At 41.4% G+C, this 122,333-nt stretch overlaps 7 protein-coding genes and 1 long non-coding RNA gene across 15 annotated transcripts; 7 read left to right on the plus strand and 1 right to left on the minus strand.

The window, feature by feature from the left end:
• The first annotated feature begins 7,999 nt into the window (after positions 1 to 7,999).
• epha2b (eph receptor A2 b) lies at positions 8,000 to 31,894 on the plus strand. Of its 2 annotated transcripts, none has more exons than XM_035159276.2 (17): positions 8,000 to 8,168; positions 9,005 to 9,084; positions 10,593 to 11,241; positions 21,198 to 21,353; positions 21,957 to 22,295; positions 22,502 to 22,632; positions 23,019 to 23,190; positions 23,282 to 23,381; positions 24,037 to 24,092; positions 24,192 to 24,317; positions 24,963 to 25,160; positions 25,256 to 25,317; positions 25,475 to 25,684; positions 25,801 to 25,950; positions 26,069 to 26,262; positions 27,936 to 28,091; positions 29,468 to 31,894. In XM_035159276.2, the coding sequence occupies exons 1-17, from the start codon at positions 8,084 to 8,086 to the stop codon at positions 29,574 to 29,576; spliced, it is 2,973 nt and encodes a 990-aa protein (XP_035015167.1). In that variant the 5' UTR covers positions 8,000 to 8,083; the 3' UTR covers positions 29,577 to 31,894. The 2 variants fall into 2 exon arrangements, with proteins under 2 accessions (XP_035015167.1, XP_035015168.1); XM_035159277.2 differs by having other exon boundaries at positions 24,963 to 25,148.
• An 11,356-nt stretch (positions 31,895 to 43,250) lies between these two features.
• fam131c (family with sequence similarity 131 member C) lies at positions 43,251 to 55,416 on the plus strand. Of its 4 annotated transcripts, none has more exons than XM_035159613.2 (6): positions 43,251 to 43,630; positions 45,493 to 45,557; positions 47,608 to 47,683; positions 52,714 to 52,944; positions 53,233 to 53,322; positions 54,833 to 55,416. In XM_035159613.2, the coding sequence occupies exons 1-6, from the start codon at positions 43,600 to 43,602 to the stop codon at positions 55,105 to 55,107; spliced, it is 768 nt and encodes a 255-aa protein (XP_035015504.2). In that variant the 5' UTR covers positions 43,251 to 43,599; the 3' UTR covers positions 55,108 to 55,416. The 4 variants fall into 4 exon arrangements, with proteins under 4 accessions (XP_035015504.2, XP_047196335.1, XP_035015503.2 ...); XM_047340379.1 differs by having other exon boundaries at positions 54,836 to 55,416; XM_035159612.2 differs by lacking the exon at positions 43,251 to 43,630 and having other exon boundaries at positions 43,679 to 45,557.
• Positions 55,417 to 56,404: 988 nt separating this feature from the next.
• clcnk (chloride channel K) lies at positions 56,405 to 73,413 on the minus strand. The gene is made up of 19 exons (XM_047340382.1): positions 72,383 to 73,413; positions 71,608 to 71,739; positions 71,340 to 71,468; positions 68,731 to 68,870; positions 68,542 to 68,619; positions 67,257 to 67,332; positions 66,606 to 66,731; positions 65,911 to 65,995; positions 65,517 to 65,618; positions 64,674 to 64,758; positions 63,534 to 63,692; positions 63,218 to 63,287; positions 62,937 to 63,047; positions 62,429 to 62,645; positions 59,750 to 59,883; positions 59,232 to 59,302; positions 58,747 to 58,827; positions 58,047 to 58,133; positions 56,405 to 57,812 (listed from the first exon to the last, which is right to left on the minus strand). The coding sequence occupies exons 1-19, from the start codon at positions 72,531 to 72,533 to the stop codon at positions 57,774 to 57,776; spliced, it is 2,073 nt and encodes a 690-aa protein (XP_047196338.1). The 5' UTR covers positions 72,534 to 73,413; the 3' UTR covers positions 56,405 to 57,773.
• Positions 62,966 to 69,863, plus strand: LOC124851969. Its single transcript, XR_007032796.1, has 4 exons — positions 62,966 to 63,427; positions 63,546 to 63,669; positions 66,576 to 66,745; positions 66,986 to 69,863. It is a non-coding gene; the product is annotated as an uncharacterized LOC124851969 (long non-coding RNA).
• Positions 73,414 to 78,789: 5,376 nt separating the features above from the next.
• Positions 78,790 to 82,594, plus strand: hspb7 (heat shock protein family, member 7 (cardiovascular)). The gene is made up of 3 exons (XM_035159685.2): positions 78,790 to 79,341; positions 81,726 to 81,850; positions 82,013 to 82,594. The coding sequence occupies exons 1-3, from the start codon at positions 79,176 to 79,178 to the stop codon at positions 82,190 to 82,192; spliced, it is 471 nt and encodes a 156-aa protein (XP_035015576.2). The 5' UTR covers positions 78,790 to 79,175; the 3' UTR covers positions 82,193 to 82,594.
• A 2,401-nt stretch (positions 82,595 to 84,995) lies between these two features.
• zbtb17 (zinc finger and BTB domain containing 17) lies at positions 84,996 to 95,404 on the plus strand. 2 transcript variants are annotated; one of them, XM_035159064.2, is made up of 15 exons: positions 84,996 to 85,180; positions 86,779 to 87,027; positions 87,224 to 87,403; positions 88,698 to 88,994; positions 89,150 to 89,239; positions 89,585 to 89,922; positions 90,086 to 90,228; positions 90,336 to 90,636; positions 90,830 to 90,917; positions 91,848 to 91,964; positions 92,099 to 92,219; positions 92,900 to 93,030; positions 93,154 to 93,402; positions 93,573 to 93,662; positions 94,215 to 95,404. In XM_035159064.2, exons 2-15 carry the CDS (start codon positions 86,823 to 86,825, stop codon positions 94,436 to 94,438), a joined length of 2,574 nt encoding a protein of 857 aa, XP_035014955.1. In that variant the 5' UTR covers positions 84,996 to 85,180; positions 86,779 to 86,822; the 3' UTR covers positions 94,439 to 95,404. The 2 variants fall into 2 exon arrangements, with proteins under 2 accessions (XP_035014955.1, XP_035014956.1); XM_035159065.2 differs by lacking the exons at positions 84,996 to 85,180; positions 86,779 to 87,027 and having other exon boundaries at positions 87,277 to 87,429.
• Positions 95,405 to 95,784: 380 nt separating this feature from the next.
• ddost (dolichyl-diphosphooligosaccharide--protein glycosyltransferase subunit (non-catalytic)) lies at positions 95,785 to 100,304 on the plus strand. The gene is made up of 11 exons (XM_035159066.2): positions 95,785 to 96,053; positions 96,615 to 96,725; positions 96,823 to 96,909; positions 97,003 to 97,106; positions 97,218 to 97,312; positions 97,633 to 97,726; positions 98,051 to 98,199; positions 98,788 to 98,935; positions 99,058 to 99,178; positions 99,313 to 99,419; positions 99,694 to 100,304. Exons 1-11 carry the CDS (start codon positions 95,819 to 95,821, stop codon positions 99,841 to 99,843), a joined length of 1,401 nt encoding a protein of 466 aa, XP_035014957.2. The 5' UTR covers positions 95,785 to 95,818; the 3' UTR covers positions 99,844 to 100,304.
• Positions 100,305 to 101,183: 879 nt separating this feature from the next.
• On the plus strand, positions 101,184 to 118,833 carry plekhm2 (pleckstrin homology domain containing, family M (with RUN domain) member 2). 3 transcript variants are annotated; one of them, XM_035159176.2, is made up of 20 exons: positions 101,185 to 101,708; positions 103,583 to 103,689; positions 104,019 to 104,128; positions 104,249 to 104,348; positions 105,149 to 105,236; positions 105,325 to 105,499; positions 106,208 to 106,267; positions 108,211 to 108,499; positions 108,583 to 109,362; positions 109,443 to 109,518; positions 110,126 to 110,216; positions 110,949 to 111,013; positions 111,192 to 111,280; positions 112,183 to 112,315; positions 112,455 to 112,645; positions 113,566 to 113,631; positions 113,781 to 113,940; positions 114,530 to 114,709; positions 115,555 to 115,671; positions 115,838 to 118,833. In XM_035159176.2, the coding sequence occupies exons 1-20, from the start codon at positions 101,649 to 101,651 to the stop codon at positions 115,973 to 115,975; spliced, it is 3,075 nt and encodes a 1,024-aa protein (XP_035015067.2). In that variant the 5' UTR covers positions 101,185 to 101,648; the 3' UTR covers positions 115,976 to 118,833. The 3 variants fall into 3 exon arrangements, with proteins under 3 accessions (XP_035015069.2, XP_035015067.2, XP_035015068.2); XM_035159177.2 differs by having other exon boundaries at positions 109,443 to 109,512; XM_035159178.2 differs by lacking the exon at positions 106,208 to 106,267 and having other exon boundaries at positions 101,184 to 101,708.
• The last annotated feature ends 3,500 nt before the right edge of the window (positions 118,834 to 122,333 follow it).

Genomic DNA, 122,333 nt, shown 5'->3' on the forward strand with positions numbered 1-122,333 from the left:
CTCTGTCGCCTCACTGCAAGAAGGTTCTCAGCTTAGTTGGGGTCTTTCTGTGAGGAGTCTGCATGTTCTCCATGAGTCTGTATGGGTTTCCTCTGGGTTCTCCTGCTACACTGTAGACTCATGCTGTGTTCACGCCAAACACAAAGCGAGTTATTGTGTTGTGTTACACGCGAGTAGGGCCCCGTTACTTATACGCAAATGTTTCCTGTTCATTCACTTACTGTGGCGAAGCAAATCCGCGGCGTGGCTTCACATGGACTTTGACCCATTATATTCACTTCGCAATTAATCTTAAATTTTGTTTTGCTTAATATCACGTTTAATACTTCCACCTTTTCTACTTTACTTTTTGCTCAGAATTTGGCCTCTGACTTTGACAAACAGGGCAGAACCGATGACCCAGACTCAAAAACATGACGGCATGCATGGATAACCATAAAAAGCTCATTTTCCCCCTTATCCAAACCCTCCTGTTCCATTTCCTCCCTCTCCCCAGCTCATCTGATATCAGTGAGCCCAGCGGGGTCATCTGGAACTGAATCAACAGGTGGTTTTGAATGGAGTCTCTGAGGAGCCTTAAGGGTGGGGGTGGGGGTGGTGTCAGTCAGAGCCCGGAGGACGACCTCGCTCCTCAGCCCTTCAGGAATCCACCACAACTTTATTCTGAGCTGTGACTCTTTTCGCTCTTCCCTCTGCGCTTCCTTACACATCTACAATGGCCTTTCCACTGGCAGTCACACGATATGGATGGAGGAGAGGAAGAATGTGCCTTAAGGAGTAGGTCATTATACTTGGGTTAACAAATGGGAACATCTGTCACTCCGGTTTGACTCGTGTCCCCAATATATAGAAACACAGGAAAGTTCTGTGAGTTATGAATTGCTGTATATCACAAATACTTATTTAAACCTCAATCTGAGAGTTTCAGAGATAATAAATAATGGAGACGTTTGTGGGTAACTTCAAAAATGCAAACACTGCTGCTTAAATTCAACACAACAGTGCAGTTTTCCGTATTAGCAGCCAAAAGCTCCATTATCAACTTCTAAAACTCTGGGTTATCTTAGTTGTTATGAGTACTCTCTGCTAACATTTATTTGAGTGAGGATGTGGTAAATTGCCTCAAATAAAGTCTCTGGATAAGTTACACTCTATGTGTTTCCTTCTGTCAGACAAACCATTAATCATTACATTCAATAAGTAGGTCGTCTGAACAGCAGTGGGTTAAAAAAAGAAAGAAGAAACTCAAGCTTGTTGTTTTCAGGTCAGTGACATTATAGTAACCCTTTGATAGACTGACCATGTATGTACAGTAAGTATGTATGTATGTATATATGTATGTATATATGTATGTATGTATGTATGTATGTATGTATGTATGTATGTATGTATGTATGTATGTATGTATGTATGGTTGGATGGATTATACAGTTCTTTTCCTTTGCACGTTGCAAGTTTTAAGTCTCAACCGTCTCAACCTGCAGCTGAAGCTTGGGCTTGTACCATCCTGAGGATTTAGTTTATTCTTTTACAAGTCAGCATTGCATTAACATTTGACTCACACAAACACACCACACTTACACTTGAAACTTCAAGTCATGTTTAATGACGCCTGACTCGACAAATCACATTCAGAAGACCGCTGTACATAAATACTGTCGAGGCCTATGGCCAACAAAAATAATCACAAGACCATATTTCCAGTAAAGGGGAACTCAAACCATTATGCACATTAAGTTTAGTATGCTTGCCATGAGCTGTAGGCTACTATGAAAACAGTCAAATGTGACTCTGGAGAGGTTAAAAGGGGAGTGATGTGAGCTTCGTGTTTTTCTGGAGGTTGACCTATAGACGCTATGGACTAAAAGTCAGGATATGGTGGGCTCTGTCAGCTACATTGTGATGAAACCTCTTGTGACCTCGCAGCCTCTTGCATGTTTCCCAATCAATGGAAACTCGAGCATGTTCTAATCCTGCCTGTGTTAATACTCTGGAGCTATTTCATGGTTATTCCTTGTCATTGGTGAGTCCTCCTTAAACAGTTCTACAATATACTGTCACTTTTTTATTGTTTGTGAGCTGGACGTTGTGTGCAGAGCTTTTTATAAACAGTCTATGGTGCAGTTCACAACATTTCAAAATAAAAGTGTAAAGCATTACAACAACAAAACGACCATTGTGCTTTTACTTTGTTGACAACTTGCTAAAGAGGAAGTGATTGTATGAATGATGATGACATGACAGAGAGCGGCACACGTGAAATCCGTGAATGTCTGTGTCAGTCCAATATTGTGAAATTAAAATAATCAGATTATCAAAATGATCTGGCAGGGCAGATATTGTTTGCCACAGGCTGCCAGTAGTGTTCCACATACAGACAGCAGACGTTTGTGGAATAAGTAGGTAGAATCAGTGCTAAATCACTGGAGTCCTTCTTTAACCTGATTGTTAGAGTAATATGAGCAACTTATTGAGAACGTGTATCCTACAATTTGACGAGTGCTTGTAAAAGAAAATATACAATAACATTAAAAAATCATCTTTTGAATTTGGAAACTGGGCACAACAACTGAGTTTTAATTTAATGTAAACCGCTCAGTAATCAAAGTGCCAGAAGGGTTGACCATGAAAAGGACTCACGGGCTAAACTTTGAACGTGTGGGAGATTGATTTCAGCATTAGCTGTCACTGAGTGTTTCCCTTCAACATCAGCCTCTCTCATTGTTTGAAATACAAATGACCACACTGAAGCCAACCACACATGGATGATTTACATTACAACTCAACACGTAGGTCACACATGCCCTCAGGCTTCGAGGCCTCTCACCTCAACACACACACCAGTGCCACATTACCACCAACATTTGCTCATTACCACATACACGTCCGTATGCATAACATATACAACTCACACATGTCCCCCTGCATGTTGATTTGTGAAAATCCAGCCGCCATGTGTGCAGCTTCTAGAGTGACTGATGAAAACTTTCAAGCACTGTGTGGTTTCGGGCTATTGAAGGCCGCATAAATGTGAATTCATCGTCTTTGAGATCATTCCTCTCCAGTAATTTATTCACACAAACAGCCTGTTGTTCCTTGATCCTGCTTCTTAATTCACCATCACCCTCATCAGGTGGCAGTAGATCTGACGAGGCACATGGAACTACTTTTTCAAGACTGAACATAGCTGGATCAACGGGATCAGGTGTTGTTTTGTTGGTAGATGTGTGTGTGTGTGTGTGTGTGAGCGGCGGGTTTAGTGCAGGAGATGGAAGCTAATCAGACTAACAGATGAGCCTGTATCCTGTTCTCACACATGCTGGCCTGCATGGGCCACACTTGCTGCACTTTGTATTTGTGTGTGTGTGTGTCTGTTGAAACAATGGCACTGCTGTTTGCCCATCCGCCATTGCTGCTGTAGTTGCCTTACACCTGTGCTTGGCAGCCCTCCCAGCACCCATCCCCAACACACACAAACACACACACGCACACACATAACCCCAATCTACCCACCACCACCCCCAACCCTCAACTCTCAACCGCACACACACACCCCAATCCACTTTAGTTCTCAGTTTACATCCTGCATTAGCTTTTAGTGCTGCACTACAAAGAACAATGCATATTCAACAGGCTCGCCAGCTCAGATAATGTGGCCCCTCAGGCACATCTTATCATTTCATATCAACATGGAAGAGGGACGATATCAAAGCTTTCTTCTGTTCCCTGCTCCACCTGTCTTCTCCTAACTCCACTCATCCCAGTTCCTAGACCCATCCGACTCCTGCTCGTTACTGAGAACAAGCAGTGGAGTTAGAGTTATGCTTTATTCATTTGCAAGTTGCTGAGGGTTGCACATGAGGCTCTGTGCAGATGTCCATGTATCCTCCAATTTGTTGTGTCAGTGCTGTTCTGCACGTCCACTACGCTACAAGGTTCAATTGTAGCACAGTGTAGCATAGACATGCACTGAACCCCCCATAGTCTCGTGGGGGGAGAATGCAAATCACATAGTCAGAGGCCTCGTACACACCTGGTATTAACATCCGTCCTGAGAGATCCCATCTTAAGTGGCCAGCGTTAAGTATGTGTGTTCACAACTGGCATTAAGATTCGTCCTGGATGTGTCTCCTGTGACCACTTGTGATCGGTTCTCACTTTACGTGCAAATTAACACGTACGTGATTTGTGTTAGTTAAGACCAAACAAGGTTTTGTTTTGGGTTAGTCTGAGTTTACAGATGTGTTCGATGTCACTGTGTGTGTGTGTGTGTGTGTGTGTGTGTGTGTGTGTGTGTGTGTGTGTGTGTGTGTGTGTGTGTGTGTGTGGTGTGTCGGCGTGAGACAAGTCAGAGAGAGACTCTGAATGAATCACATGCACCTGTGAAGAAAGATTTTACCAATTTAATGAAAGTATTGATCTTTATGTGGTGATCAGTGTTGATATCGAGGCGGTGGTAACAAACAAATCAACGAGAAGAAAAAAGATCTGTTAGAATCGTAGTGAAACTGCAGCGGCTCAGATGATGTCAGCTGAGTAGGCGGTTCTTCATATGTAGCACAGGAAAGATTTGTGTTCACACTGCTAAAATAATGTGGACACATGTGGCCCAAACCACCTCTGAATGTGGTCTCGTGTGACGGGATCGCTATCCGATCTGAGTGTGTTCACACCTGTTCTTTGAGCTGTCCGCTTGGGATGGGATCACAAAAACTACATGTTAATACCAGGTGTGTATGGGGCCAGAAGCTCAGAGTCCCCTAATAAAAACTTTGAATAATGTCCATGTGAGAATACAGCAGGAGCTTCAGAGCATTCACTAACAGCAAATGGACATTTCTAACATGCAACGGACGTAAAACGGAAAAAACTGAATAGAAATATCTCAGGATAAAAAAGAAGTGCTATAAACGTAGAGGACACAAAAAAATATGTTAAATTGGAAAGACGAGATTCTGGAGCATTTGTTGAGGAGGGCTGACGCCGGTCAATGAGCTGTAATCAAAGACACATGATCTCAGCTACAGAATTTATACATGCTTTCTCCTGCATGCTGCACCACCCCTCACCTGGATGTGGTGGAGATTACTGTGTTGTTGTGAACGCGTCTGAGTGGAGAATCTCATGCTGCATTTTTCATATGTGAAAAGGGAACTCCGTATATATATACTTGTATATTAAGGCCTGAGCTGTGAGAGGGTAAAGGGCAAATTACGCTAGTGTTATACTTTCCACGTCCACTCGGGTCGCAGTGGGGTAAATTTCATCATCAGAGTGTGCATGCATGGCTCTTTATAGAGGTACATGTACCAATTTCGTGGGCACCAACTGCACATTACGCCACCAAGCAATCTCCAAGTGCACTAGAAAGTTGTATAATAAGGACCAATATGTGTCCGTGGTGTCCACAGCTGCCAATGTGCACGTTCACAGGGGAGTATATAATTGAAGCTTTGGGGTGGCTGTGGAGGCAAGAGTGGGCGGGAGAGTGGTTGAATTTTAGGGGTTCAAAAGCTCACACTGAGCCCTAGCGTTCTTCTGCGGTTTGCTTTTGTGAAACTGGAGCCCCCAGAAGGCATGGGGGGGGAGGAGGAGGAGGAGGAGGTATGGGAGGATGGGCTCATGAGGGGGGTGGTCTGGGTCACGGCCTCGACCAGCAGAAGCCCAACTCTTTTCCCGCAGTGTCAGCGCCACAGGTGTGTCAACGACAATGCATGTGGGTGTTTGAGCGAGCGAGAGCCACGTCCAATCAATGACACACTGTATTGTAATCATCTATTGTGGAGACAAGGCTGGTTCTCAAAGGTAAACACCATTAGGAACCAGGTTCAACCCACAGCCTAGAGCACTGAATTCAATGGAATACAGGACGGAGGCGTGGAGTGGGAAGCAACATGTAAAGCACAGCGCCTCCCTATCGTTCCCATAGCAGTTGCTCAACATTTAACCATAGTAACACTGGGCAACAGACAATGAAAGTAAGTCCGATAAAGCTGGACAGAGAATTCCACTCAGCACCAGTTGCTAGGTGAAGGAGTTTTTTAATTCCCCATATTCACAGTGAACTCCCTTCTCCTGCTCCCACATGCCCTCCTGAGACTGAATAACTAGATTAAACATTTTTTGTCCATGACTCGACCATCGTCTATCTGCACGGTTGGCAGGGTGCAACATATTTGGGATATTTCCCATAAATTATGAAGGCCTTTCAGTGGGCCAGCTGTACTCTTGAATTCTGGTATTCAGAGTAGCTATTATGTTGATATGAATACATCTCTCTCCGCTTGTCACAATGACTCCACCTCTGTATGTGGGGATGCTCAGAACAAAGAGGTGTCAAGTAAAACGGCTCACGCTCCATTTTTTCCCACCTCGGGCCCATTCAGTGTGGCAAACAATTCAAAATCAATATCCCCATGCAAATGATTCTTGTGCCCTGCAGGCAGCTTCATGGCCAGGTAGGAAAAACTGGAACCACCTTTAAGTAAATTGTATACTGTCGCTATTGTTTGTTTGCTGGATGTTGTGTGAGCAGAGTGAAGTTGGAAAACTCAAGCACATTTTAGAGTCAATGTTTTTCACAACATGAAACAGAATTCGCTTTATTACTGTTCACGTGTGTGGTTTTTAAATAAGTTTGAATGATTTTCTTAATTTTATTTTTTTATACATTGCAAGTTGACTAGTTCAGAGGTCTGTTAAGCAATGGACACAATCTGCAGACCCAAGTTGATAATATTTCAAAATAAAAGTTCTGTAATTCAACTTGATATAAAACATTTCAGCAACAAAACGTTTACTTTTACTTTGAAGAAAATTTGCTAAAGAAGAGATTTTGTGAATGTTGTTGCCATGATGGAGATCAGCACCCGCAGCAGCCATAAATGTCTTTGTCAGTCCAATATGGTAAAATAGAAACAATAAGATTATCAAAATGATCTGGCAGCGATTCTGACCTGCGATTTAATCCAGTTGTCGACCACTGCTGTAGTTTATCAGAGGATGTAGAAGAAGACATGTTCCACTCAGTCCACAGACTGAAGGCACACTGCCCACCCCACTGACTACTGTGCGCTGGTCACCTGCTTATTCAAATGTTATCTATATAGTCCCGGTCACATATGAGCGATTGTTAAAGGGGCGAAACTTCACAATCATTTCATTTTCAAATCAGTGAGAACCAGGAGGCGATTAGAACATTCACTTCCTGCCGTGAAGGCAAATCGCAGGGTGGCTTCGTGTGAACTTTGGTGAACTTTGACCTGCTATATTCACTTCTCTGTGTCACTGTGCCCTCCAATGCAGATGAGGCCTACATTTAATGAGTTTTGTCATTGGTAATTACTTTTGTCCATCACAGATCATGTTTTTAAATTAAATGTTTGACATTGTTTGTCTAATGTATGAAATTAAACAGTAAATTATTTCTCATAGGTGCAACCAATATTTGCAAATGTCCTTTGGGTATCTCAACGATTTACTTATCTCTTTATTTATCAATTCAATCACTTACCATGTTATTCCACCTCCTTAATGCACAAGTGTAGGCTAGTGACCAGTAAATAGCTCAAACTAAAAAGAATCAGTTTGGTGGGCAACAAAGTGCTGCAGTTTCTATGGTTTGTTTCAGATCACATACATTAGTTATATCTATCAACACAATAATGGACAAACGAAACGAGGAAATGTGGACATGAGAATAGATTGCACGAATCAGTCTTTACCTGGAGTTTCGAGCTTTTCGATTTGTGGACATGCGCGCAACACCTTATGTGCCTTAAAGCCCGAATTTCCGACGGTCCCTGAAGGCTGCAAAAGTTTCTCATGTGCCACCACCACCCCCACTCCTCCACCCCCGATCCTGACACACACACACACACACACACACACACACACACACACACACACACACACACACACACACACACACACACATTCCAGCAGGCGGAGTCCGTGACGTGCAGCTCGTTTGTGAATGAGCCGCAGCGCAGCGCTCGGCTCATAGCAGTCCCAGCCAAGCCCAGGAGCAAGAGTGAGAGAGAGAGAGTGAGAGAGAGAGAGAGAAACAGGAAAAGTTTCCCAAATGGATTTCTTTGGAGGAGTCAGACCTTTATTATTTTCTTATGTACTCATTAACGGTATACTGATCACATTGCAGTCTAAAGAGGGTGAGTACGTTTGATTCGTTTTCAAAGAAAGTTCTTTAACTTCAACCTGAAGGGCTGTGAGCACGCGTGCCATGCGGAGTAAACTGCCCAAGGAACACTCTCCAACCAGGAAACATTGTCTCCTGCTCTTGTGACAGTCACATTGCGTCTCAAAGTCTTTTTCTACGACAACACTGTTCACGTTTACGAGTGTTTCTATAGTTGTCCTTCATTTACTTATTGATAATCTATTGATTTGAGAGTGTCGTCTGCATGTGCGCTCCTCCGAGCTTTCCAACACCAGCAGGTGAATTGTTCTGGAGAAAGTTTGTTGAAAGTTGTGGATCAGATTGTGTCCTCGTATGAGCTTTGGATATACGGTGTTCAATTTTATTTTTACATTATTTAACACCCATATACCTACATAACCTAAACAAACTGTAACCTAATTAAAGTATAGCCGGGTATAAGTAATGCACATGTATAAGTAAGGAAATAATTATACATATAAATATATAAGTTTAACTGTAAGTCATGAGGCTGCATTTGCCAAATAAAGCTAAAACTACATATACGTCTACAGCAAGAGTTCAGAGTTTCAAAACCCTTTTTTCAAACTAAAAACCTGTCCGTGTTAGACAGCCTTGTGAAGTAGTTATTACATATTTTCAGCTTTAGGGTGATTGTGCAACAAACTTGAATTCACTGTAAAAAGTACATGTCTTTATCTGTACAATGAACTATAAATACATAAACGTATTTATTGTTGAAATAAACTGCCCTAGATTTGGATGATCTTTGTTCATGAGATTAAATGTTTATCCTCAAGTACTGACGGTGTCTTCATGTCCCCACAGAGGTTCTATTGGATATGAGGGCAACAGAAGGTGAACTGGGCTGGCTGACATGGCCCTTAGGCCAGGGAGACAAACCCGGGGTGAGTATTGCTCCGTCCCCTCCTCCTCCAGCTCCCACTTTTCACTTGGAATTTGCCTTAGGATGAATGTGCATGAAGAAAATGTGCAGGAAAAATCCGGCTAAGCAGAAAGCCTCCAGTAAAATATTCACTGATTGACTTGTGCGATCGGCTGGTCAGTGGGCCTCGTGTGTGTGTGTGTACCCGTCAGGTTTCTATCAAATCTGGCAATTAGAGCCTAATGGTTGCTTGGGTCTGGATGTGAGAGGGAATTGTTGGATCCTATTAGGAGTTGCCTGCAGAGCATGTCTGGACTGCACCAAACCTTAGGCAGACAGAATAGCTGCTAGCGCTGAACTGGAAATACTTGTGGCTTCTTGTGGTTTCAAGGCTTCAGCTCTAGAATTGTATGTTAGAGGGCAATTAACTTTTAAAGTTTGCAGCATGTGGTACCTCTTTTCAGAGGGGGAGGGGTTTTAGACGGCGTTAATCAGCCAGAGCTACCTTTTCCTTAAACCATGGTAAAACCTCTATGTTCACAGATGTGTCTTGATAATAATACAACCTAACACTGTGGCTATCTCTCAGTATACAGAGGGCTTGTGTGACTTCATCTGTGTTGTGGTTTCCAAGAAACTGCCCGGTCGGGCTCATGCAAATTTGATGTAAATAACCTCATTTCATATGCTGATGACTCTGAAGCATGTGCAGAGGTGCTGTTTACAGTGGCTCACCCTACTTTTCTCAAAGAGGTTTCTCTGCCTAAATAATCACTTAAAACCCAAGTTTCACTTAAGCATGGTGTGTTGTTGTAATTTTTAAAAGTTCACTGGAAACATATTTTACAGTGATGTATACTCGTGTAACTACCATCACTTATGACAATTATTATTTTAAGTTTTAAAGGCCCCTCATAAAAAGTTCACCAGCTGTTTAATAGAGGTGTTGGTCCTGCTGTTGTACATCAAGTTTATATGCAGAGCCACACACTCAGCCAACAAAGCACATTTCTTTGATTAAAAGCAAAGGCTCTGCCACTGCCACAGTTGTTCCTCAAGAGCCAAGGTTATGTTAAAAGACACTGTGGTTTTTTGTTTTAGAAATATCTGTCCTATTATTTAGTCTGCGAGCTTTAACACGTGGGGAAGATGCCAACATTAGCAATGGCATGCGAAGGAAATAATTTGGTATCTTTGCAATGTCAGACATGCTTTCTCACACTCAGTCCATGCTGTAAATGCTAATAAAATGGAGTTCTCCATGTTGCAGAAATGTGTTATTGTATTGAAGGGCTACTAAAATATTCAGGGGGAGCAATTAAGCAATGTGTGGAGCCGTGGGTGTCCCTTCATGCAGACTGTTTTTGTTTCCAGGTTTAGATTACAGTGGTGGAACTCGCATGTGAACTGCTTTGGTCCTTTTTTATTTTTGCCTCCCTTATAGCTCTGGTTCAGCCCAGCTTTCTTAGGGGCTCCCCAGGGGTCACTGTTCCTACCTCTAAACTTGTTGATTTTTGTGGTTTGTTTCAGTGGGAGGTCGTCCAGAGGGCTCTGAACGGCTCCCAGCTTTATACCTACTCCATCTGCAATGTTGGGGAACGTGAGCAGGACAATTGGCTGCGCACCACCTTCATCCAGAGGCGCCCATCGGCTTCACGGGTTTTTGTTGAAATCCAGTTTATTGTGCGTGACTGCAACTCTTTCGACGGTGCCTCACTGACCTGCAAAGAAACCTTCAACCTCTTCACATCTGAGTCGGATGCAGATGTGGGCACTACCTTCCGGAAGGGCCAGTTTAAGAAAGTGGCCACCATTGCTCCCGATGAGATCACTGGCAAAAACGAACTACGCATCAACACAGAGACGAAAGTGGTGGAAAACCTGTCTCGAAAAGGCTTCTACTTGGCTTTTCAAGACATTGGAGCCTGCGTTGCTCTCCTCTCTGTCAGAGTCTACTACAAAACTTGTGCATCCACAGTGAAGAGCCTTGCGACATTCCCTGAGACCGTGGCAGGAGGTGAAAACCCGGCTCTTAAGGAAGTGAGCGGGGTCTGTGTGGATAACGCAGTCAGTGAGGAGCTGCCTCGCATCTACTGCACCGTGGATGGGGAGTGGGTGGTGCCAGTTGGACAGTGTCAGTGCAGACCAGGCTATGAAGAGATCAAAAATACGTGTCAAGGTAAGGGCCGTTGCATATTTGGTCTTTTTGCCACCAGACACATCATCTTATGTTTATGTAAATCCAGGATTAAGTTATGAGAATGTAATTTTTTTAAATTGACAATTTGGCATTGGTCACCTTTTTACCTAAATTTGTTGGTCGTAGGTTGTCAAACAAGCTTGAATGGCAGTTTGCGGATATTTATCATAGGTGTTATTATCATTGTTCAATGGAATTCTCCCCTTGGCTGACACGGCCCCTCTGTGATGGAAGGAATGTTTAGGCCTACTAGTACATGTCACGGCATCGTCCCTGACCTTGAACCGAAACCTATAAAATTAGGAAATGCGCTTTTGAGTTTCAGGTGCTCAGTGGAGAGGTTTTTTTCAAGCACAATTTGCTTGTACTATTAAATGCTACTGCATTTACTGGGCTCAAATTTAGGTTGTACCCTCTCTTAAAAAACTAAATTTAGTTTTCTTCTCTGATTAGATCAAAAAAGCAATCTGTTAGCACAGGATATGGAGAAATCTTTATAATCTTTTATTTTGGCAACAATCATAACTTGAAACCATTTAAGAAGTTGTTCATTGAACAGGAAGTCAGGCTGTAACACTTCACCTGTTGCAACACCCAGTACATAACTCACAGCCTGTTGCATCAGGTGATTTCCTGCTCTCTCATTGTCTTATCTCACATGGCTATGGGTGTGCTGCAGCATGTAGCCATCACTCAGTCCTTTTGACTTTGTAGTTTTGGCGTAGTTGTATTTTAAGCCGTGCAAAAAAAGGCTTTCATTGTTGTGGGAAGGGCTGTCAGTGTGACTGAAAGTGATGAAAGAAGTCGGGAGGCTACTGTACTGTGATGGATTAGCATCTTAAACGCTGGTCGGGTGGGGGGGTGTGCAGGCAGGAGGAAGCCTCAGAGGCCCTCTTCATGTGATCGGGCTTGCCAACGACATGTCCGTCTTCTCTCCCTCTTCCCTGTCGGTTTTCACAAACTTACTGAGCCTCAGCTATGGGGTGTATTGTGTGACTCAAGCAGTGCATGTGAACATACAACAGGCTGGCATGCAAGGACCTGTTGAGATCTGTTCCATGACAGAACAGCCCAAAGCACTCATGCTGCTTTTATTTGGCACACTCATTTGTACTCACACACATGCACACATGACCTGAAACACACTTATACAGGTATGAATACTCGTAATCACACCCTGGCGCACTCACCTCGGACTACAGTTGCAAACTCACATGCAGCCTGCTCATACTGGTTTTGCTTTCCCCTCAACTGGCAACAGGCTGATTTAAAGTGATGAAGTTTTCTGTCACTACTTCATTTCTAGCTGCGGGAAAGTGCCAGGTGAGATGATTGGGGAGGAGGCGGAGAAGTAGGAGAGGCAGGAAGGGGTGAGAGAGAAGAGTCACACAAAAGCGATCGAGAGGTTGTGTTTAGTGGAGGGGTGTGATTTCTTTCTGAAACAGAGAGAGGTGAGGAATGGAATGTAAAGGTAGGGTGAACAATGAAGAGCTGTGTTTCCCGTGCGAGGCTGGAGGAGCCCACCTCCACCTCCTCTCCCACTTGGTCGGTACATTCCTGATCAGTTTGCCGAGGAGGAGCCTCCCAGCATTACTCCAGTCCTGTGGAATTCCCAGGGGAGGAAGAGCAGCACCACATCAGGCCTCACATCAAATGTACTGAACAAAGAACCCCCCCCTCTCCAGTGGATGACTAGATGAAGTCAAATGTTGGGTCTGAGATGCATGAGGGCAGTTGTGTAGGAAGGTGGACATGAATCATAGGGCTGCAGTGCAGGTTTGAGTTGTACGGCTCAAAAAGGCTTTAGATGGAATCTAATACAGACACAGTTAATCATTCTCCCTACTCCTTCCCTGTGCTGCGCGCTGTTGAGGGAGAAACCGCAAAACTTGACTTGTGGTGCTTTCTGTTCTTACTTGGTTTGAAAGTTTCCATGTTCAGTGATGTGATCGCTCAGTTTTATGGCTCCTCGGCCCCACAGGACTTGTTAAAGCAGAAATCTGTGACTTTATCTGGTTCTCGTCTTCGTCTCGTCATCAGCACTCACTGCTCTGGTGTTTTTGGCTTGGAGATCACTCGTCCGTCAAAGTGTGTTTCCAGTCTCTGTTTTTCCTTAAGCTGCCCCGTTGAGGTATCTGTAGGTGGCATGAGGCACTCCTCTCTCGGAGGCCAACTGTGCTCATATACTAACTATAGAGTCCTTCTTTCGGTCCAGCAGACTCTAAAGATAAAACACATCACTTCCTGTGCCCTACAGACCCACCAGAGTGTTTAGAGAAGCAAATGTAAAAGCTTTTATGAGCTCGTTGTAAATCAAATCGGTCTGAAGCAAGGCACAGACCAGGCCTTTGTTTTTAATGTGAGCACTGCAGACATCTGTAAAGGAGAATTATTTTTGTCCTCAAAATACATCAGCATCAACTGTAAAATGACTGTGAAGTAGAGAAGGTCCGTTGAAAACCGCTGTCAAGATTTATGTTTGTTACCATGATCGTCATAAGACTGGTGACTGGTTTTTTGTGTTTGTTCTTTAAAGCTTTTATTCATCTCTCTTCTTCTCTGCACTCATTTTGATGTGTATTTGCTTTTTTCCCACAAACCCTCTCTGATACATTACCAGCTTCTTTTTAGGTTCTGATGAAATTCAAAGACAACACCCTCTTTCTCTAGTGAAAGAAGTGTTCAGAAGTTTAACTAAGTAAAAATACTTACACACCTAAAAATATATTAAGGTGCGGTACGTGAGTAAATGAATTAGTGTTACCAACAGAAATAAAAGATTGCCTTTAATCTCCCTTTTTTTTCTCTTTTTAAATTCAGGAAAAAAAACATTGGAACTTTGTTTTGCAATTAGGTGGTTGCCTTTTAATTCTGGCTGTGTTTCCACTTGTGTCTCACTGTTGACACTAAGACAGTTTTCCTCCACTGCCTATCACGCCCTTCCTTACCCATAATCCTCCCTGGCACAATAGAACAGCATACTTGTGTCACCCCCACAAAGGACCACTGGCTGCCCCGGCTGGTCCTCGGGATTGTGTGTAACCGTCCAGGTCCACACCTCGTCAGCCACACTAAAGCCTCGACAAATAGGGCTTAATCCCACATTATGGTCTCCACAAGGCTGTATTTAAAAAGGGAGACACTGTGTGGAATATTTTGACCGCTCAAGGCAGTTTTGGTGTCTTGGAGAAAATGGCGTCTTGGTGGAACAACTGTCCACTGAGTTCCAGTAAAGTTATTATTTCTTTCGCCAAAGAGGTTCCAGTAAACGATTTTCCCGAGTCCCCCCCCCCTCCCTCTATGACCGTGTCTCCAAACTCATCCCAGCTGATGTGTGACAGTTGGTGACTAAGTTACAGCTGTGTGAGTGCGCGCTGTGGTGAGTGATTTGTATGGGTAGTAATTGACTTGGGTGTGTTTGTGCTTTTTAAGCAAAGTAACTACTGGTTCTGCTTGCTTTTTTGCCTTTGTGCCGTTCCCTGCATCTCTCTCAACATCCTCCCTGAAGAGTCTTTCTGCTTTGGCCTCAGTTTTCCTCTTGTCTTGTATTTATTTGAGAGTTTCTTATCTCAAGACATAATTCCCATGACCATAAATGCAATGCACCCGAGAGCTTGTTGCGCAAGCTGTACCAAGTACAAACAATAAGTTTTTTCCTCATTTGTTGTGATCTTGTTGTCTATGAAATCACAGAGCGACTGTTATTTTTGGCTGTATTTTTGGCACAGGTCATGAATATGACACCAATAGAGTTTAAACATCCCGTTTCACACGGCCCAGATGGAACTATTTAGACTGTATACGGTTCTTGTCTTGCTCTCTCATGAATACCTTTCTCCACTCCTGACTTGTAAATATAAATACAGGCTAAATTTGAACAATTCTGCCAATCAGAGGGTTTAGCAGAAAGGGACAGAAAAAACTGCCCTTTTTCACATAGTTGTAAATGCATACACATTTAATGAAGGTGAAATGTAAGGTTTCTGTTTTTGTTGCTGTATTTTGGGGATTTGGATTGCTGACTGCTGACTGTTCTGTTGGAAATGTACATCGTACAAAAGCAGAGATCAGGTGTTACATGCTGAACAGTCTTTAACTCTGCTCGTACCTGGAGCAAGCTGGTTCATCATAATATCCCCAGACCCTTTAAGACCCAGGACTTGTGCAATTTCAGCTTATCTGATGGGGAGTATACAAAGCTATGTGAACATAGCACCACACCTCAGCATCTCAGGGATTTGATTTAGTTGGCTTAGGGTAGATTTCACATAATGGAATCATCTCACTCCTGTGGGATAATCCCCACATTGAAATTTTCTGCTCGAATTCCCTGGGCTCGTGGCCTCTGTTGCCGGACTCTGAAATGTAAAATAAAGGTGTAGGTCGGATAGCGCTGCTCATTTAGATGCGCGGGCTGGATATAACCTCTCCTTTTTCTTGATCGGCTCTGGAGAGCCATGGTGATTACTTTGAATTTGTGGATCTCTCAGATGTTGTGCCAAGGTAACGTCTGCTAGCATGCTGAACTTGTGGGAGTTGGTTTAATGGGGGGACGCTGAAGGTGCTTTCAAGTGGTGTCGTGCACCGTCTTGTTGGGTCACATATTTAGTGAACAGAGCACTGGCAGTTACTGTGAGGAAGATGACAGGAAATGCAGCAGAAAGGAGAGCTGCAGGCCTCTGTAGCGCTTTATTGTGGATTTGAGGGTTTGTACTGTTTGTGGTTTATGAAGTGTTGATCAGTCTGAGGGTTCGAGCCTTTGATGTGTCAGAAAGCAGAGAAACCAGTCGGTGACAACTATTATGTAAAATCTGTCTATGTTATCATTGGATGTACTGCACATTTTTGCTGGATCGGCCATTTTTAGGGTGGAGGCCGACATAATAACTCGAACCCACAGATGGTGATTTTGTTAGCTTGATAGATGGTTGTCATTTGTTTAGGGAAGGAACTTAAAGGTTCAGTGTGTAGATTTTAGTGTCATCCAGAGAACATAATGATTCTCAGTTTTAGGTGATTATACAATAACAAAATATAACTATAAATACTTCATTAAATGTCTGCCTAAATATTCTCCTGTTTTTTTTTTGTTTGTTTGAGTTCAAGTACAGTCTACTGATTTCATAGCTGCCATTAGTCACATAACTGAGCCTCAGCCATTCTCGGCTGTTCAGCATGTGTGTTGGTTGTGGTGGGGAAGTTGGGACATATTTCCTCTTGATGACATTCCTGAGCCTGGAGGTTGTGTGTATCTTTGTGTGTGTGTTGTGGTGGTGGTGGAAGGGGGGAGTCCAGGGCAATGTTAAGCGCATTGTATTGTACTGCTGGTGTGTGAGGTCAGCACTTTCCTTCCACCATGTCAGTCAGTAACACCCCCCACCAACCCACCCACCCTTCACTGCTAACAGGACGAGCCCGCAGCGGAAACCGGAGGTCACCTAATCCCTCGGTGACTCCCCAACCCGTTGGCTCAGGGCTTTCCATTGTCGCTCAGCACTCGGCGGCATCGCTCAGCCACTTTTCATTTTGTTGTCCAGCCTGATAAGTCATTCCGTTTATTAGTGCATTTGGTCCCATTTTGTCCCACTTCCCCTAACCAGGAAGTGGACTGGCTTCCAGTGTGTGACCTGTTGGCTCAGAGTGGTGCAGTAAAACTGGTGTTGTGTTTCCCACCTGGCCGTCTGGATTTGACCAGCGACACGGAGAAACGTGACCAAATGACCATGGCTGTTGTGCAGCTGAGGAAACTCTGGAAACAGTCTGTGACTTTTATGTCAGCCAGGATTTGTTTCCTCAGTGCCTCTGCTTTATTTCACTTTATTGTTGAGTGTGCCTTGTGCCTCCTTGATTCCACTCTTCAGTCACAGTATTCCTCTTCTGTCTGTGGGTCTGGGTGGACAGAGCTAGTGAAAGGAGACGGGGGGATTCAGGGAATTTATTACGTTTGTTAACAACCCCAGATGAAAGCCTGAGTGCAATTGTAAAACAGATGTAATGCCCTTACAGCTGCTCCATTGGTCAGCTAATCCTTTTGACTAATGTCCCCCACAACCCCCCCCCACATGCGCACACTTTCATCAGCCCCTACACCTTTGCTGCCCACCACTCCACCCCTCCCTTCCTGTCTACCTCAGTGACCCCTGGCTCATGTTTCTGGCTCACCTCCCCCATCAGAGACCCCCTTTGTTCCACAGACCTTCCAACTCCCCCAAAATGCTAATGACACGTTGTCACCGTGCATACAAACAAAATGACATGACATATTGCAATTACGGGTCTGAGCACCTCGGGAAAGACAAAGGGGGGATGGGGAGGAGAGGTGAAGTAGTTGAGGCGGCAGATGGAGAAAGGACTCGCTCTCCTCCAGAATATATTTGTGGAGCTGCACTGATAAGGATCAAGATGTTGCCTGTATTTTGTATGGATTTATTTTTCCAACATGTTTTTATTGTTCACTGGCCATACTTCTGAATTTAACCTCCTTCCCACCGAGACAGGCCACCGACTGCTGCTGCAACTCTTTCTTCCTCCTCCTCATCACTGCGAGCATGTGTTTGTTTTACTTGGCCACTGACTCCCTGTAAGCCATGCACAGTTTAACTCACAACTACCCTGAGGCAGACATGACCTTTCTGTCTCTTAGAAGCCCAGCGCCGGACTTGATTGTGTGGGGGCCCCCTATACCACTTACCTTTCCAGTCCTGAGGCCGATTTCTGTTGTCAAGCCCCCATGTTACCCATTCATCCATCTATCCGACCGTACATTCATCACTGTCGCCATCTCATCCATCTTAACTCCTGCCGACAAACCAGGGGGGGCCCTTGGGCACCCCCCACTCCAGAGCCACTCAGGCTCCCAGAATGTAACAGGCCCCTGCACACACTCTCAATAAACAAACACAGAGCCACTCAAGGTGCACAGGGGCCTCTCAAATGACAAACAGTTCCTTGCTTTGTAGCAATAGGGAGGGGGAAAGTGGCTGGTCTATGTTTGTCAGATGTCTCGACTTAGAAGAGGCTGAGAGACATTTGTTTATGAGAGGGAGGATTAATCTTTAACAGCCCACCCTCCCAGGTTTAAAGCCCTCGTTCATGTTGGATCAACACGTTTTGGCTTCCTTTTAGGTTATTATTCTGTCGCTGGACTCTGGTGGTCTCAGCGCTGGTTCTTCTCTTGGTCACGCTCCCCTGTGTTTCCATGCTTTGATTGGCTGCTTTAGGAAGGAAGGCTGCGTCAGCCTCATGCTTCCTGCTTCCTGTTGTGTCCAGCAACAATTCAACAAGTCCCCCTCCACCTTGCCCATGGAACCAGGAAGTTTTCCTTTCACTAGTCTTTGCTCTTTTGTCGAAGAATCCTCTTGTTAAATACCTCGGCAGAGAGTCATCTGAATTTACTGTCCCTGTGAGTCAGGCATTAGAGATATACAAACGACACAGAAGCAGGCTGAAAATGAAGCTGCACTGGAGCCGCTCTGCGACAGGCCTCCTGTTGGGTGGTGTGCACTGGAATGCATCTTGATTATAGAGGCAGCTCGCAGTGTAAGGCCATCATCTCCGCAGGCCTGACCACGATGCATTGCAGCCGGCACTGTAGCGCCAAAAAGAGGCTAGTCCTCCTCTATTCAGTTGCCATGTGGCATCTCGGTTATTCCCATCTGCAATGCTTGTGTGTGTATGTTTTTTCTTTCAGCACTTGAATGGCGTGGCATTCTCCTTGCCTGCTGGTCAGTGGTGAATAGCAATGTTAATGGGTTAGCTGGGAGCCTTTTTAGTGAGGACTGGGAGGAGAGAAAGGAGGGGAGGAAGGAATTTGGGGATTACGAGGAGGAGAGGTCGGGGTATGAATCTGGGTTTGGGGCAGCAGCTGTTCCCCCTTCTCAATAGAGGAGTTCACCCTAGCCTGTCTCTTTTCTTCCTCCCGTCTTTTCTTCAGGCCCCAGCAGGATACAGTATTCCTGTCTTTCTTTCTTGAACCTTCTGTCCCCTCGCACCACCTCTCCTCTGCCTCGCCCATCCTTGGCCTCGTGCGCGTTAATGAGTAGCAGTAGTTTTTGGTGAAACAGCTGGCAGCGAAAGAGAAAAGATGTTGTGTTGAAGGGGAGGATTGAGTAACATGCGAGCCTATTGGACAAACTTACAAATTCTTCACATGCTGAGTGTGTTTTCTCTCCACCATTGTTGTCATGCTCCTCAGTTAATGCACAACTCTTCACAGCAGCTCCGCCAAAGCTCAGCCACAATGATGGAAAAAAAGCTGATCTCAGGCGAAGTAAACCTCATGGTCAGTCGAGTAAATCCCCTTGATATGATTTAAATGGAGTGGGAGCCGTGTGCTTTGTGTCTTGTGTGTGTGGTCACTGGAGGCTTCCAGAACCAACTTCACTCAGCTGAAGTGCATTGAAACGCAGCCATAGACCAAGACAGTATCTCTAAGTGAATCTGATATTATCTTCGTCCTTGGCTCCACTTCTTAAATCTCCTCTGTCTCCTCTCCTCAGCTGGAATCTGACATTAAAACTCTGTGTTTGCCTTTGACTTTATGTTTCCTTGCTTCCTCTGGTCACTGGCATGCACTCCAGTCTCTGGCTTTGCAACCTTCATTTCAATGGGCTATCATGTCCTCCTCCTGCCTAGTCTGATCACTCATGCGCCATGAACATCTCCACTTGTATTCTTTAATTCTTTTCTCTCTTTTCTCTTTTTTTCTCTATATCTTCTTTGCACCTAAATGCTGTTCCTCATTGGCATTGTCAACATCTTATGATCATCATCTATCATGAGCTTTTTAAACATGGCAAGCAAATGACTTGGAGGGACGGAAGGAAAGATGTCTGTATACCGTATATGCACACTGTATATGTGTGTGTGTGAGTGTGTGTGAGTGTGTGCTGGGCTGAATCGACATGGAAGAGGGACATGAACAGGTGACAGGCAGCGGGCATAATCCTTCTTCTGATTTACCCATGTGTCCATGGGTGTGCTTTGCATACATGTATGTGTATTTTGTGCCTACATATGCTCGTGCCTGCATGTGTGCAGTGCACGCATGAGTGTGTGTGTATGTGGATGAATGTGTGATGGTGTGAGGACATGAGCAGCAGCCGTTGGAATGCTCTTGCGGACTTAAAGCAGGGGCCGTCTCATTTTCACTCTCCTTCATGGCGCGCCCTCTCAGAAATTTCACACCGTATTAAGTTCAGATTTCACCACTGCTACACACAGCTGGATCCTCTACCTGCATTTCTTTATCCTGTGTTGGACGTGTGAAATTAGATGTCATCCTATCTCGGCGATACGGTTTCAAAAGTCTGCATGTGGGGGTTTGAGGGGAAAAAAATGCAATAGCCTGTTGAGTGCAAACAGAAGCTCTGCATAAAGCTGTTTCTCTTCTAATTCTTGGCGCTTTCTTTGACTTAGGTTGTCGTTATTTTCGATTGTCTCACTACATTGAAGACTGACCTGCTGTTGTGGAATGTGGGACGACTGGTTGTGTTTGTTGAGAGAGAGAGAGAGAGACAGAGAGAGACAGACAATCGGAAAGCAACAGCAGAGAGGAGTTGTTGGTTGAAAAAGTAAAGAGTAGGAGTGCCAGCGACGCAAGGAGTATGTGTTTTACTTTTAGGGCTGGGCTCATGTGAGCGGCGTCTTAGCTGCGATGGACAGTGTTTTAAAGAGTAGAGTCAACACTGTGCAGAGCCATGCCTCTGTTTTCTCTCCCATATCTCTGTGACTCGTCCAAATCTGACCTTTAGCCTTGACATAATAACACATCCACTCATCGTCGTTGTCCGGCTCACAAGGTGAAGAGTTCACACCAGTACCGATCTTTATCACTCGAATGAACTGCCTATGTGCTGCATCATACAGGATGTTGCCTGAAGTCACTGGTGTGCTTGTTCTCCTGCTTATGTAAATGTTTTTTCTTGTCTTTGCAGAATGTCAGCCTGGCTTCTTCAAAGCCGATGCTCTCAGTGACAAGTGTGAACAGTGTCCTACCAATACCCAGAGGCTTGACTCCGGGGCTTTGTTCTGTCCCTGCAAGGATGGATTCTACAGAGCCCCAACCGATCCCCCTACTGGACCCTGCTCAGGTAATGAGACCCATTGATCTTATATGAGAAGCTTGTGTTAAGAAAACATTGAGGGTATACGGAGGTTTTTTAAACACAATTAAACCCACTAAAAAGGTGACTAACTCATTACTCTCACCTTCTCGCTGCCATGCCAAATTAGCGGATTCGTCCGGATGTCACATTTCCATCACTGCTGATTGGAGCTGATTAAAACATATGACCCAGGAGCAAATTCCAACTGAATCCATTCCCATTGCAGACAAAAACCAGGTGTTATCGGGTGTTAGTGTTTAACCAGTGAAAAGGGGCTTGAGCGTCATATGCTATCATTGTCACACCTGAGTGTCACATTGTAAATACAGAAATTTGGCACAGGAAGTGACTTTTGTTTGACTTGTGTAGGATGAGCAGGGATTAAATATTCTATTCTTGTTGCACTTGTATTCCCTCCAAATATTAGTAAACGGTTTAAAGGTTTTAATCTCATGATTGTGTGACTTCCTTTTAAAATTCAAAGGATGTTTATTTAGACTTTGTAATGTCGTGTGAAAAAGGAACAACCCTTATTTGTCCTAACCCTAACCCTTATTTGGTTCTACTCTTGATATCTTTTTCAATCAGGTGTTCCCTCTGCCCCGCGGGACCTCGTGGCCACCACCACCCAGCTCTCAGCAGGAAAACTCCTCCTCTCTTGGAGTCCACCAGAAGACACCGGAGGGCGAACTGACGTCACCTACAGCGTTGAATGCCAGCGCTGCGACGGCATACTGTGCCAGCCCTGCGGAGAGAAAATCCGCTATGAGCCCACCAACGTGGGCCTGACTGACACCAAGGTTTCAGTGAGCGAGCTGGATGCTCACCTCAACTACACCTTCACCGTGGAGGCACACAGTGGCGTGACGCTGTCCGCCAGTCAGCCACCATCAACCAGCGCCCTGACTACATTTCTGCACTACACAGGTGAGTGCTGCTGATATGAGGCAGTGGAGTGATGATATCGGTGCTGCAGTAATGACAGATGCTATCTGTGAGGCAGCGGCAGCTTTACTAGTCGAATCATGCTGCAGGAGTGAGAACAGAAAGGGCAGATTGCATAATTTCTGCTGTATCTTTTGACGTTTTCATTTCCCAAAGATACTGAAGCATCCACTGCTCTCTGTTTCCAGATCCTCCCAAGTTAACCTCTATGAGACTGGTTGATAGGACCCCCACCAGCTTGTCCCTCTCCTGGGACGTATCACCCCGGCCACGGATCCAGCCTCAGCCCATCCGCTATGAACTGACCTATCGCAAGAAGGTATATTGAACATGAAAAACAGATCCAGGCAAATGTTTCAAGTTAGAGCTTTGATGTGAAATCTACCTACTAATTCCACAAATGTTTACAAACAATTATCATCACCGAGTGTCGTTGGTGCTGATCTCTATCATGGCAGCAGGTTTTATAGAATAGTTTCCTCTTTAGCAAGTTGTCTACAAAGTAAAAGCACATTTGTTTCTTTGCTGTAATGCTTTATAAGAGCTGAATTATAAAACATCCAGCACACGAACAATAGAAAGTGATATTGTAGAACTGTTTGAGGAACACTAATGACACTAATCACATGCTGAAAATTAAATATGTGGCTTCCATCTTCAACAATAACACTCAAACTCTCTGATGTCTCTTCCTCGGTCTCCTAGGGTGACAACCTGGATGTGACTACCTACGTCGTGCACATGCTGGAGAAGAACTCTGTACAGATCAGCGAACTGGCCCCCGGCACAGCATACCTGTTCAGGGTGCAGGCCCTCAGCAGCGACGGCAGCGCCGGAGCCTCCAGCATCGAGGAACAGTTTGAGACCTCCTCTGAAGGTACAGAGGAAAAACCACTGTAGATGAAGCTCTGCTGGTGTTGTTCAGTGGAGGATTTCTCTGATGTGCGCCTACGCTTTGTTTACCTCAGCAGGACACCCTAACCCGAACACAGCAGTGGTTTTGGCTGCAGCAGTTGGAGGAGCGGCCATGTTGTTCATAGTGGTCGTGGTCCTGTTCCTACGCAGACGGTCAGTGCTGCTCTCCCTCTCCTTCTCCCTCCGTCCTGTTAATCAGTTGGCATACACCCTCATTTACCGGCTTCCTCTCTCATTCTTCTGCCCTTCCTTTGTGGGGCCGCCAAATGGCCGTTGCATTCATTCTCTCCTTCTCTCTTCCTTTAGCTACCTTTCTCTTCCCCCTTTATCTGTGTCTGTGTCTGTGTCCCAGCACTCACTGGGGGAGAATTTGCGTTGAATGAGCCTTGTCATTGCTCAGTGATTACATTTTAGTGAGTGTCGGGGCTTTTAAAAGGAAATTGGTCCAGAGTGGTACATTGTCGGTGATAAGAGGCGCTTGCTTCTTTCTGCAGCAGACTTCAGGCACTTTGTAAAGGTGACCTGGGCCTGTACTCAGCAGTGTGTGGCCAGTCCGTCCACCTGCCTCCCGCCTGCTTGTCTGTCTTTCAGTCAGCTTGGCAAACACAGTCTATCGTCAGCCTTTATCAAAGGGCCGCTTCTCTCTGAATGGACGCATTGCACCAGTGACGGGATCTTAGTACACCTAGAAAAACTGTTACAAAGGTTGCTATGTGCTATCGATATCAAAGAGGGCAGATGATACGGATAAAAATGTTGTTCGAAAGTGGAATATTCATTTGCATGTGGGTTTTATTTCTTTATTCAGGAAAAGAAACTCTCACACCAGACAAGGACCAGAGGACACCTACTTCTCCAGCTCAGGTAGAGAACAAAAATCTATGTCCTTTCTCTATTTCACATTACTTCATTTATTTATATTAATCACTGGTTTTCAACAAATCCTCTTTCTTTTTCTCGCAGAGCAATTGAAGCCTCTGAAGACCTACGTGGATCCACACACATACGAGGACCCCAACATAGCCGTGCTGAAGTTTGCTACTGAAATCCAACCCAGCCACATAACCAAACAGAAAGTCATTGGAGCTGGTGAGTGACAACCCTGCGGAGACAATCTGCTGAGGGGCTTAACTCCGAGATGTTGATAGATTTTTCCAATCCCCAGGTTTGCTGTTTATATTGAGCCTTTTCCACAGCTCAAGCAGCTGACTGACAGTAGTTAACTGCCAGATTATCGTCTATCTGGCTGAGCTCTCGCACAACAAGTTGAGACATTTTGTTGTGTTGCAACTCTTGGCAGTTGGATCTATGTGTTTTGGCACAGGTTGACAATTACACAAAAGAGAGTGTAGCAGAGACTGTATTTTTGGAAGGATATCAGAGCACCTTCCTGGGCCCTACATATCTTTCATACATGATACGTTTATTCAAGCGCGACCACCTTTACCCTTTGAACCCGCCGTCTTTTTTCAACATCCACCCCCCCTTGATTCCCACGGCCGCGTATCCCCCCATTTCTCCTCACGTGACAGCTGATTCCCATGATCCCACACCACAGGCCATCCACCAATTACACAACATAGTCTCGGTCTCTCAACATGCAGCCAGGACACACCTCTGCAGGAGCGCCCCGGGCAAAACTTCCTTCTCATCACTCAGCTGGAAACCTAACAAGGAAAATCAAACGCACATTCATCTGATATCAATTTCCTGATGGTTTTTTTTCCCCTGCAGGGGAGTTTGGAGAGGTGTACCGTGGTATTCTGAAGGTGCCGGGGAGGAAAGAGGTGGCGGTGGCTATCAAGACCCTGAAGCCGGGCTACACGGAGAAGCAGAGGCAGGACTTTCTGAGCGAGGCCTCCATCATGGGACAGTTTTCCCACCAGAACATTATTCGATTGGAGGGGGTGGTCACCAAATGTAAGGATTTCTGTGAGTTTCGCAACTTTTGACACATATTTTTACAAATTTCTCTCCATTTCTGGCCAGTTTGGGCAAGTATTTAGCTTTTTTTTGTGTGTGTGCAGTTAAACATGCCATGATCGTGACTGAATACATGGAGAATGGAGCACTGGACAGGTACCTGAAAGTAAGTCCAACATATACCAGTTTTGTTGATGGAAATTTCTCTACTGTGACTATTGCCAGGATTTACATCTTTCATTTTATGTTGAACTATCATATTTCTGTTTCTTTTTTATTTGGTGACAAACTAAAATTAATTTGTGTTTGTTTTCTCCCGTCAGGACCACGATGGCGAGATTTCCTCCTTCCAGCTTGTGGGCATGCTACGTGGCATTGCTGCAGGCATGAAGTACCTCTCTGACATGAGCTACGTCCACCGGGACCTGGCTGCCCGCAACATCCTCGTCAACAACACCCTGGAGTGTAAAGTGTCAGACTTCGGCCTGTCCCGTGTGCTGGAGGACGACCCTGAGGGGACGTACACCACAAGTGTAAGTAGATATAATCCCTGTTGGTAAAAATACCCACCTCAGTCACCTCCTAGCGGGAAGGGTATGAGTTACTCTTTTTTTCTCTGTCTCTAACTTGAAGCATTTTTCTTCAACAGGGAGGCAAGATCCCCATTCGCTGGACTGCTCCAGAGGCAATAGCGTACAGGAAGTTCACCTCAGCTAGTGATGTGTGGAGCTTTGGCATTGTCATGTGGGAGGTCATGGCTTTTGGCGAACGGCCTTACTGGGACATGAGTAACCATGAGGTGAGTTTCCTCTGAGGTTGTAGCTGTTAGAGCCAAACGTCAACATAGATCCTCTGTCACTGATAGCCCCCTATCAGTGACAGAGGATCTAATCAGTCGCCTGATAAACTGCTTGCAGGTCATGAAAGCTATCAACGAGGCCTTTAGGCTGCCGGCGCCTATGGACTGCCCCTCAGCCGTTTACCAGCTGATGCTGCAGTGTTGGCTGCAGGACCGCTCCAAGAGGCCACGTTTCGGAGACATTGTCAGCCTGCTGGACAAGCTGCTGCGGAGCCCAGACTCCCTGAAGACCATCGCGGACTTTGACCCACGGTAAGATTTATTTTCATACCAGACTAAGGGCTTGAAATGCATATTTCTCTAGTACTAATGCTACGGTAGCTGCTGCCACTATCAGCATCCACTTTTTGGAAACAGCCGCGTTACCACAATGTTTCCAATACAACTAATACAGATTTCATGTTTAGTCCCACCTCTCTTCAGAACTCTGTGAGTTTCTGTGAGTTTTGCGTCTGGTTGGTGATGTGAATGCCACGAGGAAGGGGAACTTTCTCAGCTTTGGAGAGAGCTTTATAAGCTAAACAAAGAAAGAGCAGTAATGCTAATGATGGCCACATTCTGTTTGCAGCCTGAGCTGTAGACGTTGACTCTGAGTCAGACTTCAGTCACAAAGATGAAAACTTGAAAAATGTGATTGGAGACTATGTAATGAATTGACCTCATGAAGTGATTAACTATCACCTTGAAAATCCTGGAACACAAATAATAATACAGTGTCAACAGGCCTTGCGTAACTACACACATTCAATATTTAAATATTAGGCCTTTGCTCTAAAAGGACTGAGCCTGAGCAGCTTTCTATGAAAAACGCTATTAACAGTAAAAATGTCCAAACTATAAAAGTCCTTATAAAGGTCAACAGATTATTTTTTATTTGCTTTGAAAGATTTGTGCCTTTGGACTTGCTTGAACAAAAGAGGTTATTTTAAGACCAGGCCACCAACACTTTGAGAAATGACTCTTAATCTCCACTGATATGAAAGTAACTTACAACTTATGCTACATCCACACCACTACATTTTTGTTTGAAAACACATCAACTCTGTTACAGATACGCCTGCCATCCACACTACTACTAGTTATGGAGCAGCTAAATCTCAAAAGTTTGGAAACTTTAATGAACCCTGTTTTAGTTTGAAAACTCCCGGGCTGCGTTTTAGTTTGGACGGGCAGAAACCAGATTTTTAGAAACGATGACTTTCAGCTGTGTTAGTATGGATGGGGATAAAACTGAAACAGAGTCATGACACTTGTGTGGACAGAGATCATTAAAGTTAGAAAACACTGATACAAATGAAAACATAGTCGAATGGATGCAGCCTTATTCAACCGATTGAATCGAAATTGAGACTTGACCTGGATTTGATTTGTATTGGACTTGTCATTCCTAACGTGCCCCTTGACTTACACTTATTGAGTGACTTGGATTTAATGTATGTGGACTGACTGCAGATTTGCTCAAACAAACTTAAAACAGCCCTGGCAGCAGTTTCCCATTTACTTTAACCTAAAAACAGTGCGGGGCGTGTCAAGGGTCGTTTTGGGGAAGAAAGCGGAATAGCCTTAAGAAGGTCTAGTTAAACCATTGAAAGGACAAACTGACACCTGATGCCTGCCAGGCTGATGAAAGAAATATGTGTGAACTCCTGGAGGAACATAAAGTTCCGTTGTTTTGGATTGTATGTACAAATACATATTTTCTCTTTTGTGAGGGAGCATTAAAGCCAGAAGCAGTGAGAAAGAACAAAGAGCTGTCATGCTCGTATCTTAATCGGCCCCTGCCCCGACTGCTCCAACTGGTTTTTCCCTCATCTTATTTCCTGCAAAGTAATTACAGTCCTCAGTCAACCGCCTTTGTTGTGGGAAAGCCTGTTTATTATTATCATTCGAATCTACTATTTGGATCTACTTCTGTTTGCTTGCAGTGTATCCATCCGCCTGCCCAGCACCAGCGGTTCGGACGGCTCCCCCTTCAGGTCGGTGTCTGAATGGCTGGAGTCCATCAAGATGAACCAGTACAGTGAGAACTTCACGTGCGCTGGGATTGTCACCATGGACCAGGTCCTCCAGATGAAGAACGAGTACGTGGGATATGATTTTCTTTTTTAAATAGCTTAGATCTATTTACTGAACTTACTTGTTACTATGGTTTTTGGCAAACACACAATGAATTCTGTAATGAACTTCCTGCTTCTAGTTGATATATTTGTTTTCCTAAGATTGTTTCTTTTTAACAGCCAGCAGAATAGTTTGTGCACAATATGATCTCTAACCCCAGCTACAACTTGAGAAATGTTTGAGATGGAAAAAGCAATAGAGGGAAGGAGAAGGAGTGGGCTCATTTGTGGTCGGCTGGTGGTGGTGGCTTGTGGTCGCCGCAGTCCTTATTCTTCTTTCCTCTCTCCATTCTTTCTCTCATCCCTCCCTTCACCCACACACACTCGCAGCCCTGGGCAGCACTTCTGCTGGAGCCCCGAAAAAACCACCGGGTTCGGCTGTTTAGGGCAAAGGCCTTTTGTGGCTTCTCCAACATTAAAGGAGGGAGGGAGGAGGAGAGAATAACCTTTTCGGAGCAAGAGCAACTAGAGGAGATTAGGAAACTGAAATAGATGGATGAGATTTGAAGCTGCACAGTCGTCACATTTGTTCTCGTAGAAAGATTGAGGAGGTGCACTCCGAGTGTACCCCCTGACCCTATCACAGGGATAGTTTAAGGCAAATGGTTCTTCTCAGATGTGTGGGAGCGCTAAGCGGGCAATTTAGTAAAATGGGCTCAACCTTTTGGAAAAAAAGGGTTCAGTGAAGCACATGATATAAGGTTGTTTGGGGCAATAATGAGCACCAGAGCTTTTCCTAACCGCATGACCAGCCAAAAGGAACCCCCCCCCTACTTTCTCCGCCACCATGGTATACGTATCTCCGTTGGTCTTGCTCATGATTTGGGAAGATGGGCAGACTGCAAAGCAGACGACAAACCCTTTTGAAGTATTTGTCATACAGAAGGGTGTGATTTCATGGCCCCATTTTTTCCATCTCAGGGCATCTGGTAGCACTCTTGAGAAACCAGCAGTTATTTACAGCCCACCCTCTGCTTGCCAGACAAGTGATTCATGGTCAACTGGGAGAATCCTCGTTAAGTAATTAAGGCTGTAATTAAAGCTTTGACGTTGGACGGCTGTGTTGCAGGGCTTCTGCAGGTTTGCATCATGTGCTTGTGAAGAGTAAAACCCTCAGTATTAACCTTTAATTGCGAAGATAAATTAAAACCATGGCAGATTTCTAAAATGGAAGACACCCCACCCAGCCAACCTGGTTCAGCGATCAAACTTGTTCGGCGTGTAGCATTTATCAAACTGTCTGTGATTACAGGAAGGATGTGTGTGATGTGTTGGAGCGAGTCCAAACTGTAAATCCACATGCAGCAATGCTTATGTACTGTCATGTCTCTCTTTCACAGGGATATTAAGAACATCGGGGTGAGGCTTCCTGGCCATTTGAAGAGAATTGCCTACAGCATATTGGGTTTAAAGGACCAGACGAGCACCCTGAGCGTGTTTGCAGTGTGATCGTGTCGGCGAAGGGAATTAAAATCGGGCACTGAAGCAGGCAGCCCTTTGAACTCTAAGCTGAGCTGGAGCGACTCTGCAGGGACGGCGCTGGATCGGCAAAACCGAGGATATCAGCCCATCCTCTGGGGCCGACTGAATCAGACTGATTTTATGATTTCTTCATCTTGTCCACATGGGAATGGAGCAAATTATACAACGGCAGTAGATGACTCGATTAGACTCTGTATATTTAGATATCTATTTTTATTACCCATGTCTTCTGTACAGATACAATTCAGTGCAAATGAATTTATTATTTTTTCAATCATCAATCCAGTTGATGGGAACAGCCTCAGCTACAGGACTAGACCCTGAGCTCGTTCCCTCCAGTGTCTAACAAACAAGGGAAGCGCAGTCAGTGTGATAATAGGGGTGCAGTGGAATCCAGCCCCGGCTCAGTCTGTGGTCAGTGCTGATGTCATGGCGTCTCCCTTTAATTGGCCCTTTTTGGTCCCTTTCCCGTTGGACCAATGCGGACGGAGCGCCAGGAGGGCTGCGAATGAGCTTGAGTTGGCCCAGATTTAAAGAGACGGTGTCGTTAGGTGTGTGAACACAGACCGACCTGGTGTTGTTTCTGGACCTTCTACTGGCTCTGTGCAGAAATTAAGCTATAATCACGCTATAATCATATAAGTGGTGTTAGAATATATATGAGGTACTCTTTTTGTACAGATTCACTGTTTCCTTTTTTCTTTGTGTTTGGGTAAACACCCCCAAAAAAAAACATTGCGATTATGAACTTATAATGTAGCACTTGGATCAAGAATTTCATGATCTCTTTTCTTTTTGTCTCAGAATTGCAAGAAAAATGACAAAAAAACTCCTGAACTACAGGAATGGTATCAAAAGCTGTTTTCAGACATGAACTCCAGAGAATGTCCTCACAATGGGGTGCAGACTTTCTCCGGAGTTTGACTTTTAAACATGATCAACGCAGCAGGAGGTTCTCGGCTCAGACGTGCTCACTACAACACAGGAACTCTGGAGGTGAGGGCTGGTGCAGCAGGTGGCAGGAGGTAACGTCGGAAATCACGTGTTTTTGTTCACAACACATCAACACCGACGTCGTCTCTTATAACCAAAAACTCTTGACCTCTTTGTCGGCGTCTTCTGCGTGCCACCGCTTATCCTGAGATATTTGTATTCTTTTTGTTTTTCATTTTTGCATCTGTCGCGTGCTAGAAACGTCATCAACCCCCCACTCGCTCATGGTGAATCCTCCTGAGGATCTCCTGCTGTTTTCTCACATCGGGTTTTTCAGACATTATCCAAAGGTTTTACTAGGGGGCTGGCAGGAGAAACTTCTCACATACAGCCCCTCCAGCGAATGTCCGGAGATTATCAGGAGTTCAGTGCTTGTCTGAGAGCAGCTGAAGTGCGAAATTCAACAAGTTTCAATTAGAGTGCAGCACATGTGTTGGCATGCCGGTAATGAAGAGGCAGATGGGGAAGTTTACCTCCAGTATAAAAAGAAAAAAAAAATCACAATGAGTTTTGTTGTGGTTGAAATGATTTCATACTTAATAATAGTTTGGTTTTGCAATTTCAATGTTAATGTTTTAGAAGCTTCTCATCTTTTCTGGTGAGTGGATGAAACTAAACAGAAATTGTCTCTATAAGCTTTGACAATAAAGCATTTTGACTTGTTTGTAGACATTTGAAGACATTTTGAGGAGTGTGTGTGGGAGCAGGAGTCTGCTCCCACACACAACTCAACCCCCCCTCCCCCCCTTCTCTTAATTGATGACTGCAAATCGTTGTGTTACTGATGTGCACCTTCCTTTACTTGAATTTTTAATTTGTTTTCAATTGTATCTTTGATTCTATTGTAGCTGATAGACCCATCTTCGGAAAAGGGATTTTGTTTTCTGCTTTACTGGTTGCAATTACACTTTGTACATTTTGTATGATTTCACTATTTGCCATATAACCAAACTGAATATTTTTTTATGTTGTTCCCATCACCTTCCTCCAAAGAGATGTCTCTTACTTCTGCTGTCTTTCCAAACATTTTGAGAGTTCCCTCATCAAAGAGCAAACTTTTTTTTTTTTCCCCTGTTGTTTTATACTGTATTTAATAGTCTATTTATTTTTTACTTTTATTTATTTATCCTGATAAACACTGAGCTGGGATTATAACTGAAGGTTGCTCTCTCTCTCATTCTTAATAATAATAATAATAATTAAAAAAAAATCTTAAATGTCCATTTATTGCGGAGTTATTCACCTGACATTGCCTTTGGTGCATTTGTTGAGCAATAAAGCCTTACATGAAATGTCTTGCTGTATGATTGACACAGAACAGACCATAGATAAGCTCATGTTTGTTTAAACGGTGCCAGGATGTTTATACTTCCACCTGGATATCCTCGTAATGCTGCTGAATCCACTGTTAGAACCTGTAAAAACACGCAAGAGCTTCATGACCACACACACACTGTACTCTACACATTATCTGCTTTACAATATGGATTACATGCTTTTTGGGTTCAAATTGAATCAAACAAATATTAAACTATGAGATAAAAGTAAACTTGAAAATCTAAAATTCAGACTTTGACTCTGAGTTTGTCTTGGTTAAACAGAGATCACACTGTGATCTGCCATTAGACACCTCTTGCCCTGGGAAATGACCTCCAGCGTGATATCAGATGTTCCTCTCTCATGAACTCCTCTGCTCTATCAAACACCGAGGTCCGAATTTCTCTCTTACTAAAGACCCTTTACTTTGGACTAATGAGAAGGAAAATAGGGACAAGAAATGTTATTTAATTTCCCAGACATTACGTCATTATGGTGTCGCATGTCGAGCTTCACTGATCATGCTTTCCAACTGCTTCAAAAACCTCAATGTCGATCTGCGGTTATAAAATAATTGTCTGTATTTTGCCCACAGTAAAGATTAATTATGGTTTATGATGTTTGTTTTACTTTTATAGTTTTGGTCATGATTGACCTTTCATACTATAATTGTCACTGTAAAGCACTGGTGTTGCTAATGCCAGTGTGACAGTGAGCCAGCGTGCACAATATGAGCTCCTGTAAGTGATGAATGATTAATGAGCGGGTCAAATGAGTTACATATAAATCCACAGATTATTCAAACTATCTGTGGTAAACATCTATTCAAATTTACAGATGAACTCATTGGGTAATCTGTGACATGGTGCACACATATTTGTTCTCATGCAATAATGATTATTGCCAATATCTAGCATCCAACGTTTAGCTAATCTGTTGGTTTATTCTGTGTTGTTGGTTCTCAGTACAATCATGTACTGTACAATTAAAATTGATACAAATCATACACAGGTTATAATACACTGGAATGGCCCTTTAATTCTTAAATTCTTCTTTACACACTAGAGTGTGAGTCAGCGGTCAGTTTGACCTCGATGCAAAACAATCAACAAGACCTCCAACTCAAGAAGCAAATCCGTGGCAGGAGATACACTACAGATAAACTGTTAAACATCCCCGTAGAAAAAAACCCCCAAAAAACTCTTACAATGTGACAACGCTATGGTTAAGATGTGGTTAGTTTTCATGCACACAAAAACTAGGTTTAGTGACAGATTGTGTGTTGGTTAAATCGGACTTAGTTACTGAGCTAAGTTAGTAGACAGTTGCCATGGCTATAATATAAACATGTCGATAGGATACAAGGCTGATCTGGTTTGAAATAGGAAATAAATAGTGGTCAACTTATGTTTCCAACCTGCCAACCTACCAAGCTGCTCGCTGTAGGCAATTCAAGTAACATTTATTTATAAAACTCAATAAAAAAAACCAGAGTAACCTAAGTGCTGCACAATAAAGAAATTTAAGAGAAGTACAAGAATAAAAGAAAAAGAAAACTAAAATGGTGCAAAAACCAGAGCGCTGTCAAGGCCCAACGGTCCACTTAAAATCGGTTTAGTAGGTTTTGCATAATGCTGCTGACAAACAAACCAACCAACGGACACTAAAAAGTGAATTAAGAAAACGTGGGTTTTCAGTTTAGAATAAAAAACGTCTGCACATAAGGGAAACATAATTGTAATCAGTAAACTATGTGGAGTAAATCATTCAAACTTATATATAGACCACACATGTGAACAGTAGTATAACAATTCTGTTTTATTTTACAAAAAACATTGACAATAAAATCTTCATTGCAGATGAACCAGGTAGGATGAACGCAAAGTTTTCTAACATCACTCTGTACCATAGACTGTTTTTTATAAAAGGCTCTGCACAGAAACAATAAAAAAGTGAGAGTATATTGTGGAACTGTTTGAGGAGGACTCACTGATGACAAGGAATAATTCTGAAGTAGCTCCAGAGCGAGAACAGCCCATTACAAACAGGTAGGTTTAGAATGGGCCCTGCTTTAGTACTTGTAAACTGTAACCTATGCAGACTTTGATGCTGTATTAACAGTCTTTTTCCGTTTGCTCTAGTTATAATCACTATGACGACTAAAGGGCTTTGTCTCTTGAATGTCAACATGTCGTTTAGGGCCATTTGCTGAAAAGACTGATGTTGTCTCGCAGAAGCGTTAGAGGTCACATCACCATAAAAACTATAGGTTGTAATCAGCTGATTGCACAAATTACCTATTGGTTCATTTTGTTTACGGGAGGTCAGAGTCGGCAGAGAAGCGGGCAGGCAGGGCATCAGGAAAAGGTCCGCGTCAAATGTTGCGTTGGTGCTTTGCATCAGTTACTGTATCAGGTTTCATAGCTCACACCTGCTGAGGATAAAAAAGTTAACAAAATGTAACGGTACAAGCAGGAGACGTCCTCCAAACACGCCCCCACACACACTCTGGGCTTCACCTTGACTACTCCACTTCGCCTTATCTCGCCAAGGCTGACCTTGCAGTGGCGAGGAAGTCCCCTGGCGCCTTGCATTTTGAAAATTATCAGCTTTGGTTGATTGATGCAAGTGACAAAAGCCGTAAATGCATTCCTCAGATAAGAGCTGTGCACCAGAAAGAAGAATGTCAATATTTAGGTATTGAATTAATCTGTAGGTCAACCGGGAAGGAGCAAGACAAAGTCCAGTGTGGACATAGTATGGGAACGTGGATCTACCGCTAAGTCCCTCATGAGCCTTTGTCCTTGACTTCCAGCTGGCTGTGTGTTCTTGCCTCTGTTAAACCAATAGGATGCCTCGAAATAGTCCTGGCTTTGTCTGGCAACTGTAAACCGAGAAAGTCCTTCTACTATTTTCCATCTCCATCCATCCATTGCCCTCAGTGCTTCACAGCGTGGTGGATTTCTTTCCTCCCCTTTCTCTCTCTTTCATCCACGGTGGAAAAAGACGAGCAGCGCCACACCGTTCAGCTGCTGATTGTGCTGTTTGGATTTATGCAAATGCCCGTCTGAGTGCGTCCAAAGAGACTGCTGGAGGAATTCGGTTTGTGGCCCCTGCCGTCGGCTGTAACGTGATTATCCTCGCTCTGCGGGGGTTGAGTGTGTGGAAGTTTGTGTCTTGTCATTTGGACTGTAAATGACAGGGATGCATGGAGAGACAGGGAGAGAGCAGGGGGGGAGAGTGAGGCCTGGTGGCAGAGGGGGGTTAGCCGAGAGATTTGAATCATACCAGGGCATTACAGCAGGCCACAATATCATGTGTGGTGATTGTGTTGAAGGCTTGGCGTCCAGGACCCGAGGCCTCCCCCCGTGGACGGTTGTGTGTGGGGGCCCATGGCTTCTACTGCTTTTTTCCCTCCTTCTTGTGGCTTGTTAGATGTCTTTGTTCTCTGGGCGAAGGTCAATTTAAAAAGAAATAAGGAAGAAGGAAAACATTACCATGGCACTGTTCATGTATGACCTCTCCCTATACCGCGGCCTTCCCTCTTCTTTTTTTTGTTTTATGTTCTCCTGGCAACTCTCAGTGTCATGCGCAGATTTGAAAACCGGCTACGCTGAGGAATTTACATCCTCACTAATTTTAGCAATGGGTTCCTGACCAGAAAACACATCCTCCAATTTCTGTCTATATTGGTCTTCCTGCGTCTTTCCGCTGCCGTTTCTCTCACCAGCACTTCAGGGCTTTTTGCAGATTATTCTTCTCCATAAGCCTCCTCTGAGCCCCTCAATTTTCCTATTTTCACTGCATTCTCAACAAAAAAACCCGTATAAATCACGATCCAAGATTACACCCTGAGTGCTGCCAGATCTCCTCTCCAGGTTTAATCCATGTAGAAACAAAGTAAGCTGCTGGGCCTTAACACTGTAATAAACGTACTTAATAAGATAGTGAGGAGCAAATAATTGTTACCAGCATCCTACTTTCCCCAAACTGTGCTGCTGAGATCTGTTTGATGTCAGCGCGAGGCGACATGAGTGGGAGTGGAGAGCAGAAACACAAGCCCCTGTTGACATAAGCCTCGTCTTTCCGCAGACTCTCTGTATATTTTGCAATGCCGGCCTAATTCACTCCATATTCCTACTAATGGCACCGCTGATGTCACTCAACACATAAAAATTCTCACAGGTCCGACTTTACGAGAGCCTCAACATACATGTCGCCGCCGCTACGAAGGAGCTTTTTAGGCGGCTGCTGTTTTTTAGAAGCTTTTTGTCGAGGAGAGAATCATGCAGTTTAAGATTTAGACTAAACATTTTAAACTAAACATCTGTACCTGATCTTTGGCCGAACAAAATAACCTAAAATCTTCTCTAAGATGTTTGTTTAAAGGGTCTGGTCCAAAACTGAGGTGGCAGGATTAGAGGCTGCAGTTTGAAGCAGCTCATATGGTTCTTATTTAAGATTGTTGCCCCTAAAAAGAAGTTTCTTTGACGCGTGCACCTACGTATGAAAAGACAGTCTCAACAACATGTATTGAATTTATATTTTGTTCAATGTTTTCTGAACCGACAGTATGTGTTCTATTGCAGCGACATATAGGTGAATGAGAAATGAAATGAGCTAAACTGAAACCACAGGCAGTTACAGTAGATACAAATATTAAATTGAAAGTATAATATTTGGTCATAAAAAGATTGAACTATAATGGTAATGTTTCCACAAGGGCTTTGCAGACTGTAAATCAGAGAAGTTGTTTTATCATTCAGTTAGGAAAGGTGCACCAACCATATATATACAGTGTATATATAATCTTCATCAATGAATTAATAAACAAAGATCTTATTAAGCCCAATAATTCAGAACTGACAGAGGAAACTACTGTCTGAATACATTGAACCTCTTCTCACTGTTTACCACCAACACATTCTAATCTAAGTGGAGGAGTATTCTGGGATCCTGTCAATATCAAACCTTGTCAGAGAAAATATATGCAAGTCATTTATCTCTGGAGCCTAAGAGCATTTAGTTCTATTCAAATGATTTTGCATTTTTTGCACGGATATGAGTTTCATGGTTGAGCGTCTTTGCATGGCAGTTTATTGAAGGAAAATGTGTGTTGGTCTCATATGATGGTTAGCTGAATATCTTTGGGTTTTGGCAAACTGATTAGACAAAATAATACATTTCAGAAATCAGTGTGGAGCAGGGGCAGGGCAGTAAAGGGGCCACAATTGACACAGGGGCCAATTATATGTTCAAAATCTGGGCAAAATATCTGATTCAGTAAGGTGCACATTTAAATATTTACTGGTCACTGTTAGCTTTGAGCAAAGACACACATGATTCAATATATTTAGAAATTGTTTCCTTGTTCAAGCACATTGTGTTCTTTGAAAAAGTTCAGAAAATAAGAAATTCCTGACAAATTGTCATATTTCTTGCCAGTATTGTTTGTAAGTCACTAGTTTATTATAAAAAATGCTACGGACAGGACAGGGGCACATTTGGGTCCAACCGGACACCAGCTGAGGGGGCCAGTGCCGTCCTAGTCTTATTGACCTCTCAAACAATACAGGTCACATTCACTCATTTTCACACAAATACTCATGGTACATTGGAAGTAATTTGGGATTCAATATGCCAGAGTTTATTTGGACATGTCGACATGAGGAGAAGGGGTTGGAACATTTTCGACCTTCCAGTTAGTGGACGACATATACAAAACAAGGAACATACAAAAACAACCAAACACAAACAATTAAAAATAAACATACAGCTATTATTGGAATGCATGTTTGAAAATAATGCTAAATATAGTACGAATGATCAAAGAAGACGCAGCACCCAGAGTGAGGTTCACTCACTTTTTCAAGTGAAAAGCTGAGATTGTCTCAATTTAGAGATGTTTCAGACAGATGTTTCAGATGTTAGCGGTACTGCAGCTTAAGTCAGCCAGCTCTCAGCGGCTGTTAACGGTGCCTGCATGTGGAGGTTTTCTGGAACATCATTAAAGTTGTAACCTACATGGGTGGTATGTCTCGTATAGATGTGTCTCATAGGACGTCTATTCAAAAGTTTTTTTTCTCTTCAAAATAAGTCAAAGAAATTGAAGTAACATTTAAACAGCTACAAAAGTTCACAAAAGGAAGAAGCAAGAAAACAAAAAAGCTAAAGCGCCGGGTCATTCTTCTATTTTTCTTACTCAGCAGGATGTATCTCTCCCTGCAACTTCATGGCTCCTATTTGGAGCGATTTCTTTGTTTTAGCACCAACTTCCCCTCCCTTGATTTCCGTCTGTCTGCATATGTTTTAGAGGCCATTAATCGTCCCCTGCACAACATGCACCCCAGTAGATAATCACCGTCATTAAACCAATTAGGCAGCACATGGAGGGGAGGTTCAGTAAGGCCCTGAGGCCTCCCACTCCTGTTCTTCTCTTCCAGGACGGCCGAGGTGGTCTGCTGAAACTCTGGCAAAGCCTTAAATAAAGAAGGGAGTGAATTACTTCAGCTCCAGCTCGGGATTAATGCAATTTCCTGTTGGTGTAGCCTTGAGAGAGCTTGCCAACTTCGCTGCAGGCCAAGTAACCATGCAGGGCCAGCAAATGTCCTCCCCAAATTTTCGCATCCTTCTTTTTGCGGGGTGAAGCAGACATTTATGTTGGTGTCATCAAAATATGTTTTCCGCAAAGCTAAGAGGGCTATTCTGGTGCCTCTGTGGCAAAACACAGAAAAAGAGATCAGAAGTGGCAGGAAAGGGAGGGGAGAGTGGTCAATCTGCAGACAGTGGTTTTCAACATACTCTGTCTATCATATGATAGATTCTAGAGCTAATATTATGGTGTCATGGTGCCGCGCACAGTGGGAGTTCTGGCAGAATGAGGTTGTTACACATAATACATACAACTCTGATTATTTGGTTATTGAGGGAAATGGAAGTAAGACTTCCAGTCACCGTCCACATGTGCAGGAGAGCCACAGAATGTCCCTCACACTTCCTCAGAAAGTCTCAGAAGGTTCGTCATGTTGGACAACAGACTGTCCTCCCTTGTTTCTGTGAGGGATTTCCAAGCACACTTCATGTTGCGTTTGGCTCGTGAGTCTCTGAACAAAAAAAAAAAGCCTAAGTGAAGGAACAAGGAGCTCTATACAGGTTCAGTCTGCTGACTTATGAATGACATCTCTGAGTGAAATGTTAGATGTTGTAATAACTCTAGAGTACATAAGCAAAGAAAGGCAAACCAAATCCTGCAGGTTGAAGATAAGATCATAGCAACACATCACTCACCGGCCAACTCTTTTATTAGTGCTGTGTGCTTTATTCACGGGTGCTGGAAACTCCGGAGTTCTGAAAATGTGGATCAAATATAGTGAAGAATGAATGAAACATGAGGAAATGAGGGAATTTGTGCTTTTTAACATTCTGGGAAATACAGCTTTCCAAAGTTGGTGGAAAAGATCAACACTACTTCCACATGTGCTCATCAAGAACAGAGCTGGAGCTGTAGGGTGTAAGGCTGTAGCTTATAGCATGGAGACTGGAAACAGAGAGAAAAACTACAAAAACATCAGAGGCTCATATTAACTAATACTTTCTTGCTCATTTAATCATAACAAAACACAACAAAATTTTTAAAACTACATTTTGTGTTTTAGAGGGGCCAACTTGCTGTTACGGTATTGATTTTTATGCTAAGCTAAGCTAATTGCCTGCCACCTCCAGCTAAACTGGAGGAGGGCTTGCTGTATAAATACTCAATGTATAAATTTAAATCTTATAAAGAACTGAAAATGTATCCACTTCTGAAAACTTAATCTATACTGAATTAATAGTAGTAATGTGTATACTTAAAGAGAGCACATACCTCTCCAAGGCCCAGCAGTCCTCTTGTGAACCACATTTAAATTCACTCGATCCAGATTTTTATTTGGAACCTCATTAAATTGCACACACTCATAAATATCAGTCCCCTAAACATGCCTGGTTTTCTTCATGAAGATTTATGAAGTATTCTCAAAGAAATAATGAAAATGTTGAAAAACGTCTTATCTCCCAATGTTAAAAAAAGAGAAAAGGAATTCCTGGATCCGCCCCCTGATCTGGGTCCACATCAAAATTGAATCGATTGTTTCCTGATCGAAACGATGGTAATCCATCCAAATGTTGTAATCCTGTTGACTAACAGACAGACAGACAGACAGACAAACGGAGATGAAAACATAAGCTCATTTGTGGAGGTCTTTCTTTAAAAATATCCAAGTGTCCAATACTCAAAAACACTATACTCAAGTTCTAATAATTCAATTTGGCATGTCCTCACATAAAAAGTGCATAAATCAAAATACTTCATCAAACTTGATCCTGTGGTTGAAAGCATGAATGTTTCACAGAAAACATTTTGGCTTGTCAAGGCAGAAAAAGCCGAAACCATGACTCAGTCCCTTCCAAGTAAACCATGACAGGGAGGCAGCCTGCGGAAACAACTCACCTTAAAATCAGACCTGTACTTTCACTTTCATGACATGCCAAAGAGTCGGCCGTGAAAAGGGCCTGGAATTCGTCCTATCAGGTTCTGCCAGTCATCTGATCTGCCGAGTGATCCCAGCATCTACACTAAGATACCAGAGGAAGAGCTGTCTTTAATGTCACAGATAGGGTTCATTCTTTTTCATCTAACTAATTTGAATAAACTTGCATCAGGTAATTGTGGTTAAATTCTACTTTTTGCTCTCAGTTATCCTTAGTTGGAAGATTAAAATCTCCGTATCACAGCTATTTTCCTTTTCCATACTGAAGTGGCCACTTTTGATACAAACCAGCATAGCAGGACTCCAAAAAACCAAGAAACTCTAAACGCTCATCTCAGTTTCACGTTTTATTTGATCAAGAATTAAGTCATTTGCCAAACAAGCCATCATCGGAACCTCAGCTGGACTGATTTTGTTGTTGCACGTGATCTCACAACCTCAAATAAATCTACTGCAGCCAAAACATGAGCTGAGGTTTCACATAAGACCTTTGACTTGCTGATTTTTTTGTCAGCTCCCGCCGGGCCGGCAGCTCAGGGCTTCACTGGGCAGCTCTTAGTGTTAAATGTGGTTCTGTGTGGATGTGAAGCAGGGTGGGTCTATAAAAAAACATGGTACTCTGTCAGTTTGACCTTGTTAGAGGTTTAAATACCTCCAAGAAAATCATGTCATCAATTTTCACTTACATCAGGGTGGGGAGTTCCCACATTCATTCAGACTGCTATAAAGATGTAAAACTGTTCCCAGAAGCTGAATTATGACTCATTTCCAATAGAGGATCAAATCAATCACATACAATTTTGACAGTATAAAATAAAGGACTGTTTGATGTGCACATAAATGGCGATATTTGAGAATCATCCAGAACTGAAAGGCCTCCAATTCCTGCTTTGCCTCGAGGGACCACAGAAATGAGTGTTGCCGAATGTCTGTGGCTTTGCAGCTGGGAGCCTCACTGTGTATGTGTGTGTGTGGACGTTACACAATCCTCCTCAAATACTGGGCAAAAAAAGACATTTTCATCTAATCAGATTCAAGATTTATTCAGTTAGACGGAAGATCAAAACCGACGGGAGAAAAGAAACACAGTAAACCACTTTTATAGACAGTATGTCAGAACTGCACACAGAAACACACAGGTTTACACAACAACCAGAGAATCGACTTTTCTGGAACATGCAAAGTGAGAGGCAGGAGCTGACCCCTGGGAGCTAAGGGAGACTTTTTCCTGCCGATCAGAAATTGTTGAGGGAACATTTTACAAAACACTTTCTCTGTAATATCACGAACCCTCCACCTTTGACCCTTTGTTTTAACAAAGCATTGACAAGGTTTTCAGACTGAGAACACGTAGAAAGTTATAACATTATAAGATATATGATAACACCACTGCTGCACTTTTGCCTTTTTACCACAAGAGGTCAGACTGCTCCTAAACCTGCCCTCTGCAGTACGTTGGGATTGTGGGACTAAAACGAGTCTTGGAAAACACATCAGAAATTAAGAAAATGTTCTACAGGGTTTTTCCTTGGAGGTTAAAAAAAAGTTTATAGAGCCTTTGAATTGTTTTTTTAAAGGGTTCAGGTTCCTCTTACTATACAGGAGTCACTGAACAGTTTGGGGTTCTGTTCAGGGATCTTCAGGCTGTTATCAAGAGGTTCCATAGGTCTATGAGTTTCTTGAAGGAGTCAACCTTAGAGAGCCTATAACACTGTTAAAGACATCAGGAGACATTATATTGTCCTTGCTGGTGTCCTGTGCATTATTGAACCTCATTGCTAATTTAGTTTCTTTTCTTTTTCTTTCCTTCGTTTGGTGCTGTTCTTGCCTCCTCTGTCATGGACATGTTACCCACCTTTCTAAATCTATATTTATCTAATCCAAATCCCTTTATGGTTTGTGGTGACATAAAGCTGTGAAAGACAAACTGAAAAGGTGCATAAAGTAATTTAAGTTCCTCATGCTCTGTTAAATTTGCAGTATCAGTATCAAGTATCTTACTTTGCTGCAAGATGTATTTATCTCAGTGTTAGTGAATTGATCCATCCTGTCCACATGCAGAAGTAAGACACTGCTGATGGCCACAGCAGGTCCCCTGGTGAATGTGATACTAAGATTTAAGTAATTAAGTGCAATCTTATGAGCATTTACCATTTGGACGTCAGAGATGTGCTTCTTTTTACAATAGAGGAGAACCTCTGAAATGAATAGTCATGGCCTAATGCATTATATTCATATTCCTGTCATGAGCTGCGGACGGATATAAATGAGGGCAGACGCAGCTTTTTTTTAAAGAGACAACAGCTCGTTCTAACCGAGCAGGAATATTTTCCAGTGTTGACATCAGTATCTGGTGTTTTTGCAAACTTTATCAGCACCATCATCCCCAGTCTATTGAACAACGTTTCTTTGCCTCCTCTCTGGCCAATTAGTGGAGGAAAAAAAGCTCCAAATGCAAAGATTGGCTTGGTTGCCGTGGCAACAGGATCCCCCCCCCCCCACTGTTGACGCAGGTGATGTCAGCAAAGTCTCGGGTATATCATCCCAGTATTGGTGTGTGTGTGTGTGTGTGTGTGTGTGTGTGTGTGTGTGTGTGTGTGTGCTGCAGACAGACCTGATAGGTCATGGGCACCTAGATTGATTGACTGATTGACTGATTGACTGGCAGAAGGACAAATAGATAGATGGACAATGTGTAAAATGAGTCCTCTTTGTATGGACAGGAAGATCACAGTGGGAGGAGATGAGGAGACATAGAGGGGAGGGGATTCAAAATCGTCTCCAAACAGGCATTCATGTTTTCTCCGTTTCCCCCCTCTCTCTCTCATTCTCTCTCTCTCTCTCCATGCCCCCTCCCCACACTTGGTCGGTGTCACTCTCTCACCTCTCTCCTCCAATACAGAGAAGTCAGGTTTTCGCATCAGCCGAACAGCTCATCGGGCATCCACTCTTACTTTTCCCCTTCCTCAGTTCCTCACTTCTCTCCCTGCTCCTGCTGCTGACAGACACTGTACTTCTGCTACAAGTGCTGCCTCTACACTTTCTTTCTCCAACCCTTCTTTCCCCTCCACCTTCCCGCTGCTCGTCCTCCTCATCCTCCTCATCCTCGAGCCACCATGGTGAACAGATAACCGTTCGGCCATCCTGCGACCATGGGTGCCTGCCTCTGCAAAGGTCACAAAGGTCAGTGTCTTATACCACCTGTTTGTGCGTCCATGTGTTTGTGTCTGTGTGAAGGCTGGATCAACCTGCAGGTATGCAACAGGAGCCAGTAACCTAAAACTAGAGAGCAGGAGAATTTACATTATCACATGGAATCATTTCATCCTGTAGCTGAATGCAGGCAGACTGACTGACATCGTCGAGCTGTCGACTGCAAAGATGGAGGGTAAAACCATATTTTTACATCAGAAAGGTGTGTTTATGATGTGTAGCTAACATAGGAATAATTTACATGAAACTGTTGCACATAACAAACCCTGTCAATCACTCCGAAACGTATTTGAGTGAATCTGTGGAGATGCTCTGGAAACCAGACTGGGGTGGGAGGTTAATGAGAGGGATTGTGAGGATCAGCGGAGGACAGCGCTGGCTTAACTATGTGATGGCTCCTTTCAAAGCTCATCCTTAACTTGTCGTGACTTGAAGTTGTGCCTCGGGTTGTAATTTACTCTTTCATATATTTCCTGTCACTGGTTTAGGTGAAAATAAGGCAGTGTTTGTTGTGTCTGTATGAAGTAACGGTGGCTCAGTGGGCAGCGGGGCCTCTTTGAGGAAGAACACACACACTAAACTGTGCTGTCAAAACAGAAAATTGAAAAAAACTAAAAAGAGGATTTGAAGTGTTCTGTAATATCTCCAAACAACAATCACCTGCTACTTTGTCAGTACATGACATTTAACATCACATCACAGTCTCGCACATTATTTTCAGCCTGAATCTGCGATGCAATCTAAAAATATTTTGTCAGACAAAAGTCTGTTATGCTCAGGAAGAGTGTCTTTTAACAAGGTGGAGGGCAATGAGAGCACAGCTTTCATGCTGAGAAGAAAGTGGGAAGGCAAACAGATAAGAAGAGTGTGTGTGTGTGTGTGTGGGGGGGGGCTTGTTTGTCCTAACATAAGAAAGTTCCCATTATTCAAATCATTGGATTTTAAGTTTAAGAAATGTTTAAGGGGTAAGGGTAATGTTAAGGTTTAGGTTAGGGTTCAGTTAGGTCAAGGTGTAGGTTAAGTTTAAGTAAGGTTAAGATTAGGTTAAGGATAGGTTAATGTTAAAGTGTGTGTGTGTGTGTGTCAAGGTGGGATTTAACCCCTACAAGCACAGAGAATTGGTTCAGTCATCATGACAGGGTGTTTAGGTATGTTAATAGCATCTGATGAGGCCAGAGACCACATAAACCGTTGTTGTTGTGTGTGTGTGTGTGCGCGTGGATGTGTGTGCTGGCAACCTCGACTCAAATAATCGGAAGGGTATCACTTGCATCCTGTTGCTGTATTGTTTCCATAGTGACAGCCAATTGTCTTGAAGACACTTCACCTCCCAGGGGATACCCTAAGTGTGTGTTTGTATGCTTGTGTGTGTGTGTGTTTCCACTGACCTTTCTAATAATGTTAATTCTCCATCGCACTGTCATTCATATGAGACTCATCACCATCAATTATACAGCAAACAGACAGAGCGTAGGCCAAGACGAATTTAAATACACTGACAGGCTGCGGTTAAATGACGCCATGAGTATTCAATGCTCTCTCTCTCTGTCTCTCTCTGTCTGTCTGTCTGTCTGTCTGTCTGTCTGTCTGTCTGTCTGTCTCTCTCTCTCTCTCTCTCTCTCTCTCTCTCTCTGTCTCTCTCTGTATGTCTCTCTCTCTCTGTCTCTCTCTCTCGCTCTCTCGGACCCCTGGCCGTTAGAGAGGACTGCGTTTAAGCTTCAAAGACCATGATTCGTGTTAAGAGACACACACATAGACACACACGATAGAAACTGACACACAGAGCATGAATCTAGCAGCAGTGTTTGGTTTCTATGTGTGTTTCCCCACAGAGCTCCACCTTCCCATGACAGCACTGCAGGACCAGACAGAGGAGGAGCAGCCACCCACTGTCAAGGTCAGTGAAAGACCCAACCTTCCCCTTGTAGTTCACGGCCTGGCTCTGGCCTTTTCACTGTGTCTGCATGATCCGTCCCACATGTAGACAGACAATGTATCTTGGCTTTAACTGTGTCCATTTACCAGAAGACAGCCTTCACCACATTGTTTACACAAAAAGAGAAGAATAAAATAGTCCGGTTTTAAACAGTTGATGATGTGTTCAGTGGATTCATCAGACTCCTTTCAGATGACGTCAGCAAGGCACCTACCAGTGCAGAACACAACATGGAACATCAATTACAAGCATGACTGATCCTGTTTTGCAGTTAAATTCTGCATTTCACACTGCCAACATGCTGAGCGTTACAAGTTATTATTCCAGCAATCTGCGACAATTAGTCAACCAACAACCAAATGCTTCCTGTTACAAAGGCACGCGCATGCACAGTGTATGTGAGTGGCCATGTGATATGTGGTTTCAGGCATGTTAGTATGGATGGGGATTAAAAGTGGAAAAACATAGTAGTATGGATGTAGTGTGTATGCAGCTCTGTTGATTGAATAAGATTGAAATAAGCAGGGTGTTTAATGGAGGTTTTTGATAGCTCAGAATATCTTATATATATAATATATATAATAAAAATGATCAAATCATCTGCTTATGCTATGTTTATATTTAATTTACTGTAGCTGTGGGAGGAGTGGTTTCATTTAAAGATTGATATCTCTCTCACAGATAACATGTTCTGTCTGATCCTCATCCAGGCTCCATCACACTAAAATTAGTTCTAAGCAAAACAAGCAAGAAGGATTACCACCACAGAAAAAAAGCCCAAAACTTTCATTTTAATGTTATTACAGAGTTACTAAAGTAGATTATGTTTGGATATCTGCAAGTTACAATTACACCCAACCATTGTAAATCCTTTTTATTTGCCACTATAATATACTATTTATGGCATTACAAATTAAAATACATGTTTAATCTGCTAAACAATATTAAACATTCTTGCTTCTATAACTTTTTTACAGATTGAAACAAACTGAATAACAATTTGTTCAACAGTATTTAGTTTGGAATAAGAACAAGGAAAGACAAAGGAATTGAAAAGATCTCTGTGCTTTTGCAGTGACCACACATCTGGCAATGAAGCAGCAGTGTGTTGAAGCGGAAAAACAGAAATGGCATTCATTTACCCAAGAGGATGCTCGGTTTTACCATTTTGGTCATTTTGCATTCAAGTTAATTTTATTCAGATTTATATTGTCTATAAAACATAAAATGCATTGGACTCCAGCAGTTTGAATTGGAACCATGCACCGTGCACTGATGTTAAAAAGCCCATATTTACCAGCAATCCCATTTCACTTGCACCGGCTTTAAAAAAAGCTTAAAGGTTTCACTCTCTCAGGCCAAGAATACGAAACCAAGAAATCTATTTCAAGTGCAGTTCCTCTTTCCATATTGACTGCAGCTACTTGGATGCAAACACCATACGGCTTGGAGTTTAAAATACCTTCCCTTTTTCGCAGCTCGTTCAGACTGGGTGTGAATGTTGCAGGATTTCCATAAATCCTGTCTGTTATTGTCATTATCACCGCACAAGGAAAAAAGTGGGAAATTTGTGTCACACCACATAAGAGGTGACTGTCAAAAGAGGATGAAGGCAAATGTTCTTTGTGTGTGTGCATGTGTGGGTGGTTGTGTTGTACGTACACTAGATGTGTGTCTGTGCTATCTTTGTCAAAACCTCACGACTCTGCTCTCTTCATCTTGGGCACCGAACCCATTCAAATCCCATTGAAAATGTCAACTAGAATGATCGCTATCTGTTTTGTATGCCTCCACCAACCAGCGCAGTTTCAGTCTGCATGAATTTATTTTCTAGACTCATATGAGGTCACTCTGACCTTGACCTTTGACCACCAAATTCTAATCAGTTCATGTGTCAATGAACATTTGATATAAAGCTATTTCCTTAGTTCCCACTGGAAATACACAACACAACAACAACATTTCACCTTATATATAGTGATCTTCTTGTTCTTGTGTATCATATCTGCAGAATCCCTCCAACGGAAACGTGGCAGATAAAACCGGCCGCTACGACATCGGAGAGCTAGCCACTTCCTCTTTGATCGGTGAGACTGGACACACACACACACACACACACACACACACACACACACACACACACACACACACACACACACACACACACACAGCCCAAACATAAACAGGCTTACTTGTTGTCTTTAGTTCACGTTGTATTTCATTATGGATCAAATATACAAGACCGGAAAAAAAACAAGCAGGGACACTGAATTAGGAACCATGGGAGGTCAGTAATGTAATTTCCGTAATGCCCTCTCCTTCTCTCACACATATGCTGTTACACAAGTGTACCCAGACAGACATGAGTAAACAATCAGACACAAACACACACTCATTTCCCTCTCCTATCTGATTTTCCTCTCCGACTGACTACTGCTTCCTCCTCTCTTCACGTCGGAGCCGCGGACTCTTTTATCATCTCCTCTTCCCCATCCTGTGTCTGTCTGCCACATCTCGACTGCTTACATCTCTCTGCGGGAGGTTAATTATCTGAGTTAATGTGTTATGCCTTGCTGAACTTTTCCCAGTGAAAGCCCCTTTATTACCCTGACAGTATAATTATGAAGCCCATGGAAAGCTCATGAATACGTTAGGCAAATACAGACATTCAGGCAGACAGCGGAGAGGCTGGCACCTGCTTTCACAGAATCGGTCCTGTAAAAAAATGAAAAAGCTTTTTAACATTTACTCAGACATAATCACTTGTCAGTCATGTCTGACAGTGAAGAAAGTCCTGCACACTTGATCAGTCACAAAGTGCAGCTGACAACCTGTAACTGCTCAAATCAGATTACACTGTGCAAACGCAAATATTATATGAATATAATCATATAAAGAAGAATACAGCACAGACTGCTGATTGTATTCTTCTCGTATGATGCTGTTTGATAGATAATTCCGGCTGATGACATTTTAGTCACAGTAATGGGCCCTGCTCATGCCTCGGAGAAAGTGAAATGTTCATTAGATTCTGCAAATGCAATTCTGCTGAACCAAACAAATGAGATACGGGTAATGACAGTTTTGTAATTCTTACAGCATAATGGTGGGAGCAAGTGAGTCACATGGTCAATCCGCCCAGCACTGGTTCAAACATGCTGTATATGGTGCCCAGACGATGAATACAATAACTTTCGGTCATCCTCTGAATTTTCCTCTTGCACTACGGCTGAGATTTTTTGCTTTAAGCAGTAATGAATGGAGGGCTAAAGTGAAACTAGAATTAGGACCTCTTTTAAGATCCACCTTATTTTTGTAATGATACAAATAACTATAGATCCACTCATATCCAAACATAATCTTACCTACATAACAGGATGTAATTTTGTTCAATCCATATGTTTAAATAACGTAGTATTTTGCCTAATTTAAAAGGCTAATTTAAAACAAAACTATGAAATATTGCTCTTATTCAATATTTCAATTTTGCCGGCCTTCAACTAACCCTATATTAATAATAATAGTAATATTAATATAGGGTTATTATTATTATTATTATTATTATTATTATTATTATTATTATTATTATTATTATTGTTATTATTATTATCAACAACAGCAAAAATTATTTATAATAATCACAGCAAATTACCATGCTAACATACTAAAGTAAGATGGTTAACATGGTGCCTACAAAACGCCTGCAAGACTTTACCCCTGCTACAATGCTGATGTCAGCATTTAGCTTTAATATCTATACTGTGCTGGTGCAAGCAAACAGAGCTGTAGTCTTACATGCACCTGATGCAAAAGCAAGTATGAGACACTTTTGCTCTGCCATCAGTGACACATTATTTCCCTGTTATTTTAAGGGCATATTATTAAGATTGTAATATCCGCCTCCGTAGGAAGGTGCACAATTCGCGTAAACTGCTTGTTATACACACAGATGGTCTTCTTACACATGTTGACTTCACACAGATCTGTTTTCCCTGCAGAGAAGCATTCTCTCTTACTATCTGGTAAAACTGCTTTCATAATAAAAATCTGCCAAGTTCCAAGTACAAAAGTATTTTAAAGGGATTAAATGTAATTCTGATTGGTTTATTACATGTTACACACAAAACACACTATTTATCAGACTTGCACTCTCGCCACGTGATTTAGACTGTTAAAATAGAGCCCTCAGTCTTACTTAATGGCATTGTTTACTAGCTGTCTTATTTTTATTTTTTTTACTATAGTCACCACTGCAGCTTTAATAGGCTTCGGTTGTTTTTATTGTTTCCATCTACCACTGCTTGAAACCAACACGAGTCACGAAGCAACTTGCTTATTACTCTCACACAGGCAAGTGCACAGTGGACATTGGCATTTAAAATCTACACATTTGAATTTGATCTGTTTTATCAGTCAGGGACGCCATGACACAAACCAACTTTGAGAAAAATGTATTTATCGACTTTGACTTTTTTGTTTGATCAGAGAGAAATTAAAATGATTTGGCTTCACTTTTGGGGGAGCTGTAATGTCGTCCATCTTTATACGCAGTCTATGACTCACACACAGACTACACAAATCTAACATTTTGTTATACAAAATATCCAACATAGTGTACGTCAGATGTTTGTTCACTGCACTGTAGCTACGAATCAACAGAGGAACCTCTTGCCCTCTCAGGGTGCAGTAAACACAAATCATGTGGGCTGTCATGCCAACCTAATGTGATTTGGTTGTTTTTGTGCTGCAGTGGGACAGTAAACCCATAATACTCCCATCTTAAAACACAACAAGTGGAATTTTTCTGCTGTTTTAACACAACCAAAATAGATGTAACAGATCCTCCTCTCCATCAACATGCAGCCAGAGCAGAGCCTCTCAACAGAGTTGTGACAGCATGGGTAAAGGTGGGACAGCAGTGGGTGTTGTAATGGATAACAAAACACAGAACGCACTCTGCTGAGATTGAATCCAATGAAAATAACTTGTCATGATGTTTTTCTCAGTTTCAATTAGGCCAGACTGCCAGCTCTCCTGACTCCTGTCTTTCATTTCACTGTATCCATTTCTCACTTTGAAATATCCTTCCCTCCCACTTCTGTTCCCCTTCTCTACCCTGTCCTCCTTAAGTCCTGGTTTTGACATTTTATGCCTTATAATTTCTTATCTTAGCCTTTATTCCTCCTCTTTTTCCACCTTTGCCTTTACCACCTTCAACCTTTCCTTTTTTTTTTTACCTTGTTTAATTTTCCTGTTCTGCAGTATGACCCAGGTTTGCAGTCACTTTCATTTCATCTCTTCATTTCCCAAGACCTTTCTACCCTTGTCTGATGTGATAAAAAGAAATGATGGCGTCTTTGTAGTTATGCCCAGGGATTTATGGGTAATGAATAACAAATTACTTATCTCGATGTCTCAAAATTTGACCTGCCAAAATCATACAACTATAGAATATAAATAAATGATATATCCAATAATGGAGGCAGTTTTATTTATAGATCACTGGGTGTCTGCCCACAGGCATGTTCCACATCTGATGCATGTACAGTGGCACAGAAACTATTATTTTAGACTGAATGTTATACTGTTAAGGTGAGTTCAGACGATTGAAGATTGACTGCATAAACTAATGGAAAGATTCAGGTGGAAGTAGTCAGTGCCATTATGTTCCAGATGACACAAACTAAGACTGGGCAAAAAATCTAATTGATTTGATTTATTCAAAAGTGCACTTTTGCACAATGTCTAAAAAACAAAATCAATGTTCGATGTTCCCCTACTTGAGTGTTGCTATCTAGAAGCGAGACAGAATGAAAAGAGATGTGCACACACTGATCTGTGCTCTTGGTTTGGGTTTGGTCACAAGGTATCAGAGCCAACTCAGTCGACTGAACAGTGTGAAGGTTTGTTACGTTTCTTTCCTACCTCCTGGGTAGCTGCAGCTAGCGAGCTGTCTGCAGATATCCAGCCTGATAAAAAGCTAAAAAAAGTATCAAAAGTACCAAAGATTTGAATCTTTGGTGAGATCACCCACCCCTGGCATGAGCCGAGGAGGAGATCCATACAAGTTAAAATGTCTGAGACAAGGAAACTGGAAGGAAAGAACAGATACAGTTTCTGAGAATAGTAAGAGGCTGATCCAGGCTCGGGTCACAAAGGTAGCCAGCTGAGTAGGGTGTCCCAGACGCCCCCCTCCTTGGCACACGTTCCAGCTCTTCCAAGGCCAGATGGGTTATGAAGTCCCTCCAGCGACTTGTAGGTCTATACCCCAGGGTCTCCTCCTGATAAACCGCCAACAGAAGGCTCCCAAGAGCCATCCTAACAAAATGCCAGAACCAGCTCAACTGTCCCCTTTCGACATGAAGGAGCAACAGTTCTACTCTGAGCTCCCCCTGGATGACTGAAATCCTCAGCCTGTCTCTAAGGCTGAGCCAAGCCACCCAGAGGCTGAGCTGAACACAGTCACACACAGACTAACACACACATGATGTCTGCATGATCTGTGTAGCTTATTACAGCTAATGTCTCTACAGTTGAAATGTGCTTGTTGCTTTATTTGATATGCATTGAAATGATTTGATTGCTTGGGAATAAACATATAGTAAATGCTGTGGTCAGTTATAGCATTTTGAATCAGATTTTCTGTCCATGTGAGCTTCGTACAGTGCAGCAGACAGATCTGAAGCCACAAGTTACAATTTATTTAATATCACCTCAGACGTTCTTTCACCTTCATTTTCAAACCTCTTCTATTAGTTTTGTGTGAAGTTCTACATCAGGAGGCAGCAGCAGAAATGCGGCTTTTCATGTTTCAGATTATGTAAATGAATACTAGAATTCATTTTAACCATCATGTGATTATTCTTTCATGTGCAACATTTTTCCATTTCAATTTCCCTGTTCCTTGCTTTGGCATTTCCCACCGTTCCCCTCCCTTCTTCGCACCCTCTGCGTGTTATTTCATGCATCCTATCACTTTACCTTTTCCTCAACTTATCTCCCTGTTTCCTCAACTACCACACTCACTGTTTATTCCATCTTTTCAGGAAACTTACCCTTTATCTAATCCGCTTCATCAAGATGTACCCCTCCCCTCCCCTCTCCTCGCTTTATTTAGGTCTGGTGGCCACGATAAAGGACCATATCACCAAGCCGACAGCAATGGCTCAGGGGCGAGTCGCTCACCTGATTGAGTGGAAAGGTTGGGGCGGAGGCGGCGAGGCCGGGGGACGTGGAGGCGGCTGGGCATGTGGGAAAGGAGGAGGAGGCTGGGGGGCTGAGCTGCAGGAGGATGAACAATTCTACTCTCAAATGACGGACGAAATCAAGGAGGCTCGCTTCGCTGCAGGTGAGACACACCGACGCATTTAAATCAAGAAAAACAAGATGTGGTCAGTGGAGATGAAGTGATGCTCCAATCCCTCTGGGCAGCGTTTTCATTCGATTGGCTTTGTGCAGCGGGAGCTTCAACAAAAATCTATATCCCTTAAGACGTCCCATCACGGGGACTCAAATCCAGTGCACTTATTCAATTTCCGTTTGTTTGCGATGGTGGTTCACATGGTGACAAACAGCAGGTGTCGACTTCCAAGAAAAGCCCCATGAAATGTGTTTTTAAGGGCCTTTTGTTTCACAGGAGTGGCGGAGCAGTTTGCCCTGGCTGAGGCGTCTATGCATGTGTGGTCACTGAACGACAACATAGATGAGCCCTCCACCAGCTTACAAGGTCGGTCATGGAAAAGGAGAACATGTGTGTCAATGGGGCCTTTATTCTAAGTATTTTCAAAGGGGTTTACTGCTCCATTTACAACTGATTTCCTCTCCAAAAAATTACAACCATGTGGAATGAGGCAACATTAAATATCTGTGGATTTCTTCTTAAATAGTCACTGTCTGAGTTTGTGATTTATTGTCATCTCAAAGTTGTTATTTTAGCCAGAAGCCTTTTCTTTTATGTTGATGATGGATGTCTGAGACAAATAAGACAGATAACAGAATTCATTAGTGTTTTAAAAAATGATGCAAATGTAATGACAATTGTTTCAGCAGCCTGAAATCAGATAAGACGACAGCCCTCGTTAATAAGCTTATGAATGTGTTGTGACAAATGAGATCTCTTTGAAGGAAATAGAAAACACAAATTGAAATAGACATTCATGTTCTCCAGACTGTTGACTTAGGAGATACCATGACGTTTTACCAGGTTAAAATATCCACAACCACATAATGACCATATTCCAGTTTTGGATGTAATGCTAATTTACTCTAAATTACTCTGCTATAAATATACACTTGTTTGTATTAAAGGCTTCACTTTCAAGGTGGGGTTAGGTAGAGTTAGGTTAGGTTACGTAAGGTTAGGTTAGGTTAGGTTAGGTTAGGATTAGGTTGGGTTGGGTTGGGTTTGGTGAGGTGAGGTGAGCTATGTTAGGTAATGCTAAGTTAGGTTGGGTTAAGTTATGTTAGCTTTGATTCGGTTAGGCCAAGTTTAGTTATGTTAGGTTTGGTTGGGTTTGGTGAGGTGAGCTATGTTAGGTAAGGCTAAGTTAGGTTAGGTCGGGTTAGGTGAGGTTAGGTTCGATTAGGTTAGGTTAGGTTAGGTTAAGTGAAGTTAGGTTAGGACTGCACTTTGTTTTGACTCAACAGAAACAACTCTGCCTATCATACAACCATCACTTATAGCTAGATACAAATGTATTGGTGCAGCTGAGTTTTAATATATACATACATACATACAGAAGAGATACCCTTGATTTAGTTAGAAATATGTCATCTCCTCTGGTGTGACTATGTAAATGAATTGGACTGATATTCACCAGTGGATTGCTGAAATATATTATTTTTACTTAATAGTACCTATATTTTGTGTATAGAAATAGCAGTTACATGAGATTTACAATAGATCAAGAGATAAGATAAGATAAAACGTTCATGACGTGAGGCAGCTGGTTCAAAATAATAGCCCCTTTTTTAAAACCAATTTCATTACTGAGTGCATCTGTACTATTTCTGTAAGATACCAGTGTGAAGAGCTACGGCTTCAAAAATCTCAACAACCTGAGAGGCCCCAGGTGTCACTGTTTTCTCTCACATGCTTCAAATAATTTTTCAGTGTCTTCAAGAAGCAACAAAATGTCTGTTATTATTACGATTATGATTGTTATGATTGTGATTATGATTATTTTGATGATTGTGATATGATTATGATTATTGTTATTCTTATCATCCTTCCTCAGCAGCACCGAGCCACTTCTTGTCCCAGTTCCTGCTGGACGGAGGCAGCATCGGCATTCCCCAGCACCTGTACAGCATCCACACCCCGGCTTACGGCAACAGCAGGGCAGCCAACCTGGTCCCCCTGCCACAGGTCGACCCAATCTCCCCAACATCAGCCACTCAGCAGGACAAAGATCACCACCCTTTTGAGGACAGAAGCACTGTGACTGCAGAAGCTGCTGTCCGACACGTGGACAGCAGTTCGCTATCCGAGGACGATGTCTTTTATAACTAGCAGGAAAACAAACCGGCAATCTCGCTGGCAAACTCTGAAATGATCCTCACTGAGAGGTCTCACCACCACAGTGACGGACGCAGAAAGTAACTAAAGACATCTGTGAGCTATATGCAGAGGAAATGAAAGATTTCTAGAGCCTGGTCTTCAGATATTAAGACTCTCAACTCTGTGAATGTGTACAGTTCTACTGTTACATTTTAATTTTCTATTCATTGTACATATCATATGTTGGACTGAACAGTGAAGAGTCAAACAGTACTGGTGTAAATATGTCACATATTGTTATAAAATATAAATTTGAATACACGTTCTGTATAACGCTGTCCAGTTCTGTTTCGATCCCTTTTTCTATCACATTGACGAGTTCTACTTGAATATGGGGAAAAAGTCTGAAGTCCAACCATCAGTGAATAATTCACTAAAGAAATGGAAAATGTGTCTCCAGTGAGATTTCTCATTTGAGTCAACAGCAAAGGAATCTATTGGAAAGAAAGTGTTCGCCAAATTACCTAAGTCATGATTAGCTATTATTCCCATTCTCCTGTCTGAGAGCGACAGATGCAGGGAAACGATGAAGAGAAAAGACGAGCGTATGGTCACTGTGTATTTCTGCATGTATGTCGGCACGCCTGTGTGAGACATGGTTTAAGACTGCAGGTGTTAACGTTTACCTGTCAGGGTTATTCTATTATCACAGGTCTACACAACGTGAAGCTGTATTGTGTGGATTGTGGCGGTTCCCCCTGTGGGTGTCTCAGTGCTAAGCTCTGAATGGTGTAGAACAGATGTGGATAAAACAGAACAAAAGGCTGTGCATGAATGAAACAAACTCCTTCAGCAGAACAGACCAGAACTGATCCGAGGTGTAATTAGTGTGACGCTGCAACAAAATCTGGACTCGCTGTGGTGTGAGAAGGAAATGTGACAAATTGGACGCAGGTACCTCCTGACAGGCTGCAGGTTATTGAAGTGTTGCGTGTTTACAAGCTTATGGCTTTAGAGAAATATATGCAAAAATGATTTGTCAAAATCAATACAATGTCTGAGGAGTCTGGTCAGAAGCTAAAAACATTTTTCCTTTTTACTTGACTTGATATAATAATAATTTCCTTAGAATTTACAGGTGTAACTAAAGTCAAATTATAAAATAATACCACTGAAATAATTCCTTAGACGCTAATTGCAGTTTATTAAAACTTATTTGAAAGTCTGCGCTAGTGACGTCGCAGTTTAGAGACACCAACAACTTTCTTAATTAATTTTCGATTAATTTTTAATTAATTGATAGACGTGATGCATAAATCTATGAAATTAAAAAACAAATTAACATCTCCACAGGACAAACAACCCACCAACCAACAAACATTGGATGATCATCAAATCATAAACATTTATATTTCGTACCTGGGCAGACATTGTTTAAGATCATAGACTGTATATGAAAATGGACAACATAACTCCACAAAGGTGAAGCCAGTGTCTCTATCTCCCCCTGTTGGCTGGCTACAGTATAGGCCATAAATCATGCCTCCTCTGTTAGTGGATGGGACATAAACAAAAAGTCAAAGTACACATAAAAAAAATCTTCTCCAAGATGGTTTCTCTCATCTAGGTAGTTCTTTTTACACTGATATTTTATTTACTAATACACTTTGTTTTTAACTAGTTATTTGATGCTATGACAATTGGGTGAAACGTCACGATGGACAGCTGAGACTGACACGCGATTGTTTGAGCACGTGTATTGGTGGGACCTTGATAATGTGGCTCCACCCCCTGATCACAACTGTACAAACTATGGCGTTAGTAGATTCATTTAACAACAATAATCATCTATTTTGATTTATGAAGTTTATTTATGATTCACCATTTTTTTGTCTTTATTAATCAGAGCATAAAAGCACTAACAATAATTTGGACTGCAATCAAGGTTTGTACGAATGTGGAGGCTTCTGGATACTTGGATGACAACACACCAGCAGTATGGATGCATGTAATGTATCTTTCCTAATGTTTTATAAAGTTTGAAAAATTTGAACTCTCGCTTTAAACAGTTCTAAAGTGCTCACCCTTAATGCGGTTGTTTGAGGCATCTCAGAAACCGAACCTTAAATCCCCAAATATGAGAACAATAGTTGCAAAACATGAGCATGATTATGTCACAAAAGCAAGACAGAGAATAACAGAAGTTAAAAAACCCATCAATATAATATTATTACATGTGTAAAGTCTAAATGTTGCATGATCAATATCTGTGTTTGATGTTAATGAATGGAAGTGTTGGGGCGAGATGTCCACTCAAAACCCATCAGCAGGGTTTTGATGTGTTCATTGATTAGTTATTGGCTTTTTGTTTTCATCCCCCCATGATCCCATTCTGGATCGAAACACTTTTGATATAGTTGTGTCACAAAGTGCAGTTCACTGATGAGGCACGTTTACTATCTCCTCAGTGGACAAAAGCCTTCAACTTTCATTAAAAGCCAAGACAATAAGCTCAGGTATTACAGGAGCCTCCAGCTAATGAAAGTTTTGTTTTATGTGGAAATGTTGTGATGCCAGGGCACTGAAGACATCGTGTCATTATAAGAGCCGGGCTTGGATTGATTCATGGATGCTTCAAAAAAGATCAAAGGATTCACGTAGTTCCTATGTGTGAAAGCTTAGATTTCTTTGGCCAAATCCTCCAATATCTTCTTCATCTAGAGGATGAATTAGAGAACAAATGGAGGGAGGGAGAGATATTATTAATTAATTATTTACCATTAAAACAATCTGCACAATATTAACCAATCCATACATGGATATAGTCGTGTTTATATGGATTAGACAAATGACAACTGAGGAAGGTAAGAAAATCCGGCTGCATCATTAAAACCAGTAAAGATTATACTGTTGGTGAGTGCAAATACAGACAAAACATTATTGATCGATACCTGTGTCCATGTTAGTAACCCGACCAAACGTCCTCTCTCTGTGACAAACAAGGTCTGGTCTCCAACGACACTCAGTATTCTGTGGGCCTGCAATGACACAAGACATTTTCAAGTTTCTGACATATTAAAATTTACAATTTAGGTGACCATGCTGATTTGCTGTCTTTCTGCAAGTTAGATGAGAAAATTGATACCAAACTAAGTTATTTTAGCCACTTGGGGGCATCAATTAGTGCCAATCAGTAGTAAATCCTAAAATGACCAATTGACATGCATTCATGAGAGGTTGATGTGAGCAAAATCACAGTCCTGGCAAGAATTTTTATTCTGATATACAATAGATAATATATGTTAATAAATGTAAATAGTCATTTAGGACAAGGTCACCACTGCCCTCGAGGTGAATCGCAGCTAGTTTGGGTACAACAGCATTAATAGGTGCAAAGGTTCTCTGTGGACGGGCTCTGACAGAACTGACAATTTTTTTCCTGTTAAATTATTTTACATTTGTATGTTTATGTTTGAATTAAACAAAGAGAGGAGAGCCAGGCTTCAAGTCGTTATGCTAAGCTAGGCTAACTAGCTGACTGGTATCAATCTTCTAATCTAAGTCTGTGGAAGAAAGGAAAAGATTATTTAACTTAAATTATAAACTATTCCTTCGTATTTGTCACAACTGTGTTACATTAGGTTCTCCTACCTCCTGAACAGTGTTGTGAGGTGATAACAGGACAGAGGTTGGATGGATACTACAGACCTCATGCAGATGTTTCTCCAGAGTCTGAAGACAGCACAAACATATTCATACTTTAACATCTCTATCAGATGTGTGGTGTTTTCTGTATCACTTAAGAAATTATGATCCACAGTTAATACTGACTGCACACTTTATTGACTGTATGCTTGGGTGTTGCTACAGTCTCATAAATCCTTTTTCTGTTTTAGTTTTTTCTTTGGCAGTAGAAATGACAACAGCGTGTGCTCTCATGAGATTAGCATTTACATCAGGCAGCGACTGTCTGAGCATCCTGCTCCCGTCCTCCTTTGTGGAACTGTTTCACATTCAGTCAGTGTCAAACTGGCTGTAAAGACGTGGCCTGCCTTTTCAACAGTGTCAAACAGTTTAATCCTGCGCCTCCATCTGAACTCTGCGCTACACCATCTGAACTCAGTCCAGGCCTTTACCTCAGTCTTGGGGCGACGCAGGAAAATCAGCAGCTCTGATCGAAGCACGAACCCTAGTAAAATCTGTGACTCTTCAACAGGAGAAAAGAAAGGAAAATCAATCTTCTTTGCCACAGTCTGTAGCTTGAGTGTGTGCAGGTCTGTAGTGGGCTGTTTTGTCTGTCGCAAACTAAACTTGTCTGTTTGATTGCTGCTGAAAGGCTTAGCTGGCCAATTTACTATTTTCTCACTTGTCAGCTTGTCTCTATCGAAGTCCTTTCACGCTGCTGTATAGCCGCAGTTAGAATTTTTCCAAATATTCTCTCATCGATTCTCTCTCTTCTCTTCAGTGGCTCAATGTGATGCCACCACTATCTGTGACCAGAACCAATAATGTTTTGACAGGATCTTTTTTGAGATCCTGTTGATTTTTTACTTGATTTGTCAATACTCTCAATATATTCTATTTTTCATTATAAGATTTGGACAAAATGTGACTCATTAGCTAAAAGACCGGGGCTCAATACTTGTCAGCGCACCGTGGGACTCCACCACAGGGATTTGAGTTTCACTGCTGGTTTTGACAGCATGTTGAATCTCTGCTGAACCAGCTGCTTTCTGAAGCTGCACCGATTTCACTCCCAGAAACTGTCCAACTGTGGTGGAGGGAAGCCTGCGAGAGAGAAGAGTGATGTTACACCTGGAATAAAAGCAGCTCAGGTTGAATGAAATGAGCAAATGTAACAAGTAAATTGTCAATAAGTCAATATTAAAACGATTTTTTCAATGTTTGGGTTAAAAGAATTCAAGGATGAATGCTTTAATTTGATGATGGCTACACAAGGCGTGGTCTAAGCTGTATGTACTCAGACACAGACAAGGTTATGTACCAGTATGTGAAAACATTTTTTTACAGTTTATTTTTTCCTTAATTAAGTGTAAATGACATAAAAATACTTTAACTAAAAAAAAAAACTAAAATATAAACTGTAATCCACAAAGTCATACCGGAAATTACATTTTCTTACAGGTTGAATCGATTGCTGAGTGGTCTGGAAAGTTAAATTACATTGAATTCTACGTCAAATTTAAAAATAAATACACATATTGCAGGTATGAATTTGAATGTATGTGTTTGTATTTGTATCTGTATTTGAAAAAATCTCTGTTGAATAATTAAAGGTTTAGCCCTGAGGTTACTGTCTTATGAGGACAGCTGGAAGCTCCGACAGCGCAGTTCCTGCTGTCATCATAGACACAGCGCAGAGCTTTAAACCAGCTTTGAAAGGTTTTATTATTCCCAAAACATTTTTCAAATAGTTTGAGGTGTCCATCAGTCAAATGTATGATCCATGGGGTGTCTGGGTTTGAGGAGTATTTGAAGTCACCTCAGTTTGAACGCTGTTGACAACGAGCCGTTAGTAATGATGTCTTGATTTCTATCTCAGCGTGTTGTTATTAGTGGCTGTCAATCAGTCCGGTGACCGGCAGATAAAAGAAAAAAAGCTCAATGGTGCAGCTAACTGCTATCACCGAGGCAATATGGGGGCATACGTTCATCCCATGAGATTGCTATGATATTTACATCCTGACTACATTGGTCTACAAATCACTAGATTTAAATTTTTGTTCATATGAGTCATGGTAAGAATTCTTATTTGTCCTTTTACATTTCACACTTGCATGTGGCAGTGGTGGGATGTAACAAAGTACATTAACATTTTTCATGGATCTGTGATTTACCTAAGTACAAATTTCCAGGTACTTCTCACTTTTACTTCACTACATAATGTACATATCTGTACTTTCTACTCCAACACATTTTTATAATGCAATCCAAGACTGAGCCATGATGATGTAGTGGACTGTTTCATTATAGGCTACACTCAGCAAGTACACATATTTTAAGCACTTATATCATAAGTGAGCTTTCTGGCAGGTGTAGTGTCTGGGAAAATTGCATTACTCAGAGAGCTTGAATCACTAGAGATGCTTTCGTTGAACAGCTGCTGTCAGTTGCCACGTAAGACTCTCTAAATGTTATTTTTTGTATGTACGCTCATTTGTAGGTAAGGTTTTCCTCCCTCGGTGTACAAATTGAAAGTAATAGATGCGTGGGTGGTTCATGGGGTTCTTCATTATTAACAGTGACTCATCCATTACTTGGTCGGCTCCTGAGATTTTCTTGCTGTTTTAAAAAAAACACAAATAACACATTTCAGCCTCACAGGTTAAAGTCGATAGCTGAGTTATATGTATGGCAATTACAGGTGGCTGCGAGCCAGGCAAACAAGTGTAGCATGAACTACTATTTCTACACAATTACCACTAGCGAGGTAAACAATGAAAACTTTGTTCTGTGTTTGGTGCTATGAGAAATGACATCTTACTTAAATCTGAATGGTTGTCGCTCAGACTCTGTTCTTGTGCGCCATTTTTGTTTTTATTTAACTGCTAAATTGAACAGCTTTAAAAAGCATGGGTAATCGTCAGCTTGATAACACGCTAATGTTTGGTCCTGTGATATTTAGCAGCTTGGCACATTGGCATCTGGTCAAGATTTAGCAAGTAAGCATGCTATGTCAGCAATGATCTGAAAGTAAACACCTGAGGCCAACAGGGATTCAGTCATTAGTTTTTGAGGTATTGGTTCGTGAACAGAAGAGTTGGACAACATGAAAGTTTGACAAATTGTTGGTTGTACTTGGTTCATTAGTGTAACAATAGAATTGTTGTTCCTAGTTTGTATTGTTCCGGGGAGCAATACGAGTGTGATCCCCTAGAGTTGCTATTAGTGAAGCCAACCTAAAAATCTCAGTTTTTAATTTTCTCACGTCCTATAGAAAACCAAAAAAATTGTTGTTTGAGAATTTTCATGCTGTGACCAAAAAAGAAAGGATGTTGGTAGTGTTTATTTTTTTAAAAGTGGTCCACTGATCCAATAAGAACTCGAAACTCACCTGCAGCAGCTAAAATGGATTTAGAGGAGGCCATCGCCGAGACTGAGCCATGATGATGTAGTGGACCGTTTCATTAGGTTACAGGCTAATCGGCAAGTTGGCTACTTTTACTTTTAACACTATCAAGTACAAAAAACTAAAAATGTGTTGGTTGAGAATTTTCATGCTCTGACAAAAAAATGATCTTTACGGTCTTACACTCAAAATATGCTAAAGACTAATCATCATGTACTTAACACTGACACTTTTTAATCTTACCGAGGGCATGCTTTCTTCAAAGAGGGCAGGTGTGGGAGCCTCTTGCTGATAGAGAGGGCGTCGTAGAAGGATGGGCGGTGTCCCGAGCGAGCAAGGGCATTGGCCAGGAGAGTGGCGAGGAGAACGGGCACGGCATGGCTACACTGGCCGGTAAGCTCGATGGCCAGAAGAGCTGGGGACAAGGTGTGTGTCACAGCCCCAGATAGAGCTGCTGCACCTTTAATTCAGAAAAACATTTTTGAGAACTATAGCTCATACTCAAGATATGTGGATGCCTATCAGTCTACTTAATCCAATTTGTTAAATTAACCCAATTAACATCCTGCACATCTTTCCAAAAATAATCTAATTAATAAAAATTGGTATATGATATATTCTTGGTAGATTTTGTGTGAAACAAGAAAGAAGAATTAAGGAACATGTAAGAGGACTAAAAACGGTGCACGTATACAGGCAGGACTTCATGTCGGACCATTAGTAAAATCAAAAATGTATATTGTTTATCTACCAGCCAGTGCGTAGCCCCCAGGATTTATGGAAACCTGCTGCTGGTCTGACGTCACTCCAATGGAAAACACATATGCTACTCCTTCTCCATGCAAACGGCCCAAAGCTGCCCCTAGGAAAAAGAATAACACATCACAAGAGTTTCTCTATGTTTATATTCCAGGAAACCCCTCACAGAGTTTTCACATTGTGGTGAGAGGATGCTCTGAGGCAAATCCCTCACACTTAAATTTTCGTTATTTTGAAAATGAAGCTTGTCGCTTCCCTTTCCCCCCCACTCACCATAGACAAAGACTGGCATGAAGTATCCAGCTGGAACGGGCAGAGTGCAGGCGAGGACCAACATCCACATCTCAGGAGAAACAACAACACAAACTGTCAAATCCCTGTCAAACAGCCACAGCAGCTCTGTGAGCATGAGTCACTGTCAGTCTGTGAGCAGGGAAATCGCAGCGAATAGATGTTAAATCAGGTCAACTCCTCCACCTCCTTGTAAGCAATACAAAGACTGGTAGAATAAACTGTTTGCATTGCAAAAATGTCCACACGGGGGTTATCTTGTTGACAGACATAGGTTTTGTGTTATCATTGTGTGTACCTTCATGAGCAGAAAGAAAGCCAAAGAGAGGTAGACAGGACTCCCTGACGAGCTCCACTCCGACAAAGGCTCAGGCTGCAGCTGCACAGAAGCATTCTGGTGCTGAGAGCTCCACTGCCTGCTGTCCAGTAAGGAGGTGAGGAGCTGATTCATGGTATACTGGGAAAGAAATGTCATTCACATTACTTTCTGAAATGCAATGGATGCTGTTGTGAAACAAAAGATCAATATGGCACTGCAATTAAAAACAAATTTAAATCTATTTTAGGTCATGTCAATGAATCTCATGAAAATACAAAACAATCTAAAAGTCTGTCTGGCTTTTCAACTTTCCTCCGGCACTCAGCCCAAGTTCAAAATCTTAGAAATGGTTTAAAACATATAAAGTTTCATTTTTATACAAGAATGAAGAGTCTTTAGTCAGACCTGGCTTTCTATCGGTGGGGGAATTTAACAAGGTCATTTTACAAATCAGAAATCAAGTATCAAATTGAACCACAGGACATTTGTGCAACAGGAGCAGGGGCTATTTGAGAGAGACGTCAGGGTTTTGAAGTAAAGCTTTAGAAAATCTGAACGTGAAATGAAGAAATAATACTCTCAAAATGAAAGAGCACGCTCTGGCATAAAAAAACTCCATAATGCAGCATCAGAAGAAGAAGAGGGGGGTTAGGGTCAAGATGTGACATTCACAAGTGTTGGAGGTACCAACGTAGAGGATTTGTCTAAAGAAAAGTCATCATGCCGATAACAACAAGATAAAGCTGATTTCATGATGCACTATTCCACCTCAGTGAAATTCACATCCCAGGGTTCAACCCTCTCTGCAATCAGCTCGATGTTACAACCATCATCATTAGGAGTATCATTTTCTCAAAGAATATTAGGTGTCAGTCTCCAACCATCATTTGGAAATTTTCAAATTGTGATGTTAAAGACGCTGGTACTGCGAAACCACAAATGTGACAAACTGTACTATGGCATCATGCTATAGTACAAGAAATGCCATTTGAAATCTGAGAGACGAATGCATATGAATATTTTTTGTGAAAGTACAGATTTAGGTCAGAGTTAACTAATCGACTAGCAATGAATTCAGTTTCCACCTAGAACAAATAGTCGTAGAGAGCTGATTCCCACCTTAGATGCCATGAATTGTCCGGCAGAATGGGGAAACGTCACAGATGCCAGGAGGAAGGCCACCAAGCCTGAGTATAGACCCTTCCTGAAGAGAGACATTCACAAATAGACACCATTGTTACAGAGTCATGCTCGTTTTCAATTATTAAAAAAATTGGCATTTTTATCAGTTGAGTGCTTCTTGTGACAACATCAGAATAAACATCAGCCCTGCACGTACTCTGCTCTTTATCTAGTATATGCTTTCACATGAGGGACCTGGGCCCAGATTAATACACTTGACCTTGAGAAACTGTCGGATTTCTCAAAAATATTGTAAGGTCTTGACCTTACTGTGTGAAGTGTCTGGAGAAAAAGTGTGTTGTGATATCGCACTATAATTACATTTGATTTAATTGAATTGAATTGTTTGTTTGAATAGTATGAACACTGTGGACTGGGCACAGATTCATGAACCGTGCACATGTGAAGGTTGTCTCAAGCACAGTTTGCATCAGAAATGAAAACTACTGCAAGTGGTGGAGTGGAGGAGGGGGTCAGTCATATACAGCCACGTTATAATATATAAACAATGTAGGTCATACCTAACGTGAAAATGTCTTTGTGAATTTTTTTACCCACAATTTATAGATATTTATTATTATTATGTAAATATAGCTTGAAATGCCCCAAATTATTTGATATGCTGCAGGTGCAATATAACGGAACGCGTCATATTTTTGCAGCACTGACCCATAAAATTGTTTGAATTGATACTCCAGACAAAATCTCCCGAGTCAGTGTTACGCAGCATGGTGACTCATCACAATACAGCTTTCACATTGTAAAGGACTGAGCTCTCACTCTGTCGTCAGCATCTTGACGAAGGCCGTGTTTGTTTTGGTAAATCGCAGCATCCACCGATGGCAGAAGAGGTAGCAGCAGCTCACAGCTCCACACAGCAGCCTGTTTTCAGAGAGAGAGAGAGCCAGCTGAATCCACGGGGAGAGACGAGAGGCTTATTTTAACCCTGGGAGCAATAGTCTATCAAATGTCATTAGGATCTTCAAGGGGAGGAGGAGGACTGGAAATGATCGAATGAATGAAAGGAAAAAAAACTAAATGCCAACTAGAAAGGAAGGAAAACATAAAAGAACTGGTCAAATGATTTTTATTGTTAATGATATGAGTATGACCACCAAATGTCAGCTCTAATTTGTAAGACAGGAACAAACAGACGTCATGTAAATGCACTTACCCTAACAAAGCAAACAGCAGAATCTCCAGCGGGTAGAAAGGTAAAGCAGTGGGGAAATTAGTCTTGAACAGCGCCTGAAGAGTCTCTGTGGAGACAGAATAAATTGGAGTTATCGCTCTTCTTTCTCCCACAGCTTTTCAAAAAATTCAATCTTCCCTTACTTTATTGTATTATAATGAAATATACAATCTGTCATCCTACATGATTCTGCAAATGCTGTTCCTGGTTACTGTTGTGACAGGTGATTATATAGCTGTCAACATTATCAACAAGCTAAAATGACAGTCTAGCTTGTATTGCGACTCTCCAGGAAAATGCTCAAACCAAACTCAATTTAGAAATGACCATTCTTTTTGGCAAGCATACATTCAGAAAAATATGAAATACAAGATATTTTACAAATTGTTAGGGCTGTCTGTTGATTTCAGCAAACGCACTACATTGTCCTAAAGTATGTGGACAGCGGAACATTACAGCCTCATGACTAACCGATCCAAATCTTCAGCAAGGGCTCTCAAACAGGGGATTTGCCGCCACACTAAACTCAAAGAGCATACATAAATACAATATCAGCTTTGGGATCATATTATTGGCTTTGTGGTCACTTTTCCTCAGACTATTGTGACAGTGATTCTAAATTGAACCTTATCCTTGACAACCGTGAGTTGGCGAGTGGTGATCCGGGCCTCCTTTACCTCCATCTCCACTCCACACCGCGAAGAGGCGGGAGGTCAACGCCCCGCAGGCAGCTGAGAAGAAACACGGGACGTAATGCCTCAGGGCAAAGTGAGAAGACATCACCTCCACGCTGAACAACACACCTCCAAGAGCAGAGGTGAGGGAGAGACAAAGGTACAACAGAAAAATATAAGAGGGTGTTTAAGTCGCCTTAGACAAAACAGCAGCAGGTATTGTTTAAAGAGTAGTGAATAGTTTTTCTGCCTTTATATGTAGAAAGAAAAAGTCCCATGAAAATCCAATATGAAAAAATACGTATAATTCAGGTGTTAATAAACAGATTCATATTTTATAGACATTATCACATATGAATATGACATGTGAATTCATTTTTCAGGCTGAGTACAAATGGAGTTTGAACCTGAGGTGCTGGACACCCAGCAAGGTTTCAAAAAGGAAATCACCTGTGATGTGCAAAATCAAAGTTGGAAGAGGTGAGAGAAAAGGATGATGGGGAGCAGCGGTGTAGGACGAGAGTTAAAATGGACGGGTAAATATGTGACGCTTATGAAACTGAAATCAAAGGTGGATGCATTAACCAGACACATGTGAGAAGGACAGATATAGTGAGAGTAAGTATTTAGATGCTTAATGCCGAACCGCCTCACCACTGATGGGAGCTCCAAAGCAGCTGGCTACACCGACCGCAGCAGCTACAACCAACATTTCTCCAGCTCCTTTGTCCTAAAAGACAAAGAGTCTATAATTTAAACATCTTTTGTGTATTTGTTTTTACATATTAGAGAAATACAATAACATATAATGCAAATTTTTTAAAACACTATTTCTAAAATATTTTTAACATTCCCAGTTTGTCCATTTCTGTCGAAGAATTTAACAGTCCCTTTCCTTTTAGGGCAAGCAACATTTACCTTGGGGTTATTTAATGTCATAATACATAAAAACATAATCAAGTATATTCTTTTGAAAAAAGCTTCTCTCAGCACTGCTTTCAATCTTGTTTATTTATTTGCTTTTTGGCCACTTGAGGGCAGAACACAGCATCTCTCACATGATCGCCCTTTTGTGACTGTGTCAGTGATCAGTTGCGAATTTAAAGAGAACACGGGCAACATTTGTATTTTGACAAATAAATCTTGGCAATATAGATAGTTATGTGCACATTGTTCCCAGTATATGATCAGAAAAGACAGCAAGAGTGAAATTATACGCACAACAGTGTTGATTTGGAATTAGGTTATATCACATGTCAAATGAACGTAAGTCCAATATTCTCTCTCCTTTTCGTTTTGTTTTGGTTGGATATGTTCATTTTTACCAGGGGTGATGTTCTGTGGTCCCGATAGTGATCCTTGTTGTAAATATTACTTGGGATAGTATCTCCAGATAATTAACTTTCGGGGTTGATTGTTGGTGGTGTGGTTTTGGGGGGGGGACACCCCTGCAGAGAATTAAACACACGCAGCAAAAGCAGTATCTTGTTATGCTGAATCCTGCCTGCCTGTCGGCCGTGATAATATCTTAATGGATGTTTTAACTGCCAATGACACAGGTAGGATTTCTCACTCAGTTTCAACGTTTAGACTTAGTTAGCAACAATAAGGATGTTCAACTGCACATATAAATTATTTATCTCCTCACACGCAACCCTCTCTCTCATACTGGATAGGGGTATAGCAGAGAGTGGATGGCAAAATGAACAGGTTGTTTAAGGGGGAAACTTTTTTCCTTCATCCCCCTACCAACCAACTACTGCCTAAGGGAAATAGCTGGCTAGCATTTAACTATCTGTTAAAAGCTCCACCAACTAACCCTGACTTTGTCTGTCTGCAATTTGATGCTACACAGTTTTATTCAGAAGTAAAAGGGTGTAATTTTATAAAAAAGCAAGTGGTAAAGCCTTCACTAAAATTGAATTACTTGTGATTTTACCTTCTTTTTGTCTTGTATGAGAGTGCAGAGTTTGCTAAGGTAGGCTCCCACCATGGTGGAAAGATGCACAAGCGGACCCTGATGATAGGAGGAACAAAAACATTAATAACTCATAATGAAGCTAACACACAATTTTAAAGATAGCTACATATTTTGTATGGTAGACAGGTACACTGGGAGGTCTCTCACCACTTTGCCCAGGGAAACAGTGCTGCCTGCTGCCAGTACACAGATAAGGCCCAGGAACTTGGCAAACATATTAGTGAGAGACAAGTAATGAGGCATTTCAATGCCAGCCAGTATTGTTCGTACCTCTGGTATCCCCGAGCCTAGAGAGAAATAAACAACAGGACAAGATTCTGGAAAAGCCCGAAGGTTCTAAATAAATCAAAAACTTCAATTAAAGCCATTCAAAGTTAATAAAGGGGAATAGTTTCAGAATAATTCAACAGAGGTTAAAGGAGATAGAAAGACCTTCTGTGGGATGTAAAGGAAAATCAGCATAAAACAAACAAAGTAATAATAAAGCATGAGTCTGTTTTAGATTGGTAATGTTTACACCATGTCATCAGGTTGGGTTTGAGAGTCTGGTCTCACAAATCATTTTACACATTTTAAATTCTCCTGAAATCTTTTGTCCTGACAGTGAGAGGGCAGTGTTGCCAGTCTACAGAGGAGTGGGGAGTACAGATACAAGCCATAAACATGGACCCAAAGCTTACTGAGGTAAGACCTGGCCGGTGAAAGTCAGGGGAGGACAGGGGAAAGACAAGGGAAAGACAGGGGGGAGACAGGGGGGAGACAGGGTGAGGGCCTGTGAGAAAAGTAGAACCATGTTCTCTAACAAATAACAATCAGCCTGAGGTGGACTGATAATTGGAGAGTGACAAAGTCCAGACCTGCCACTGGACTGAACACATAACAGCCTCAGTCTGAATTTCTGGCTTCCTCTGGCCTTAACAATGCCCATGTCACTCTGAAACATCAATAACATTTCTTCATTACCTTCATCCGTCTATTAGCTTCATTATCTTTAAATCCTTTTAATCATTAAAAGTTATTGACTTTTTTTTAGGAATTTTCCCCCAACCTAGTCGAGGATTAAGGACAACTGTTAAATCAAAAATTTAATTTTAATAACATTAAAAGCATTCTGCAGCATTTTCTCAGACAATTAAGGGTTACCAGGAGATCATCTTATATTCAGCAATAATAAGAGTAAAGTAAATCTAAGAAAGAACAAAGAAATACAAACCCTATTGGATCAGAAGTCTTGTGTCATAAGCCTAGAAGCTCTGTGCTCACAGTAATTTTAATCAGAAACTGTGTCTTGATTAAAAGGTCAAGACATGGAACGATTTTGTAGATAAGAGCTTAAAGTTCTACCTTTGGGGGATATCAAGACAGACTTTTGTCCTGAAATAATGATTCATCTGAAAATTAGAGAACAGATTAAAATAGAACTCTTTCTGAAATTAGGAAAAATCTATTAAAGTAGATCAAGCTGACAACAATATGGGAGTCCATGAAGACTTCTGACTTTATATCTACTAAGGATTGTTAAAAATGTCTGTGGTGTATCACTTCAAGTGTCCTGGTTGAAGAGATGATAATATATGCCACTCCGAGGACTGCCTGATTTCCAGATTACGTTGGTGAACACAATCAGCTGCGGTTAATATACAATACAAGTAAAATAGCTGTAATTACAGTAAATGTTCCGACATACTGCAGCTTAAAGGAGCTCTCGCTGTCAGCAGACATAAACCTTCCTTGACATCATCAGCCCCATGTACTCGTGCAATCAGCTGGATCATCTGGAATGTGTTAGCTGCTGTTTGCGTGGCACCTCTGTCTGCGCCTGATGATGATTTTCAATTATAAAGACCATCTTGTGATTGGATCAAACCAGCTGCAACGCCTGGTACTATGTCGACATTCTGGCACCAGAAGGCCTAATCACTTGTCAACACTTCATTGCAATACGGGAACTCAGTACTCATGGGTCAGACCAAAGCAATCATCGAACTCAGCTTTCATTTTCAGACAGACAGAACCAGGTATAAGCCTTGGCTCCATATTAAGATACTGAAACATATCTATTCAAATACGTTGATGCAGAACGAGAGTATACCTACTTCTACATGCAGCTATATGCTGTCATGGTAACCACATTGTGATTTCATGCCCGTTACATTAGGGCTGTCTTATGACCCAGTCCATCTTTTACTGCACTGTCAGTACCACACATCCACATTCGAAGATGGACAATAGAGACCCCCTCTTCCTGGAATTACATTACACTTTAAAGGCAGATCAAATCATTGCTGACTTTTCATACGCACGTCCCCCTTTAAAACTTGCTGAATTTTACAGGAAATATCCCACTTGACTTTCACTCAAGGCCTTTTACTTTAGATAGGAATGAAAGATGTGTGCCAAATTTAAGATATAGTGGCAAGTACTTCAAGAACCTATGTGGTTTTAATTTATAAATTTGTCTCAAAACATAGACTGATTTTTATAAAATTCTTATCTCCTGTCGGTTTTAACGAATAACTATCATCCTATATTGTCCACACTGAATCCATTACTCAAACATTCACATTGTAGTATGGAAAAAGAATGTAAAGCCTGAGGCTCATTAAACTGTCAGCACTCAGTAAATCCAGTGAATGAAAGCAGATTGGAGGTCTTTGTGTTTTGTGGAGTCACTCTACTGTGAGTGATGACAACAGTGATGAAACAAAAGTTGATTTGAATTTTTTTGAATGAACACTGAATTATGTATGACCGACCTGTGGAGAAGGGACAGATGTTGTGGGAGAATGATGATGCGACAGCACAGAGGCATGCTGGGTAAAGAGTCCAACAGAAGAACTGCAGCAGACTGTTGCCCTCTAGATTCACATAAAGCCATTGGTGAGCTGCAAGTGAAGTGAGAGAGACATCAATTGTTTCTTCCCTTTGCTCTCTCTCTCTCTCTCTCTCTCTCTCTCTCTCTCTCTCTCTCTCTCTCTCTCTCTCTCTCTCTCTCTCTCTCTCTCTCTCTCTCTGTGTGTGTACCTCTCAGCAGTTTTGTTACACTCAGGTCCATGAGAAAGCTGAGGAAGGCCATCATGACGCCGAGAGCAGCGTAGCCGTACCACTCCATCCCACACATTGATCCCAGACAACGCCTCAGACCCAGCAGCCACTCTGTGGACACAACGTGTGCGTTAACCTTCCTGCGTTACAATTAAACACAGTATATTTAGATTTCTTTATACACAGGGGCCTTTTCTGGGTTTGAACTGACACTCAAATACAGAGCTTGTAGGGCAATTGGCTGAATTTATTTATAGAGCACACTATCACACACCGTATATATCTTAATATATACTGTATATCTTAATGGTAATTATAAGCCAGCAGTGCCCTCTAATAGCATCCATTCCATATCTATACTGATAATCCTCTTGAGGGTCACTGGGGGGGGGAGTGCACAGCATATCGCAGGGCAAACATTCAGAGAAGAACAACAATTCACATTCACACCTATATGGTCAATTATGAGTCTTAACCTAATTTAATTAACCTAACCGCAATCTATCTAATCTATAATATTAGTAGAAGTATTAGCGATAAATATTAATAAGGTATCAAAAATCTGTATTGAGGCATTATCCTATAAATAGTATTATGGTAAGAATGTCTACAACCACATTGATCATGTTGTCCTTGAAGTCAACCATAATCTATGACATCTCAGATTAAGGTCAAACTAAGATCAAATTCATGTATGTTATCACAAGCATAATGAAGTTACTCTGTGAGCTATTGATTTGACATTCAGTCTGACCTTTGATAATGGCACGGGGCCGTTGGTATGGTTTCCATGGATCAGAGAAGAGCGGACTCTTATAATGGGATGTCTCGTATTGATCTTCTCGCTCTTGGTTGTTGCTCTCTCCACCTCTTTCTCTCCCAGGAGCCTCATCCAGACTTTCCATTCTGCCTTGAAGTGGTTGTGTTATTGTGAGGTTAACACAGGCTCAAACAAACACTGTATGAATAGAGGTTAAAAAATATCAATGACCAAATCCACGTTTTAGTTACTACAGCTACAGCGAAATTCGAATGCAGACAGACTTACCTTGGAAGTGGTATGGTTGTGTTTTGGTGTTGTGTAGTGGAGGTGAGTCAGTAGCTCAGCTGACCTCTTTGAATGTATTAGCATATTGAGCAGTCATGGTTGAAAAGTTTGCTAATAACTCTATGGAGGAAAGTGCCCTTCATCTGTCTTGTGCAGAGTTAGAGAAAAAATACATTTCATGCTACTCAACTTTTTAATAGATTCCTGGTCATATCATTAACCACGCTGCAGAAAAAAATTATAATCTCATAATACCTGATCGTAGAAATGTAAACATAAGATATAACAACTAGTAAAACAGATTATCATGATAATGTATTAATTTATGTTTCAGTTTATCATCAACCTACACTTAACAAGGTCAAGAAGTAACTTACTAGTACGTAATACTGTATGTTGGTAAAGACACCATCTGGATAGACTTTATACGATCATTTGCAGAAAAATATATCAAGAATTGTCAAGATAAAGAGAATAGATTCTCTCAAAGTCCAAGCACTTTATTAAACCCCCTAAAACTTTGTTTTAGGCAGTTTGAAAATAACATATTCAAAATGTTTGTGATGAAAAAATTCAAGCCAGGACGACTCTACACCTTCCTTCCTCATTTCATGATTGGGATCCATGAAAATGTTAATATGGCCGAGGCCCTCTGACAAATCAGCATACTGTATATCATGACCAAAACAACCAAATCAGCAAGTGGTTGTGAATGTCTACATCTTAGTTTCCAAACATCTTCGTTCAAAAACAAGGCCAAGGAGTTTCCTAAAACGTGGCCAGAAGTGTTTCCAAACTTCTCTGTTTTAGCGGCTATTAAACTCCAGGAAGTGTGGACACCAGGTGTATCTATAGCAGTGATGTGTGGTATGGCCGTAGCCTCAGACTGGCATTTGTTTACTGCAGTGTCCAGTTGGAAATACTCAGCCATGGTGTTGACTGCTTATTTTCCACAAAGTATGTCTTTTATCATATGATTGGCAAAAGGGGGACATTTGTTTTTAAAAACTTGATTTGAACTTCAAGAAGCACAGGAAGTACTTTCAATGTAATAAAGATGGGAAGTTGATATTCTATCAACAACCGAACAGCTGGTCACCTTTGAAGAGCTATATGGTAAAATATGCAATAAAAATGTGTTGATGTATTAAGAAAAATGGTTACACTGGCTGTGGTAGTACACATAGATATATATTTTTTAATAAGAGCATGAGAAATAGATTTTCTACAGATGCTTTTAAACTGTCACTGGTCGCATTGACTTGTCTATATTCTTTTCTCGTCATTGACAGCTCACCCTGCTGAGAGCTGCTGCCTCATCATCACCTTGTCTTTTCCATGAGGAGATCTCCTGCAGGTTTCCTTCCCATCCCTCCCACATAACAGCTGATGCTCTGCACTTCAAAGAGCATTCTACTTCCTTTCTTCCTTCCTTCCTTCCATATATCTCACCTAATGTCAGTTTGACTCGTTTATATCAAGTCCTGGCCCGATTTAAATTTCAAAAATGTTTAAAATCAAACATGTATAGTTCTTTATTCGGCAGTGAAATATTAAACAATGTGATGCTGGTCCTTGTGGGATCAAAACCTTATATACAGTCTACGATCGAAACACACCCAGATTACTTGTTGTTATGTTGTATAAAAGTTTACAACTTTAAGAAACAAGGCGCCTATTATGATGTTTCCCGAGAGCTTTGGTCAGTATGATAAACATATTACTGCTCCGATGGAGATCAACAATGTGGTGTGAATGATGTCATTGCAATGACCTTCTTTAGGTCAGTGATTGGCTTCAAAGAATTTCATTTGAATAGCGCCTGGGGAGCAGAAAAATCCTCACGACACTTTGCAGGAAATCTACGTCCATATTCAGAATTTTAGCTCAAGGTCAAGGTAATTATCGTTCAGATCTGGAAACACACACACACAAAGCAATAGAGAGAGAAACTTTAGAGCTCTTAGTTAATGTTTATTTTCCTCAGCTCTTCCTCCCCTGCAGGCGTTCAATTACCATGTGTGTTATTATAGAGATTTGAAATCTGCACACTGTGAGCGTTAGTCACACGCACATGTACACACACTTGCATATACACCACAGAAATGTACACACATACAAACTGCTCCTCTCGTGTAAAAACTTGTTTCCATGGTAACAGCAAAATGAGGCGACTAGAGCCAGACAGGAGGGTACTTTACTTTTTTCCCATAAACTATCATATCTACCAATCGTAGAATTGTTCTCTGACAAATAATACGTAATAAGTAAATCAAATTATGTAACAGTTACAAAATCCCAAAACTGAATATGAAACATTTTACAAATAAATAGAATAATATCCCCACCCTTGAGAACAAAACATCACAAGTTAAATACCCTCTGTTTTATCATGATCCAAAACTACATCTGTGCTGTTCCTATAACAACAGTATCTCAGCGAACCCAGAGGGGGAAAAAACGGTAATAGACTTTATTTAAAAATTATCCTTAACTATGTCCTCACAATATTGATTTGCCATTCAAAACAACTTGAGTGATGCTTCAACCAAATCCAATCAACTCTGCTCTCATCAGGCCCATTTTCCAGCTGCAGCAAGCAGCTGTTTTCAGTGAAATTACTATAATAAAACCCAGTTCGTTAGGGCCCAAGTGGGGGGGCGATTTTTGGAAATGCGACCTCAGTCTGAACAGACATTTGACCCGTATCCAAATTCAATGCGGCTTTTACGTCACTCTAGATCAACATTTCCCATCATTTTGCGCAGGCAGAGGGGCGGGCGGGACTCTCCAGGCGTAAAACAAACATGGAAGACAGCTGCGACAGAGGTAGTCAGTCGAGGGACAGTGAGGTTTTAGATCTTGGGGTGAAACGTCTGTCCAACAAAAACTTGAGGGGTCATATTGTAACCTGTCTGTGTTTTTAAAGCATATCAAGAGAAAATGTAAACTGTAAACGCTCTCACATCTGTGGCCTCCATGTTTATTACTGATTTCTTCTCCTTGTGCACTTCCATACACAGGGTCCTGTTGTTCTTCTACGCATGCGAGTCACATCAGGGCTATGTCCAGTTCACAAAATTAGAATTGAGCACTAAGGCTTGCAGTGTGAAATATGTAAGAGAGTGTGACATTAAGAGGGATATTACAGCAGGTCTGCAGTGTATAAATCCCTCATTACTAACATGAACTCACATTTGAGAGTTCGATGGCACAAAAATCCCTGATAATGATCTACAGTGATGTGTGGATAGTGGTGTGGAAAATATGGTTTTCATACCAAGAGAACAGAACAGGCTTTGACCCCCTACAGTGAGCGGCTCATCCACAGGGCGCAGGGGGTCACTGATTGGTTTGATAGGTAGGAAGGTGATGTTAATCATATGTTTTGTCCTTCAAAGTCACGACTGTGTCCCACTTTCATATATGTCACTGTTTCAAACTTGATAGTGTTTTTCCAGTTAGCACAGCAGAATCAGTGGTGTGTTGCTCTCCACCAGCATCTCCAAGTCACTCTGTGAAGGGATATCTTTTGAAAGAAAGAGTTCAGCACCAAACTAAGACACTTTTCGTTGTGTCTCAGGGTCTTGTTGTTTACTGATGCCAGTGTGACCACATTTGCATACAAAGCTGAAATGTCTGCTTATGAAAATACGACAGCAGCCGTGAGATGACCTTCCAGCTCAGTCACAGTCAATCACTGGAATGTATTCATCTGTCTGGGACATTATGTAACATACGGCAGCTGAAGCAGACTCAACCCCTGTGTGTGTGTGTGTGTGTGTGTGTGTGTGTGTGTGTGTGTGTGTGTGTGTGTGTGTGTGTCTGCGTGCGTGTCAGCTGTGGACAGATAGGAATGCACACACAAACACACACATTATAGAGGTGATTCAATGTCACCGGTGGGACAGCAGGGATTATACGGACCACTGGATCATATTCACTTGCTTTTGTTATTTCCTCCCTCTCTGTTGTGATTCCTTTAAACTCAGTGTTCCTGGCCGACTGCCTGAACTTAATAATACTGATATTTTATCTTCTTTACTCATTGTTGAGTCTTATTTTTCTCTCCTTTTTTGGATTTTGAAATTTTTTTTGATGCTGTACTTAACTAGATACTACTAACATTATTATTCCAGTTAAAACTTCACAGGACACTTACTTATATTTGTTTAGGTTTAGGTTTATGATGGATAATTTTCTTTGACATTCTTCTTGTTTCTTGTTTATTTCTCCTGGATTGTGGTGGCAGCTGATCATGGATTTTGATTACAATCAGTTTGCTTAGATACCTACTGACATATACTACCATTACTAGCAATACTAATTCCAATCGTCATTGCTGCTCTGTCTGGCATTATCTTCTGTATAAACTTCAAACATTGATACACCTCTCCATTTATATAATTTTTTTTTATAATTGTTGTAAACATTGTCTATTTTGTTAAGGTGCCCTGTTACATATGACATTGATTCTATTCTATTCTGTCGGTCCTGGGAGAGGGATCTCTCACTTCTGGCTCTCAGAGGTATATATTTTTTCTTTCCCTGTTAAAAAAGGTGTTTTGGTAGTTTTTCCTCATCCTATTTGGGCAGAGGATGACACTCCTCGTTAAGCCCTATGAGGCACATTGCGATTTGGGCTATACAAATAAAATTTGTTCGATTGATTGGTGTCTATTGACAAGTTCAGCATCTCGTGACTCATCAAAATTGTGCCATACCACTCCTATGGGCCTCTTGACCCTGACATTAAAAACCTTTGATTTGAGTAAATTACTTTATTTCCTTGGATAATTTAAAAAAGAAAACAATCCTGTAAAATGTCATCAGACTTTTGAAAACTGAGACAGCAGCGGAGATCATTTTGACCTTTCTTATGTTGAAAACAATCCCCAGAGACATTATTGAGTAATTGATAATGATAATCATTAATATATTATTTCGTAAAGTGAATACTGTCAATAGCATGTGATAGCACATTTGCCATTTTCTTCCAGCATTGCTCTCGACTAAAGCACCATCAGCAGTAACAAACACAGTGTACCAGATATCTTATTTATAAAATGAATAAACAATATTCCTGCTGTTACTATGGAGGGGAGCAGGCTCTGTGTGCTTCCTGGCAGGGAGCTGCTGAGTTGCTGGGCTGGATTTAGACCTTCAACAGGGGGATTTCAGCTCTGTACTGATAAGACAAGAGGCACATAACACTGTATGGTGTCATTTGTTATGATGGCCATAACCTTTCTATTCGAACGTGGCTTCAAAACAAAAGACGACAACACGTGCTGGATTTATTTGAACAATGTGGTTTCCATTTCAGTGTCATTGTGATTGAGGAACTGAGGTTGTGATGTCACGCAGTAAATCAGTCACTTGTTGCACGTGTCATGTACAGGTCATGCGCAGACTCTAGGCAACCTACTCATGATTGATTAGGGCAACAGTCAAATACTAATAGTGTCATTATAGACATATAGTGATTTAGTCCTTAAAGGTTTTTTAATGGATTTGCTGTCAGCGACACTAGAGGGGAGAGCAGTGAGTGTTGTTTAATCACTGCTCCTCATGCAGATATTTATAGCCACAAAGCAATGCCCCTACTAAGTCCCCCGCTCTCGCTGCTGGCGGCTTTGTTTTCAAGCACATTCTTTCCATCTTTGTTTTGCTCTTTACTTATCCTCTGAGATAAGAGGCACGTCTCCTTTTTCCACTTTTCCATTCGCTCTCCTCTCTTTTCATCCAGCTCAGCAGGAGAATGCAGAGTCTTCCAGAAAATCATTTGTTCTTAATGTTGCATGCTCAGAAAGAGAAAGATTAAATCAATAAGCAGATGAGACGGGGCCCGACAAAACACAAAAAATCTTACTAATGAGATGAAACCACGCTGTGGAAAGATCGGCCATTACGTCACTTTCACAGAACCAAAGAAATGGCATTAAATATGAAGAAAGCAGAAGAAACAGACAAATGGAGTGACGGAGTGCGGGGGAATTAAAGACAGGAGAGGGGAGCTATTTCAGGGATGGTGTGTGTGGAATGACAACTGTTGCCCCCCCTGCTCTTTCTCTACCTCTCTCTATCAAATCCCACTCTCTCCCCTTCTCTTAACCTCAGGGCCCTTCAATGCCCAGAACTTTTCCAACCACGGACCCCTCTCTCCATCACTCTGTGTGTTTCACGATAAATATAGAACGTTATTTCTCCCTCCCAATGAGCTGTGACACACGTGTGAACCTCCCAACCACGTATAGGACCACACAGTATATAAGGGCCAATGAGAGAGTGGCTGCAGGATAGTGGGAAAACAGTTACCTTAGACACACAAAGAATAATAAACACATAGAAAGAAAAAAGGAAACACAGAGGAGCTGTGTGTCTTATTTCTAACATTTAATACTCCCAGAGGAGCTACCAGACGGATCAACTCTCTCCGCCTCCCTCTTCTCTCCCCTCTGCTCACCTCCTCTGCCTCACCCAGCACTCACACCCATCCATGAGTGTGACCAACTCTTCTGCCTATCGATCGGAGCGTAGTTTCCACCAGACTTCATCTTCATCCTCATCCTCTAGTAACCCATACATGGAGAAAAGCCGGGGACTGTTTGCTGAGGACTTTGGCTCCTTCATGAGGCCTGGGAGCGACGCCTTGGGGTTTTCCGGTAAGTTGGGCGCAATGTCAGGTTTCTGTAACACCCTTTGTATACACAAGTGGTATAAATATAATAGCTTCAGCCGGTTGAAGTGACAGTTTTGACTTTTAACAAGATTTTTATGGCTGCTTGGAAACGACTTGTGTGCAGTGTGTAGTTTTTCTCCATAAAGTGGTGATAAAGCCTGTCGGAGGTGACAGTTCAGTGGAAGGAGACAACAGGCAGGACTGAGTTTAAAAGGACTGTGGTGTGAGTGTAGCCATGGTACTGACTGACGGAGCAACTCAAGTTCACAGTGACCTGAGACCTGAGGACTGTACTGCGTAATGGGGTGACCCTCAAAACCTTGTTGACCTGATGTCTAATACTTGTAAACTTGAAGATGGATCAGGGATGTTATCTTTCATTTTAAGTTGAACAAGATAAAAAATGATGCCTTCAATGATTTACTTTGATAATCTAACCAATGTAAACTGGGGGAGGATTTCAGTCTAAGGGCACTAACTTGTATTAACTGTAGCATGAGAGCACTTCTACATTATGTGTATATTTGATGATGCATTCTTTTTCAAAACTAAATTTCATGCGGAGGATCTGACAGTGTGGGGTGGAGGGTGAGCTCTAATTACTCAATATATGATTCATACATGTGTTTATATGATTCGTACATGTTTAAACTCAAATGCCAACAAATTAAAAAAAGAGATGTTTGCTTATAAACATACTATGTGTGTGTATATATATATATATATATATATATTATAATAAATATAAAATTATTTTATTATATAAAATATACATTAAAATCAGCAGGCTCTTATCGTCACAGTGTCTGGTACGTCCTGTGGCTCAGTAATGTGTGGAGCTGGTGTGAACTGTTCACTGCAGGTGCACACAGATGTGTGAATGTGTGACATTTGAACCTTAAATGGACTCTGTGACTCAGGGGCAGGGTATAGAATTGTTGGTGTTCCATAGTAGCAGCACAGGAGACTGATGCTAGGACACTAAGCAAAGCAAGGCACACACACACACACACACACTGACGCAGACTCATGCATGCAAACAGGGGAATGCAGAACAGACGGCCAGCAGTGTGACTTCACACGCCGAGTATCTGGGATGACGCCTGCATAAGGAATGATCAGATGGTTGCCTGGTGACCAGTGTACACACACACACACACACACACACACACACATTTGGAATGATGTCACATAAGTAAACTAACCCTCATATGTTAAGTCAGAGCTGAAGTCACTGACACACTCAGGGACTTCAGTCTGATGTCGTGTGTGAAATCATGTGCTACCACGTAGTTCTTCACTGAGCTCAGAGTCAGTGGGGACCTTCAGCAGCAGGGAGCCTTATCATCAAGTTTCTAAAGCCTGAGAGAGAAGCTTCTTTCTCACTTATCACTTGGAATTGTTATAATTTTGCTTTAGTAAAGTTTGATGAAACTGAATGAACAAATATTTCTTTCAAATCCAAATCTGTTGAAGCTTGAAATTAGATTGTTGCTCAGACTCCAGACATGGGATTGATAGAAACTAAACAAATGACAAAACCAATATTTAAATAAAGATTAAAGGCTGTGATGCAAATAACTAAATAATAAATGGAGGGCCAAAGAGAGCTCTTTTCGTTGATAGTGATGTACGTTTCCATAAAATAATCACATCTGTCGATCTGCCTTCTGTACAGTAGTGAGCACATTTGGAATATGACCAAAGCAGCAACATTAAGTCACTCATGCTGAGAAATACTAATTTGTCAGTCTCGTCAATAATATGGAAAACATACGTGTTACCAATACAGCCATTCTGCTTGTCTGTATTTACTAATACATTAAAACAAATACCATTAGGATACAATCATGTTTTCTGTAAAAAAAAGACAGTGTTCCACTTTTAATTATAATTATTTGGCTATAATTATAATTAAAAGTCATTAGATTACATTTTTAACAAATATTCACTGGAAGTTCACACGTCATATAACATGTACGTGTGTATGTATATCAATTGGACCCCTGTGTGTATATATAAATATACATGACCATTTTCTGCAAAAGTAATGAAATACTAAAAGAAAAGAGAAAATAATTTGTCTGAATAGTGAATAATGGAATTTAGCTTCTTTTTTTTTAATTGAAACTATTCAACAGTATACTAGAGTCTTGGTATGAAGAAAAAAAACATGATTTCAATTATATGGTGAATCAACTTCCTGTAACATCAGTTAATCAGTCCCTAATGAAACACCGCATGCAGCTATTATAATTACCAGTGATGGTGCTTAACTCACTGAAATGGGAAGTCATTTTCAGTGGCAGGTGGTGTAAACAAAACCAGAGGTGACAAACATGCTTTCTCATCTTGTCGTGCTTTCAGGTGGAGCTGGAAACATTAAAACTCTCGGGGATTCGTACCAGTTCACAGTTGACGTGCGAGACTTCTCCCCTGAAGACGTCATTGTCACCACGTCCAACAACCAGATAGAAGTTCATGCAGAAAAGGTGGGCAGCTTTCTTCCTGATTCAGAGCGGTACTATGCTGTGTGTCTGCAAGTGATAAAAAACAGACTTAGCCATATGGTGGAACCCTGGGACGACAATCTGTGGACTTCAGGGTGTCACAGTTACATTCCCTCACTGAATCTTTTATTTCTTCCTCAACAGTTGGCCCAGGACGGTTCAGTGATGAACACATTCACCCACAAGTGCCAGCTACCTGAGGATGTAGACCCCACCTCGGTGACGTCATCACTGGACACAGAGGGAACCCTAACAGTCCGTGCGCGGCGACACCCAGCCAAGCACGAGCTCGTCCAGACCTTCCGCACCGAGATCAAGATCTAGAGAACACAAGATTTCTTGTGGGTTTTTTTATGCAACTTCCTTGATTTCCTGTCTTCACCGAAACCATTCTACATGTAACACTCACACCGTGCGCTGTAAAACCAACCACGTCCTCCCGCTGTGTCTGCAACTCAGTTATAGTCTGAGATAGTTCACCAGACACAGCTGCAATAGGTCATGGCTGCAAATAACAGGCTGAGACGTAGAAGCTTGGACATGTACAGCATTTGGACAAGCATACACACACACACTGTACTGATCAGTCCAGTACTTCACTTGTGTCGTCTAACACAGTTCTACTCCCTTGTCTAAATTCAGAATTTTTAAATTGATGGTTTCTCATTAATAATTTATTCTGTTGTATTATTTGTGTGAATAAAATACTCCTTCTTTGACAATAAACATGCTGATGCCTTCTGTTTCCCCTTCTGCCTGATACATGTGGTTTGGGGAAAGAGCTCAATCACTTTATATGAGTTGATTTGAAAATTAATGAAGCGAACCCCGCGAGCTAGGATAGGCAGCCAACTCGAGCTGCGCTGCTCCAATCATGTGACATACCTCACTCTCCACAACCATCTATAATACACACCCACCTTATTAGGCGGCCTATTTAAGCAGAGAGAGATTTCCTATCACCCCCTTTGCTCGCACTGCTGCTGCAGTATTGCTACCAGTTGCTCCAGCCCCTCATATTTGCTCATCACTCCCATCATTCCTGTGTAATCATATCAGGGGGGAGTGATTAAGTTTGAGCCTAGACGCCAAACACTAAACCTGTCCTACTGTTGCAATAAACGTTTGAACGTGAGTTGTCTGACTGATATATATGAATAGAAAGAACAGAAATTAAAATGTGTATTTATATATATGATAAAAATATACTGATTCCAATATTCCTATACTCATTATTTTTAAATGTTACTGTTTTAAGGCCAGGAAAAACTGTTCTACAACAGCAGACCATTGTAAAGAATTACAGTCTTGATGATCACTCAAAGTGATTTACAGAACAGTTTTGCCATTCACCCATGATACAGTGCATCTATGTGTTGTACTTTCTCTATCACACATTACTCACACACTAGCTGCACAGCCTTGAGAGGCAATGTGGGGTTCAGCATCTTGCCCAAGGACACTTCGGAACGCAGAATGGGTGAGAGTAGAATTGAACCGCCTGCCCTCTGGTTAGTGGAAGACCCCCTCTACCTCCCGAGCCACAGAAATGAAACATGAAAATATAAAATCAATTGACAGAGCCAGACTTTTCTGATCATCACTAATTTTACATTCCAGTGAATAAAAACATAATCGTTTCAGAAATTGTGATTGACCTGGTTGCAATTTTCTTCACCGTACATCCAAATGAAAAAAAAGGCAATATAAGGGCAGTATGAAGATGGATGAGCTGTGAGCATCACGTGGCAAACTCCTCTCCTAATCAATAGAGACAGAATAGCATACAACTACCCTACAGATAATGGAAGGTGCTTCTATTCAGTCTTTTGTGTATAAAGGCATTTTTGAGGCTGTCCTGCTTTCATGAAAAAAGATTTTCAAAGGTGCCATTCAAGCAAACATAATTTAGAAGCCTTTTGTTATGAGGCTACAATTTTGCTCCACTGTGTTTGAACTGTGTTTTGGTGCACTTCTATCAGAAAGTGAAGGTAAAAGGGGATAGTGCATCATTATTTAGACAAAACACATTACATCACTTTCATACTTCTCATCAAAGACAGCCTTGCAAGAGGTAACTGATTTTGTGTGTGTTTACTATTAGGCACCTCCTATTTCTCATTTATTTTTGAATCTCAAATATTCTGGGTGGAATTCAATCAGCAGATTTTTTAAAGCTTCCGCAAATTGGTTGGCCATATTAGAAGAAGTGGTTTTGTTTCTGAACTGTAACGCTGACTTATATTCTACAAACAGTTCTCTCAGGTTTCTGATTGGTAAATATCACATACAACAAGCCAGAGTGCTTTTAAAAAGCTTAAATGTACTGCATACTGGTTTTACCCAAAATTTACCAAACATTTGTATTAATGTAATTTGTAATTAATGTTAGTGGCCATGCTTAAATTTCTGTCAAGAGTTTATTGTTTATATTGTTTTAGTTTTTCCTTTATAACTGAGCTGTTATGTGTTTATACTTGCACTGTGTAACTATGTTTTGAGAAATGCTAGATAGATAAAGATGCTATTGTCATTAATTTGTGTGGATCTACAACTTCTCTGTGACAACAAACAAATAAAACAAACGAGGCCTTTGTAGCCTCACATTTTTTGGGGAAAACTGTAATCATATCATATAGATTACACCATATATTGATGAAAACATATCCATAATACACTTTTTCTTTTTGTCTATGTTGATATTTCCATTTTTTACTTTTACTTTCTTGTTTTATGTTGATATGTTATAATTTCAAGATGTAAACACCATGTTTTTTGCTATCATGACAAGTTTGTGATCTTCTATGTATTATGTACGCTATTTTTAATGTAAAAAAATATTAGTGCAAAGATTGAATGCGTTTCTACATAGACTCTGTATAAAGAGGCTTGTCTATCATAGGAGGTGAACATTAAACTAATCAAATCAAAAAGGTTTAGTTTTCAGTACTTTACAGTTAAGTATGTGGATCTTGGCAAGTAATACACAGAGGTTACAAAGAAAACCTTTGTTTGCACATGAGGAATAAAAACACTTTATTTTCAATCATAGAAATCAGAAAGAGCCTTTAGCGCCACCTCGCGGGCATCATGGCCACAGCGCGTGTTCACACTGCGCATGCTCCACAGAAACATCCGCCCGGTCCCTATCAATCGATCAGAGAGAGGAAGATGGCGGTGGATGGAGGCAGCGCCGCAGGATCGATCGCCGAAAAACTCGATTGGGATCGCTGTTCATAACTGAGCCAAAGGCAGCGAAACAGCGCCTGGTTGGAGGGTTTGAACCCGGATTGAAGAGCGGACAACACGGAGGTAAAGCCCGAGTTAGTTTCTCTTAAAATGGCGCTTCACCTGAACCCAGGGCGAGCGAACTGAGGAAAACACAAGAGATGGACACAGGCCCGACTCCCCGAGCCGCCATCTTGTTCCTGCAATACATGCATGTCAAGGCATGCTAAATTAATCCCGGATAACAAAGCTGCAAGGATGGAGGAATTGTAATCGATGCGCCGTCAAGCTAATCTTTGAAAAGTTTTCGGGAAAAACAACTTCACAGTCTGAAAAGATCCTCGGTGCTGTTGTCTCGTCGCAAAAACGTCATGACACCAGTTAAAGCTGAATGATCGTGTTATTCTGGCTAATGTCACTCGTTGTTCCTTTAGCTAGCTAACGGTATCATGTCCCATCAGGTGCCACACACCTACTTCATTTGGCCTCAGTTGTGTTTCCAATGCTTGCTAAGTTACAGTTTGGGGGTAAAATCCTGTCTTTCTCTCTCTCTGCTATTCCCACGGTGGTGTGGTGTAGGAAAAGGAAGCCTGATGATGTCTAAAACCATGAGTGTAAACAACACAGACCAAATTAGACACCTGCAGGATAAATAAAGATCTAACCCAGACATGCCTCAACGCACACGAGAACAGTGTGCATTGTAAAGTGTCTTGATACAACCCATGGACATAACGTGGGATAATTACAGATGAATAAGAATGATTTCCCATATTCCACAGTGTTTTTAAAGTTGCCATGTACAGTAGGTCCACGTGCCAGTTTGAAAAGAGGATATTGAGAAATGCTGTCATTTCTGAGCTTCTTATCTGGCTGATCAATAGTTATCGCAATAGGATTTTCATCAAAAAAATAAATGTAATATATATTGATATAATGCTTATGGCTTGTCTAAGCACAATAAAAAGGTATAACACATAATTGATCTATTACAGATCTGTAAAATGTTTATCAAGTGTTTGTCATTCTCTGCTCATGCAAAAGATTTTAAAAACACTAAATTCACTCAGGAGCAAACTCTCTATTAAAAATAATATTAATATTATGACATTTATTGTGATAATCATCAACCTCCACTAACTTTTATCTAGATATACTTTTTGGCCATATCATCCAGCCCTACATAGTGTTCAAAACAAGGTGATTTATTGCAGTTAAGTAATGATTTTTTTGTTATCTAAACATCCAAAGTTATGGTTTGTGGCATTATTTTAATTCTATGTAAATGTATTAATGTCAGTGTTACATAATGTGGCTTTTGATATATACTGTTTTTTTCACTTAACACCCACATCCCAAATCATGGAGCGATTAGTCTGGTCTGTCAGCTGAATCATTAAAAGAATTGTACAGCTTCACTATGTTCAGGGGGGAGACATAATCATATCAATGGTGGGCAACAATGATTGATTGGTGTTGTTAAATAAAAGGCCAGTGAATGGCAAAACTGTAATGTAAAGTGCTTTGAGTGGTCATAAAGACTAGAAAAGGGCTGTACAAATACACACCATTTAGACCATTTACAAGGTCTGCCATTTATTGTGTTATTTATTTATTGTATTTGTATTAGCCATTTTAACCTCACCCAATGTCCCACATTCTTACTTGTCATTGGTCCACAGAGAAGGTGCCTGGCCGCCAGCACCATCCTCAATCTTTCAGAGCGATGGAGTTCCCATGGCACAGCGGGAAGGTCCTGGAGCAGCTTAACCGGCAGCGCAAGCAGGGCCTGCTGTGTGACTGCACCTTTGTTGTGGACGGGGTGGACTTCAAGGCCCACAAAGCTGTGCTGGCAGCCTGCAGCATCTATTTCCGCACCCTCTTCCTGGACCAGAAAGATGTGGTGCATCTGGACATCAGCAATGCAGCAGGTAGGTTCAACCTGACTGTGGGCACACACGTCTTTATACTTCCGTTTTGTGTATTTCATTTGTTTTGTCTTTTTCATCTTCCAGTGCTTTGATTTTGTACACCATCTACAGTACCTTGCTTAAATATCGCTAAATGTACCTCATCATCCCTACTGTCCATCCAGTAGACTTATTGTATTCCTCATTATCGTTGCAGGTTTGGGTCATGTCCTGGAGTTTATGTACACAGCCAAGCTGAGTTTAAGTTCGCAGAATGTCGAAGACGTGCTGGCCGTTGCTAACTTTTTACAAATGCAAGAGATTGTAAACGCCTGCTCTGCGTACCAGTCGATGGCAAATCCAGTTCCTTCCCTCATAACACTGGATTTCACTGTGGGTGAGTTCAGTGTTCCACGTTGCTCTGTGAGTCATTTCAATGCAGTGAATACTCAGAATAATTACTTTTTTTTTTATTTTATTAAAGTTGCAGTGTGTTAAATCTAGTGGTGATCCTTCAGTTTTCATAAAAACTGAAGGATGTTTAGTTTGTCTGGGCTACTAAGAAACATGGCGGCCTCCATAGAGAGGACCCCCCCTGATGTAAATATAAAGTATTTCAATATAAAGGGCCCATTCTAGGGTAAATAAAACAACAATTTGTACAATTTAGATGAAACACACTCATTAAAACATCACTAGGATTATTTAACATTAAATTTCTGTCAATAGATCCCTTTCACCTAAATTTTACACACTGGACCTATAATAAATAAACCCTCTTCACAGTTTTTATGCCTGTACCAACAGTTGTTGCCCTCAACTTAATAATCTGTGCCCTCAATTTCACAAGTGCTAAACCAGGGAAATAATTACATACTTGTGTTGAAAGGGATAATTCAATAACCTAACGCGTTGAACCTTAACTTTATCTTCAAGTTATCCCATGTTTGTAATACTAGTAGTGTCAGAGAAGTGTTTCCACTCTTTCCATGGTTGGTTGCAGCTATTACAAATGCTGTATTCACCTGTACTGTAAAGAAGTGAGATAAATCACTCTGATATGATGATTATGATACTGTTTTAGGACATTTTTTTGTGCAGAATTGATCAGTGTGAAACTGCTTAGTGGTTATATCAGTTCATGTGAAGATATCAACCTAATCTGATTCAGATTCAACATTTGATTAAGTTCATTTCAGACATGCACTGAGCTATGATCTCCTGTTACTCTCCAGAGGGTCTGTATGTGAGGAAGCAAACGACAGAGTAAGGGGCTCCTGACATTCTCCAAAGTTTCTCCTGCCAGCCCACGAGTAAAAACTCTGCATAATGTCAGAATGAGCCCAAAACACAAACATATCAGGATGAAAAAGAGGAGCCTTACACATAGATGAAGTCAATTTAGAAAGACAATGAGTTTTGGTGATAAGGGTCGTCACCTGTGTGATGTGCTGTAAATAAAACCAAATGATCGCTGCGTGTCTCCTGCATGCAGGTCAACCCGTAACCTGAATCATGTGCTGTGTAGTTCATAAGTAAAAGGCAAACTCAGAAGAATGTCCAGACAAAATTAGGGTATATTCTGCGGAGTTCATGTCTGAAAACGGCTTTAGATTTTACGTTGTAATCCAAATATGAAAATATGGAGTCTGACATAAGCCACTTTCTTCTTTTGTCCTTGAATAAACCAGATGAAAAAACAGGTCAAAGCGAGCTGAGACTGGCGCAGGAGAGTGACATGGCTGAAGTGGCAGCACAAGCAGAGGAGAGTGCTTCTTGCCCTATCACAGAAGATAAAGAACCGACGCAAAATCAGGACAATTTAAAGGAAGACACCGCTACAGAAACTCAACAGACTGATTCTCAGCCCAGTCCTGCAGCACAAACACCCAAAACCGAGCCCCCTTCGGGTGAAAAGAACATAGAAAGCACTGCACAAGATACACCTGAATTTCAGGATGACCCCTGCGACACCAATTATGTACCCGGTAAGTACCTACAGAAAGTCCATTTGGCATGTGTGCTTGCATCTAATAAAAATAAAATCGTGTTCAAGGCCCACATGATGCTTTGTAGCGTCTGTAACAAGCTTTGCTAATTTTATTCGACACACAAACTCAGAGTTATCTCTCTGCATTTACAGGATTACAGTTAAAATCTGAAGGCAGCTCATCTTACTCGAGCTCTCGAGGGAGAAGAATCCGAAAACCTCTGCGACGAAACTTCCCACCTGGTGAGCACAAGACGGTTCCGCTGTATCAATGTAGACAACCCCTCTGTCGACAAGACTTTAAACTGGTTACGAAATGTGTTGAGTACCATCATACAGAAGGAGTCAGGATTTCATCAGGAGTAATTCATTTTTCATGAGTCAGATTGATTAGAATCAATATGATTATTGCAGTGTTTCCTCTTTTTTTTTTGAAGTTCAACATTCAATTCCAGGATCTCTGCAAAATGTTAATTGTTTTAGAAGCAGCTTATTGAAAGAGTGTTGGATTTTCATAGCTATAACAATTTCTATTCAAGATTCTAGACAGTATGTTAGTTACATGTGTCCCTATTTCCACCCTCATAGAGAGTGACTCAGAGGGCGAAGGCACGTCAGAGACAAAACCTGAGTCAAAGGTGGCGGAGCCGACCGAGGTGACTGAAGGAGAGGAGGATGAGTTTGTGGAGACCGGTGATGGGGAAGTTGATGATGAAGATGGGGATGGAGAGGAAGATGGGGATGGGGATGGAGAGGAAGATGGGGATGGAGAGGAAGATGGGGATGGAGAGGAAGATGGCGAGGTCAGCCAGCAGGAGGAAGGAGTCGACTCCGGCAGCGAGATGGAGGGGAGACAAACTCTGTCAGCGTCAATGAGCAACCGGTCCGAGTCAAAGCCTTACAGCTCTGTGACACACAAATGTGAGGTAAGCTTTACATGTTTGTCATCATGATTTTGAGGTTTGAATAAGACAACCACAGGTACATTCAGCTGATGCAGCGTTGTCGGCAATCTTTGCGCGAATGATCCTGTACCTATTTTTGCATATAAATCAGCTCACTCCAAGTGGCCTATTTTCTTTACTGCAGGACTGTGGGAAGAAATTTACCCACACTGGTAACTTCAAGAGGCACATGCGTATTCACACAGGAGAGAAGCCGTTCAGCTGTCGGGACTGCAACAAGGCTTTCTCAGACCCAGCAGCCTGTAAAGCCCACGAGAAAACACACAGGTGAATCACTTCTTTTATTCAGAGATGTGTAGTTCACGTCTTTCTCATCACACCTGCCTACTGAGCTCTTTCAGGCTACAGTACTAAATTGAGTTATTGTCTCCTAGCCCCCTGAAGCCGTACTGCTGCTCCATTTGCGGAAAGAGCTACCGTCAGATCAGCCTGCTCAATTTGCACCGCAAGCGCCACACAGGTGAAGCACGCTACAGCTGCGACGTCTGCGGCAAGCTCTTCACCACGTCTGGCAACCTGAAGCGGCACCAGCTGGTGCACAGCGGTGAGAAGCCCTATCACTGCGACTTCTGTGAGAAGGCCTTTTCTGACCCCACCGCCAAGATGAGACATCTAGAGACGCACAATACGGGAAAGGGCAACAAGTGTCCGCACTGCGAAAAACGCTTTAACCAGGTAACAGCTTGTATTTGAATGTTTTTTTGAATTGCACCTCTCTTCATTAATACACAACTTATCCCCTTTTAGAGCACTACACACTTGCCTTTCAGAAAGGTGTTTGGATAAGTTAAATTCTAATTTGGTAGTCCCATAAGCATTTAGTTTCCACATTTGTGTTTTAAGTCTGATTGTCATATGTTCTCTTTAGGTGGGGAATCTTAAGGCTCACTTAAAGATCCACATTACAGATGGACCTCTTAAATGCAAAGAATGTGGCAAACAGTTTACAACTTCAGGTAAGAAGACAGTAAGAGCTATTTGTTTTCTCAATCAATAGAAACTCCACCTATCAAAGAAGTACTAGTGGCATGTGGATCCCCCCCCCCATACCTAAAGCAAGAACAGTAAAGATCAGTTCAGTGACAGAAAACATTACATCTGTTAAATGAGGAGGACAAATATTAAAAAGGAGATGTTATGCTTAGTTTCTACTTTCTTCTTTGTTTCAGCTGATATCAAAAAAATTGAATAGCTCTCAGTAGAGCCCATACCTCCACCAAGGCCCAACATTGCCCTTAAAGGGATAGTTCATCCAGAAATGAAGTTACTAAGGAGCCAATTATCAATTAAAAGTTAATGCTTATTAGTGATTTATATGAGAAATTGGTGAAAAAAGTTTCAGGTTCTTTAAATTGAGGATTTTCAGTTTTTCCTTATTTTTGAATGATATGTTTTGGGACTCTTGTTCAAAAGATTGATTCATGATGGAAATAATTGTCAGTTTCAGTCCCATAATCATCACATGATTTCAGATAAGGTGACAAAGCCGCTACCAGTGTTGTCGATAGAGTCATTACACAGAGCCACAGTTTACCGTTCATACAAACTCCTGCGGTATGTGAGACATGTGATGGGGTATGGTGTGTAGGAAACTACAATGAGATTCTGTGTCCTCGGTAACTGACACGTAGCAAACTGTAACCTCTAACAAACTGAACTGAACTTCAAATAAAATGATTTACCATTCAACAGAATAGCATTAAGGAAACGGTGACATGCATTAGTCCGACTTTATTTTTATTGATTTCTATTTTGTTGTGTATCTTCAGCTTTTTCGGCTGTTTTCATTAAGTGTGCACTTTATATAATGGCAGGTGACTTGTGTCACTGTTTCTTTGCTTTTAGTCATTCAGTCTAACCTTTGTGTGATGGTGTCTGCTGTGTAGGGAATCTGAAGAGACACCTGCGGGTTCACAGTGGGGAGAAACCTTACACCTGTATGCACTGTATGAGAGCGTTCAGTGATCCTGGAGCTCTGCAACGGCATGAACGCATCCACACAGGTATTCCCGTCACATTCAGGCAGACTATGTAATGTGAAAGCAACATGCAATATTCAAATTTTTCATAGCGGAACTGCACACTTATGTTGATATCTACAATCCACCTGAGTGAGACAGTAATTCATGTGTTACAGGAGAGAAGCCCTGCGTCTGTGTTGTCTGTGGCAAAGCCTTCACCCAGGCCAGCTCCCTTATTGCTCATGTCCGCCAGCACACGGGAGAGAAGCCTTATGTGTGTGATCGCTGCGGCAAAAGGTCAGTGGCGTGACAGAATAGACACAGCGATGCAGTAATACTAGGCTCGGTTTTCAAAACTCAATTGTACTTTATACCTCTTTATATGCAGGTTTTTTAGATGCCTGCTAAAAAGGCGATTCACTTCTTTTCCATTGCCAGTAGAGGAGTTTACCTCTCAGTTTTTTTACCCCTGGTCTGTCGTGTTCAACGTCGCAAATGCACTGAAAACAGAGGCGCTCTCTTACACTTCTGTCTGCCCATTAGTCAAATTAGTGCGTTCACCCAGGTGACATTGCCGTTCGGATCTAGAGCCGATAAAACCCTTTTTCTACTGCAGAGTCATTTGACCTGCAGTGAATGTCGATTGAATCCCTTCCCATTGCAGACAAAAGCCAGATGTCAGTGGATGTTAGTGTGTTTTTTGACCAGGGGAAAAGGGGCATTACGTGAAGTTATCCATCGATATGACTGGAAACATTAGCTATTGATTTAATCTGCACAGGAACCATAGATCGTATGTATCTGTCTGGCCTCCAAGGTCATACTTTTTTAAATAAAATGTTTTGTTCAGTCTTGCATCAAAAGTTTTGTACTGATATTAAATCATGATCAAATTGTTGCTGTGAACTCTTGCTTTAAATACAATGTGAATACAGGAAGCTAGATGAGCAATGTATCTTATGTTTCTCTCTGCACAGGTTTGTGCAGTCCAGTCAACTGGCCAATCACATTCGCCATCATGACAACGTCCGACCACACAAATGTCAGATGTGCAACAAGGCATTTGTCAATGTGGGAGACCTGTCGAAGCACATCATCATACACACAGGTAAGGACAAAATTTGTGCCCAATTATTATGTTGCTTCAGGGAGGAACACGAGAAACTTCAGTCTCCTTTACTGCTGCTTCCCACCAGTTGAGTGTTTTGTTTTTTCTGTCCGGCTTTCTAAGGGGAGAAACCTTTCCTGTGTGACAAATGCGGCAGAGGATTTAATCGAGTGGACAATCTGCGCTCTCATGTCAGGACCGTCCACCACGGCAAGGCCGGCATGAAGCGGCTGATAGTAGCCACGGGCAGCACAGACGAGGTGGCTGATGGGTGCACAGTTGCAGCCAACTCTGACAGCGAGATCAACATAGTGACTGTTACCACAGATGATATTGTCACCCTGGCAGGAAGTGCTGTGGCTCAGCTGACAGGTCAGAAAGCATCCTCAAGACTGAATCCATTGATTTTCAGGGAAATGTGTGTATGCTGGAGAGGAGCTGACAAGTGCTGCAGATAGCATCCTGCAGGTGATAAGAGAAGCATGAATGGGTTTATGCAGTGACAAGTGTTTGTTTACCTTGTGTCACTTGTCTGTTTACAGTTGTTCCAGTGGATGCTTCAGTGTCTGCAGATGAGACAGAGGCTTTGAAAGCTGAAATCACCAAGGCAGTAGAGAAAGTGCAAGAAGCAGGTAAAATTTAAAAGTACTTTTGATATCAACTCAAACATACTGATTCTCCTAAAAAACATATATTTTGAGTTAAATACGTGGGATTTGGCCATGTACACATCCCATTGATTCTAAAATGTAGTTGGGAGTTGTTATTAACACATATTATAGGAACAACTTGATAACAAATATTTTATGCACATATGCATGTAATAGACAAATGCCACAATTTAACAGTCACTGCCAGAGCTCTCACTGAATCTAATGCAAACAAATGCTTCAAGAGACTTTAACTAACTTACTTACCTTCTTGTATGATAAAATTCGAATAAGTTAGTAATTCTCAAATGAAAATTATTTAACTCCAATGGCAGAGACAGCGAGTGTAGTGCCAATTTAATTGATAAACCAAATCCAACCAAATTCGAACTTTATGGACTTGTGTAAAATGGTAAATTGGAAAAGATCAGGGGAAGTTGGTGTGATAACATGTAACACATTTCGATAGGATGTTATACAGCAGGAGGAATATGAATGGCTTACTTTGTTTGTCAACTCTTCATCTGTTCCCAGACCCCAACACACAGATCTTATACGCTTGTGATTCCTGTGGTGATAAATTCTTGGACGCGAGCTCCCTTGCCCAGCACGTACGCATACACACAGCTCAGGCCTTGGTCATGTTTCAGGCCGATTCAGACTTTTACCAGTACACCACAACCACCTCCGCTGAGGGGGAAACGGCTACAACATGGCAACCCACAACAGAGCAGGTTATCCAGGAAGGGGAAACCTGATCTGCCATGCCAATGACGGAGAGGAAGAGGCAGACAGAAAGATGGTGGGCGAGACACGACAACAAGAAGAACGGTCACGAAGGGTGACTGATGAGCAGTGGAAACCCACACTGAGCTCCACACATAGGGAAAAGAGTGTACTGGATCAGATTTGTGAAAAGATGTGTTAAATATTGTTTATAGCAGAAATCTAATTTATACAGGAGGAGGAAGCACAGTAAATTAAGGGAGTTTATGAGGCCCAAGAATTTCCGAATAAGGTCAACTTAATGTAAACTCGATAAGATTTATGGTCATAAGTCATGATGTTTGCAGCCCCAATTCCAACACACCAGATGAAATTCAGTGATTTTGTAAATCATTTTGAGAATTCTGTTAGAGAAGGTTATACGATGTATAATTTGTTTATTTTTAGAATGAAATGCAGGATTGTGCATTTGTCATTTCTATTAAACATTTAGATCACAATAATTCCAAATATAACTTAAACACCTGTTTTATTTTTTTCATTTCACTTAAGTGAAATATGTACATTTTCCCTAAACAGTCAAACTATTTTATTGCTTTTAGTTGAAATATTTTCATGGAAAGCTCATTATACAAAGAATATTTAGATGGACATGTAGGGTAATAAGGATTTAGATCAGAGGGGTGATTTATTCATGTTCTGGCAAACACTGTAAATGCTGTTGATGTGTAATATTTATAGATTTGCTACGTGTCCTTTATAAGTCTTATGACCCCTAAATGAAGATTGAAATAAATATTTGTCTTGATGAGAAACAGGTCAATTCTCAGTTTTACCATAACTGTAAGACAGCTTTTTTCTATTGTTGCAGTAAGACGATCTCACTGGTATGAAGATAGTTCAGTGTCATTTTGTTGTCTGTTTACATTAACATCTACAAGATACTTGGTAAGAATCAATGGTCGTTATTGGATCAATAAAGAACCATCGCAGTCTGACCAGCCTTGTGTTGCACTTTGATTTTCCTTTAAATCATATTCATACTAATATTTGATATAAAAATGTATGGGAAAATTAGGCACTTTGGATTAGCATAGAATAATAACTTGTTCACATTAATTGTATTTAAATTGTTTTCGTTAAGATAAGAATGCACAAACATATATGAACATTTTAAATAATTTAGGCACTTTAAACCAACTCATGTTATTTAGAAAATACCGATCTGGTTTGTGATTATTCAATAAATGTGTAGAATTTGGGACATTTCCGCGATTGTCACTCTTCATAATAAAACTTTCATCCCATTGGCTGAGTGGCAGTCATGATGACGCGTTCCTCTCTGTGATTGGCTGGATCCCGGGGTCAAAGTTAACTCCGCTGCTAACGCTGACGTCCACTTCTGCAGGAAAATGGCGTCGTTGACAGGAGCCGTGCAGACGAACCTCCCCGGTTCTGTATCACCGTCCAAAAAGCGAACCGCTACGATGGCCCAGAGGAGGTTTAGACTGTCGGTCAACAATGTCCTGTTTGTCCTGTCGCTAGCCTCCGTGCTGCATTGCGCTGTGGCTGACGGGAAGACGCTGGTGCTGCTGGACAACTTCAACATCAGAGACACCCATTCAATGTTCTTCCGCAGTCTGGCAGGTGCGTACACGACTAATGCTTCTTTTAGATCTTTACCTCTGCTCCTCTAAACGATCCCACTTCAGCCTTTTGTCACAGACGGTTCTCTGCAGTGAATATTAAGCCTTAGCGACATGAACATCTAGACTTGCACATCAAGGATGCTAACTTTAGCTTAGCCATACCATGTTCGCTCTGCCTCACCAAACTCCATCCAGTTATTTAATAATTTAACATGTTTCTAACTAATTAATGATACGTGTCGTGCTTCCTATGGTTCACTAATACTGCACTCAATCTATACGGGGCCAGTCTTCATTGCGGCTTACGTCTGGCACATAAAATAGTCAATACATGACTATTATTACGATTTAGCCGTGATTCTTCAATAAAGCTTCACTGGTTTCAAAGTGATTCGATGTCACATTAGAACAACTTCAAATGAATCCACACAAGGTTGTGAATAGGACTTGTAAAAATGTTATATTACATGTATGATTCACTTACCAATGCAATCTTCAGCTGTTTTGCCAGTTTTGTTATCTGTATCCTCTGTGTTTATAATGTACCTCTCGTTTTTAGATCGTGGCTTTGACCTCACAATCAAGACGGCCGATGATCCCTCCCTATCTCTGATCAAATATGGCCAGTTCCTGTACGACCATTTAATCATCTTTGCACCATCAGTTGAGGGTAAATGTGACACTTATTCATCATCATGTTTCCAGTTTTATGGCTCCTTTGCACTGTTTAATCAATTTGCATAATATATTTTTGTTGTCATCTGCAGACTTTGGAGGAAATATAAACGTGGAGACTATTACATCCTTCATCGATGGTGGAGGAAACGTCCTGGTTGCTGCCAATTCAGATATTGGTCAGTGGGTTTCTAACAGCATTTGCTCCAATTTTATATAATTTAAAACACTGGAATATTGTCATATATTCACGATTTTCCCCTGTTACACAGGTGACCCTCTAAGGGAGCTGGGCAGTGAGTGTGGCATTGAGTTCGATGAGGAGAAAACTGCTGTCATTGACCATCACAACTATGATGTGTCTGATCCTGGAGAGGTAAACTGAATTTTGTCTAAGACAACAGGGCTATTCATTTAGTTTTACACATTTGTAGTTAATATCTGACATTGAACATTGTTATTTACAAGTGGTCCCTCTTTTCTCCAGCACACCCTGATTGTAGCTGGTCCCGAGACCCTGCTGAAAGCTCCCACTATTGTCGGCAAACCCACTGGCAAACCTGTTTTATTCAAGGGTGTTGGGTAAGCACGACCTACTGCAATTTACATTGGAACAACAACCACTATGTTGACACCGCTGATATGCAAAATAGCTATAGTGAAAGCTGACACTCGCTGTTGTTTATCTTTACACGTTTTAGATGTTTACCCTGTAAACTAATAAAATGCTAGATTTTTTACTTTTAGCAGCACCTCCCTAGGTTTGACTATTGCAACGACTTTTGACAGAAGAGACATTATTAGATTTTTCATTTGTTTAGTCATCTGATAAGAGTCATTGTAGTACTCGCAATGCAAACTATGTGAACATTTTCTAACCCTCTCACCTTCCTTTCATCCAGCATGGTGGCAGACCCAGAGAACCCTCTTGTCCTGGACATCCTGACTGGCTCCTCCACCGCTTACTCCTTTTTCCCTGACAGACCCATCTCTCAGGTAACATGCCTTACATATCATCATAATGCCAGATTATGAATTCAGAAGAGGTTTAATGCTTTGAAGATCCTCCTTTGTCCTGAGTTTGAATAGTAGCACCTTATTTACTGAAACTCTTATCGTCACTTAATGAGATAAGGATGAGGGGCTTTAACTACTGGAGGCCTGAATGGATATTCCAATAAATTTTCGTCATCTGTAGCTTTGGAAATGCGATAAGCATGTACAGTAGGTGGAGTATCAGAAGCTGACGATGGCATTCGATTTTTTGTGATTAAAAATGAACTACTGAAGGTTACCATTCATTCATTTTTCCTCCTCTAGTATCCCCATGCTGTCGGCAAGAACACCCTGCTGATCGCTGGCCTTCAGGCCAGAAACAATGCCAGAGTGGTTTTCAGCGGCTCTCTTGACTTCTTTAGCGATGCATTCTTCAACTCTGCTGTGCAGAAGGCCACCCCTGGCTCCCAGAGGTAGGCCTCACTGTTCACTGACTTCCTGGTTACTTTCAGTCTAGTTGTCAGTTGATGTGTCTCGCCATGCAAACAGGTGTTGTGTCATTAGTCGTTCTTACTCAGTCTTAAGATGGTATTAGTTCTGTGTCTTATCAGTTCGTTAATGTTGCCCTGATCCTCCACTTGTGTGCATTTTAAGACTTTCTAATGAGTGCCTCCAGTTGTGCAAACTTAATGTTTTCTTTAAATTCAGGCAAATTTAGTTTGCCTAAGTTTTTGGAATTGTTTGTTATTATATTTAAAAACATGTGTCGTTAACTTGTAATATGTGAGACAGTATTGACAGTTGCTTATTCTTTCATGTAGTATTGGTTGATTTGGGTAGACTGCTGATATGTTTTGCAAATCATCAGTATTTTGAAATTTACACTTAGGCATTTTTGAAACCTCTCAAATATAACCAAGGAAGTAAAGAGTGGAAATAGATTATTGTATCTTCTCACTGACAAACAGGAGAACATTGATCATTTGATAAAAATTCAGTATAGTACAGATTTCATTCTACTGTGGTTGAAGCCCTCTTCTCCTTGTTGTTGTCTTTGTTAGGTATGAGCAAACAGGGAACATGGATCTGGCTGAGGCTCTGTCCCGTTGGGTGTTTAAGGAGGCCGGTGTACTCAGGGTGGGAGCTGTTACCCATCATCCTGTGGGAGAGATCAGTCCCCCTGCAGCATACACCATCACTGACCTTGTGGTGAGTTTAAATTGTCAGTGATATTTTTGCACAGTCCTCATTCTGTAGGTTTATTATAGCCTGATTGAGGAGCTGTGTATTTGTACTTTATATCTCAATCAGTGTAAAACTTTCCCATGCAGGAGTACAGCATCGTCGTTGAGATGTTGACCGAGGGCCGCTGGGTCCCCTTTGACGGAGAGGACATTCAGCTCGAGTTTGTGAGGATCGATCCCTTCGTCAGGACTTACCTCAAGAAAAATGGTATTTTAGCTCACAGAACCCACTGAGCTTAGTATGAAATCTTTACAACCCAAATGTATTTCCTAGGATTTGAGTTTCACACATCTTCACTGTCATCATTTGTATCCATTAAATACTGTGTTGCCTTTTGCTAGGAGGTAAATACACCATCCAGTTCACGTTGCCTGATGTATATGGAGTCTTCCAGTTCAAGGTGGACTACAACCGACTGGGATACACACACCTCTACTCCTCCACCCAGGCAAGTTAATCAGACAGTTCACTTCACCTGAACATACACAAAACAACAGTATGGTTACTCATGGGAAATCTCCTTGCATGTAAAGAGACAAATTAATTGCTTATTTATATTTGTTGATTAAATGGAAATTGTTAATGGAAAAAGTATTGATGGCAAATAAACGACCAGTCGGACAATCTTCTAAAATTATTTTAGAATCATCATTATCTGAAAGGGTTCCTTGTTGATGATTTTGATGTTTTGGCTAACTTCTACATTTGATTCTTTACGACAGGTTTCAGTGCGTCCACTGCAGCACACTCAGTACGAGCGCTTCATCCCCTCAGCCTTCCCGTACTACGCCAGCGTCTTCTCCATGATGATTGGCCTCTTTGTCTTCAGCATAGTCTTCCTGCACATGAAAGAGAAGGAGAAATCAGACTAATGCAGAGAAACAATGGTGGAAGGGGAAAAAACGAGATTATAAATTTGAACATGTGGTGTGAAGAGTTGAAATTGAATGTCTTTGGTGGCTTGAATCCTCACACAGGGACTTGGACTGCAGTCCTGTGTTAAAAATACCGTTTCTGTTCACTTGTTGGAGCTCAAAGGCCAAAGGGGATCCTTTTTTTTTTTTTTTTCTTTCTGCTTTGACCCATTATATATTCAGAAGTCAGTCAGTGTTTGAATAAAGTTGCTTTACATTAGGATTAGCTCCAAAGTGGAGCACTTGCCTTCGGAACAGAAGTCCAAAATTTGACCTACATTTTCTCAGACAGGAAATATTATTGTGGTAACTACATGCACTGAATATGCCAACTTTTTTTTTTTTTTGATATGACTTTTAATGTGTTTCCAAAAAATGCTGGAGTCATCTTAATAAAATACTGACATTCCACTCAGAAACCCCTGCCATTTCTATGACTTGGTATAATTGTGTGATTTTCACAATGAGCTGTGGACATAAAAGTTTGATAGTTTTGATATTGCAAGGGTTTGCATAATGTTGTTTATAGTGATATGCTGCGATGGGAACTGGATCGTTGGTACGTAGACTATCTACCCTATAATTAATATAAAAATACACTTTTAGATCTACATATTCTTTGCAAAAAAGATAAAGTTTATACAGGATGAGTTAATTTATTCCACATACTACTGAGAAGCTACCAGTCAAATGTATAAATGAATCCACTTTGCTGTGTCTGTTCATTCAACAAGTGGTCGTACTGAAGTAGATCAGCGTGAACTCATTCAAAAAAAGTTTCAACTTTGATTTGTCACATGTAAGAAAACACATGGTCAACGGTACGGTGAAAAGTGTTGGCCGAGAAAGGTCAGCTCAGCAATGCAATTAGAGCAAAGTCAGAGAATATAAAGTGAGAAAAAGAAGATGTTTTACATAAAGGAGCCGAATATATAAAAAACAAATACAATACTAAATACATTAGAGGATGCAAGTGTAAAACCTAAGTTACAAGTGTATACTGTGTACGTTTATAGAGGTGAGTAAAAAAAACAGTGCAAACAGCCAGGTAGCGGATTTGTAGAGGATATAAATATAGATAGAATATTTATTTTAAGTAACTCAAGATTAAACACGAGTCTTGTACATGCGCCGTATTTGAGTGTTATTCCATACGATTCAAATCAACCATTCTGTAATGGGGTATTGTTTTTTATTTAATTTAATGAGCATAAGGTTCAGTTTCCTCACTCCTCCCCACGCCAGCACACTGAGTCAACTAGTGACGTCACCTGCTCTGATTTCAGAGTATTTAGGTCAGTAAGACAAAAAAGTTTGACGTAATTAGCTTTATTGGTAAATACGGTTAAAGACAACACAAAGTATTTATCGGTAACTAACCAGAGAGCTGGGACCGACAGTGTGACCATGCTCCTGGTAAAGTTAGCCGCAGGCGGAATGTGAAAGTAGCCGCCCCCAGCTTGATTAGCGCTAAAAAGTCTGGTGGCTACAGCTCCTAGCTAACCGGACCCCACAGGACCGGCTGACAGAGGTCGACACATCCCGCTGCTTCACAGGCGTTGACATGGCTGTTGTGACATAGTGGTTCCGTTTAAAAACACATAACAACTCCGTGTTTACAGCTGTCAACCTCAGCCCTGTCGTTGCTTAGCTGCTTCTGATCATGATAGCTAGCTAACGCGGGCGGTGTTAGCGTTAGCAAAACAAGAGCTGTGCTGTGGGAGTCAGCTGACAACCTGCCGTGAGCTGCCAACAGACCAGTGATGGATCAACTCAAAGTGAAGGACCGCATTTTGGAAAACATCTCCCTCTCTGTGAAGAAGGTAAGCACCGCCCGGTCGGACTGTCGGAGTTTATTCATCTTATCTGAAGTATTGGAGCTAACGTCAGATCTATTGTCTGCGAAACAGGGCAACTTTCAAGTCGTAGGGGGGGTCACTTCCAGCTCACTGTCATGGAAGGGCCTTGCCCTCAGTGATGGAATCAAACACGCACTGAATTCCCTATAATTTCCTCGATCACCTTCATGTGTTACTGCCTCTGTTGTCATGTAGCTTCAGTTTTGATCACTGTAAACACCAGTGGAGCCAAGCTGCTGTTTGTCCACTGCGGCATGTGTCGTAAACACACCTGCAACCGTACCACACACGCATTACAACACAAAGGTTACCTGCTTGATCTTTGCTCAACTTTCCATCGTTTATGAAATACATGATAAAGAATCGTTTGACCAGTAATCTCTGGCATTATGAAATGAATTCTATTATAACCTGATAGAGATCACAGCATCGTCTTCCTCATCTACCTGCTTGTTGGCACATTCTCTTTTCAAATCTTAGTTTCCATGTATGTCCTTATAGGATATATTTCTCATGTATTTCCCAATTCCAACCCTCCTGCTCCATGATCAGATGATTGCATTAGAAGGGCCCACCGTTGTACGTCTAGTGCCGTAAGCTCAGCAGTACTGTGTCTTGAATCCACATTTGTCTAATAAGTTTTTAGTTCATCAGTTTATCTCTTATTGTAGAGACAAAGAGTGAAGTGATGAAGAAAGGGAATGTGTCAAGCCTTCAGGAAAGTGTTCAGTGTTTACCTCAGACAAACATTGCTTACTCAAATGGTTCCAGTCCACTCAACGTCTCTGAAGTCCGTTCAGAATGGAAAACATTACTACTGTAGTATGTTTTGTGTTGCTTTTACTCAACATACTGAGACTGAGTTTGAAATTAGATAATGACTATAAAAAGCTAAAAGTGGCACATTTTGATCATTAATTAAATCCACATCAGATCAACAATATTTGAATTGTAGACCTTTTGATTAGAACCTTGTTATCCAATATGTCTATATTCAATACTGATTAGTCCAATACAATATATTAGTATTAGAATAATTTTTCTCCCTAAGCATTGCCGGCCAAATTCCATATGGGCTGAGCTGTTCTTTTAACACATTGTCCTCCATTTTAGGCAACCAGAAAAGCTTGAAAATACCTTTGCTCCTCAAGTCTCTAACCCAAAGACATCAGCAGCATGTTTCCTGTGCTGCAGCCAGCTGCACTTACTGGCTTAATGTGTTTTTGCCTTAATTCTGGACCTCAGCAGTAAAATTGAAATACAAGGAGTACAGGCACACTGGAATCACCAGTAAAACTCATACTCGTTTGGAATTAGGTCAAGAACAGTCCACTGCTTGGCCCTAAATTCCTTTGTTACTTTGACTAAGTTTTACTGGAGGATAATTGTCCTGCTGCACTCTCCTGAACCTTAGAGACGATGTATAAAAAGGGTTACAGTTCCTCCAGTGTTGTGAAGTTGAACACCATTATGCATGCTTGATGTAGTTGTTGTTTTGTTTCATGTAAGGTTTGCTTGAGTACAGAGCCAAAACAATGATGTGACTTGATCATTAGCTTTTCAAAATAATCATTAGTTGCAGCCCTACATACATGCAATAACGATCATTATTATTGTTATTAACAATATATACTTTCTGCCGATCAATGCATTTAGGCCAGCCCATGACAAACAACCCCAATGAATATAATTTTGAAAATGTATCTTGTTTATCATTACTTTTCACTTATTTTCATGTATTGAAAAGAGAAATTGTGGCAACTTTGTTTCTAGAATAGGATCAGATTTTTCCCTCTCCATACCAAAACAAGCAGAACAGAAATCCTGTCTCTCTACAGTTGCAGAGTTACTTTGCGGCCTGTGAAGATGAGACTCCTGCTATACGGAATCACGACCGGGTCCTGCAGCGCCTGTGTGAACACCTTGACCATGCTCTGCTGTATGGGTAAGAGGCTTATTGAAAGTAAATTGCATACTGTAAAGAGGGAAGGTGCATAGTGCACATAGTAATCGGATTTGTTTTTATTCATTGTACAAAAAGTCCTTTTATAGATCCTATTATTATTATTATTATTATTATTGCCTTTTTAACGTTTGTTCAAGTCTCATGTCACGACACATGCATTTTGCCTGATTTGACAGTGTTTATCAAGCTACATGTAATTGATCAAGCTTTTGTGATTCGATGATTTTAGCTCTGGTACCATCACTCCACTCCCCTCTCTTCCTTAGGCTTCACACGTTTGATATCATTGACTGTTTTCAACATTGCAGGCTGCAGGACATCTCCTTAGGCTACTGGGTCCTCGTCCTTCACTTCACCCGGAGAGAGGCTGTCCGCCAGATAGATGAGCTTCAGCACATAGCAACCAACGTTGGTCGAAGTGAGACATCCCTCTCCCACAGTCAAACTCACTCATTCAGACAGTACCTGGGGGGGGGGGGGTAAAGATTCAGTCATCAAGCAGTGGGCTTATACTGTCTGTGTTCTCTATTCTGTTCAGGTCGTGCATGGTTATACCTGGCACTGAGTGAGAGCTCTTTAGAGAGCTATCTGCGTCTCTTCCAGGAGAACCAAGGTTTACTACAAAAGTATTATTTCAAGTAAGTCATCCAGCAATCCTTGATTACATGATGTACATACATGAAGACGATCAAACCTCAAACAATTGCTTTCTTTATCTTTTATCCTGAAAAACAAACTGATATAAAGTTGCATTTTCCATCATCATTTTTTAAACACTGCTTATGTATTTATGTGGTAAATAAAGCCGTTTTCAGACATGACCTCGGGGAAAAATCCGGAGAATTGGCTCTGGAGTTTCCCCGCAGTTTGCCTTTCACACATACACAACACAGCAAGAGGTTCTCTGCACCGATTCGTTCACAACAGTAACTTCCTTTTAAAATCCTCTGCTTTATTCAAAAGAGAGGGGGAGCAGGCAGAGGCAGGAAATGACATATATTAACTCCACAGCAGAGATCACATGATCTTCTTTACAACACACCGGCGTCAGTTCTTCTCACCACAAATTCTCGAGACATCTTTGTCGGTGTCTTCTATGTGTGTGTCACCGCTTTTTTCACCGGGAGATATTTGTTTAAAATTGTTTGCGTCTGTCGAGTGTTAGAAGCGTCATCAACCCTCCCAATCACTCACGGCGAATCCAGCAGGAATCCCCTGCTGTGTTCTCACATCGACTTCTCCTGAATTTCTACAGACCTTATACTTGAAGGCCAGGTGGAGAAATTCTGCAGAAACTGCTGAGCGTCTCACTCTGACATTTGCGTTCACACATGCACCGTCTCCAGAGAAAATACAGAGCAACTGCGGAGTTCAGTGCATGTCTGAAAGCAGCTTAAAAGTCGCTCACATAACCTCAACTACTTTCCTTTTCTGCTAGGAACGCACTGGTTTGCAGTCATGACCACCTCACCCTCTTCCTCACGCTGGTGTCCGGCCTGGAGTTCATTCGCTTTGATCTGGAGCTGGTTAGCATCCATTTCATATAAATATAAATACAGAGGTTTAACATCAGCAGCATGTCAGTAACGTTGTTGTTGTGTCCTGCTGGGTCAGGATGTGCCCTATCTGGATGTGGCCCCTTACATGCCAGAATACTACAAACCCCACAACCTGCTAGACTTTGAGGAACGGCTGCCCAGTTCAGACAGCTTGTCCCTGCACTCCTTTACATCGCTCACCTCCACCAACCTGGAGTGGGATGACAGTGCCATAGCCCCATCCAGTGAAGGTAAGGTGCTCTGGGATTTTCTGATGACGAGACATACCCATAACTCCCTCCTTATTGGCTCCCATGCTTCACTTAATCAGAAGTAATTGTCTTTTTTTTAGAGGAGACACACAGACTTAACTGGTTTGAGACCAATTTGGGCTTGAAATGGCTCATGAAAGGCAGTGTTACACTTCTTAAAATTAGCCCATCAAATATCTAGTGTCACCTCAATGGGCTGTTAGTGCTTAACTGGACAGTAATTGTTCTCATGTTACTTTGCTGCTAAACTACCACACAGGGAATGGCCACCTTTTTAAATATGAACTCCTACCAGACTACATCATAAACTTAAAATTACAGTCACATGCTTTGGCACAAGTTCATACAGTGATGTCAAGCTAATGGCATTTGAAGCAGAAGTTGGATTGAAACTTGGCAGACTCTCGTGACTCATGACACCTAAGAGCATTTCATCAAGCGGATCATGTGGCATTTAGAGACCTTTGGTTACAGAATCCTCTCATTGGTGTGATTGCAGCGGCCAGTGAATACTTTCCCAATCACTCTTCACCAATTACTGAGTCACTTCCCCTCTTTTAGTTCCCACTTGTCTCTTTCTCCATTGATTCAGTTATTTTGAAAACCACACATCATGTTTTTTTATGTTTCAATCTTCTCTCTCTACTACATCTATCTAATGCTGAATGTTATCCCTCCTTTTTTTAGATTATGATTTTGGTGACATCTTCCCCGTGTTGCCGTCATTGCAAAGTGCAGACTGGGAAGGTGGGACATTGGTCAACCCCTTCATCCTTCCTACCTCCCTTCCTTTTGTTTTTGCATGGCATTTCCACAGCTTGTGCTTAATTTAATGCTGGGTCCTTTAGCCTGTAATTAGAAATGGTAATAGAAAAAAAGCTAACTGATATAAAATACTGCTGATCTGAGGACATGAAAGCTAGACCTGGTTGAAAGGGCCTTATATTTTGGGATATGGATTCAACTTGAAAGGATTGGTGTTTCAGTGTTTCCTATTAATTATCTAGAGACCATGGCACCCTGTCATATTGAATTGTTTCATAATGAACCAAAACATTTTACACTTCTAATAATAACATAAGAGATCCCTAGCTTGGTGTGGAATTTGCTCTGATGTATGCCGCATGCTTTTTCGCACTGTCGAGCTACCGCATGCTTGCGCTATGGTCCATAATGTTTTTACCATCCATGAACAGTCAGACCTAAAAGTTCCAGCTGCAGTTGTTGCATACAATTCAGTTCTCTCTCTCATGCGAGAAAGTCTTTCACTCTTTAGACAATGTACCTCATTCTGAATCTGTTGCACATGAGAGTGACGTTTGTGATATGCACCCTGTTATCGCCATAGACCTAATTCTGTGGGAAAACTGGTGTTTCCATCTTAAGTTGGATGGCACATAACTGTAATTACTGCATAACTGGAAATTAGAAAATATTTCATGAAGCCTATAGCTTAACTTGTTATTGAGCTAACAGACCTCCTTTAAACATACCTGAATGTTGATGCAACAGAAAGAAATTGATAGTGCTCATCCATTTTTATCAAACCTTTTGATAATTTAATGTGTGGACACAAGTAATTGAACAGAGATAAAAAGGTGGCACTTTTCATGTTAAGTTTACTGGTAAGTTTGCTTTTTCCTGGGAAGTGTTGGGTGGGCACATGGGAACTGTTCTGTCATGCTCTGCATGTTTTACTCATTTGGGGAACGACCCTAATGCTCACTTGGCCTCTTTATTCACTACAGCAAGATAAATACCTGGCGTATATGGTCACCTTGTCCAGTCTATCTCCAGTACACTGTGTATTTGCCTGTCTGGTGTAATGTTGTTGTAACTCCTTCTCTTCCTGTATGATATGTGGCACTAGCCTAGGTTCAGCTCCACTGTTGGGTTGAGGTTAAACTCAATAAATAGTTGCTCAAGGTTGAAAGTAAAAATTGCTGTGTATTACTACAGCATCTGTTTGCAGTAAGCTGCATACAGAATGTGTACATATTTGTTGTCTTTATAGATTATTTCATTATTCATTCTATTTATAGTATTCTTTGCTTGAATGAACTAAATGTTTTCATTTAAAATTAAGTCAATTTTCCAGATTTTTTGAAATAACTAAAGGATGTGAGATGATCCTTACATCTTATCTGACATTGAACAGTTTGTCCTTAACCTGGCTGAAGACATAACTGTCAAAAGCTCTCTAGTGACTTAGTCTATATACATCGCATTCAGTCCATTTTCTAATGCATGACCCATCTGTTTCACACCAGTAGAGTTTGACCTCGGCCTGTGCCACTGCAAAGAAAGCTGCTGCCTGTGTACCGACTTGATATCTTAAGCATTGGATTGTGTGCCTCTCTGACCCTCTCGCCTAAGAACGCTGCAGCCCCTAACATTTGTGTGCGATGCTGATGAAGGAAAGCACAAAGTTTTTGTGAAATTGTCTCGCTGGTCAACTCTATAATACTGAAAAAACTAAATACATGTTCACAAATTTATGAATAGAAATAACTCTGCTCTAAATTACCATTTCAAGCAAAACCTTGTAATGTCAACATTTGAAGCTCCACTTACCAGCGAGACGGCACCAAAACTTAAGTGTTTTTCTTTGAATATATAGACTGTTTATTACTGTTGGTAACAGCTGCTTTTTTATTAAGTTAATGTTTATTTGTGGCTTTTAATGATAGAGGGTGACCTGACCGACCAGGCCAGCTGCCCCCGATCCAGTGGATCTGATCCCCAAACAGTCATTAGCGACACAGTGGTGCATTCTGTCAGCTCTGTGAAGGTGAAGGTAGCAGCTCATCCTCCTCCACACAGCCCCACATCCAGACACAATCCCTTCAATGAGGACTCAGACACCAACACTACCAACACCTCAGCCGACGTCACGCCAGTTCACATAGTGAGCCGCCATAACAGCATCACGGCTGGAGATGAGACAGAGTACACCAGCAATGAGCTGGAGGTCATCAGGTACAGTAGCTACAGACGTATTAGTGAGCTCACATTGGTTTTAGTAAAGAGGAAAAATGCATCTAAGTACTGTTTTCTTCCAGGATGGCCAGACGAAGGAAACCAGCCAAGAAACGTCGAGGGAAGGGCTCCACAGATTCCAGCAGCAGCATCCATAACTCCGTCTCTTCTGACCTCATGGAAATCGAGGCCTCGGAGGATGTGGATTCATTAAATTGCACTTTGATTCATCTGGATGGTGAAGGAGAGTTGAGGAGAAGCAGGGTGGGATCAGAGGCAGTTGATGAGGGTGATGAGGACGGGGTAGAAGGCCTCCTGCGCCTGCCAGAGATGACTGACACCTCCATGGACACCGTGGGCCAGCCCCTCCGAGACGTCATGGAGCGGCTCAATGGGGCTCTGGATAGGAAGGCAGCCTGGGAGCACCCGGAGGAAGAGGAGGAGAAAAATTATAATGGCTGTGACCGGGGCCCCGAGCCCCCTGCACAGCAGCCCTTTCGAGAGGACTCAGGGGGCGAGCCACCTGACCCGGTACCAGGAGAGACTCTGGCCACAGGCTTCAACTTCCTGCAGGCCTCTCCTTCACCGACAGACATATGCTGCTTTACCGCCAACAGTCCAGACTCTGCTCCCACAGGTGGTGGCCACCATGACTCTACAGAGCATAGCCAATCACAGACTCTTTCAGGTTGCCATGAAGATGAAGGAGAGGCAAAAGCGCCAACAGGACAGGAGCTTGACATAAAGGAGGAAAATGTACAAGAAGAAGAAATGGCCAATAATTCATTTAATGTGCAAACACAACAACGGCTACAAGAGGAGGAGCTTAGTCCCTTAGAGAGTTCTCACCCTGCAGAATTTAGGTATGAAGTTTCTTCAAAATGAGCTGTTAGTGTTGCAATGTTATCCAGTGTGTCTAATGTTCTTCATTGTTCTTCATCAGGGTGGACAATAATCACTTGCTTCTTTTGATGATCCATGTATTCCGAGAGAATGAGGAGCAGCTCTTCAAGGTGAAGGCAGGCACAGATTTTTATTTTTACTCATTTTGAAAGGATTTACATTCTTTAGGGATGTGAAAGTGCACAGCATGCATTTTAATGGCCAGCTTTAAAATGAATAGTTGAATGACAAATTTAAGTATAGCAGCACAGTGGTGACATGAACTTTTAGCATGACGGTTTAAAAGAAACTGTCTTTATAAATTTTGCTCTTTCTCACATGGTCTAACCAGTTTTGCTGTCACACTTGTTTGGACATCAAAGTGGTTTGGAGACTGTTGCTCAGTGGAAGTGTTGCAAGGCTCAGTTTCCAATTCCCGTTCAACAGCTTCTACTCAGGCAGTAAAAATATATCTGTTTGGCATTAAGTAAAAACCTCTATTCACACTTTATCACCAAACTGTGTTAACATAGATGCAGTTGTAACTAGTGTAATAAAAATGACACTGGTTTGTGATACATGATGAAAACCAAGATCTGCTGTTCTCTAAAACAGCAGTCTCTTATATATGTAGCAGCATGCTATAATGTAGAATCCAGTTTCCAGAACCCATCACAAATGAACAGGAACAGTTTGAGACTGACGAACATAGACGTTTCCAAATCTTTATCATTGTGTTTTCAGATGTTGAGGATGAGTACAGGCCACATGGAGGGGGACCTGCAGCCCCTTTACCTGCTCATCACTGACTGTTACATCTACCTGCTACGGAAGGGTGAGTGGCTCGACCCAGAATGCATGGGTGTTGTTTGGTTATACTATTGAAGTGTCCATTCTAAACATGTCTGTTTGGAATGAGCTGTTTGCTTGGCTTGTCTTTAATGCTGGTTGCAGCTTTCTTTCTGAAACTGGTAAAGTTACCTGCAGTAATTAAGCTGCAGAAAGTAAAGCTGCTCCACCACTGCTGCACAAAGACCTGTTCTCCAGTTTATTCAAAGTTCAAAGTACACAGAACCCTGAACTGGAGAATCAGCTGTTGTTATGAACGCACTGTTGTGATCTACACTGTCTCTTACGTTGAGGTCCAGTCACTGCTGCTATAGAGCACTGGTCACCTGTTTTTTCAAAGTTTATTAATATTGAACATATTGCGTGACCAAACCACACCAAACTCGACAGTGCACTTCCTTATGCCCCTAACAATACATGTTTAAGTGTGATAAGATGAAAGTTTAGCGATTTCTGGAATTATTCGATGGATAGGGTGGAACAGGTCAGGTCTCACGTTTTGACATATTAATTTGTTTATTCATTGAATAAAATTGTACACTGTATAACTGTACAAGCAACCCAGAGAATTTCTATTTCTCAAAGCTCCCAGCAGGTCTGAGATGACGTGTTGAGATAATTATACACTAGTCCGATAAGATGTACGCTTTGTCCAAGAGCAGTTCTACATAAGGCTGCTCCAATGGCTAAAAATACATTTCATTGATTTTCATCACAGGTGCTGCAGAGAAACCCTACACAGTAGAAGAAGCTGTTTCTTACAATGATGTGGACTATCTTTCAGTAAGTGTCCTGCACAACAAAGGTTTATCATATTCTCATGTTCGTCGAGGCCTCAGGCTGTTCATGTGATCTATGGAGAGTTAACTACGTGATATTCATGAAGACTCAAGCGTGATGTAACAGAGCACATAATTAGTGATGTGTCTAATAAAGTGGTTGTAATGTTGTGTTCCTGAAGGTGGGCCTTGACCAACAGACGGTGACAGTGGTTTGCACCAACAGACGAAGAAAATTCCTTTTGGACACAGCTGATTCCTCACTGACAATGTGAGTTTCCCTTTATATCATTGTCATATGTTTCGTAATACTAAGACTAAGTACTATATCAGACACATTAAGATTATTGTACTATTCAGAGCAGCCAATATTAATTTCCACCTGTCATCAATATGTATCTGTGATAAATGCTCAACTGTCTGAGTCCCTCAGAAAAAAACTAGTTTAGCTTGTAGACTTCAGCTTGGACCATGGGTTTGTGCCACGCACATCCACAGGTGGGTTGTTGGCGAAGAGGAGGTTGCACAATTCTTCCAGTGGGCAGAGTGCACATAAAATCTCAACTCCTCATGTGTGCATCTGTGGTCTTATGTGTCAGGAATCTAGTGACCTACATTCAACCTTGAACCTAGTCTTTTGCAACGATAAGAGGTTGTTAAACGTTATTTCTGTAGAGCAAGACCATTGACTTATAGAGCGATACAGGGTACATCATAGGGCTGGGTGATATGACTTCAAATCAATATCGCTATTATTTCTAACTTATACCTTGATTATTATTAATGAACGACCCCCCCCCTCCCCATATTTATGTTCATGGATAAACAGGCCGTCGCCTTGTTCTGCAACAATGAAGTTAAAACAATGCGTTGCATTATAATGTGCAGAACGAACTTCTCTCTGTGTGTGTGTGTGTGTGTGTGTGTGTGTGTGTGTCTCAGTCGCTCTCTTCACACAAACTGACAACCACATTTATTTAGTTATCACTCGATGTTTTATCATGAATCCAGATTGTTCTGGCTATTTCATGTTTCGTCTCGAGTTGTGTGTGGCAGATGAACTGTGTGTGTGCAAAAGTTGGACTTATTTTCAATGTGTTTAAAGACGTGACGTTACAAGAACGTGTCAAGCTAGTGTAACTTCATCCAGTTTATCTTTCTTCTTAAATACAGCTGGTTCCTATCAGTTCTCAAGTCAGCCATGGTGAAGGGCTGTCGTGAGCCACCTTACCCCTCCGTTCTGACTGATGCTACCATGGAAAAACTGGCTCTCACTAAGTTTGTCTCCCAGGAATCTCACTGTGAGGTAAAGAAATGTAGAACTCCATCATAGGTCTGGTCTTTTGGACCATGTGAATACAAATTTCTGTAGCTCTATAAATGTTTGATTGTCCCTGCTTTTCCACTCTGATCACTAATCAGTGAATACTTGCCTGCATTTCCAGGTAACAGAGGTGTCTATCCAACTCTATTCACTGGTCCACTGGGAGGATCCTATGGACATGACTATGTCTCCCCAAGGTGGCCCACCGAGCTCTAGAGGCCCTTCCAGTACTAAGGAGGGGACTGTCCAGTACCGGTCTGGAAACACGTACCTGGGCAAAGAGCTGTGGAAAAGCTGCTACCTTGTGCTCAGGTATGAGCAGCTCAAACATATTGTTTCCCTTTTCCACTGGCATTAATATGTTATTTTAAATATACATTTGTTTGTTTCCACACTTCATACTACATGACATTACAATATGTTTCAGCTTTCACTTTCTTTCACAAAAAACATTCTTTTCACATCCTATGTATGTCAGTCTCACACCTCACAAAACCTGTGAGGAGTGCAGTGTATGATCCTCAGTTCCAAACGCCCTCACTTCACACTTTTGCTTTAGTGAAAGATGCGAAACATATTGGATGTAAATATCTCCTTGAGGTTGTCCCTCCTCTCAGCGTCTGCCACTCTCACACATGCTGAAAGCTTGATCTCCATTTTGTGGGTCTAGAGCAAATCAATCCAGCAGGCTTCTAACCAGCATTACACACTGTTTAATATATAATACAGGGTAGAGACTGCTGTCTTGTCTATTACAATAATCTTAGTCTAAAAATAGTCCCAAAAAAAAGCCTTAAATAAATTTAAATATTCTGCACTAGGTCGTAAATATGTTTAGGTAGGTCTTGATGTTACCGTTCATTAAATGCCACTTCCATCATGCTTCAATTTTAAGAGAATTATTTTGGTGACCTGTATAAAATGTTATGTCTCTACTCAATGTTCTCTCTAATTGACACAGATTATGGTATTAAAAGTCTTAAACTGAACTTTTTGAAACCTACATAGCCCCTGTAATAATACATTAAAATGAAGGTGCTAATGATTTGATTAGATCATTATTGTATTATTAGTTATTAGAAATTAAAAAGCCCCACCAAGACCAAAATGCTTTGAAACAAGTGGTGAAGCTTTTGTGGTATTATCAATATTATATACAATTGTTGTCTAATTATGCAATATAATGAGCTTCTAATTAGATGGATATAAACAATTGTCCACTTTTCTTGCAGCAAAGGGATTCTTTACCTGTATGCAGAAAAAACAGATGGGATACCTCAGCTGTCCGTCACTATGGGGTAAGTTTGAAGAGTCTGAAAGGTGATACAGGAGATGGTGAACCGATTTGAGTATTTTACTGTTCAAAAGCAGTAAACAGAACTGTGTTCACTGATTAGCACTAGTATATTTTCATGCTCATTGCTCCCCCCTTCTTATTACTCAACAGAGGAGAGCATTGTGGTGGCTGCCGGCGCTCAAACAGCACAGAGCGTCCCCATGCATTCCAGGTCATCCTGACAGAGCGCCCGCCGCTGGAGCTCAGCGCCAACAATGAGCAGGACATGGCCGACTGGATGCAGCTGCTCTGCCAGTCCGTCTCCAAAGGGGTAAGGAGAGAAAGTCACACAATGCATATATCTCAGTGTTTTTAGAGAGACAGGGAGATAGTGATACTGTCTGTTCAGTACAACTTCAAACTAAAAGTATTTAATGTTGTACAGTATGTACAAGCTGTAATACTAAACACATTCCACCCCTCAGTCACATGTTGTGTGCTTACTCTCACTTCAGCAGTTACAGATGAAGCCTGTCTTTGTACTTTTTCCTGGAGGCATGCAAACATGCTGAAACAGTGCAAGTTTTCTTGTGACAATAATAATAAGCAAAGTTCTCATTGTGGTATCCCACACATTGGTGTTTTCAACTGAAAAGGGAAGCCCCTCTAAGTCAGGTTGGATTGGCTTTTCTTACAGCTTTCAACAGGAAGTGACCATGGATAAACGCACATGGTCAAATAATCCCTGTGGGGATTCTCAGTGCTGGATCATTTGTTTGAATCGTCTGTTACAGGACCTGCTGATCTTCATTGTTTGCCGGGAACATCGGGTTTTTGCTTGTGTGCATCTCAATGTGGATTGATCTAAGCTGCATTCACATGAGCAAGGTCTTATTAAACTACAACCATGTTATCTCCAGGTCATCCCTCAGGGTGTGGCTCCCACCCCGTGTATCCCATGCTGCCTGGTGGTGACAGACACGAAGCTGCTAACTTGCCATCAGGACTGTCAGACCAGCTTCTTCCGTTCTCTGGGCAGCGCCGATGTTTGTGATGTCACCACTGTTAACCTGGAGGCCGACAAGGAGTACTGTGTCATTGTGAGTGACGATTTGTTCAGTGCCTCCTGGTGTTGGATTATATGGTTTTATGTTAGAATTTATATTAAATCTTTTTATTTGATTCATGTGTGATCTCCATGCCATACCACCAACAGTTATTTAAAGGGATAGTTCACCCAAAAATCTAAATTCACTCATTATCTACTCACCAATATGATGGAGGGGTGGGTGAAGTGTTTGGGACCATAAAACACTTGGAGTTAGGGGTTAACAGTGTTGCAGCCAAATCCAATACAATTAAAGTAAAAGGTGAACTCTTCTTCAAACATATAAAGTAGTGGTGAGTAGGTAATGAGTGGATTTTCATTTATTGGTGAACTATCCCTTTAATTCTTCTCTGTTTTTCTGAAATGTGAAATTGATCAGGATAAACATAGCTATCAACATAGAAAAACAGGGTTTATTTGTAAACAGTCACACATCAAGTTAGATGTTAAATGAATTAAACTGATCTGTTCTAGATGAGAGAGCATCACAATGAGTTTATGTAAAGTATTTCCAGTCGAAGAAGGGGCCCAGCACTCATTGCATTATACATCACACTACACTTGGTACTGAACAAACTGTAAACTGAACTCTGGTATCATTGGTATTCAATGATCATGTGTCTCTGATGGGTTTAAACAGGATTTTCCCGACTGTTATTATAATCTGCCCAAGTGATTTTACTCAGTCTTTGAGCTGGATGAATAGAAAACTAGGGTTATGAGTTCTCTACTGCTCTGGATAGAAAAATATACTGTATTGGGCTGAATACTGTAAAATGTTTTTTATCTTGTGTTTAAGGCCTTTAATGTAAACTTGTCCCTCTGTTTTTTAACCAGGAGTTTGCAACAGATCGAACCCAGTTCCTCCCTCCATGGGTCTTGTACTTCAGTGGCTGTGAAGAGAGAGATCGGCTGCTGGAGGCGTTGGACAAGACGTGGAAAGACATTTACCAGGTCAGAACACACTGTAGACTGCCATTGTCACATGGGCTTAAGGGAAAATACAGTAATATTGCAAGAACTGCAATATTAACTGTTCCAGAATATCAGCAAATACAATCTTAAATCCAACAACTGCTGGCTCTGGTTGACCCCTCATGAATTTCCCCACTCTACACAGGTTGACCTTCCCCGCAGAGAAGTGTCTGATCCGTCGGTGCAGAAGCGATGCAGCGAGGCCCTTGCCCTGATGAAGAGTGCCTGGCAGAGAGCAGACAGTCTGGCCCGAGGCAGAGCCCAACGTGAACCCTGGTGCTGACGGACACACGTGCACACATATAGCTTACCTTTGGGTAACCACTGAAACACACTAGTAGACTGATGTAGAAAGACATAACAAACCAGTCAGGGGACGATGAAGTGTTTCTATCAGAGAAACCTCCTGCATAAGTACCAATGCATATGGCACTGCACATTGCAAAGATGTGCAGTTGTGAGACTTCCTCCCTTGAAATGAAATGAATGAACCTCTAGTAGAGTGACAGTGTTTTTCATTTCATCCTGTTGATACATTACTGTTATTCATTTATCAGAGGTTCTTCAGACATAGCAGCAATGTAGGAAGAAATATGAGGAATGAAGGAAAAGTTTGGTATCACATGATGTTATTTACATCAGAGAAACTCACTGAAGGAAATGGTGATGTACTAATGTACAATGCACATAGAGTAGCTGTGTCATGTTAAGAATTTGAAACTGATTTTCAATACATCTTGCACTCAGATGTAGCCTGCTGAATTAAGTCATTTTGACAATTGAGAGTTTTGTCTCAATACTCAATACTAAATTTCCTTATTCAACCCTTGACTTTCAGTCAGTAAAAAACTACACATATAAACACATACATTGAATTTGGAGGAAGATATAAGATCTGTTACCAGTTTCTAAAGAAAATCATTAATGATTTCTTATTATATACTTAATATATGTATCAAGAAAGCCATATATGAACGGTATGTCGTTGCTCTTTTGCGATGTGGAAAAATGCACACTCCTTGCCTTGCAAACACACACACATAATCCATATATACCGTCTCGTCTTGCACAACCCACAACTGTGGGATGATGACTCCTGGTTAACAGAGTTACTGTACAAGATGTTACACTGCACCGTCATTATAGAGCAACTGTACAGTATCAATGCATAATCACTGATGGTCGTGTATGTGTCTGATTCAGTTTGTGTGAGGACACAATCCTCTTCATGTACATTATCCTGATAGAATGAAGATCTCAATATGAAGTATGCCTGGATATTTGCACTGCTACATGACATGTTCATTTATCTGAGATCTTGCTTTACCACTTGAAATGTTGTCAGTCAGATAAACTATCAGGAAATGCAACAGACTTGCCTTTACCTCCCCTCTCGAGACGAGCGGAGGCTTCCATGCAGACTTGCACAACGTTTTTTTGCTGTTAGTCTCTTTTTTTAAATTGGTACCAATTTTAGTTTTTATGTTATCATCAAAACGTCCTGTTTTTTCTTTCCATTTTAGAAGAAAGCGGGAACAATTGTTACAAAACGATTTGCTGAGTGGTCTTAGTGTAGATTTCTGTGTCTGAATCAGAAGATGTGTACTTCTCTAGCCTGGTTAAATAAGAATCACTAACCAATAAGAGCTAGAAGAGTTTTTTTTTTTTTTTTTTTTATATATACACACCAGTGGTTTGTGACAGCAAACATTGATTTAATCTGGCAATCTACCAGCTATAAAACACTAGATAATAGTAACTTCACTGGTCATTCTTTTGCGACGTAAGACCACGTCTGAGGTTTTAAAATAATCCTCAAATAGCCTTTAAACTTAGAGCAAATGCTTCACCAATAACATTATCTTATATTCCTTGTAAATGACATAGGGAGTGGATGGTAATGTTTATTCATGTTACAATCTGTCCTCAACACTGAGGCCTGCTGCTGTGTCAGTGCCAGTGTGTAACTGCTCTTATTACAAGGCAGAGAAAAATGTGGTTTCTTCCGCCATGAAAATTGTCTTTTTTGACTGAACTGGACAATTTGGCCAATTAGTTTAAATTGAAATAAGCACTGTTATTACATTTGCCTTACACTGTACATTTGGCTGCATTAGAAAACGTAAACAATCATCATAATTTATGCTGTGATTATTGGAATAGTCGGAAACTCTGACGACAGACATAATGTCCTGCCACAAATTGCATGGTCAGCAAAATAAAATACAAAAACAGAGGCATTGAGCAGTCACCAGTATCCGCCCCACACATACAGTGTGTCTCCTACTTGCATGTTCCCACATGCATACGTCTTTCTCTATCGCACTGTTTCTTCAAAGTCAGCATCACTCAGTGCTTTAAGCCATCGAAGTGCCACTTGTTCTTGCTCATCTTCTGCTCTTTTACAAAGAAATCTAATCTCAGGTGAAAAAGGTACTTCACATCCAAAACCTAAAGAGTCACCGTGCATTTTATAAGATTGCTGCTGTTTTGTCTAATTACACGTTGTTTAAAATCCATTTTTCTACTTCTGTTCCTCCCATGTTCCATGCAGCATTATGAATTTATTTTTGCGTGCACAGGGGAGACCGCAAAGTGATACCATTAGGTGGAGAAGGTTTTATTTTAAAATCCTTGAATAATTCAGTGGGTTCCAAAACAGGATTTGGTCAGCTGTTTGATTGAAACCTTCTCCCTCCAGTGGATTACTGAAGGACTTATTGACCAGGAAGAGAACAGTTTATTATCAATGATAAGCAAATCAAGTGCTTAGAGTTGTGACCTATGAAGTGTATGTAAAGAAGAACTAGTCTTTTTGAGCTGTGTTTTGAATGTAGGTCATTGCTGGCCAATGGTGGATGACATCTTTTGAATGATACATTGTGAAAAAGACGCTTTTTTGATTTTTGTTCATAAATGTATAATGCATGTCATATTTATGTTATGTTTGGTAGTTTTATTAAATTGTAAATATAGCACTAATCAATATAACACTGTAAAGTCCCGCTGAAAGACATGCATGTCCAGACATGCAGTTTTATACTGTTCATAATGGTAATGGATGTGCAAATAAACCTTTGTGATCGGACAGCGTAACTGAATAAACTGAAACGAAACCATGGCTCCTGTGGTGAAACGTGATAACGGTGTCTGTGTCAGTTGTTTTAATGTCTTCATCTGTGTTTCAGCTCAAACCAGTGAAATACTCATGGGTCATGTTAGAGCACAACTCACACCCTGGCATTTATACCAGTACTGCTAGACTACTGTTACACTATGGTGAGTGGAAAGCCTTGTTTAAAAAAACGATATGAAACAAAGTTAGTCAAATTAACTCTGATGTTTCCACAGCAGTGTCATAGGCAAGGTTTGTCAATGTTGCTATTCTCCCAAGTCACCAGTAGAGGTCATATATGTAGTTTCTTCCCTGTTATAAGCTACTTACAGTTATGGAGTTTTTCTACTGAGCTGTATATAATGCACAGATGGCGAGTAACACACACTCAAAAAGTGACATCATTTATCTGTTATAAGATATTGCCAAAAAGATCCCTGTCTACTACTATTGTATCCTGAGAAATGAATGTCTCACCTTTCTCCCAATGAAAATAAATCCTAATTCCACAGCATTTTACAGTGTAGCAGCAGTTTGGGAAATACCCGTTCCTGTTTCATCATGTTAGTTATTCCCTGTGCACTTTGTGAGGTCCATACGAATTGGTTTCCTGAGTTTTATGTAGAAAACATTATCACTCTGCACAGATCCCTGACCTCAACTCCATCCAACACATATGGGATGAGCTGGAAAGAGTGAGACCCTGACAGCCCTTCATTGGTGGCCAACCACACAAACAGCCTTGTGCCTGAAAAATGTCTGTAGCCATTCTCCAAAATCTTGTGTAAAGAAATAATACAATTTTATATACCTTTCTTGTTATGGCTTCATGTGATTCACAATCCCAGTTGCAGCCCTTCAGCACATTTGTTAACATTACACCTGGAGAAACCCGAGAGCAGATGTTTCATGCTCGCACAGAAGCAGCATGAGCGTAAGAAGAAAAGCTGAAGCTGGAGCACAGGAAATCTGTCCAAGTAACAAAAAATTTGAATGCAAGCGCACATTTTGGGCACAAGCGAAGCAAATCTAAGTCCAAGCAGGGGCTATTTGAGTGTGAGTGAGAGCATTACAAAATCTGAACGTGAAATCAATAAGTCCTGCTCTCAAACTGAAAGACTTGAGTAAAGATCAGGAAAAAATGTGCCACAACTTTGAGTGGTGATTAATTTGCAGAAGGCCTTGTTGACTGAAGAGTGTAGGACATTTCTTTTAAACCCAAAAATCCATCCATTAATTATCTATATGTTTATCCTTTTGAGGGTCATGGGGGGAGCTGGGGCCAATCCCTGCTGACATTGGGGGAGTAGCAGAGTACATCCTCAACGGGTCGCCAGCGTGTCACTGGGTCAACAGAGACAAACAACTATTCATGGTCACATTCGCACCCACGGTCAACCCACACAGACACGGGGAGAACATGCAAAGTCCACATAGAACGGTCCAAACTGGGATTCGAACCGCCAATCTTCTTGCTGTGAAGCGTCAGTATTAACCCCCACCCAATCGGAAAAAAAACAGATTTTTTACAAATTCATGACCAAGTTATTTTAGTAATTTTGTCAAAGCAAAGAAATACACTAAATTTCCCACACTCTCACTTATATGATTCAGCACAGGTTTTGCAGTTGCTAGGGCAACAAGTAACCACTGTCATGTTCAAATTCATTGTTGTTATTTGAGCAGCACAATAATGCCACCTTGGGTGTGCTTTTGCTTTTGCTGTTGCTGTTGCTGCAGTTTCAACAAAGCCAGTAACTCTCCTCCTTGTCTTCAGACCACAACAATTTAGAACAGGATTGTTCAGACATCATAGGAAACAGTTTTTCTCATCCATATTTCAAGAAGTGTTGCAAAAAACAATAGCCGACAGAGATTCAACAGATTTAAAGAAGAGGGGAAGAAAATGATCCACTGCAGGAAAGCAAGAGAACCCAGCGGGAGCCATCAGATTGTCCCAGATACCTGAATAGTTAGAAGTTTATTGAGATCACAAGACAAGACTGGAATATAAAAGTAAAAAGAGCAGAAATTATAAACCAGCATCCAGGGAACTGAACACAACAGTGAAGTGACCTGCTGAAGGTGTGAGGCCTGATTTAGACAACAACTTGTAGTGGATTCATTCTAATTCGAAATTGCAATCACACAATGACTCAGCACAAGAAAGATAGAGACGAGACAAGGGAAAGTATCAGATTGATGAGATGGATGAAAAGAGTGCGTCATGTCCCCCTGGGATGTTCATGGAGACAAGAGAGCTGGAGGAAATTAAATGTAATTAAGAAAAAGTAAAAATAGAGACCGATTGCCCCAGAGAAACTTTTCAAAAGCAATAAAACAAAAAGTGGGTTGAATTAACACCACTCTGATGTTTCAGCTCTTCTGAATGCTTTGGCTGAAAAATAAACAAGAGGCACGACTGTCCTTCCGTCTAAACACTTTAAGATCATATTGTGAAACAGGTCTGCAGAGTCACCTCATTCACACAAAACCCACAACACAAGTTCTACACCACAACAGCAGCAGCAGCAGCAACATGTTTTGTTGATCATGAGAGATTTTGTTTTGTAAATATGGTTAAAACAGGCAGTAGTAGAGGCTCCTCTAACACTGGATCATATATTCCCCATAATGTAACTCATGTAGAGTAAGACACATCAGATTAGATTTTCACAACCTAAGCAGTTTAGATAAATAAACTTCATAAATAAAGAACACAAAATGGCAGAAACAGAAGGTGAACACACCCTGGCTCTCTTAGTTTTGCTTTGTTTTCTGTTGGGGCGCATAATAGTGTCGGCCTGAAGGTATTACAGAAATCATTCACATAATATATACCCCAATAACCTCTGCAGTACAACAGACATTTTTCGTAGGCAACTGCATCCTTACAACGAAATTACAGTACATTTAGTGTCTATGTTTTAGTAACCATTATTGTTTATTTCCACTTTTCAAATGTTTTTTTGGAACTGTAGATTAAAGGTTCAGGGTGTAGAATTTAGTGACATCTAGTGGTGAAGATGCATGTTGCAGCTGAATACCCCTCACCTCACCCCCCCCCCCTTCCAAACATGAAAGAGAACCTGTGGTAGCCTTCAGTTGTCATAAAAACTCAAAAGGTGTCCAGTTTGGGCTACTGTAAAAGAGAGGACCCGCTCCGGATGTAAATATAAATGTTTAAATATAAAGGGCTCATTCTAGGGTGAAGAAAACAACCATTCGTACAATTTAGATGAAACATACGTATGTGCAATATGTTTATATTCAATTTCTGCCAATAGATCAATTTCACCTAAATCTTACACACTGAACCTTTAACTGAAAATGTGGAGTCATATGCAGTTGTATAGATCATTAAAAACACTTTGTATTTGCAGTGCTTTATTTCAGGGAACTTTGATCTTTTAATTATCAGACAACAAACTGTATTTCTACCCATTAAATTCAATTTGCGTGTAAAACAGGCTCTGCTCCCCCTCGTTAATTTCACTCTGCAGTTTTTCAGTTTCTTATGCAATTT

This window comes from Hippoglossus stenolepis, chromosome 6, assembly GCF_022539355.2.
Source record: "Hippoglossus stenolepis isolate QCI-W04-F060 chromosome 6, HSTE1.2, whole genome shotgun sequence".
In the NCBI taxonomy this organism is placed as follows: Eukaryota; Metazoa; Chordata; class Actinopteri; order Pleuronectiformes; family Pleuronectidae; genus Hippoglossus; species Hippoglossus stenolepis.

Excerpts from the sequence above, each read along its gene's own strand:
- epha2b (XM_035159276.2), top strand. The coding sequence starts at position 8,084 with ATGGATTTCTTTGGAGGAGTCAGACCTTTATTATTTTCTTATGTACTC. Across the intron at positions 9,085-10,592 it reads GCCAGGGAGACAAACCCGGG|TGGGAGGTCGTCCAGAGGGC; the intron begins GTGAGTATTGCT and ends GGTTTGTTTCAG. Across the intron at positions 26,263-27,935 it reads ATCGCGGACTTTGACCCACG|TGTATCCATCCGCCTGCCCA; the intron begins GTAAGATTTATT and ends GTTTGCTTGCAG.
- fam131c (XM_035159612.2), top strand. The coding sequence starts at position 45,447 with ATGAATCTAGCAGCAGTGTTTGGTTTCTATGTGTGTTTCCCCACAGAG. Across the intron at positions 52,945-53,232 it reads GGAGGCTCGCTTCGCTGCAG|GAGTGGCGGAGCAGTTTGCC; the intron begins GTGAGACACACC and ends TTTGTTTCACAG. Across the intron at positions 53,323-54,832 it reads GCCCTCCACCAGCTTACAAG|CAGCACCGAGCCACTTCTTG; the intron begins GTCGGTCATGGA and ends ATCCTTCCTCAG.
- clcnk (XM_047340382.1), bottom strand. The coding sequence starts at position 72,533 with ATGGAAAGTCTGGATGAGGCTCCTGGGAGAGAAAGAGGTGGAGAGAGC. Across the intron at positions 63,693-64,673 it reads GACAATTCATGGCATCTAAG|TATACCATGAATCAGCTCCT; the intron begins GTGGGAATCAGC and ends TTTCTTTCCCAG. Across the intron at positions 58,828-59,231 it reads TGCGTCGCCCCAAGACTGAG|ACTCTGGAGAAACATCTGCA; the intron begins GTAAAGGCCTGG and ends TGCTGTCTTCAG.
- hspb7 (XM_035159685.2), top strand. The coding sequence starts at position 79,176 with ATGAGTGTGACCAACTCTTCTGCCTATCGATCGGAGCGTAGTTTCCAC. Across the intron at positions 79,342-81,725 it reads CGACGCCTTGGGGTTTTCCG|GTGGAGCTGGAAACATTAAA; the intron begins GTAAGTTGGGCG and ends TCGTGCTTTCAG. Across the intron at positions 81,851-82,012 it reads TAGAAGTTCATGCAGAAAAG|TTGGCCCAGGACGGTTCAGT; the intron begins GTGGGCAGCTTT and ends CTTCCTCAACAG.
- zbtb17 (XM_035159064.2), top strand. The coding sequence starts at position 86,823 with ATGGAGTTCCCATGGCACAGCGGGAAGGTCCTGGAGCAGCTTAACCGG. Across the intron at positions 92,220-92,899 it reads TGTGATCGCTGCGGCAAAAG|GTTTGTGCAGTCCAGTCAAC; the intron begins GTCAGTGGCGTG and ends CTCTCTGCACAG. Across the intron at positions 93,031-93,153 it reads GCACATCATCATACACACAG|GGGAGAAACCTTTCCTGTGT; the intron begins GTAAGGACAAAA and ends CGGCTTTCTAAG.
- ddost (XM_035159066.2), top strand. The coding sequence starts at position 95,819 with ATGGCGTCGTTGACAGGAGCCGTGCAGACGAACCTCCCCGGTTCTGTA. Across the intron at positions 96,054-96,614 it reads GTTCTTCCGCAGTCTGGCAG|ATCGTGGCTTTGACCTCACA; the intron begins GTGCGTACACGA and ends TCTCGTTTTTAG. Across the intron at positions 98,936-99,057 it reads ACACCATCACTGACCTTGTG|GAGTACAGCATCGTCGTTGA; the intron begins GTGAGTTTAAAT and ends TTTCCCATGCAG.
- plekhm2 (XM_035159176.2), top strand. The coding sequence starts at position 101,649 with ATGGATCAACTCAAAGTGAAGGACCGCATTTTGGAAAACATCTCCCTC. Across the intron at positions 106,268-108,210 it reads GCAAAGTGCAGACTGGGAAG|AGGGTGACCTGACCGACCAG; the intron begins GTGGGACATTGG and ends TTTTAATGATAG. Across the intron at positions 111,281-112,182 it reads GCTGATTCCTCACTGACAAT|CTGGTTCCTATCAGTTCTCA; the intron begins GTGAGTTTCCCT and ends TCTTAAATACAG.